This window comes from Delphinapterus leucas, chromosome 17 (assembly GCF_059928025.1).
Source record: "Delphinapterus leucas isolate spDelLeu-1000000601 "Yukka" chromosome 17, BTC_Dleu_Yukka2, whole genome shotgun sequence".
Classification (NCBI taxonomy): Eukaryota; Metazoa; Chordata; class Mammalia; order Artiodactyla; family Monodontidae; genus Delphinapterus; species Delphinapterus leucas.
Window position 1 is genome coordinate 81,624,471 of NC_143145.1, and position 121,896 is coordinate 81,746,366.

The 121,896-nt window shown below is 42.2% G+C and overlaps 2 protein-coding genes across 10 annotated transcripts; one reads left to right on the forward strand and one right to left on the reverse strand.

Annotated features, from left to right (window-relative positions):
- Positions 1–35,254: 35,254 nt before the first annotated feature.
- TGS1 (trimethylguanosine synthase 1) lies at positions 35,255–77,301 on the reverse strand. The gene is given in 14 exon segments (XM_089899152.1): positions 35,255–36,508; positions 42,147–42,274; positions 53,908–54,859; positions 54,862–55,097; positions 58,732–58,875; positions 60,493–60,645; positions 62,734–63,040; positions 64,777–64,951; positions 66,148–66,234; positions 67,010–67,127; positions 69,268–70,078; positions 70,428–70,600; positions 72,342–72,406; positions 77,081–77,301. Coding segments are annotated over 12 exon segments (2,481 nt in total). The 5' UTR covers positions 77,185–77,301; the 3' UTR covers positions 35,255–36,508; positions 42,147–42,274; positions 53,908–54,751.
- Positions 76,867–111,766, forward strand: TMEM68 (transmembrane protein 68). 9 transcript variants are annotated; one of them, XM_089899157.1, is made up of 10 exons: positions 77,341–77,569; positions 84,244–84,288; positions 85,098–85,300; positions 85,392–85,491; positions 93,645–93,812; positions 94,439–94,471; positions 96,488–96,681; positions 101,734–101,794; positions 104,341–104,480; positions 110,136–111,766. In XM_089899157.1, exons 3-10 carry the CDS (start codon positions 85,247–85,249, stop codon positions 110,238–110,240), a joined length of 855 nt encoding a protein of 284 aa, XP_089755283.1. In that variant the 5' UTR covers positions 77,341–77,569; positions 84,244–84,288; positions 85,098–85,246; the 3' UTR covers positions 110,241–111,766. The 9 variants fall into 9 exon arrangements, with proteins under 9 accessions (XP_089755281.1, XP_089755283.1, XP_089755279.1 ...); XM_089899153.1 differs by adding an exon at positions 82,425–84,076 and having other exon boundaries at positions 77,352–77,569; positions 85,098–85,491; XM_022556779.3 differs by having other exon boundaries at positions 77,352–78,299; positions 85,098–85,491.
- The last annotated feature ends 10,130 nt before the right edge of the window (positions 111,767–121,896 follow it).

A 121,896-nucleotide genomic window follows, 5' to 3' on the forward strand; every position in this document is an offset into this window, starting at 1 on the left:
CCCAGTCACCAAAAGCCCCTTGTGATCAAATTCAATTTCTTCAAGCCTCAAAACGGCTTGACTTCCTTACTTCCAAATGAGAACCAAGAGCTACCTGAATCCTACCCTTTTCCAGCAGAGCTTACCTTATCAGGACGTACTTAGGAGTACTCAGTAAGCTCCCGTATTCTCTCAGCGCATATTCCCCTCCCCACAGTTTTAGATGGTGCTGGCCAGAGAGAACGCCCCTGCCCTCCTGAACCCTACGGCCGGCTGCGGGGTAGCCAAGAAATCAAAAGCAAGTCAAACCTCCTCATTGGCTAGTTCTTAGGGTGAGTCAGACTCCGGGGCGCTGCTTTGGGACAGCACGTCTCCGGTGTATTTATTCTGCAGATTTATTAGTAAGGTCAGGTGGCTAAATCTGACAAGCAGGTTTGGGTGTAAAAACCATCAAATTGCAAAGAACCAGGAAGCCTCGTTGTTATGGACAAAATTATTCGCAATAATAACAGCACCGTTTATGGAATGCCTAGTATGTGCTTGGGGCTTTACGTGCAATAAACAGTTCAGAAGGTAGGTATGTTCTCCTAAAGATGAGGAAACCCAAACCGAGAATTTCAAATAATAGGCCCAAGTTCACACTCAGCTAGGAAACTGTGAAACCCGGGTTGAACTCAAGTTACTGAGATGGCAAAGAAGTTGGGGTAATTCAGACAGTCACACACACACACACACACACACACACACGCCGGAGATAACGCAGGAAAGTGAGAAATGACGTTCACACCCTTCCCCCCAGGCGAAGGAAAGGCAACCCCTGAATTCTTAAAATAACTCGCTTCCTCTCGGCCGCCGGGGGCTCGGGACCGCCGCCCCGCAGGCCGGGAGGCGCCGGGCTCCGCGGGAGGGTGCGCAACGCCCCCGCCGCCGCGCCCGGACGTCACGCTCCCGCCGGGCCACCGGGGAGGGCGGCCGCCCGCCGGCCTCGTAGGGCGCCCGGGCCGGGCCGCATCGCTCACCTCGGGGACCCGAGGCCCGGAGGGGACGCCGGACCGTGCCAACGAGGAGTCTCCGCGGGACCTCCGCCGCGCGCGCGCCGCGTGGACAGGGGCTTCCCCGCCACGCAGGGAGCGGCCCGCGCGGGGACAGCATCCGGCCCTCGGGGCGGCGCCGGAGGGACCCGCGGTGCGCCCGCCCCCGCCCGCAGCCCGCGCCCCGCCCCTGCGCCCCAGGCCGAGAGACACCTGCGGAGCCGCCCGCCCCGGCCCCCCGCCTCCCGGCTCCCGCCCGCGGCTCACCAGCTCCGGGTGCGAGTTGCGCGCGGCGGCGGCGGCGGCGGCACTCCACGGTGGCCGGGGGTCCGAGCGGGGGCCGCGACGGGGCGGGGCGGGGGGCGCGCGGCTCGGGGTGCGGGCTCGGGCCCGGGGTGGCGCGGCCGCCCCGCCTGCCGCGGGCTGGAGGCTGCGGCGCGTCCGGCCCCGAGGCGCCACGGCCGGGAGCGAGCGGCGGCGGCCCTGAGCGGCGGCGGAGGAACTGGCCGTCGCCGAGCTCGGCCGGGAGGTCCCAGCTACTTCCTGGTGCTCGGATTTGCATACCGCGCCTGGAGGGCGGGGAAGTGACCGTTTGGCCCCTGCCCAAGGTTCGGGGCTTTGGCGTGGCGGTCGCGCCGAGCTTTGAAGGCAAAGAAACCTGCATCCCAGCCCGCAGCTCCGGAGCGTGGAGCCGCCCCGGGCCCGACCTCCTCCGGCGGAGGCGGACAGAAGGATCTTTCAGGAGACCCTCTGGCGCCTGGCGTCCTGGCACAGCGACGGAACGCCTCGCGTCTCCTGTCCTTCCCTTCCAACCTACTCCCTAGAGTGTTAGGAAGCGGGGTGCCCCTGGCAGCAGAGGGGCGCGCTCTGCTCCCCCAACATTTGGAGTTCTGTAGAGAGAGGATGCTCAGGGGTCTCCTTGAGTTCTTAACCAGTAGAGTCGCTCCTTGAGGGTATACACGGGGGTGTTCAGGGCGTTGATAGGGGTGGGGGGTGGTCGTGGACTTAAATGGCCTGGCGGTTCCTCAGTTCCTCAAAACTTCAATCTCCTCCCGGAAAAATGGAGACAGGGTACTGGGAGCATGTAAAGGGCTCGCCCTGTGCCTGGCACACCTTCATCCCCGCGTGTAGCACGGTGCTTGGCGCACAGCAGGTGCCTGACCATTGTTTGTTGAAAGAATGACTGCATCTTCAAGCTCACGGTCCAACTCAGTAAATGCCACGTACAGACCCAAGGTAGATTATCCGTCTTGTTCTAAGCAAGATTCCGCTCGCTGAGATCTCAGCATTGCACTGCAGTGTAGCATTTACGAGGAAATAAACAGCTCCCTGTAGGAGATTTGGACTTTGTGTTAATAATAGGAGACACCGGGCTTCCCTGGTGGCACAGTGGTTGAGAGTCCGCCTGGCAATGCAGGAGACACGGGTTCGTGCCCTGGTCCGGGAAGATCCCACATGCCACGGAGCGGCTGGGCCCGTGAGCCATGGCCGCTGAGCCTGCGCGTCCGGAGCCTGTGCTCCGCAACGGGAGAGATCACAGCAGTGAGAGGCCCGTGTACCACAAAAAATAATAATAATAATAGGAGACACCTACATAGGGCCTATCGGGTGCCAGACACGGCCCCAAGCTCATGAGACCGATGACCTTTTTTTAACAATGTTCTTGAGAGGCCAGCCCACCTGAGGCTACAGCCATAGTCCAGCGGTCCAGTCTGCCGTCTTATAACATAACATGACCCAGGGAGCAGTCATTTATTACTGGTAACAGAGGAAACGGTCTGCAGACTACTGCCTTAACCAACAGCAACAAAGTAGGATGGTTTCTACCTGTGATGGTCACTGGTATGTAGTTGGTTAGTTTCCTGTTGAAGAGGAGGGATTGGGTTGCCTGTTGGAAAGTGTTGATCATGTCATGGATCCTATGGAATAATTCAGTACCTGAGGGCCCGTTTCCTGGACTTTTCTTCAGAATGACCTCTTAAATATCTTGGCCTTAATGTAAAATATCTACTATTACCAGTGAGTCCTTGAGGTCCTGGCTAAAGGCATCTGGCAAGTAAGAATGGGACACAGAATGTTTGGGGTAGGCTAATCCATCTGGAAGGTCCTGCCGGTGTTTATGGTGAAAGGGCTCTTGGAGCAATAGACAGAACAGCAGGCAGAGCTGGGCTTGCAGCAAGCTCCACCACTTCTTTTCTTGTGTAATAAAAGTAAGGATCTCCAAAAGAGATCCCCAGAAGTATTATTTATTTATGTATTTTTAATTTTATTTTCTATTGCATGAAATTTCCTTTAAATTCTGCAGTGCTTTACAATTTTCAAGTTTCACACACATGTTTTTTTCTAATCCCTTAATGATCCCTTTTGCTTTTTAAATCCCCTACCCCTAAAATACCCCTCCCTAAGCTCCACCCCTTCTATTTATTTATCCGTTCATTCATTCATTCGTTATTTGGCTGCACCAGGTCTTAGTTGTGGCACGCGGGATCCTTTAGTTGCAGCATGCAGGATCTTAGTTGAGGCACTCGGGATCTAGTTCTCTGACCAGGAATTCAACCCGGGCCCCTGCATTGGGAGCATGGAGTCTTAACCACCGGACCACCAGGGAAGTCCCAGCATTGCTTTTTGTATTTCTCTGTCTCCTCCTGTCACTCTCAAAAGTTCAGTTAGGTGCTTTGAAATACATCATTAGTACTACTGATCCGTTCATTGCTTGATGGGAAGAGTTGATGGGAAGAGTTGTCTCGACAGATTCTCTGTTGAAAACTGATCACAGAATGGAATGATCAGAGGCAGCTGCAAATCAGCAAAGACCCCTTAACGGGCAAGTGGGCTTCTGAAGGAGATGAGGGCTGTGACTGGGGGGTGGCGGGGAGACACAGGAGAAGTAGTGGAAATGGCGTCAGCTAGGTATAGTCGATCCTCATTTTTTTCAGATCCCATGTTTGCAAACTCACCTACTCATTAGCATTCACTTGTAACCCCAAAGTCAGTATACAGGCAGCACTTTCAGAGTCGTTGGTGGACATGAGCACAGCGGAGAGAGTTTTGAGTCGCCCGACTCACCTGTTCCCAGCTGAGGTCAGCAAGGTGTTTCTCTGCCCTCTCCTTTTAGCTCTGTTATACAAGCATGAGTCCTCATGTGATCTGCTTAGTGCAACTTCTTTGCATTTTTGTGCCTTTTGTTGTTGAGTTCACTATTTAAAATAGCCCTGAGCATAGTGCTAAAGTGCTGTCTGGTGCCCAGAGCACAAGAAGGCTGTAATGTGCTTTCATGGAGGAAACAAGGTAGCAGGTGAGCCGCCTTCGGACATGACCTGTGCTGTTGGCTGTGAGTTCAGTGTCACTGAGTCGACAATATATGTTACATAAGGTGTCTTTAAACAGAGACACATAAAACAAGGTTATCTATCAATCAACTGATGGAAATGTGGCAGCCAGAGGCTCCCAGCCACTTAACCCTGTATTCCTCCTAGGAACAGTGGCTCAGTATTCGCTAACTCATTATTTGTGGCGACTGTCGAGACCAAGACCCCCATGAATAATGAGAACTTACCGTGTGTAGGAACAGCCCATTGTTCAGTGGGAGGAAAAAGAAAGGCCTGACTTCACGGAGATTCTCCTGCATCACGACCTTCAACTTCCCGCTCCCGGTCACGGCACTTACAGCCGAGACTGGTCATCTCTGCACACACTTTCATGTCAGCCCACCTACCTCGCCATCTGACCTGCAGCCCACCCGCTGCCACGTTGTGGACTGTCCCCAGTGCCCCTCTGGAGCTTCCCTCCAGGGGTTCAGGCTCCTCAGTGCAACTCAGGGACCCTTACGGCTCGTCTGCAGGAGCCCCCAGGTTGGTTTTGTGGGGAGGGGCAGAGCGGAGGCTGAGACTCTCCATCTGACCCTTGCAAACGCGGCCACAGACGTGGCCACAAACGTGGCCTGAGCGTATGATGCAGAACAGTGGTGCTCAAGCTGGTGGCACCTGAGAATCACCAGCCCAGGCCCTTCCCGGGTTTTTATATATTTTAAAAAATTTATTTATTTACTTTTGGCTGCCGTGCCCGGCATGTGGGATCTTAGTTCCCCAACCGGGGATCGAACCTGTGCCCCCTGCAGCGGAAGCGCAGAGCCCTAACCACTGGACCGCCAGGGAATTCCCTTCCCAGGTCTTTAAACTAAAGTCTTGGGGGTGGGATTCAGGGTCCCAATCATCAGAGACTTTCAGAGACTTCAAATCTCCCCAGATTGTACCAGTGAGCAGTCAAGATGGGGAGCCACTGGAAAGGACCCCCAGCCGGACATCCTGGGAGAATATGGGACAAATCTGCCAGACACATGGATTTCTACTTCTCACCAGTGTTCCTAGTAAAACACGCTGGAGAGCCTTTCATCTGACGCATTTGGCACTGATGAATCAAACAGTTGTTTGAAGTGGGGACATCATAAAAATGATGTAAATGTCCCTTAAACATTTTACTAGAACCTCAACCTAAAGTACATCATTCAGGGAATTCCCTTGCGGTCCATTGGTTAGGACTCCGCGCTTCCACTTCAGGGGGCATGGGTTCGATCCCTGGTCGGGGAAATAAGATCCTGCAAGCCATGCGGTCAAAAAATAAATTAAATAAGATAAATAACGTACATCATTCACCCCCAGTTTCTCATCTCACAGCAGGGCATTTCCAAATTCACCTTGCTGAGGTGGCGGGAGCTGGAATTGAACCCCATTCTGTCTGACTGACATCAAAGCCCAGCTCGGACCCTTAGATGCCAAGTCTCCCTGCGAAGTTCAGGCTTCTCAGGCTGAAACACCCGAGACAGAGCACAGTGCGCCCAGAAGCAAACGGAGAAATTGCGGCCGAGTCTTCTCCATTCCTTTACATTTATAAAGGAAGACCCAAGCTACCTGAACAAGAAATTATTAAAACTGAGACAAACAGTAAAAGTAGTATCACCAATAACTGGGATCGGAATCTTATGAAATTCACAACAAAGTTAATTTGTTCCTCAGTGATATGCAAGATTGTTCTACATGGTAATGAGACCAAGATAGTCAGCTATGCATAAGAAGGTCTGTCCTTGGACTACTACTCGGCCATAAGAAAGAATGAAATACAACACGGATGGACCTAGAGAGTATCGTACTAAGTGAAGTAAGCCAGACAGAGAAAGACAAGTATCATATGATATCCCTTATATGTGGAATCTAAACTATGACACAAATGAACTTATCTACAAAACAGAAACAGCCTCACAGACACAGAGAACAGACTTGTGGTTGCCAAGGGGAGGGGGAGGGATGGATTGGGAGTTTAGGATAGGCAGATGCAAACTAGTATATGTATGTACAACTGCATCCCTTTGCTGTACACCAGAAACTAACACAACACTGTAAATCAACCATGCTTCAATAAAATAAATTTTTTTTAAAAAAGGAAATTGTCTCCTATAGTCAGATTGGGGGTTCCTAGGGTCTAGCAGGGAACGCCCAGAAGGTAAGAGGGAGGATTGCTTCACTTGTTTTCTCTCCGAGGAGGGGTCCCCAGGGCCACCTCCCACTGCTTCCTACCTTCTGACCCTCAGGGAGGATGCCCAGCCCCTCCAATCGAGCTGGTCACAGGACCGGAGGATCTGCCCTGTCCCCTGGTCTCATGTCTAGAGGTGCCAAACCTGTTTTCTGGGTGCCCCTCTGGTTTCTAGGAACTCATGCATTTAGCTTTTCATAATTTCAGACTTAGAGCAAAATTCCAAACATAACACAAAGAATCACCAGATAGCCTTCAGCCAGATTCTCTGACTGTCCATGTTGAACCATATCTGTGCTCTGTGTCTACTGTAAGGTTTCTAGTCTTCGTCAGACTTTTCCCCATTAAGCGTCCATTGACAATTCTTGCCTGAGTCGATGGTCACTGTGATGGTTGCCAAATGCTGTATCCTATGACTTTTGAACAAAATGAACTTTCTGGAACTGGATGTGTCAGTCAAAGGAGGTAGGAAGAATTTGGAAAAGCAGGTGGCAAGGATCAAACAGAATGGCATAAACAACTTGATTCTCAGAGCAGCTTCAGGATGTAGTCTAATCAGAGACCTTTCCTTTTTTTTTTTTTTTTTTTTGCGGTACATGGACCTGTCACTGTTGTGGCCTCTCCCGTTGCGGAGCACAGGCTCCGGACGCGCAGGCTCAGTGGCCATGGCTCACGGGCCCAGCTGCTCCCCGGCATGTGGGATCTTCCCGGACCGGGGCACGAACCCACGTCCCCTGCATCGGCAGGCAGACTCTCAACCACTGCGCCACCAGGGAAGCCCCTCAGAGACCTTTCTTAAGGTCGATCGACAACAAGACTGGCAGTTTGGATGGAGATGAAGGGCAAGGGGTCACATGGTGCCCAGGACATCATGAAAGAAGTTGGGCTTCGGGGGAAGTAAGCCAGTGCAGTCCAGGAAGCAAGGCTGGGGCCTGAGGCACGTGCTGGGTGGGAAAGGGCTGCAGAAAGACACCTGCCCTGCTCCGGGAGTCCAGGGGTGCATCGTGCAGACCTTGATCTTGAGAGCTGCCTGCGCAACTTAACTCCTTCTGGAAGATGCAGCTCCGATGATCACCTGTAATGGCCACAGCAACAAACAAGTCGATGAACAGAGGGAGGCATGGATGATGTGCCCGTCTCCAAGGGTGAGCAGAGGCCATCAACTCCACTGTCAGAACTGAGCAGAAGTTCCGCTGCAGCTGGCTGGGCTGGGCCGAGGCCCAGATGTGGACCAGCCAAAGCTCAGCTGCAGCGCTGCTAAGCTCTCCTGTTACATGTTCTACTCCACCTTCTTTATTTTTTTTTTGCGGTACGCGGGCCTCTCACTGTCGTGGCCTCTCCCATTGCGGAGCACAGGCTCCGGACGCGCAGGCTCAGCGGCCATGGCTCACGGGCCCAGCCGCTCCGCGGCATGTGGGATCTTCCCGGACCGGGGCACGAACCCGTGTCCCCTGCATCGGCAGGCGGACTCTCAACCACTGCGCCACCAGGGAAGCCCCTCCACCTTCTTTTAAGCTCTCCTATAAGTAGCTATTCCGTGGGGAAGTATTCCTGGTTACGTTGATTTGGGGACCTTGAGTTGTACCCAGTCTCAGAGGCTCCATGTGGGAGCTCCAGGCAGGGGCTCCGGTGTGTGTCCCAACTCGTGGACCCAGGTGATAAGTGCGTGGAGTTATGCTCCTGTCGGTGGAGACCCTCCCCGCTGCTCAGAACTGGCAGGGGTCACATCTGAGGCCTTGAGAAGGGGCTGCTGCCCTGGCCTCTGTCATAGGCGTGACCACAAAGTAGTTAAAATTGTGAGCGTGAAAGGGCTGCCCGTGGGTGTCTGCACTGCTTTCCCGGCATGAAACAAACCTGGTCTCCTCCCCAGAGCTTTACGTCACTCTGTGCTAACAGAATTGTCCACGTGACCTTTCATGGTGACCTTTCCTGGTGAGCTGTCAGGGGCCCTTCAGGGTTTGGCTCAGGCCATCAGCCCTCATTCACCCACCGACCCCTTCAGTCAGCCTGCACATCCTCCTGGGGACCAGAAGCAACCTGGCGCTATGACCTCGATTCCAGAAACATAGTATCTGGTGAAGACACGCCAGATGAGGTTGTTTGTGTAAAGTTAATGACTTTTGTATTCTGATATTTTCTGTCTGCATTGGCCAGTGTTGTATCATTTTTTTTCTTTTTTTTTAATGAATTTTTATTGGAGTATAGTTGATTCTACAATGTTGTGTTAGTGAGTCAGTTATACATATACATACATCCACTCTTTTTAGATTCTATTCCCATATAGGTATTACAGAATATTGAGTAGAGCTCCCTGCGCTACACAGTAGGTTCTTAGTGTTGTATCATTTTTGCGCACAGAGGTGTGTATTCAGTTTGACGACAGTCTTGGATGTTGTTTCTGTCTGCGCTGCCTTTGAAGGATCTCAGCCTCAAACGAATTCGGCTTCTGTTGTTTGCCCTGGTGGGAGGCATCAACTGAATCCCCCCTGGTCTCTGCAGAGTCAGCCTGATAACACGGTTTGTTTATTACCACTTCTTGTACACACATGGCCACCTTTGCTTGTACACCTTTGGCCACCATCGGACTTTCTGGATTCTAACTCTGTGTGAAGAGAGGTTGGTGTGTGTTAATATGAGCCCCACTGGCCTGTCTCCACGGGGCACGTCAGACCGACGAGCCAGGGGCCTCTTGTACTCAGCTCAGGTGTTAGGGGAGAGCTCTGCGGCTCCATGGAAATCATCTTCCTTTCCTTAACCCCCCTTCCAGAAGAGTCCAGGAAATGCAGAGTATTCCTCCAGATCGCTCAGTAAAATCTCAGCCACCCTCTAAAGGGTGGGTTCATTCCAGGGTGGGTTTATGGGTGTGTCTTTTTGTCGGATCTAAATAGTTTATGTGTGTCTGTTCCTTGGAAGTCCTGTTTACCTTGATTAGTTATTGTTAAGCTCCGAGAACACTGCTACCCTAAGTATACAACTGTCCCGTGAGCTATCTGGTTCTTACTCAGGGATTATTCAGATCTCATTGTCGGTAGGTTTCACAGTTACAAAAGGAAAACTGTCGCATTAGGAAAGTTAGAATTTAAAATGATATTTACCTCACCACCCAGTGGGAGAGCTTTGACAGAATGAGTATGATTTGGAACCTGAATTACTCATTTACCTGACCCCAGGGTCTGAAGAGGTTCTTCTGTGATTACTGGGTAAACTGTACTTAATTTGACTCTTTGCTTGTCTATAAAGCAAGTCGCATGTGCCTCACACAAGCACTGTGAAGGCAGAGAAGTGACCAGTTTTCCTCATCTCTGCATAAAGTCGTGGTGGCCTGGGGCGCTGGGGGTGGGGCAGGGGAAGAGGTGGAAGGAGGAATAGAAACCCAACGAATGCCTTGAGGACGTGGGATGGAGGTATTTCTATGTGGCTTAGGCCGCACCGACAGGTACCTTTATGTCTTTTGTGTTCACACATCCCCTTTCGTTCCACCTTCCCATGGTAAACTCTTACCCATCCTTCAAGGACCAGTTCAAGTGCCACCTCCTCCAGGAAGCCTTCATTAGATTCATCGCTTCTCTTCCTCCCTTGAAATCCTACAGAAAGTGACTCCTACCTCTTGTTGACACTTGTCACTTTCCACCCTTTCTAATGCTTTTATTTATCTATTGATACATGGAGCTCCTGCACCAGACGGTGGAATGAAGGAGGATCCAGGCTATGTCTCTTGCTCTGTGTTTGTTGGTTGTTGTTACTCTAAGCTCCCAGCACAGTGCACAGGAGCTGCAGTGAGTTTGCCAAATGAAGTGCGAGGCTGCTGCCACAATGTGGGAGCCCAGGGAGGCGATGTTCAGCCTTGGTTTGTGGGGAAGACCCGGCATCAGTCATTATGGGTTGGATTCTCTCCACCCAAAGATGCTGAAATCCTGATCTCCAGGGCTGTGAATGCGACCTATATGGAAACAGGGTCTTTGCAGCTTATCAAGTCAAGAGAGGGCATTAGGGTGGACCCCAAATGCATATGACTGTCTACAAAAGAGGAAAATCTGGACACAGGTAGACATGCCTACACTCAGGGAGAAGACATGTAAATATGAAGGTAGAGGCTGGAGTGATGCAGCTACCAGCCAAGGAGCACCTCGTGTTGCTAGGAAACCCCCAGAAGCTAGGAGAGAGGCAGGTTCTTCCTCATGGCCTTGGAAGGAACCAGCCCTGTCAACCAGACCCTGATCTTGACGTCTGGCCTCCACAGCTACAATACAATCAAGTTCTGTTGTTTAAGCCACCAGTTTGTGGTTCTCTGTTACTGCAGCCCTAGTAAACTAACGTAGTTAGTTCTTGAGTCCGCAGTCTGTTTCAGGAGCTGGGCGCTCACTTATATACACCATGTCTGTAATTCTCACAGTTATGTTTGCCACACGTGCTGCTTACTGTGTCCTACAGTCGACGAGACCCTCACTCTACAAATGAGGAAAGTGTGACGGAGAGAAATGAAGAGGCTTGTTCATGGTCACATGAGTGGTGAGAGGGGAGCTGGGGTCCACTCAGGGCTTCTGAACCAGAACTGGGCTGCATCCTACTGGTCTCCTGCCATCCTTCAATGAAGACCCACCTCATCCTCGAATGCAGATGACGTGTGGCCACATCCCCAGGCAGGGCCAGGAGGGTCCTGAGCTGCTTTAAGTTGAGGACGGTGTCCTACTCACCTTTACTAGCACAGCATCAGGGATGTGAAGACGCTCAGTGAATGTTTGTTAGATGAATGGATTTCTCAGTGGATTAAAAATTAATTTTATAGCACAGGGAACTATATTCTATATGCCGTGATAAACCATAATGGAAAAGACTGTGAAAAAGAAATATATATATGTGTGTGTGTGTGTGTGTGTGTGTATGAATCACTTTGCTGTACAGCAGAAATTCACACAACATTAGAAATCAACTATACTTCAATAAAATTTAAAAAAAAATGTTCCAACCTGATTACATTTTTTTGAATTTTATTTTATTTATGTTTTTATACAGCAGGTTCTTATTAGTTATCCATTTAATACACATCAGTGTATACATGTCAATCCCAATCTCCCAATTCATCCCACCAACCCCCCCCACCGCTTTCCCCCCTTGGTGTCCATACGTTTGTTCTCTATATCTGTGTCTCAATTTCTGCCCTGCAAACTTGTTCATCTGTACCATTTTTCTAGGTTCCACATATATGCGTTAATATACGATATTTGTTTTTCTCTTTCTGACTTACTTCACTCTGTACGACAGCCTCTAGATCCATCCACGTCACTACAAATGACCCAATTTCGTTCCTTTTTATAGCTGAGTGATATTCCATTGTATATATGTACCACATCTTCTTTATCCATTCGTCTGTCGATGGGCATTTAGGCTGCTTCCATGTCCTGGTTATTGTAAATAGTGCTGCAGTGAACATTTTGGTACATGACTCTTTTTGAATTATGGTTTTCTCAGGGTATATGCCCAGTAGTGGGATTGCTGGGTCATATGGTAGTTCTATTTTTAGTTTTTTAAGGACCCTCCATACTGTTCTCCATAGTGGCTGTATCAATTTTAAAAAATCGATTTTATAGACAAAAAAATGTTATGCTTTTATCCATCAAAAAAGCCTACGTTGTCAGCTGGCAGTAAAAGATAACCTTTCTTCGATATAAAGAATGTTACCTAGAAATGATAAGATCTCAGTTTTGGCCCCAGCTCCACCATTTATGAGCTATGAAACCTGGGTTTCCTCATTTTTAAACTTAGGTGTTTGGTCTGCATGGCATCTATAGTAACTTCCAGGTTTCAGAGTCTATGCTTCTGACAGTGACTTCCTGTGAGGACTTTCATTGCCAGTTCAGGGCATTTTACCCAAGAAAAGAATTCATTGTGACCTGGAGCAATTAATTGAACAGTATGAAGCAGTATTTTTTGTTTAGGCCAATCAGAAGCATCTTTTTGTTTCAATAAGGAAGATCATTTGAGGGGCGTGTATATACAAAAGAAATGGTAAGAAGATCGTTAGTATTAAGAAAGTTAAACCTCACCAACTATCATGAACGTTTATAAACCCGTCCAACTAAATGCTTCTGTTAAACAGGAAGAAAGAAAACTTTACGATGACTAGAAAACCAACACTAAATCTTCTGAAGTCCCTTTACTACGGACCTTCTGTGATCTGAACCTGAAGGTTTAGACTACAGCTGATGTACACGGCTGGATAAGGCAAATTCTGGAAGAGTGACAATGGTCACGAGAGGTCATCGTCCATTTTTACTTATTTGGCAGCATCTGGGTTTCAACCCTAAGAGAAAAGCGCTCAAAAAAAAAAAAAAAAAGCTCAGGAAATGATTGAGAACTAATTAAGCTATATTAATCAAACACATTAGGCTACAGACAGATCGAGAAAAAATTCCAATTTTAGGACAGATCATGAAGTGAAGTTAAAGAGGCCATAATTGTACATATATATGTACAAGTGTATGTACGGCCGTATTATGACATACATGTGACATAAGCCTGGAAACAGGAATAAGAAATGCCACCCCCGCCCCCAGAAGGCTCTGTGGGGAGCAACTGGAGGATTCAGCTGGATTTGACAAACAGCAGGTTTTTAAGTCCAAGATGGTCGTGACAGAGCCCCTCTGTCAAGAAGTAGGGGAATTCAAAGATGTGATGAACTTTCTGAAACTGGATTGTTTCCAGCTTTTCCATCAATTTATCCATCTTGCAAACCTTGCATTGCTCTGATCAAGAAACAGTGGCCCAAAGACAGAAATAGCGACATAGATGTTGAGGACAAACGTATGGACACCAAGGGGGGAAAGTGGGGGTGAAAGTGGTGTGGGTGGTGATGGTGGGATGAATTGGGCGATTGGGATTGACACATATACACTAATATGTATAAAGTAGATAACTAATAAGAACCTACTGTATAAAAACAATTTAAAAAATATAATGTATTTCAAATCAAAAAAAAAAAAAAAAAAAGAAAAGAAACAGTGGCCCAGCCAACATACATGATGTTGAGTTGGTTAATAAACTGTCTGTATGATTAATGATAAAATGGAAATGACAGCTATAGTGCTGTCAACCCCTTTCTATATGTGACGGTCCTCACAAAACCTCTTAGACGTCACCTATTTTTAATATACGCTTCATATGTATAAAACTATGGTCTAGCCTGTGAAACACTGCCATTCTTACAGGTTGAAGTCACCTATTACAGGGGTCCCCAACCCCTGGGCTGCAGACCAGTACCCGTCCATGGCCTGTTAGGAGCTGGGCCGCACAGCAGGAGGTGAGCGGCAGGCAAGAGAGTGAAGCTTCATCTGCCGCCCCCATCATTTGCATCACTGCCTGCACCACCCCCGCCCCCCACCCCGGTCCGTGGAAAAATTGTCTTCCATGAAACCGGTCCCTGCTGCCAAAAAGGTTGGAGACCGCTGATCTATTATATGGTAATATCTCTACTTATTTTCTCTTCCCAATAAAAATCAGTCATTTTGCTGCTATTTTTTCACTTTAATGTCATAGTACAGGATCAGAGAGCCAGGAAAGATCAGGAAAGGGGATCTAGTAGCTGCTGGCAATGACCCGGAGGGTCCAAGGGGCTTCACAGGCTGGTTTTTGTTTCATTTCACCGCAAGGATATGGAGGGGAAGAAAAGAGAAAATCCTTGTTTGATACTAGACTAGTAAATCGATGTTTCCAGGATGGAACCCAGGCTTTTCAAGTTCTGTGCTTGTGGTCCTTCTACCACCTCACATTTGCTTAATTTTCCTTCCGTGCTAGGCAGAACAAGTGCCGTTAAGTTGTTTTATTTACTTCTCACAACAGTGACTTGTTGTTGGTATTGTTAATCCCTAGGTTGCAGATGAGGAAAGCAAGGCTCAGAGAGGCTAAGTAACTTGCCCAATATCACACAGCCAGTAAATGGCAGGGAAGAATAATTATCAAGGCCATACATTACCTTTGTGTAAATATACTAATACCTAGAATTAAACATTTGATCAAGTTCAACTTATTACATGTTTACCCTTTGGGTTGTAACTTGTGTTCTGTTATAACTTGAGTTGGACTAAATTTCTTGGTGAAACACAATGCTTAAGAAATTTAAGGACATTTGTGAAAACCAAACACAACTTAATTTGTTTATGTTTACTAAGGGTCATTGTTATCATTATTAGCTGAAGAAAGAAAAAATTTTATTCTTTAAGTAAAACCTAAATAATAATTGACTAATTTCTTAACTGTTCAACCTTTTTATACATATGAGCTGACTTTTGTTCTATTCTTACGAATCCCCAACCATTTTAACTCGTGGCCTGCTCTGCTGCTGTCTACTTGATCTGGTGATTGTCTCTCCTTTCCACTGGAAGAAATACAAAATCATTTCAAAGTAGGTATGGGAACTCTGTATAAAGTAGCATGTCACCGAAACAAAATTATACATCCTGTGGTCTTTCAGAGACATTCCTTAATTCCCAGTAAAAGCAAAAAATAACAGCCCAAACCAAGCACATGACAAGAGTGGGAGTGATGGGAGAGGAGAGCATGATAGAATAAAAATCAATAGAAAGGAAATTTGTGCTTTCAAATGAAAATGCATGTTGCAGGGATGCTATCAGGTACAGTACTCATCCAATAGTATCTTTAACATTTTCTGTCTTTTTGCATGCAATTGCAACTACAATTTTAAGATATTTGGGTATTGGATTAAAATGTGGTTGCTTTGACATATATACACTACCAAATATCAAATAGATAGCTAGTGGGAAGCCGCTGCATCGCACAGGGAGATCAGCTCGGTGCTTTGTGACCATCTAGTGGGGTAGGATAAGGAAGGTGGGAGGGAGATGCAAGAGGGAGGGGATATGGGGATATACGTATACGTATAGCTGATTCACTTTGTGATACAGCAGAAACTAACACACCACTGTAAAGCAGTTATACTCCAATAAAGATGTTTAAAAAATATATATGGTGCTTTTACATGTCATGCAGAGCGGGGAGAGAGGGAGAGAGAGGGAGAGAAGAAAAAATTAGAAGCATTGGAAAAACTGCACAGCGACTACAGGATGTCCTGTTACATTTATCTGGTTAGACAGACGCATGAGTCACTATAAAACTTGACACATCGGAAATGCTTTTATTGTGTGTGGTACTTTACTCCTCATAAAAGTGAAACACATAGATTCAAGGATAACAAGCAATGTGTGTCCTCATGTAAAGGTATCTGCTATAATTCTTTTTGAATTGAAAGAACCTTAGACACAGAGATGATGATAACCCAGAACGGACAGGCAGCATCAAGTCTGGTCTCTTCTCTCTGAATTCTTGAAAGCTTTGGTACTTCCCTCTTCTCAAGTTCTTGATAATAAATGCCATGAAGAAGATATCTCTTGATTGAATCTCTATGTTTTACCACCGTTCTGCAAAGCTAGGATAGCACTTGCTCAACTGAAAAAATCTTCATTAGCCCTTGAACCATACAAAAGCGATGTATTGCAAAAAGAAAAATGAAAAAAAAATTAACAACAAAAAGTGATGTATTGCAAAAACTCACCAGTAATCTAATAGTAATAATAACAGCTTCACATAAAAAGGGATGGCAACACTCATTGTGATGAAGCAAAACAAATTACATGCTTTTAATTCCACAATCCTTTAAAAAGAAAAACAAAATGAAGACACATATAGGTGTCTTTTTCTTCCTCTTTTTTATTTGCAGTTATTTACACCGTCTTATGTAAGTTACCTAAAATGTCTCCCCTGCACAAAATCTTCTTAGTAAGAAATGTTTTAGAATTCTTTCTTTCCAGGAAGAAAAGCTTTTATTCATGTATTCAACCAATATTTGTCAAGGGGCAGCTATGGGCTAGGCATTGTATTAGGCACTGGGGATACAGTGGTGAACGAGATCAATAAAAAGCTTTGCATTCTGGGACTGGTATTGCAATGGAGTGGGGGGTGGGAGATGAGCAGTAAAAAAACTAAATCAATTATAGAGAATATTAGAAGGAGAAATACAATGAAAAGTGTTACCCGAAAAACTGCACTCGCCTCTTGTTGGGTGTCGAGCCAAAAGACGCAACCAAGCCAAAGGTCAGGAGGAGGAAGGATTAGTATTACCTTCAGCAAGTAAGGAGAAGATGGATTTTTTATTTATTATCACCTTCAGCGAGTAAGGATCTTTCCCAAAGCAGCATCTCCCAAAGACTTCTTGATTATGTTACCTCAACAGAACTTTCTCCTCGGTATACATTTATTGCCAAATCATATTCTTTAAAAAAAGTTCGGTGCTTTGTGACCGGCTGGAGGGGTGGGATAGGGAGGGTGGGAGGGAGGGAGACGCAAGAGGGAAGAGATATGGAAACATATGTATATGTATAACTGATTCACTTTGTTGTAAAGCAGAAACTAACACACCATTGTAAAGCAATTATACTCCAATAAAGATATAAAAAAAAAAAGTTAAGCAGGTCCTACAGGGAACTATATTCAATATGTATTCAATATCCTGGGATAAACCATAATGGAAAATAATACAAAAAAGAATGTATATGTGTGTGTAATTGAGTCACTTTGCTGTACAGCAGAAATTAACACAACTTTGTAAATCAACTATATGTCAATAAAATAAAATTTAAAAATTAACAAAGAAAGAAAATTTCCCTCAGTCCCCTCATTGGAATTGTAAATGATAAAATGCCCTCGTTTTGTCCACTTTTCATCCATGTTCAGACATGTGTGCATGTGTGTGTAGGCTGTGTATGCGATGCAGGTGTGTGTGTGTGCGTGTAGGGGATGTATTTAGGGCCATGTGTAGATGGTATTTGTACATGTGTAGGGGTTTGTGTGTGTGCATAGGGGTGTGTATGTACACAGATGTGTGTGTGTGCAAGGTGGGAGCATATGTAAAGACATTTATGGGGGGTATATGTGTGTGTGCTCAGGGGTTTGTGAATAAGGATGTGTGTGCAGGAGTGTGTTGTGTGTAAGCACATCTGTGTGCATTTATGCAGGAGCGTGGGTATGCAGGGATGCGTGTGGTGTATTATATGCGTGTGTATAGATTTGTGTACATGCAGACACATGTCTGTAAGTGCAGGTGTGTGTGTGTGTGTGTGTGTGTGTGTGTGTGTGTGTGTAGGGAGTGTGATGTCTGGGGAAGAAGTTTTGAAAAATGGGTCAGCCATGGGGAGGGGTTGCTGGAAGTCTAGAAAATAAAGGACAGGTGTGTTGAGGCCAGAGGGTGCAGCTCCAACTCTGGGAGTTGCATTGGGGGAGTCGCTGTCCAGTTAGCAGGGGTTTGGCGGTGACACTGGACCTGCTCTAGGGAACTGCTGCTTCTTGCGACTGAGGGGTTGGCATCGGAGGGTGAGAGGCGTGTCGTGTGGGGTGAACGAAGGGTGACACTGATCCTCAGCATCTGAGGGGTCACATCTTGGGGATCGGGGGCTGGGCTATCCCTCAGCCAGAATCCAAGCTTGGGAACGTTCCTGACCTCACTGGACCTCGGGTGCTGAGTTTTTAAACGGAAAGAACAAGACTTCATAGGACTCGGATTCAAGGAGACGCAGCTCGTAAAGGACTCGGCATGGCGTGGCTCCTGGGAAATTCTCAGCAGATGTTATTAAAGGAGAAGGAGAAGAGAAACGAGGAAACTCCTGGAAATGCAAGGAACGTTTGGATTTGGTCGACAAAGAGCAACTATTGTGTTTTCAACATTTCAAACTCTTTCCACGGCGTCTAATGCAGCGTGGAAGTCTGAGCATCTCCAGGCTGCGTGCAGTGAACCTTCCAGCGCAGCTCCGACGGCGGAGGGGCCGGGAGCCGCCCTGGGAGTGGACACAGGGCGCTTCTGTCCGTGCGGGACGGCGTCCCCACCCCCCAGACTGCTTCTTACTGCCAAGGCAGGGAGGGGTGATTCCCGCGACATTTAGGGGGACTTGCAAATGCGTCTCCCGGAGGAAGAGCTGGGTTTGAAGACTGCCTGCCAGTCCAGGGCGCAAGATGCAGTGCAAGGAAAGGACAACGGCTTGTGTAATCTGCTACACTGATGTATCGATATAAAGATGTGGGCTGGTCCGTCCACAGGTGACGGGTTGCAGTTCCTCTCATTTTTAACTCAGGCTCTTACACCAATCAATCAAAACTTCTCCCTATCCATCTATAAATAGGAAGAAGAAAACTTGCCACCGATTTCTCTTTTCCTACTGCCTTTTTCTTGACTCTTCTCCTGAGCTACTAAATACTTTTGCAAAAGTTTTTGTATCCCTCCGGTAGTGTGCTAAAGTATTTGCACAATTATCTCCTTTTAATTTTACATTTATTCAACACTAAGTTATTACTGAACATCTACCATGTGTTGGGAGCCCCGATACTGGCAACGGTCCCCATTTTACAGCAGAGGAAACAGAATCTCAGCTGGATCAGCAGTCTTGCCCCAAAGAGTCCAGCTGGAAGGAGACAGAGCCCAGCTCAGCAGACGGGGCCACCCTCCCCCGGCTTGTTCAATGAAGACCAAATAACACACAGGTGTTTTCCAGTGTAAAATGCCTGCTCAGCTACCTTGGAGAACATTCTCTACCCAAAAGCTGCCTTGTTAGAACACTGAAACCAAAGTGCGAGGGAATATTCTCTGGTCTTTTTCGAAGATTGTGGCACATGAAGGAGAAAAGAGAGACGAAGAAGAAAAGGACCACAATCTTTGGTTAACCATAAAACTAAGTTTTCAATTCTTCATAAGATGAAATCACTTTTTTTTTTCCTAAAAATAACTTTCTGGTTGATTTTGAGGTTGGTGGCAAGTTTTGGTCCAATGAGTGCCGAATTTGTAAAACAGTGAGGTGTAAATAAATGAAGGAGAAATTTGTTTCTATTTTGATCCAATTTAGTTGTTAAGAAAAACAGTGAAACTTCTGCTTAAACATAGAACTGATAATACTGTGAAACAAAGAATGAAATATTTGAAAAACAGAAATTTCTTACATTGTTTTTGCTTAGCTTGAGGGTCAGTCTTAAATAATGAATTCTAAATAATGAACAAATTCTAAAAGGGCATTTTTCAGGACATTAAAAGTAAAATTAAAATTATAAATTGAATATAACTACGTTACAGACAATATGGAGAACAAAGCCCCCGAAGCCTGGGAATGTCTTCGCCACCAAAGAGGAGGAATTATGATCTTGTTTGTTTCTTAAAATCTTGATTACTGTTTGTCCTGTTAAAGCTTGACTTCTCTTGATTTAGAACATATAGACCTCTGCCAAACTGCATACTGATTTTTCTGATAAATTAATTGTTACGGGCTAAATTGTATTCTGCCCCCCTTCCTGCAATCATATATTGAAGCCCTAACCCTTAGTACCTCAGAATGTGACTGTATTTGAAGACAGGGCCTTTCAAGAGATATTTAAATTAAAATGAGCTTATACAGGTGGGCCCAATCAGATAGGACTGGTGTCCTTATAAGAAGAGGAGTCTAGAACATAACACACAGACCAAGGGAAGACCATGTGAGGACACAGGCAAAGGAAAGAGGGCTTAGGAGAAACCAACCCACTGGACACCATGCTCTCTGACTTGTGGCCTCCACAATTGTGAGAAAATAAATTTTGTTGTTTAAGCCACCCAGTCTGGAGTATTTTGTTATGGTAGCGCTGGCAGACTCATACACCAACCAACCAATAAACAAACAAAAGCCGGGAAAGAACCAAATCCTCAGGATACCAAACCTAGTGTCAGCAACCCCCCATTGCTTCCTGCTCCAAAGATAGAATCACATGTTAGGGAGATATGGACAGAGAAATAAATATAAACGTAATGTGTATGCATGTGTGTCTGTAGTGTGTGTGTGTGTGTGTGTGTGTGTGTGCGTGCATGCAAGTGCATGCATGTGTGGGAGTACATCCTAATATTCTCTCGTTCTGCTCACCAAGGGGGCCTGGGGGCAGCAACATCCCCATAAAAATGAACACACCCAGTGCCTAGATCTTGACTTCTAAATACCATTCTCCTCTAAGAAGATACAGGACTCCTTGGAGAAATGGCCAGTTTCAGGCTGGGGCAAGGAAAGTACAAGATGACGCTGGAACATCTTGTTGAGACAGAAAGCAGGCAAGTACTCAAAAAATGGTGGAAACGTCAAAATGACACTGCAGCCACTTGCAAATCTGGGTCAGTTTGAGTGTAAAATAAATAGTGAGTGTACCAAATTACAATGAATTTTAGGTAACAGATTCTAACCTATTGAATAAAATAGAAAGGATGAGTTTATGCTGGCATGTACATTGGATTTTGATGAGGAACACGGTATTTACATAGTTTCAAAGTTTCTCCCCACAAAATACTTATTAATTATAAAGCGATACAGAGTAACTGTTCGGTAGGAAAGCCTGGCAGACACCAATTTCATCAAGTGACCAGAGTAACGAGGTGAATTGACATCATCATGACCTGCTAGAATACACTGAGAAAGACACAGCATTGCTTCTGTGACATTCCACCGAAACGCAGAACCTGAGCACGATCATGAGATGGAAGAGCAGAAAGGTCCAAATTGAGGGACTTTCTACAAATAACTGGCCTGTAATCTACAGAAGGGTCAAGGTCATGAAAGTTAAAGAAAGACCAAGGAACTGCTCTGGTCTAAATGATACTAAAGAGACCTGATAAGTACATGCGACACGTGATTCTGGTCTGGGTCCTTTTGCCCTAAAGGACATTATTGGGACAAGTGGCAAAACTCAAATAGGGCCTGAAGATGAGGTGGTAGTAATGCATTAACGTTAATTTCCAAATTTTAACAGTGGTTTGTGGTTCTATAGGAATTATACATGAAGTATTGGGGGGTGATTGTGGTTTAATAGCGGTTTTATTCTTACTTAGGTATGGAAAGACTAACAGATCAGGAGATGAAAAACCATGCCATTGAAAACATAGTTTGTGGGCTTCCCTGGTGGTGCAGTGGTTAAGAATCCACGTGCCAATGCAAGGGACATGGGTTCGAGTCCTGGTCCAGGAAGATCCCACATGCCGCGGAGCAACTAAGCCCGTGCACCACAACTACTGAGCCTGTGCTCTAGAGCCCGTGCTCCGCAACAAGGGAAGCCACCGCAACGAGAAGCTCGCGCACCACAACGAAGAGTAGCCCCCGCTCTCCGCAACTAGAGGAAACCTGTGCACAGCAACGAAGACCCAACGCAGCCAAAAATAAATAAATAAAATAAAATAATAAAAAAGGAAACATAGTTTGTTACTCACAGTTCCCAAGAGGAGGGGGCGCAGCATGCAGGTCCACATGGGAAACACCAGGGTTAATGAGGGGGGCAGAGGGAGGGAGAGGGATAATTGGGCAAGAGCCTTCCCCGTGGCTTCCATTTGAGGAACAGGTAAGGCAGGGTTATCGGGCTCAGTAGACGGCTCTAAATGCTCTGTGTGTATGAACTCATTCAACACACGTAACAACTCTGTGAGGTGGAGCATGTCTTGCTGAAACTGAGGTACTGGAAGACTGAGGAATTTATCCAAGTTCAAAGAGCTACTAAGTGAGGTGGCCAGGATTAGCCCAGGTGTTCTGGCTCAGAAACTACTGCACTCTTCTGCCCAAATAAGACTCAACAAACTGGGGACCCCTATGCCCTAGACCAATGAGGATACAGGTGGGCCTAGAAATGGAGCCTCCCTCTCTATGCCTTGGTTTCTCCACCTGAAAAACAGAGACAATAATGACATCTATCTTATAGGGTGGTCACCAGGGTGACATGAGTTAATGTTTGTAAGGTACCCCGTCTGGTATGTGGCAAGGACTAGCTAGTATCAGTCATCATTATTCTTAAGGAAAAATGAGGAATCAAAGACGGTTGTCACAATAAAAACTGTCAACAAACTGGGCATAGAAGAAATGTACCTCAACATAATAAAGTCCATAAATGACAAGACCACAGCTAACGTAGTACGCAACAATGAAAAGCTGAAAGCCTTTCCTCTAAGATCAAGAACAAGACAAGGGTGCCCACTCTCTCCACTTGTATTCGACATAGTACTGGAAGTATTAGCCAGAGAAACTAGGCAAGAAGAAGAAATAAAATCAGGAAGGAAGAAGTGAAACTGTCTCTATTTGTAGATGTCATGATATTATATATAGAAAACCCTGAAGACTCCACCAAGAAAAGTGTTAGAACTAATAAGTGAATTCAGTAAAGTTACAGGATACAAAATCAATACGCAAAAATATGTTGCATCTCTATACATGAATAACACCTATCAGAAAGAGAAATCAAGGAAACAACCCCATTCACAATTGCATCAAAAAGAATGAAATGCCTAGAAATAACTTTAACCAAGGAGGTGAAAAACCTGTATACTGAAAACTATAAGACATGGATAAAAGAAATTGAAGAAGAAACAAATAAATGGAAAGATATTCTGTGCTAATGATTGGAAGAAATGGCATTGTTAAAATGTCCATACTACCCAAAGCAATCTGAAGATTCAGTGCAGTCCCTAACAAAATTCCAGTGCCATTTTTCACAGAAATAGAACAAGCAATCCTAAAATTTGTATGGAACCACAAAAGACCCCAAGTAAACAAAGGGATTTCTTTCTTGAGAAAGAAAAACAAAGCTGGAGGTATCACACTTCCTGATTTCAAACAGTTTACAGAGCTACAGTAATTAAAACAGTATGGTACTGGCATAAACACAGACACACAGATCAATGGAACAGAATAAGAACCCAGGAATAAAACCACACATATATAGTCAACTAATTTATGACAAAGGAGTCAAGAATATACAGTGTGAAAAGGACAGTCTCTTCAATAAATGGTGTTGGGAAAACTGGGCAACCACATTTTTGCACATGTGCATTGAATAAAACTGGACCACTATCTTACAGCATACACAAAAGTTACCTAAAGTGGATTAAAGACTTAAACATAAGACCTGAAACCATAAAACTCTTAGGAGAAAACACAGGGTAAGCTCCTTGATATTGATCTTAGCAATGATTTCTTTGGATTTGACACCAAAAGCAAAAATAAACAAGTGGGACTATATCAAACTAATAAGCTTCTGTACAGCAAAGGAAATCACCAACAAAACGAAAAGAAAATCTATAGAATGGGAGAAAATATTTGCAAATAATATATCTGATAAGGAGTTAATATCCATATATTTAAAGAACGCATACAACTCAATAGAAAACAAAAACAATCCAATTAAAAAAATTAGTGAAGGTAGGTGAAATGGGTGAAGATGGTGAAAAGGTACAACCTTCCAATTATGAGATAAATAAGTCCTGGGGATATAATGTACAGCATGGTGACTACAGTAATAATCCTGTATTGCATGTTTGAAAGTTGCTAAGAGAGAAGATCTTAAAAGTTCTCATCACAAGGAAAAAAAGTTTGTATCTCTGTGAGGTGACGGAACTTAGTGCAGTAATCATTTCACAATATATACATGTAGCAGGCCATCATGTTGTACACCTAAAACTAATACAATGTTAGATTTCAGTTAATCAACTTTTTAAGAAAAGGTGGTTGTCAGGGTGTTAATGAGAAGCCTTTTATTTTAGGCTTTAAAACTGCCTTCTTAAGAATTTTGTGGGGTTTGTTTTTTTTTATTTTGCAAATGAGTAAATTTAGAGGCGTGAATATTAGAGTTTTTGTCTTCTCGTTTTTAAACCTAAAATCCTCACCTTCCCGATCACTTTGCTTTAACCACATAGAAGTGTTGATATTGGGCTTGAGGTCATAAGATGGTAACTTAATGAGGTTTGGGCAAATCATTCAGTGTCTCTGACTCTGTGCTCATTAAAATAGAAATAACAATTCTGGCTTCACAAAATAATCGGGAGGATAAATTAAGAGACAGTGGAGTATAGTGGTTAATATATAAGGTCTTAGATAAGGTCACTCACACCTGTGTTTATAGCCCAGTGTCTTGCTGAACCTCCTTTGCTTTGACTGTAAAATGGATGTGAGCACATCTGAGGGTTGTTACAGGGCTGAGAGCACCTGGCACTGTTCCAGACACTGCGTCGCCTCAACACATGAGAACTAGTATGAGGATGCTGTAGTGCTATGAAAGTGCTAAGAAAATTCAGGCTATGGTTGCTGCTCCTTCCTGAACAACTCTTTAGAAAAGGATTTACAATCTTAAGCTTCGACATTAAAGGCACTTCTGGGGGCACTGGTGAGACATCCACGGGACAGCTACCTGTCTGCCGGTTTCTCCTGTGCAGCAAGCATCTCGCAGTGGAGGGGTTCCCAGGTGTGCTCACCACGTCGTGCCCTCAAGTACAAGGGTGAAAACAGATTCGTCGGTACGTGCTGCTGCTTTTTTAGTTTCACTACCGGAAAAGCTTGCTTGGATGGAAAGATTTCATTTGCTATGCTTTCTGCCTTTGAGTCTGGTTTGCATCGTAAGCAGGTGTTTTTTCATTCAAAACATGTTATGGCCCTTGGTGAAAGCCATCCTGCAGCAAGCAGCCAGTGCAGTGGGGTCGGGGGTCAGGGAGGTGGGTAGGAGGGACTCGGTGTGGGGCTGGGGAGTGGCTGATCCAGAAAATCTCCAGATGCCCAGACCAGTCTCGAGAAATATTTAAAGTGAGAAAGCTCCACTCCCTGGCCCTATACCTTATCTTACTTACCTGGCACCAACTGGCCTTCAATTCCCCATGACTAACCAAAGGGCGTGGTGACTGTTGGAAATTTCTCAGTTATTCTGGGTTGGAGGCCAGCAAACTATGGTCCACAAGGCCAAATAGGGCTCAACATCTTTTCTGGAAGGCCTGTCAGATGAGAATGGTTTTTACGTTTATAAATTACATTTTAATATAGTTTTTAAAAAGAAGAAAAGCATTTTATTTTATAACACATGAAAATGAAATTCAAGTTCTTGTGTCTATAAATAAAGCTCTATTAGAACACGGTGCATTGACACACTTCCTCTGGCCGCTTTGGGGCTGGGAGGTAGAGCTTCACTCTTAGTGGGAGGTTCCCCTTCCATTCAGTTTAGCAAACATAAACGAATAAACAAAACAAGAGATCCTTTCATTTTGATATGACAAATTCTGATCTTCCAGCGGTGCCATAAGTCGGAATTTAAATATTTAGGAACTGACACAAACAAAGGGGAAAAACCATGACAAAAATAATCTTTCTTCTGTAAACCAAGTGCCTCATGGGCACTCCCTAACCCATAACTGTCTCTGAAATATTTATTCAAAAAGGGAAGAAACAATTGTTCTAGAATAAGCCCTAAGCTGAAATTGATACTAGAAAAATGGAATTAAAGCCTCCAGCTAAATTATTCAAGATTGTAGCAGGAGTTGTTGAAATAATTCCTCACAATTCTGTTTTACTTTGGTGGCAAAGCAGGTGAGATCACGGTGACAAGATTAAATCCTGCCTGGACTCTCAAAGGCTTTTCTTCACGAGTCTCTGGATGCTTCCTGAACTGCTCCAGGTTCCAGCGACGCGTTAGCCTTTAATTTTATCGCTCCTTCCTTCTGCCTTGCATCCCCCTAGGAGGAAACGAGTCATTGGTGTGTGTGACTTGGGAGAGAAAGAGAGACTGTTACGAACCACCCAGCTCTGAAGACTAAACACCAGAAGCAAGCAGCAATGCCATCTCAGGTCCGGATCGTGTAACACTAAAAAAAGCCGGGCTTCAGGAGAGAAAGAATTTAAAGGCAAAATACAACTCACGGCGTAAACATTCACGGCAGAGCTCTTTTGAGTAACGACTGAAAAATGGCCTAGATATCCAAAAACAGTGAATCGCTAAACCAACTGTGGTACATACACTTAGAGAAATACTACAAAAAACTGTGTAGAAGCAGTGTAGACACGCTATGTGAAGCTCAGTGGAGAAGGGCTGTTACAACAGCCAGGTAGACCTGGAGCTATTGATCTACTGATCCACACAGGGCCCCAGTTTAAGGGCCATCCCTTCTATAAAGAGACTTCATGTCCCCAAGTCTCTGTCCATGTCTCCTGCCCCTGGGCTCAGCATTGACCATCCACCTCCGTGTTACCTTGGCCTCCTGACTTTCAAAAGTCTCCACAGGCTGGATCCTCCCCATTCCAAAGGAATAAGGAAGGGAGAGAGGGGAGAGATAAAAATAATTAAATTGCAATAAACTTATTTACTGTTTTTCACAGGTAGTCATTTATTCAAATGATTATTTGAACTTTTGAATTTGATTTGAATGTTTGATACAATATCCTGTAGACAGAAAAATAAATGAGGAATTACTGAACTTATTTAACTGGAAGATAATAAATGATTTAAATAACACACGTCTTCAGGCAGCTCATCATCAAAAGAACCAAAGAAAGATCTGCATGTTGGGATCTGTCTGAGATTTTGTAAGAAGTCCCTTTGTGGCTCATCCCCTACAGCGTTTGAACCCCTAGTCTTTGCTGTTTATTTAGTAATTGTATGCCTTTTATTTGGTCATCGTTATGGGCTGAATTGTGTTCCCCAAAATTCATATGTTGAAGCCCTAGTTCTCAGAACCTCAGAATATGACTATATTTGGAGACAGGGTCCTTAAAGAGGTGATTACGGTAAAATGAGATTATGAGAGTGGGTCTGAATCCAAAGGGACTAGTGTCTTTATGAGAAGAGATTAGGACACAGACACACATGGAGGAAAGACCATGTGAGGACACAGGGAGAAAACAGCCACCTACTCGCCAAGGAGAGAGGTCTCAGGAGAAACGGCCAACACCTTGATCTTGGACCTTCAGCCTCCGGAAAGGTGAGAAAATGAATTTCTGCTGTTTAAGGCCCCTAGTCTGTGGTACTTTATGACAGCCTTAGCAAACTAACACAGTAATTAATCATGCACTAGAGAGAGAGATCTCCTCCAAGTTCTTTTGTAATTTGACATGAGTACCATTGAAAAGCTTGTGTTTATGTTTTTTGTTTTTTTTCCCCATCTAGATGGTTCTTGAGGGCACTTCAACCCAAACCTATTTAGTTCAGTGTCCTTGTAGAACTCACCAGATGTTTATTGACTTAACCTAATAACAAAATGTGTAACTTGATTCTATGAAAAAAGAAGAAGTGAGAAAATAGAGGGGGAAAGTTAGTACAGGGGAGATATGACATTTCTATGTGAGTGATTCTTTTAGTTAATAATTAAGCAAAGATTGAACTAGTGCTTGAAGGCTTTACCAAGTGATTTTCTTGGACCTAATCTCATTTGCTCTTCATGACGACTGGGAGAGAAATGCCACTATTGGCTGCCCGTGCAGACGAGAACATGGTGCTCAGAGCCAGCACGCATCTTGGGTCCCACAGCACCAGAGCAGCAGTCCGGCTCCAGGGCCCAGGCTGATGGACTGAGGGGTCCCAGTCCCCTGCTTGGCTAGGCTGCATTCACCAAACTCACCCTCTTTGGAAACCAAGAAGATCTGCAACTCTTGATTTTTTCAGCTCAGCCCTTTGCGAGATACAGAACGTTGGACCAGCCCGGGAGAGGGGCTGTGCAATGAAAAGGAAAAGTGTTTTTGTTTGTTTGTTTGAATTCGGGCGAGGGAACCCAGACGTGGTGCTGATACAGTGCACTTACTGCAAGCTCTCAAAGGTTTCTCTGAGCAGTTTTTTTTTTTTTTTTCCATTTGCGGTTTTCCGGCCAGGGTCAGGGAGGCTGTGCACTTAGCTACGATGCTGAAACGGTCTCACTTCTCCATTCCCTGGTCTTCCTCCTGGCTGACCAGCTGGCTAGCAGCTGGCCCTTCTTTGTAGACCTGATAAGGCACCCCGGCCAGGAGGGCTGTTTCCCGATTTAACTCTGCTCCATCTATGGGGAGGCCGGAGGGCACCCAGGCCGGCTCTCCCGGGTCCGGCCAGTCTTTATTTGAGGCTGCAAAGCCCTCTTCCCCCTCCTCAAAAACTTGGTAAATATTCCCGCCTTACCCCTAGGTTCTTCATGACCTTTTTTTTTTTTCCTTAGATTCCATATATATGTGTTAGCATACGGTATTTGTTTTTCTCTTTCTGACTTACTTCACTCTGTATGACAGACTCTAGGTCCATCCACCTCACTACAAATAACTCAATTTCATTTCTTTTTATGGCTGAGTAATATTCCATTGTGTATATGTGCCACATCTTCTTTATCCATTCATCTGTTGATGGACACTTAGGTTGCTTCCATGTCCTGGCTATTGTAAATAGAGCTGCAATGAACATTTTGGTACATGACTCTTTTTGAATTATGGTTTTCTCAGGGTATAAGCCCAGTAGTGGGATTGCTGGGTCGTATGGTAGACGGGAATAAAGACATAGACCTACTAGAGCACGGACTTGAGGACATGGGGAAGGGGAAGGGGAAGCTGTGACAAAGTGAGAGAGTGGCATGGATATATATACACTACCAAACGTAAAATAGATAGCTAGTGGGAAGCAGCCGCACAGCACAGGGAGATCAGCTCCGTGCTTTGTGACCACTTAGAGGGGTGGGATAGGAAGGGTGGGAGGGAGGGAGACGCAAGAGGGAGGAGATATGGGGATGTATGTATATGTATAGCTGATTCACTTTGTTATACAGCAGAAACTAACACACCATTGTAAAGCAATTATACTCCAATAAAGATGTTTAAAAAAAACCTCGGTAAATTCAGTAATAGCTGCTAAACACATGAGCTGCTAAACACCTAGAGCAAGGAAGGATTCATATGCTAAAGGAAGGGATTTTTCTACTCTCCAATAAATTAGTTAACTGGGAAAATGAATGAAAATGACATCCTTGGGGCAGGTCCTGGAATGAGAGCACAGGACCCCCCAGGGCACAGGGACGACCTAGTGCCACACCGCCTCCCTGCTGGGGTCAGGTCAGGGGTGATGCAAAGTGAAAGCAGTGCTGGAGGAGCCAGCACCGGGCTGCTCCCGCTTCCCTGCGTGCAGGGAATAGCAAGGTGGTTGCCCCTCCCCCAGTATGGCTGGGTTTGCTTCCTAATCTGAACAAAGCCATTTAGGTTATCATTAAATTACCTTCTAGATTCCAAGCTTCAACCTCTAGGACCCGATATGAAGGACCTTGCAACTTTCTTAAAAACAAAACTCCCGGGCTTCCCTGGTGGCGCAGTGGTTGAGAGTCCGCCTGCCGATGCAGGGGACACGGGTTCGTGCCCCGGTCTGGGAGGATCCCGCATGCCGCGGAGCGGCTGGGCTCGTGAGCCATGACCACTGAGCCTGCGTGTCCGGAGCCTGTGCTGCGCAACGGGAGAGGCCACAACAGTGAGAGGCCAGCGTACCGCAAAAAATAAAACACAAAAAACAAAACTCCCCAACTGCTCTCCAGCATCTCACTGAAAGCGTCCACCATATTCCCTAATCAGAGTTCGAACCTGATCGTCCTAAGGCGGCACTCACCAAAACTACGCTGCACACGGGAATGTGCCACGCGGCTGGCTCTCCAACCCGATTTTTTTACTTTCTGGGCACATTGAACCCTGTAACTCGTGAAGACCTTATTTTGATGAAGAGCTGGTTCCTTCAACGCCGAGCTAGGTGGGGAAGGGTGCATGGTCTTTGGGACCCCAACGTCCGGGGGTGAACAGAGCCCCTGGAGCAGGTGGTCCGTGGGAGGGGTAGCTGCCGGGCTGGGAGGGCTGATGCCCGCTGGGTGCCGACTGCTCTACACCGAGAGAGGTGGAAGCTAGTTCGTCAATCTGGAGGGGCACGCCCATCTGAACTGGGCAGAAATGCACCTTCAGGAAGGGTCCCTCGTGGAGCAGCCTCGGGCCGAGTGGGGAGGAATCCAGGGCAGGGCTGGAGAGGTAGAGAGGGTGAGGTAGCGGCTCCAGCTGCCCCCCACGGGTTCCTCTCCCCGAGCCTCGGCGGCTCCAGGGCCGGCGTGCAGCCGGACAGGCCGGGCTCCGGGTGCCTTTGCGCCGCACCCCCTGCTTGCAGCCATCGGCCTCAGGCCCCAGGACGACTCCCAAGGGAACCCCCATCAGGGTCTCCCTGTCGCCCCTACCAGCTCACCACTGTGACCCGCTGGGCGAAGGCCCTGCTGCTCCTGGCGGAAGGGAAATGGCGGAGGGTTCCCTGGAACCCAAGGCTGGAGAAACTTCCTCCCAGGGAGCGCCCGGCCGGTGGGGCGCAGGCGGCCGCCCAGGAGCTGGCTCTGCGCGGCAGGTGCTCTGGGAAACGCTCTAATCCCAAGGCCTGCTCCCCAGGGCCCTTTACATACCGTTTACGCAGTAAGACGCCCTGTCAAGTGCCTGATCTGCAGCCAAGTGTGGACTAAAGGCTTTTCTTTTTCAACAGGATTATATTTTGTCAATGTTCTGTTTTTACACGTGCAGTTACCTATGACACTATTTTTGATTCCCAGAGGGGTGTCAAAAGTTTTGCCCAAACCAACGGATGGGTGTAATTATTTCCTTTATTACTGGCGATGATAATAATCCTGGGTGTTTCCATTGAGAGGCCACCGGATCCCGCCACCCACCGCGTGGGCCTGCGCGGCTGGGTGTGTGTGTGTGTGTGTGTGTGTGTGTGTGTGTGTGTGTGTGTGTGTGTCTTCTCTAGCAATTATTGATCTACTCGTCTCTTTTCTTTCCAAAGGTTTTCAACACACTCTATCGTTTGGACCACGTGGAGGGCAATCGCGGCCAGTGGCTTCTGTAGGCGCTGAGTTACAAACAGCAGCTTGACGTTTCTAATCTATACCTTCTGTCTATCACCTTTTATTTCATTCCCTCTTCCCTCCATTCCCATCGATCTGCAGGCCGCACATATACAAGCCCCTGTTAGGGCCCTGGCTCTGCTGCTGTCCTGGCCACAGCACAGAAAGTGCTGGAAGGCAGGGCACGGAGTGGGCCGGGCAGCCGGGACCCTCCGGGCAGCCTCCTCCTCCAGCATCTCTCTGTGATTCCCTGTCACCCACCGTTCTGTCCTCAGCTCGAGGCCACTTCTCTTTACATTATTCTAAGTATACCGATGGATGAGGGGTTCAAACAAGCGAACCCCCAGGATTTAGTTAGCCTACATGACACAGCAGCCTGGCGTTTATAAATCAAAGGGATGAGCGACCAAAGAAGGAACTACTTAGAGAGTATCTGCAATCAGATAGAAACAGGTTTCTGACAGCGCTGCTGAGGGACCTCGGCTTGCAGAGGACGAGCTGGGGTCCGGGACCACCCACTCGGCTCCCTGCGAGTCTGCAGGGCGTCGCTGTCCAGTGGGCAGCCCGGAGACGTGGCTACAGAGAACTAGAAACGCGGGCCGGTCCGAATTGAGATGTGTTCTCTGTGCAACGCACACATGTGGTTTCAAAGCCTTAGTACCAAAAAAGAGGTACAAAATATATTTAATAATTTTTGTATCGATTACGTGTTTAATGATAATATTTTGGATACTGGGGGGTAAATAAATATACGGTTAGGCTGAATTTCACCTTCTTTTCACCTAATTGAACGTTAGAACGTTGTGATATATGTGGCTGGCATTAGATTTCCATTCAGCGCCACGGCCGAACAGTGGCCTTATCGCCAGCCGCCAGGAGCCCCTCCAGGAGACGGGCCTACTCCTCTGCAACCGTCAGGGACAAAAGTTCTCTAACTGTGTCCCCTGCCTCCCACTGCCTTCCTGCTCAATTCTCATCTTCAGTCGGAGACGTCACCTCATGCACAGGTAACCAAACGGACCATCACGATGGGACCCCTCAGACAGGAGACCATCTTGACACACGGGAGGAATGGCTTTGTCACTTCCAGGCCGACTCGACCATTCAGCGTCCCCAGGCCCTATTACGAGAACTCTAATATATGCCCCACCATAACCACACATCCATCGCAGGTCTTCCCCAAGGAAAATGTGGCATACGGGGCCGAGCAGTTAAGAGTCCCATCCTACCGACACAGGCTAAGCTTTTGGCCGTGTCTACATGACAGCATCGCAGGTCACATGGGACAGCTGTCTCACTAACAGACGGAGGCTGTAGCTTCCCCATTGCCGCAGAGCTCAGAGAAAGCAACGCTGATCCAGGAGCCAGGCATCTGGGCCTAATCTCATCTAGATTTCTATCGAATTCACATTCTTTTGGTGCCTATAAAGGAGGAAAATTAACTTCACATTCTTCCAGTGCCTATAAAGATAATGCTTGTGCTATGACTTGCCCGAGGGATAAGATTTTCCCTCCTTTTAGGGGTTAGAATCCTGGTAAGTGATGAGAGAGGAATACCAAGATCATAAGATCGGCCTGCATGATACTCAACAGCTGGATCCTGGGGACATCCAAATGGTCAATTTCATTTACACCAAGAAAAAAAAAAAATCTGAAGAACAGATGAAATGTTTTAACTCTTCATTCAAATGCTTGGGTCTGGCATAAAGACAGCTCTAGATTTATGAAAGTGGTGTGTAGGTATCGGGAAAGGCTGTGGGTTACTAGATTTACACCAGCTACGGATGGTGCAGTGCAGTCTGGGGGCAGTTCCTGATCCTAGAGTCACAAGGAAATAGGCAGCAACACCCTAATACAGATGTGGCTCCTGATAACGGACCATCTCTTTTCCAAGTGGTCAAAAGTGTCATTTCCGGAACACAGCACAGAGCAAACCATCTGCTAAGGGTCTGGGAGGGGCTTCGGTCGGTCACACGTGGAGAACACATCAAATTAGGTGGAACTCGAGCCCGGCCGTGGAACGTGCCAGAGCACCCCCTGCTGAAACCCTCATCAGAAACATCAGATGAGGTCACCTGCCAAAGGCAACCAGCAAGACCTTTCTGCGTGCTCATTACTACATACACTCTTTTGTTCAACACATGCCAGAGGCTAGAATGTTCTGGACACCTTGGGGGATGCAGTGTAAGACACCCCTGGCCCCCCAGAAGTCCAGTGCAATGAAAGTGGGCGCACCTGTAAATCATTCTCTCTTGTTTTGTTTAAATTTCAAAATAAAGTTACAGAAGAGTTGCAGGTACTATAAAAAGACTTTTTTCCTTCAATCGGTTTAAGCCAAGTTGCTGACCTGTTGTCCCATCTGTAATAACCCTATCTTTTATTTATTTCTGTATTTGGGTGCTTGGACATCCGGGGCCTTGCTGACCCTGGAGCGTCTGCCCCGCCCAGATAGCCAGTTCCGAGAGATAACACCATGCGAGGAGGGGCTTTTCAATGCAGACCAACCAACCCAGAGTCTACACCCCACCGCTCACAGTCAGGGCCCCTCGCCACCTGCCCTGATCACCAGGGCCAAGTACCAGACAGCCAGGGCTGGCCCTGGCCCCAAGCCCTCTGACCTGATTCAAACTGGTGAATTGCAGTCTTCCAGTAATTCGCTCTCTTGCTTTGCAAAAATCACAGAGCTGTTGTGTTAGATGAGTTCATCCACACAGAGCATTTGGAACCGTTTCCGCCCACTGTGAGCCCTGCATTACTTTGTTTTACCACAGTTGGAGTGAATCCTGTGGGGATGTGTCCCCACCCCGAGGATGCCTCATGCTGATGGCAGGCACTTTCTCTAGTCGGTTCCCGTGATAATCCAGGGCTGGGCTGGCAAATGGCTTGATGAGGAAGTGACACAGGTAAGGCCACATTAAAAATTATAGCTGTAGGGGCTTCCCTGGTGGCGCAGTGGTTGAGAGCCCGCCTGCTGATGCAGGGGACACAGGTTCATGCCCTGGTCCGGGAAGATCCCACATGCCGCGGAGCGGCTGGGCCCGTGAGCCATGGCCGCTGAGCCTGCGCGTCCGGAGCCTGTGCTCCGCAACGGGAGAGGCCACGACAGTGAGAGGCCCGCGTACTACAAAGAAAAAAAAAATTATAGCTGTATAATTATGTAATAAATACTACATACCTGTGACAATGTATATTTATATATACTTCTGCATTTTGTATTGTGCTAAAAGATACACACAGTTTCCCGTTTTAAAAAATGTATAGTTCAGTGGCATTAAGTGTATTCACAGGCTGTGCAGTGAACGCCACTCTCCTTCTCTAGAACTTTCTCATTATCCCCGACACAAACTCCATTCCCACTGAACGATAACTCTCCATTCCTGCCTCCTCCCAGCCCCTGGCACCCACCCTTCTACTCTGTCTCTATGAATCTGCCCACTGTAGGGACCTCTCATAGGTGAAATCGTACACAGTTTTACATTTAGAAATGCAGCTGGGGCACCAGGAGCTCTGCACGTGAGTGAGGAGTGCCCACGTGCTCCACTACCTCTTCTTCCTTTCTCCCTTTTCTTCCTTTTCATTTAAAAAATACACCATCTTTGTTTTTTCACGTGGGGAGTAGGGTAGGGTACTCTGGGACAGGGAAACAGCGGCAAAGGAGAGGGATGAGTGTCCTAAGAGAGGGAGAATGGGAGGTCATTACAGCATAGCAGTCACCCCTCTAAAGAAAGAGTAGTCAGGAGAAGAAGGCAGAAGCCCCTTCCCCTTTGGTGGGCCCCTCCATTTTCTCATTTATTTATTTATTGTTTTTTATTTTGTTTTGTTTGTTTGTTTGCGATTCGCGGGCCTCTCACTGTTGTGGCCTCTCCCGTTGCGGAGCACAGGCTCCGGACGCGCAGGCTCAGCGGCCATGGCTCACGGGCCCAGCCGCTCCGCGGCACGTGGGATCCTCCCGGACCGGGGCACGAACCCAGGTCCCCTGCATCGGCAGGCGGGCTCTCAACCACTGCGCCATGAGGGAAGCTCTCATTTATTTTTTTAATCATGTTTTTCTGGACTCCTTCCAGCTGACGGCAGAAGCAGTTAAAGCCGCCCCAGCTAGTTGTTTCTTGGTCTTCGCTGCCGACAGGCACAGCCTTATGGATCAAGTCTCGACGGCCACTCTGTGTTAGGGTGCTTTCAGTTGCAAGGAAACAAAGCTGATGCAGTGGAACTCAGTACTAATGTAGAGCTCATCGGCCATGTGCTTTCAGGTGCCTCTGGGCCCAGAGATGCTTGGCCGTGGTTTAGCCCTGGCAGTGAGATGGTTGCTCTACCCCGAGGGCTAGAGCTTCTTATTTATTGACATCTTCTCACTGATATACAGCAAGCCCTACGTTCCTGCTGATTGAAGTGACTTAGGTTGTGTGTACACTTCTGATCCAGTTGCTGTGACGGGGCAGATGGGACTATACTGATTAGCTCTGGCTACGCAGGGCCCACCCTGAGAACAGGGCCGAGGGGCCATCAACACAAACCATGGCAGGGAAATTCAGGACCCTTTAGGAATGACAGGTAGGTTGGTAGCCACTAATAATATCCTCTGTGATAGCGCATGGGTTATTGACACAAAGCCATGGACACTGTACTTCACAGAGCAATTTAGGGAATTTCAAGGCAGAGCTTAAATTAAACACTCCAAGTCCACCTTGCCCTTATCATGGACTGACTTGTGTAGGGATTTTTAATTCAAGTGCTGACTTGAGACCCTTGACTCCACTTCAGGAACTGAGTGTTGGTTCTGGGTTTAAAAGACCCAGATTGGAGTTCCTCAGATTCCATTCCACTGCTTCTGCAGAAGGCGCTAAAGTTGAACAGCCAGTGAATGAGGGAACTATTTTATCCTAACAGCCTAGCATTGGCTGTTACTATTTTTAAACTGCTAACTGATGAGCTGTAAACTGTCATCTTAAGCCTGCACTGATTGGTGCTATGAAGCCCCAAAGTCTAGCAGTCCCTGGCACTCTTATTTGTTTAATAAATGATAATTAGGGAATAAATCTGTTTTTTGTGTTTGCATTTCCTCATGTAAATTAACGGGCAGATGCTTTTTTTCTATTTATTTATTAGAAAAATCATTTAAAGAAATGAATTTGAATGAAGAAAGCATATGTCTTAAAATAGAGTTAATGGTTCTCCTGTCCCTTAGAAGGGGTTTCCCAGAATGCAGGTCCACGTCTCTTGGAATCATTACCTCCCAGGGAGAGGCTATCAGGCATGAAAGAATTGAAATTCATCCAAGATCCACAGGCAGTCTAGGCTCAGGAACAAGTGGCTGAAACAGTACAACAAAAACCTTCAGTGCATACATTTACTATTTTTAATCTCAGTTATATAATTCTTAATTATCTAAAGGATTAACAAAATCTTGAATATACTTCAGTTGGGCCAATCAAACAAGAACAACGTTAATTTAGGACTTGCTGAGTACTTGCTTATCTGAAATACTGTAAAAGACTGATCTTTGTGTTTCTAGTTGGAAGGAGGAAGACTTTCACAGTGTCATGTCCTGTGCTGACAAATGCAAGTCTAGTCATTTCACTTTCCAGCTTAAAGTCCTATGGCTCCCTGTCACCTAAGGATGAAATCTATAAATTCCTAAGCATTTTAGAATGAATTATAAGGGGCCAGAAGCCTCACAATGGAAAAGAAGTGTTCTTTTTGTTCTCCAGAAATCTAGATCTGCACTGTTGAGACAGGCGCCACTAGCAACCAGCCACATGTGGCTACTGAATGCTTGAAGTGTAGCTGGTAGAGACTGAGATGTACTGTAAGTTTAAATACACACTGGATGTTGAAAACTTAGTAAGAAGAAAGGTAAACTGTCTCATTAATTTTTTATATCATTTACAAGTTCAAATAATATTTTCAATATAGTTAAACATACTATTAAAGTTAACTTCACCTGTTTGTTTCTACCTTTTATTTATTTATTTATTTTTGTTTTTTGAGGAATTTGTAATCTAGGTTTTTTTGGAGTATAATTGCTTTTGAAAAAATTAATTTATTTTTGGCTGTGTTGGGTCTTCGTTGCTGTGCGCGGGCTTTAGTTGCGGCGAGCGGGGACTACTCTTGGTTGCGGTGTGTGGGCTTCTCGTTGCGGTGGCTTCTCTTGTTGCAGAGCACGGGCTCTAGGCGTGCAGGCTTCAGTAGTTGTGGCACGTGGGCTCAGTAGTTGTGGCGCACGGGCTCAGTAGTTGTGGCGCACGGGCTCAGTAGTTGTGGCGCACGGGCTCAGTAGTTGTGGCGCACGGGCTCAGTAGTTGTGGCGCACGGGCTTAGTTGCTCCACGGCATGTGGGATCTTCCCGGACCAGGGCTCGAACCCGCATCCCCTGCACTGGCAGGCGGATTCTTAACCACCGCGCCACCGGGGAAGCCCTGGAGTATAATCGCTTTATAATGTTGTGTCAGTTCCTACTGTGCAGCAAAGTGAATCAGCTATATGTATACATATATCCCCTCTTCTCTGGGTTTCCTTCCCATTGAGGTCACCACAGACACTGCGTAAAGCTCCCTGTGCTCTACAGCAGGTTCTCATTAGTTATCTATTTTACACGTAGTGGTGCGTGTATGTCAACCCCAATCTCCCAATCCACTCCACCCCCCTTTTGTTTCTTCTTCTAAACGTGGCTGCTAGAAATTTTACAGTTACACTTATGGCTCTCATATTTCTACTGAGCATGTATCTATCCACGGTGTGGCTCCAGATGATTCCCACCGATATTCTCCAGCATTTCCACTAGGCACCTTGCTCGGTCACAGAACGCCTTCCCCATTCAAAGCTGGGGAATTAACCCACTTCTCTGGTGCAGAAAAAAGACGGTTGTGTCTTACAGGGACTCTGGGAGCTGAGCGCCCATCGGGAGGAGCGAGTGAGCGGTGACGCCCTGCGGGCTCTGCTTCCTACACCTCTCAGGTCTGCCTCTCCCCGCGGCCCTCACTCACGGCCCGGGTGCACATCACTGACTGTGGGAGAAGCCTCCTCCCCGGGACCACGGAGCGCACTCAGGCGGCCTGCGAACGCGCACGGCAAACATCGCACAAGAGCACGCTTCTGGCAGTGCCTGTGCTCTGCCACCGATAGAAACTTAGTTGTTTTCATGCACCATTCCAGTTGCTGCCGCTTCTTGAGAGGCCGTTTACATGCATCACTGCTCGGAAGCTGCAGTCGCTGGTACCCAGCGCGTCAAGAATCGAGGCCAGCGCTGTTTTCGGAGAGCAGCCGGTGCGCCCTCGCTCGGCACAGGACGCTGGCTCACTCTTCAGCAGCTTCTCCAGGAGTCTGACATTCGCCGAAGCCTAAACATACTCGTCATTCTTTTGCCTTCGCGCCTTCTAGATGCTGTTTCCTTTCTTGGAATGTCTTGTCCCAACTGGTTAACCTGGAAAACTCCTGTGTGTCCCCCTGCTGTCCAGAGGGCGGCCTTTCACAGCACAGCAAGCAGGCCACGTCACACTTGCCAGCTCCCTGAGGGACAGAATGGCTCTTCATCGTCTTCACGCTCACGATCCATTCCACTGCTTCTCAGGTACGTAGCATTTAGAAAGTAAGTGGATGAACTTTGAAAATATTAATACATAAAGGCATGGTGATCTTTCATTTATGGTGGTATTTGAAATTCTTTTTCAAATAAATTTTGTTTTAAAAAATTAGCTGAGTTAATAAAGAACTAACAGCACATACTGACACAGATGTGGCAGCATCATCATGGTAGCAGACAACTGTCTGCAGGTTGGGAAGCATTGGCCGGGCTAAAGTCTTGCCTCTGGCTGGTTAGGATGTGACCTAACCCCTAGGGCTACGGGAGCATTTCATGTTGCCTTAGATTCCTCTGCTATTTCCTCCAGAATTGTCTGGGTCCATTTATGAAGAGTCTGAGATAAGATATTCACATTTGGGAAGAAGAGTAAACAGTATATGAAAATTTTTTGGGCTAGTTTTTCAACCTTTTTATGACAGTAATTACAAAAAATGAAAAGTTAAAGAATGCAAGCAACGCAACTAAGGAGCCCGCCTGCCACAACTGAGACCTGATGCAACCAAATAAACATTAAAAAAAAAAAAAGGAATGAAAGCAAATATGAGAAAATGTACTAACTTTATATCAATAAACCATAAACCAACATCTAAGTAAATGGATGTTTTCCAGGGAATTATAAGTTAAAAAAAAAAACTTATCAAGACATTTTTTAAAAACCCGAATGAAAAGATTAATGTTATTTAGCACACACAAAAAATAAAACACTTTCCAGAGCATTCTGCCTGAATAGTCTAACTCTGACACCCAAACCAAGCAAGGTACACAAAAAACAAACATAAACAAGACAAAACAAAGTAAACTCTTCAAGTGAAATCCAGTAGTGAACTAAAATAATACATTATGATAGAGCAGGATTTAAAGATAAAATGCAGATATGGTTGAATAACTGGAAATTTCAAAAGTAATTTAGTACTTTATTAGATTAAATATGAACAAAAAACTCTAGGAAAGAAAAGCAGTATCTTTAATTTTAATGCAAGCTGCAATAACATTCAAAAGAAATGCTTCTAATCTTTCATTGTAAGATAAAAAGCAAGTAAAAAAATGCCATTATCATAACATTCCTGGCGTCCTAACCAATGCAATAGGAAAAGAATAAGAATTAAGAGGTATACACATTGGCAAAGAGAACGACTCACGCAGATGTCACGACTGCCTATTTAGAAAATCAAAGTGAAGTAACTGAAAAGCTATTAGAACTATTAAAAAGAGTTCTGTAAGGTGACTGGATGTAAGGAAGAAATTAAAAGCACTGTTACATACATACAGCACACCTGTTAGAAAATGTAACAACAAAAAAGACCCCATTCAAAATCAAACAAAAGGTGTGAAATATCAAGCAACAAACTTGGCAAAAAAATGTAAGATTTATACAATTAAAATGATGAAGTTTTATTGAAAGACAAAAAACAAATTAATGGAGAAGTGTTAGTTCACTTGATAGAAAATGATGTAGCAGTTAGCTATTCATTTGGTGACAACATTAGATGCCTAACATGTGCAATTTGGGTAATATATGAAAAATTGTTCACACCTTACTAGTAATAAGGACATGCAAATTAAAATAAGTTTATTGTTTGTTCAGATTGGTAACAGTAAGAAGTGAAAAAATACGCTATGTTTTTGAGGCTGTGGGGAAAACCGGCCCCTTTCATGCATAGCTAGTGAGAATATACATTTTTGGAGGGCAACCTGACATGATACATTAAAGAAAAAAATAAGCATGAACTTTGACTTAAAAACTCCACTTCTAGGAATCTACTCTACTTAAAAATATACACCATAGTACTACCTGCAATTGCAAAAACTGGGAACAATGTAAGTGTTCAGAGTTGGGTAACGGTTAAAGAAATTCTCATAGATTTATATTATGTGATTGTTAGAAGATGTATACGTATTGATGTGGAAAAATCTGTAAGACATTAAATTAAAAACAAAACTCAAATGCCAAAATAATATAATCCAATCCCACCCCAACCCACTGTGTATGCACAAGCTTATACTGCAGAGAAGTGTCTTAAAGGATATACACCAAAGTGTCAGTAGCGGTTGCCTTTGGGAAAAGGAGTGGAAGTGTGGGAGATGGGGATGGAGAGGAAGGGCTCAAGGCAGGGGCAGATGGTAAGGTGAGGGTTCTGTGTTCACTTTGTATTTAAACTGTTGGAATACATATTCACTTTTATAAAAGTGTCTTTAAAAAGTTTTATAATTCAACAAGAAAATAAAACCGAGTTGGACTAGAACATGATTTGGCTTCTCGGGAAGATTTTATTTGGACACGGGGGTTGCTTAGTAGATAAGGTTCTTTTGAGCACTACTAATATGTAAATGAGTCATTTTATAAGTCAGCTATATCTGTGCCATGAGAGGGCAGGAATATTTTAACCTTGGTTAGGCTTCCTGTTCTACTTATACACGGTCACATATGTTCAGGAAGACAAATTAGTTTTAATGTTAACAATATACAAGAAAATGTATTGTGGAAAAAAGCATATGCATGAAAGGTTAAATGACAAAAACTAAAAAATAATTGGTGATTTTGGAAATCTGCTTTTACCCTTCCATCTCCCACCCCAAGTGGCTAAGTAGGCATATTCTAGTGCTGAGGGCCACGTATAGAGCTGTTTATGACCAACACTGCCATTATTTAAAAAGTGGTGACAAGTTTACGGTTTAGACACTAATCCTACCTGATGAAAAAGTATAAGAACCTAGAACATCGACAGATTTTGATGTTGCAAATTAAATAATAAGAAATTAATTTCATCCTTAACGATCAGTTCAACTGCTGCGGTATTGCAGGGCAATCAGGCAAACTTGGTAAAGTTTCAAGAGACTAAAGTTAGCACTGCTCCATTCTCCAACAAAGTTGTTTTTTATTTAACAGTTATTTTTTTCTAATACTTACCGGAAATTTTCCAGTTTATTTCAATCCCCCAGCTCTATCACAGCCAAAACCATGCTTAATATGCCCATATTATTACGAGATAAAGATCCCAGATCCCCTGTGGCGAAAGAGTCCCCTGTCCCTGAATTTTGACCTACTTTAAAAATGACTGAACACACCTTTTGGATGAAGAGTTACACAACACATATTCTTCTTCCTTTCACTGCCATTTTAATAGAAAAGGAATATAAACTTCTATATTACAAAATATATTTCACATTTTTTTCAATAGAAACTTAAGAAACACTAACTTTATAAAATAAATGGATGTTTAAAAGCAAATTCCGGACGGCACTGCATCAACGTGGGGAAAAAGTGCATTGGGGTACAAATACCCACTTGACTATGGGTACAAAGTATCAGTGAACACAGAGAAGAAATTCCAAGTGAATAGTGTTCTGACCACTATGATCTTTTGGTCACCTCACTTATGATTCAGAGGTTGATCTGCGGATCAGTTTCCCAAAATAAGCAGTGATTGTCTTCAATCTATTATTAAGAAAGTTTTGTTCTATTTCCACTTGCCCTCCAGGCCCAGCCAAGGACGCCACCTAAAAAGGGAACAGAAGAAAGTCACACATACATAAGCATGGTTTCAAAAGAAATCTTTCATTCAGATGCTTTATCAAATAATACAGCTCTGGCTCTTTATTTAAGTCTTTCAAATAAGGAGGCATCCCAAACGTTCACTATTACTTTCCAGGTGGGTATTAATGCAGTATGTGGTGGCAGAAATACTTGTTTCAGGCACTTCTGACATTACGGGTATGACCTCAGTGCTATGTCATTGTATAAGACCTAATCTCTCCAATGCCAGAAGTGACAGAACTTAGAGGAACAGAAAATCAACATATCGTTCCCAAATACCAGGTTTATTTATTAAGATGGAATACATCAGAGAGCAAGACAGACCCCGCCCGACTTTCATGGGAGCTCCAGCCTCTACCACCTCCACCTTTTACTTCTCTAGGCGGGTTCTGGTGCTGTTCTCCCAGCTTGTATCACCTCCTCCGCCTGTTGCTCTTTTGTGTGTGTGTAGTTCTAAGTCTCCCACTCCCCCGTTTTTATTGTGGTTAAATACATCACTCTTTTAGAGGTCTACCGTAGATGGCGACTAACACGGTTATTTGGAAGCTGAAAGCACCATCCCTCTCCACCCCCACAGACTTAACCTCAAAAGGATGCTTCAAATTAGCAATGCTTTGCCCGAAGTTCTTAGACAGAAAAGTTTTGTTCTGGTCCAACATTTCTTCATCCAACCTCTCAGGTCTGTCACTAGCAAATATACTCCCTCCTTGCCCATGATTACGTCACCAGAGACCAGTTTGCCAGGGCAGCAGCGAGGATGAAGGGGAAGGGAACGCATGGAAGCCCGGGGACTCAGAGAACTGAAGACACGGGGTGCTGGAGACAGGGCTCCCCAGGTACCAGGGACCGGCATGAACGACAGAGACACCACCTCTGTAATTATGTCACTGTAATGGGCAAAACTGTATCTGCGTGTTTTGCAAAGAGAGGTGTTGTCGGTCTAGTTTGGTTTGGAGGTGAGAGATCTAATCTCGGTGGTATTACACATGCTCCACCAGCATTGAGTGGAAGGTAAGATTTATTGTACATCACCAATGAGTATGTATTTTAAAGCATTTCAACTTCCTCTTAGAAAAACATCACAGATACAGAAATAGGGAAGAAGCAAAGCTCATTCTATAGTACACACTAAAAGACAAAAAAAAAAAGAGGCTGTCCCACTAAGGCAGTAACAATGTCAATTTCAACCCGGCCCACAAAGAGAGGCATAAGAGACAGCTGTGTTTTCACCAATAGGAACAGATGACAGCAGAAGTGAAACACAGTATCTGTTACAAGGATGAGAAGCTCACATACATCCCACTGTTTACTAATGAGGCATATAATTATTCAAGTAGAACTAGAGCAGCAATTCTTAGGAAGAAGTGTTTTATTTTCTATTTTGCTATCTTTATGTCAGTCTGAGTTTTCACAAGGAAGGGCAAAATGAAGAATTTGTCTTTAACCAATAAAAGGCATTTTGCCTAGTATATTTAAAATATAATTGTTTCACAGTAATTTTTCTATGAGTTAAGATACAACTTAAGTGCAGTATTTCTCCCATTCCTTTAAATAGTGATTTATTTGAAGAAAGTGAGACTGGCAAGCAGAAGTTTTCTCTGGGGGTGGGGTTAGGGAAGGAGAGAGGAAGAGGAAGGAAAGGAGGAGAGAAGAGGTGGGGTGAAGAGAAGCAAAGCAGAGCTGAAGCAGCAGCGAAAATCTGCCAGGACAGGGAGGGCAGAGAAAAGCAATCAGAGGCAAAGTTACATACCAGTTCTGCCAATAATTTGCTCATCAGTATAGAAAGCCGTTAAGACAAGGTTTGGCTTCCTAAACCTAAAAAACAGGAATACTACCCATCTCTCTAAAAAGAGCACCCTGTAAGCCATAAATAGAATTACAGTAAAACAAATCTCTGAGAAGGTAGGGTTGCCTGGACTTGGGTGCTTTGGATAGAAAAAGGAATGAAGACCTCTTACGTGGGAGTTTTTGAGGTCTATTATAAAATAGTTATTTATAAATTATTATATAAAATAAAATATCTTATTCAACAACTACTGAATAAATAGCTTAAAGGTTTTGGTTCTAGGCAGTGGAGTGTAGCAAAACAAAACGAAACAACAGAAAAACCCAAAGAATGTTGCCTTCCTGGATCTTACATTCTAGCCCAGATGATGGACAATCATCTAGCTCAGATGATGGACAATTAAAACAAGTATTGAAAATGCCTATCTAGTGTTTAGAAAGAAATTTTTAAAAAACAACAAACTTAATATGTTACTTTAAGTGTTCTAATTAAAAATAATTTCTAACCTTAGCCTTTTTGAGCTTTTCTAATATTTTCACAAGTACATATGTTTTAAGGTTAGAATTCTAGAGTTGGAAGATTAAAAATTATGTAGTTCAAGCCATTAAATAATATTTTGTTTCAAGCAAACTTAATGCCATCAATTTCCAGCTCTCTTTATTTTTCACTAGCAGGTTTAACTGACAAAATGTCATCTGGTTTCTTCCCCTTTCTTAAAGTTTAATAAATTGAGAGAGAAAGAGAGAGGAAAGGGGAAAGGAGAAGGAGAGGAAGAGGAAAAGGAAAAGGAAGGAGGGAGGGAAGTCAGCAGCTCCGGACGACACGCTACATTTTTGCTATTGTACTTAAATATACTAGATTTACCAAAAGAAATCACAATTTGTTTGGGCTGGAACTAGAACTAAGAAATGAACTCTCATCAACTAGATTTCATGTCAGGCAATAAGGCTGTTCTTTGGGGACGGGGAAAAGAGACATGGGTAGAGATCACAATACAGGTGATAACTTTAGTGAAATAAAAGGTACCGTTAGAAGATTTAAGAGTTAAATGAAGATTCAAAATTGCACTTTTTTAAAAAAGCAAACTGACTTAAAGTAAAAATATATGGTAACTGAATGAGAGAAAATAATTTCTAAACTGGATCCTCATGGAAAAATATATAATAAATACCTTATTATAAGAAAGATATAGAACAATTAGAACACTGAAAAAAATGTCCTATTACTACACTGGAGAAGTGATTATTTCTGCAACATGCAAAATCTTGCTTAGAAGCAAATTACGCCAAGTGAATAGGAAGAGTACTTTTTATGGGGCCTATAGATCTCTGTCAATTACAGTGACATAAGCGAAAAGCATCTGAAATATTGGCTCTGACTAGAAACCTAATGACTACTGTATAGTACAGGGAACTCTACTCAGTACTCACTCTGTAATCACCTGTATGGGAAAAGAATCTAAAAAAGCCTGGATATAAGTATATGATTCACTTTGCTGTACACCTGAAACTAACACAACACTGTAAATCAACTATACTCCAATAAAAATTAATTAAAAAAAAAAAGAAACCTAATGTCCAACAGACAAGTGTCTCACCCACAATTCCCTTTTGTCCTTAAGTTTCTTTTGTTACATCCAACTAATAACTTCACAAAAATAGAGGTTGGGCTAAAATATTTCTGATGAACAGTTCTCTGGGAAATAAAGTATTTTTTATCAATGGAAAACCAGGCAATACTCAAACTTATGCATATTTATTGAAATTAGTTCCATATCTCTGCACATGGCAAATAGAAGTGAGATTTCTATGCTTAAGTGAATAAATCTTATTTTTTATTTTTTGCTGTTTTTCATATAACTCGAATCCTACCCCAGGCTCTCACAGACATTATTTCCTCTCTGTTTCTCTCTTCCTTCAAATATTTATTTGTTGATTAAGACAAATAAGATTTTGAAAAGCCATCACTGTCAGCAGGAGCACACTGGTGGCATGTCAAAAAGATTCTCCTGGGCATCAAAAGCTCACCTACATCCATCTCTCAGGAGAAGGCTATAATAACCAGAGTTCACTAAGCTTCGTCCCTCACCCGTTACCAGAACAGGTACTGGAAACAGGAAGACTGTTCTTAAATTCAACAAGTTCTCTAAAGCACAACAGACTAGAGAACAAGGAAGCCCCTGGTTAACGGCACAGGACTTGTATACAGCTCTGTGTGTGGCATCCTTTATTGAAAAACTTATCCGGAGGAGGGAAGGAAATATAAGCTTAGGTTCAGAAGCATTTGAACCTTCTCAATTAGCCTTAGGAGGCCAGCTTCACAGGCCCCCCCCGAGAAACCGAATGTACATGCCGTACGATAATGGATAATACTGCTCTGACTGTCCAGCGGCAAACTTTCCAAGGGAAAGGCTGGCTGATAAACGTTACAAGCTGATCAGCTGTATCCTGAATTGCAACATAGGATTCAGCAGTGAATTTCACTAAGAACAGAGCTGGTCTAGAAACCTGGGTGCTGGTGGCTGGAAGAGAGAAGAGGATCCCCGTGGCAGATAAAGGTCAGCAGCAAGCTGTCATTCTGAGGTGAAGTGTTAGCCCCCTGTTGTCCGTCTCACCAGTCAGGAGTGAAACAACCGATTCAGCAAAAATTCTAATTCCCTTCGCTTCTCTTGTCACCTCAACTTCTGTCCACGGCTCCCGCTCTCATGGTGGCCAACTCTGTGACTGGTAACGAGGACCTGGTCAGCAGGAGACACGAAGGCACTAACTGCGCCACGAGAAAGACCAGCAAATGCCTCACATGCCTCGTTCACGCGTCAGTGCGGGCAGGCCGATGACCTGGCTTGCTCGCTGCAGAGCTGTCATGAGGATCCAGTGGAACGCGCAGGGCACGCTGCAAACTCTAAGTACGCATGCCACTATGACAAGGCTCCTATGTTGTATCTAAATGCAGGGGACAGTCCTTTGCAGGATGAGTGTAATTCTGTAGGATGAGTGCCCTGAGTTTTAAAGGCTGGGCATTTTCAGGGAAAGCAGTTTCAGAGTTACTACTCCCACATGTACCGGAAGCCCAGTCCAGCTCTCAGCCCTCTTTCTGTTGTCTCCTGCTTCTGGGGTCCACACCTGGAGTTTAAGGGACCTCCAACTGTTGGGGTGATTTTGTCACATTTACCATATGGGTATAGTGTTGGCTACATGAACGTGCCGCCATCAGGCCAGATTTCTACTATGGAAATTTCATTTAGAGCAATTTGACCCAATTTCTTATCAAGCTTAATATTTAGAAACTAGTAAGGCCCCAATTTTCCTTTTATTGAATAAGCAGATTGCTATAATAGCTTAGAACTAATATTTGCAAAGAAATTAGTGGTAAACTTTTATTGTATTCAGCCAAAAATCAAACACTAAAAATGCTAATGAGCCGAATTTTGTTATATTTAAAGTGTTTCCCCAAATAACAAAATTACCTAATAGTTTCCATATCTATAAATAGTTTTAACTATTCAAATGCATATAATTGTATTCTTTTATATGGTAAGTTTTAGAAATGTTCCCTATAAATAAGTCCTCCCTCCCTATCTCACAAAATAAACCGTTAGAAGTGAGATGACTGTGACACTTCCTAGACACTATGTATTGGCTCTGATGGGAGCCTCAAGAATTCTGCTGACTAGAAATGTCTCTGGATTAAATCTAATGTCAATTTCTATACTTAAAGATACAACTTAAATAATCGCAGGATAAGTTTTACCTACAGTGTTGGGTTAATTTGTAAATATTTTCCTGCTCTATCAGGAAATAAAATAGGTGCGATCTGGCCTGTTATCATGAAGCGTATCGGGGAAGTCATGGAAGGGTGGAGCATGCCTACTAGACAGGTGCCAGGAAGGCCCTGGTTAATTTTCTCAACACAGCCCTTAGGGATGACGCTGAGTGTGGCCCTGCCCTCTGTACTGGTATGAACAAGTTATAAGGAAAAGTAACTTAAATTAACTTGACTTGAAAAGTACAAAGGCTCTCACTTTTCTGAGTCATCACATTTTAAGAGTTACGAAATCAAACAAAGATAAGGATGAAAAAAACAAACAAAAAAAAAACAAGGATAAGGAGGCACTATATCAAAGTGACCAGGAGCCGCTCCTCTCTCTGTTCCCAGGTCTGTCTGGGAGACAGGACACCTCCTGTTAGACGTTCCACCCGCAGGGCTTTCATACAAACACGGTGTCTGACAATCGTTGCTGTGTGGCTTCTTTGGGGAGACTAAGCATTCTGCTCTATCCACAAACCTCTATCCACACTGTGCACATTTACCACTTAAAAGAGAAGGTTCTCATGTTTGGGAAGCACGGTAAACCCAAAGCTAGTACCGGCTGCAAATCTACGGCTGTCAAAGGAAAGAAATGAAGGAAAACACAGCAAGATACAGGCGTCAGGCAGAAAATATACAATAATCCCGCACTCCATCTACAGTGATTTCAATGAGTGAGATATACCTTGCCTCCAAAGAGCCTGAGTTTGACAGTGAGAGTCTGCATAACAAGGGACACATGTCCTGGAATGAACATTCCCAAACAGAGGAAGGGAATAAGAGACTGAGGAAAAAGGCGACCTGGAAAAATATTTTACTAGATCCTGAAAACAATGAGACTTGTTACTTATATGGAAAGATTATAAGATAACTTATATTTGTATTGAGTCCACAGTCAGCTTAACTACCCTAAACATAAATGTTATCCAGAGTACAGATCTCCCTGGATGGGAACTTAACTGTTCTCTATAGGCATTTCTATGAGAAGAATGTAGGCTGAGTCTCAAACAGCGGAGATTCGTAAACTTTTAGAACCCAACAACCCATTTATCAGTTCAGGTGGCTGTGATCTTCTAAACGCTCCTCTGCTCCTCTGCTCCTCTGCTCTTTCTAAATCTTGGAGCACCGTCTCTTCTCTCATTTAAAAAATCCTACATATGGATAGGTTGTCTTCATTTTATTATAAAAAGAAAAGGTGATCTCCCACTGTAATTTGATCTAAATTCAATACCAATATAATGTGCTTGAAATCTTAAGTTTTCTTTTTGACTTTTATTATTCTCTAGTGTCATTACTCCCTCTAGAGGTAGAAAATGTGAATGCACTACAAACCAGAATTCTGGCAGGGGTGTGAAGTAAACCAAAACGAAGGAAAAAAAGTTCACTTTCTCCTTGGGTGAGTGTTAATTTAACTAGAAAAAAATGTGCTCACTTGAACTTTCGCAAAAAATAGTGAATTTCCTATTGTCATTCAAGTACCCAAATATGCCCGTCTAATGTTTAATATAAGGATCATCTAGCCTCTCATGAGACTAGTTATGATGCACGTTATCTTTTTTCTTTTTTAATTTTTTTTTCTTTTCTTGATGCATAATATTTACATACGAGAAAAAGAGAATTATGGAATAGGCTCAGCCTTATCTGGGACTCTAGAATGCAGATCTGAGTCACATGAGTAGCAGGTATTAGGTTTAATATTCAATTTGATATAAAAATGCAAAAAGCAAGGGGCTAGTGCTCTTTCTTTTGTCTTGTAACAGCACAAAGTATTTGAGAGACCTAATGTTTAGGTACAATGGCTCACGGGTAGACAACAGGCAGCAAGATCTAAGAGCAGCCCCTTCTAACTCACAGAGTAGGGGCTCAGACTTGTTAATTCTATTTCCTTTTCTTTTAACCCAGAGAATCTCAACTCTGGCAGCACATGACAATCACGTGGGGGGTTTTAAAAAATTATGCTTGGGTCTCATCCCAGAAAATAAATTAGAGACAACCTTTCTCAGTAGACCTGAGTCTCAGTAGTTTAAAAAAGCTACTCAGCTGTTACTGTAAAACTCTTAGAAGAAAACACAGGGGAAATCTTCAAGACATTGCATTCGGCAATAATTTCTTGGATATGACATCAAAAGCACAGGCAACGCACACAAAAATCAGATAAGCTGAACTTCATCAAAATTAAAAACTTTTGTGCAGTAGAGAGCACTATTAAGGGAGTAAAGAGGGACTTCCCTGGTGGTCCAGTGGTTAGGACTCTGCACTTTCACTGCCGAGGGTCGGGGTTCGATCCCTGGTCGGGGAACTAAGATCCCATAAGCTGCTCGGCGTGGCTAAAAAAAAAGTAAAGAGGCAACCCACGGGATGAGAGAAAATACTGGTGAAGCATATAGCCGATAATGGATTCATACTCAGAAGATACGCGCATGAAAAGATGGTCAACATCACTTGTCGCTAGGAAAATGCAAGTCAAAAGCACAATGAGATACCACTTCACACCCATTAGGATGGCTATTACCGAACAACAACAACAAACAGAAAGTAACAAATGTTACTGAGATTGTGGAGAAATCAGAACCCTTGGGAACTGCTGGCGGGAATGTAAAATCCTTCAGCTGCTGTGGGGAACAGTAAGGTGATTCCTCAAAAACCTAAAACTAGAATTACCATGTGATCCAGCAATTCCACTTCTGAATCTATAACCAAGCGAACTGAGAGCAGGGACTTGACTAGGTATCTGTACACGCATGTTCACAGCAGCCTTATCCACAGTCAAAAGGTGGACCATGGACCCTAAACGTCCGTGGACGGACGAATGGCTAAACGAAATGCAGTGTACGCTGACAACAGAATGCTACTTAGCCTTACAAATAAAGGAAATTCTGACACGTGTTATAACATGGATGAACCTTAAGGACATTACACTGAGTGAAGTAAGCCAGACACAAAAGGACAGATATTGTACGATTCCACACACATGAAATATGTAAGTATGAGGTATGCATGAGTAGTCAAATTTACAGACTCAGAGTAGAATGGTGGGTGTCAGGGGCAGGTAGTGGAGGGATGGGCAGTTAGTGTATAATGGGTGCAGAGTCGCAGTTTCAGCAGGTGAAAAGGTCCTGAGACGGACGGTGGTGATGGCTGTACAACAACATGAATGTATTTAACACCATGGACTGTGTGCTTAAAAATGACTTACGGTAAATTTTGTCATGTATATTTTACCACAATTAAAAAAACAAAAAGGCCACTCAGGTGATTTAATTTGCAGCCAGATCTGAGAGAGACCCAGTGTTCCAAAGATTAAGCAGATGAACCAAAGACGGGAAAGTGTAACACGTTAGAATAAGAGTACTTCCAATACAAGTAAGTATTACTGCTTTCTGAGAGGAGGAAGAGAAAAAAAATCTATAATCTGGGATGTGTGTTTATAAATTAAATCCTGTCATTTTACAAAAAAAAACCACCTTTTTTTGGGGGGGGGGGCCGTGCAGCACGGCTTGCGGGATCTTAGCTCCCCGACCAGGGATCGAACCCGCGCCCCCTGCATTGGAAGCGCAGAGCCCTAACCAGCGGACCGCCAGGGAAGCCCCCATTTTACAAATATCAAAGCTGTCTATTCTCTCCTCTAGAGAAAGCATGACATCTTTACCTATTGGTCCTCTTCAGAATCTTAGTAATGTTTGCATTCTTTCCACGATGACTTTATGACAAGATCTTCTAAGTAACAGACACACGACTTTTTGAGGGTTTATGGGCTAGACGCACTGTGAAAAATGCTTTATCCCTTATTTCATTTGTTCTTCAAAACCACCACTAACAAGTGGCAGGGCTGAGATGAAACTCGGGTCTGACTCTCAGCGTCTCTTTTTCCAGCCCATTACCGGAACATTAGCCGCATACTCCCACTTCCGTGTCACTGATGTTCTGGCCACCTTCTCCTCGACTCCTCCAGCCAAGTCTGCTTTAGCTTAAAGTCTGGTTTATCTGCCGTATGTATCATCCCAGGCCTTTCCTTAAGTCATCTGGCAGAAAGCCAGGGCTTTAATCTCTGCCTTGCTTAGGAGAAGGCTGCGCTATCACTAGCTTGTAATCCGAAGATGCTAGCGCACCTGCTGGCTCCTGTAAGACAGGTCTGGAGACGCAACAGAAGGAAAACAAAAGAAACCTATGGAGAGACCTGGGGTGGCGAGAGAGAGAGAGAGAGAGAGAGAGAGAGAGAGAGAGAGAGAGAGAGAGAGAGAGAGAGAACTTGTGTAGGGGAGGGCAGTGCCTCTGGACGGGGGCAGGAGGCAGTGGCTGTGGGAATTGAAAACAGGAGGAAGGAACACAAGGAACGTGAAATTCTGCTCTCGCTCTTCCCCACCCATCGCCGTGGCCTCGCTCAACAGCGTCTGTGCTGCGCCTGCAGAGCTATAGCTGGAAAGCGAGGGCGGCTGAAGAGAAGCTCTGACGTGAGAAGCTGAGAGAAGCAGGTGGGGACCCGGCCCTGGCAGCTGCCCTCTCCCACCCTGCTCTCCAGACATCCTCGGGCTGATGCCGGACACTCTGTGGTGAAGGAGTACAGCCTTCAATCGCTGCTTTTGCCCAGCCCCCTCCCCAACTGCAGTCCTGAGCTGGCGGGTTAGCAACCCCAGAGCTCACCCACCGCCACCCCTGCTGGTGGTCACTGGGGTCCACACAGCCTTAGATAGCGGTTCGCAACCCAGGATGCACATCAGAATGACCCAGGAAGCTTAGGAAACTGGTTAGATCGATTTCGGGGATGGGGCTCGGAGAGTCAGTTTTTTACAAATGCCCAATGATTCTAAAGGGCAGCGAGGTCTGACACTCACTGGATTCTGGCCTGGCCTTTCTCCTTCTGCATTACTCGAGAATAGCCAATAGGCACTAAAACAAGATATCTGAGGACCACGAGTGCTTCATGGAAGAAAAGCAAACAGGCCTAGAAATTATATCAAACGCAGAAAGGATAAAAAAGATTCATGATTTAAACTTCTTACAATAATAAAAATATTCGAGTGCAAATGAAGAAAACAAAACACAGTGCAGAAACATTAGGTGTAAGGAATATAAAAAACACAACAGATGGGCTAGAGAGAATTTATATATGTGAGGAATGAAGACCAGACTGAGGTAATCTCCCAGAAGGAAAAAGGAGACAAAACACCAGAAAATACAGTTATGGGAGACTAAGATCCACGTAACAGATGCCCCGAAAGAGGAAAAAAGATGGTGAGAACATGGTTGAACAAATAATGGAGATAATGTCTACAGAATAAAGCGTGATGAACAAAGCTCAGTGACAGAGCTGGCTCTCAAGTACCAAATGGGAGAGAAAGGAAAAACCGGCACCCAGCAACACTGGAGTAAAATTTAAATATCAAAGACAAAAGATTTTCAGTAGAATGCTTCGCACAAAGCAGACATGTAATAAGCGCTTATAAAAAACACCAACAAAAGCATGAAATAAAGACATCATCAAATCTTTGTGAGGCAGTTATTATTCTAGGGAAAAAACCCAACATAAATTAAAATAAATGTTTATGATAAGAACGCAACAAGGACATCTGAATGTTAATCAAGTGTCCTATGGTTAAAACTGTTCCTGGACACATGGAGGTTTGATTTGTCTGTGGATTTCTATCTAGGCTGCCATTTTGAGGAATACCTAAAACCTATTCTCAAGGTAGGCTGCAGTAAAGAGATCTCGGCTAGCCTAGGTGTGCACATGTGAAACACAACACATTCATCCTTTCAGGACACGGAATGAAAAGCCCAGAGTGCTCTGTTTATGTTTATGCAGGCCAGGAGCCGTGGAGACGAACAGGATGAAACAGGCATGGATTTAACTGCTAAGCACTTCCAGTTTTCTAATAATAGTCAAAAAGCCAGGGACTTCTCATAAACATGTTCTCAAGTAAAGAAAGACCCTGTATCTTTTTCGGTCCAATCTCTGTAACAGTCACACAAGAGGCTCATAGAAGTTCTTCAGTAATGGCTTACCTGGTCGATATTAGCATTTCTTGGAAGAAAATAAATGATATTATTCGTGATCTTCTGGGAAAGTCTGAAAATTTCAAAGGTGGACAGTAGTTAAGGAAAAGTAACAAAAACAGTAGTTAATTTCTGATCAGAGATATATTCTTCACTTACTACATCATAACCCAAATGTACTCCGATATGTAACAATACCCTCTAATGGGACCTAAAAGAGAATTAAGTAGCATACTGTCCCTGATGGGTCAGGGATTAGAGGTTAAATCTATTTATTCAATTATCCTAGTGGTAGGAAACCAAGAGCCGGAGACACACATTCTTTCTTTCGGCCATTTCCTAGGTTTTGTGACAACAGGAAGAATAGGAAAGCACAATACCCCCCTTTCTAGTAAAGAGTAAAGACAAGTAACTCTGTCCACTGTATTTTTCTAAATTTTACTTAGCAATTTAAAACGCAATTCCTGTTAAGAGTCATACGTGACTCCTCTGGGGAGTAGAGATAGAGAAAGGGACAAATAAGAAATGGTATTCTTTATGAAACAAGGGTTTGCTTCAGCATCCTGGAAGAGTAACAGGGAAACTTTGGAGACACAGAGGATTCAAGTCAGTGTGAGCTGAAGAAAAGTTAGGGGATAGTCACCCAGACTCTAGGGACAGGTCTTGAGGAAACCCCCATTTCCAGACAATAATTCCACGCAATTAATGCCTTTTAGTTCTTGTTTTGTAATGGTACAATTGGAGAGCAAACAATGGAAACATAACCTCGCAGTTACATAAATACAACGTAACTTTTGGAGATCACTCACCAGTTAATTTTTATGCAAAACAAACTGGAATCTATCAAGTGCTATTAGCTGATAGCTCTCCTCTTCACTAATGTCTTACACACACACACACACACACACACACACACACACACACACACCCTTCCTCTCCACAACCACTGCTTGAGGAAACTCTAAGGGCTTCCGAAGGATATCCATCAGGGGACATCATGGTGCTGATGTCAAAGATCTCGGCGGTGGCGTAGTCTGGTCCTCCCCAAGGCGGGCTGAGAAACACGACGTCAGCCTTTAAATGGGAAGCCAGCTGCAGGAAGTCTCCACAGATGAACTCAATCTTGTCCGCTACCCCGTAAATTTCTGCATTATGGCGAGCGAGATCGATCTTAACAGGATCGATATCAACGGCGATCACTAAAGTGGGAACAAGAAAGATGAGTTAAATGATGATTATTAGTTATATAGACTAGTTCATCTTCTGAGCAGTCGGTTTATTTTCTGTGCAAGACCCTTTTTAAAAGACTTTTTAAAGGGAGATTAGGCCATATATATGAGAGAGAGAATTAAACATTTTAAACACTTGTGTGGTACCCAGAAAATGTGACTGAAGGGTGTGGCCTTCAGAGCTGCCTCAGTCAGCCTGCTGGGCCAAGGCAAGTAGTGACGGTGGCCACCCAGCACCCACTGAACCCGGTCTGTGGTCAACACCGTGCTCTGTGCTGTGGACAGCCGAGCGGCAAACACTTGGGAAGGTGATGGCTGCATGGAAAGCCTATAAAAGATTTCAGATAAGACCAATTTCCTCAAAATGAGGCAACTTCCAAAGGAAGCCAAATTTGACAACTTCTACTGAAAGGCAAAATAAAACACATTTTGACAAAATAGCCAACTTATGAAGAAGAGATGTAGAAACATCTGCTGGTGACGTTTAATGAGACATTTTAGGTAGAGGGAACAGATGTTATGTTTTCACCACACGGGCTTTCATTTAATTTACTGCAATTTCGTAATTAGCAACACAAACCTAAGTTAATTCTGGCTCACTCCTGTCTTGCAGTAAATTACTCAGGTGCACCTGTACGTGCACCAGGATGTTAGTGGCAATATTTTATACCTGCAAGGGCTAAGTGGAATCCTGATACATACACCATGGTTGTCAAGGAAACAACTGCATTCCAGAAAATACTGGTTTCAAAATTCGTTAATGCTTTTGAGAAATAATGCACTAAAGAAATCACTTGAACAATGAATATAAGCACCAGTCATGTTGCAAAATCATGCATCTGCAACACTTTTTTCTGTTCTAAAAAAAAAAATTCATATTTATAAAAGAGAAAAATGTCCTTTTTAGCTGCTTAATCTGCTACGTTTATAGTATAGAGACAGATGCAAAGATATACTGACAATAGCAAAAACTCAACAGAAAAAAATGACTTTCAACACCAGATGTATTCAGTTAGTTGTCAAGTTTTCATCTGCGCTCCCCTCGGAGGCCGGCTTTGTTGTCAGGCCTAAGAGAGTGCAAGCAACTCAATCTAGCACGTGAAGGAAGTGCTGACAAATGTTGGTAGATACTACGTAGAACTGTGCTGTCCAATAATGGTAGCCACTAGCCACATGTGGATATTACCTTTAAATCGATGCCAATTAAATACTATTAAGAATTTAGATCCTCAGTCATGCTGCCAAATTTCAAATGCTCGATAGCCACATGTGGCTAGTGGCTACCATGTTGGACAGTGCAGATACATTTCCATCATTACAGAAAGTCCTAATGGGCAGACCTGATACAGAGCCACTGGAATTCATATAAAGGGGGAAAAAAAACTTTAATAGCAAAATGCAAACTCTGGGAATTCTAACCATTCAGTTGAGAACCTGCAGAGACAGCAGCTATGTGGGTGGAAATCGGTCTGACACAAAGGGATCGTGCCGACTGCACACGCCATTTTCTCATGTGTATGCACACACGCGCGCATGTGTACAGCTGACCCTTGAACAACACGAGTTGCAACTGCACAGGTCCACTTATAGGTGGGTTGCTCTTACTAGACGTGCAGGACAGGACCACGTGATCTGCGGGGGGTTGAATCTGCGGATGCAGAACGTCGGTACAGAGAGCGGACCATATGTTACGCTCAGATCTCTGACATGGGGGCGGGCAGCGTCAGTGCCCCTAAGCCCTGTGTTGTTCAAGGGTCAAGTGTGTGTGTGTGTGTGTGTGTGTGTGTGTGTGTGTGTATAAAGAGTAACTGATTACATGCATATGTGTGTACACACACACACACACACACACACACACACACACACACAACTGTACTTCAAACTCCCTGCCCCAGTGGAGTCAGCTCACCCACACTAGGGCAGCACCCACCACGACTGTCAGAGCATCCGTGAGCTCCTACTGCTTCGGGGAGGAGGTCCCAGGACACCACGCTATGAACACACTGAGGACTCCTGAGCTTCTGGCTCACAGGCTGCACCTGGCAGGGGTGGAGTCTGGATGTGCCTCCCTTTCTTCCCAGGGGCTGGAGATCTGTAGGTGTGAGTGATGGGGCTGTGATGGAGTCGGGCAGAAGCAGTCTTCTTTAGCTTGGGACCCACATTAGACATTTTCCTTTACCAAATGTGCACTAAGCTACAGAGAGCCTTGGCAACAGACCTGTATTCGTAGAAATACAAAACTATGATATGGACTGTTTCTGTAATATTCTGAAAAAATTTCCAGATCTATCTGCTGTTTTATCAGAGGGCAGATATTTTAATTCATGTTACAGTACAATGCCAAATGAAGACAGATTTTACAACTTCTGAGGAAAAAGTCATTTCCATGCAATAAACACTGATTTGAGCTCACAGGAATGGCTTATCTGGCAAAGGCAGAGAAGAACTTTAAGAGAAAGTAGTAAATTCAGGAAAAACAAGAAAGTAACTACTATTCCAGTAAATATGAAAACAGCTTTCATCCAGTCTCTCAGGAGACCACACAAAGACAGCAAATGTCATGATGCTCTGGAGCATCGGAGTGGCTGCATGAGGGCCACAGTCCATCAGCACTGGTCTTAAAATCAATGTTGGGCTGCCTTTCATCATTTCCTAGCTCCTATATTACACTTTCCAGAATCATATGTTTTCCTAGTTAACATAAAGAACTTTATATAAATCAATAAGACAACTGAAATCTACTGAAATGGGAGCTTTATATATAAAGACATTGGTGAAAAAAAGCATCTTCAGAGTATGACTTAACAGTTGCTATCCCTAAAATATCACATTATACTACATTTCAAAAAGAACTGCGAAAGAAAGGGGATATCAGATACAGAGAAAGCCAAGTAAAAGCCCCGGCCTCCCGACTCCGCTAAGTCAATTTGGGCAGGCTGTCCAGTTCCATAAAGCCTTCTTTCCCCTGGGAAACAGCACATGTTCTGCCTACTTGACACAGCTCTTAGCAGATATATGCTGATATATCAGTAGTTTAACAGAGGTTTTCTTTCTTGTGATTCTGAAGTCAAACAACCATGAGGACAGTCCAATAGTTAAAAGGTTCTTAGCGTCTTAGGATGTCAGAGCTGAAAGGTATCACAGAGGTTCTCTCAATTTACTGTCTCCTTTCAGTTAAGGCTAAAGGATGTCCAAGGTCAGCCAGATGGTGAGGGGCAGAGCTGGGAGTCCCTGCCTACTCTTCCCTTCTTCCAAAGAACAGTCTCCCATTTTCACCTTTTTAGTTTTACATAATGCTATAATCTTGGCTCCGCCAAGCTGTGTCTGTGTGATCTTGGGCAAGTTACTTCATCTTTTATTTCTTGGTTTATTTGTGAAACACAGAAAGTAGTAAAAGATACATATCACAAGATTGCTGACTAAATAAATACATATTAAGCACTTAAACCAGTATACAAAGTGTATGCTTAATATATGTCAACTATTATTGTTAAATATTTGGCATTAAATTATTAAATCTCAGTAGAGATAGGCTGAAGCAAAATGAAGCCTTTACTGAATAAAGCGAAATTAATTAATGAATAAACTGCTGATGACCACTTACCTCTCTTTCCTGTTAAGGCAAACTGAATGGTATTTCCTCCAACTCCACAAAATGCGTCGACTACGGTGTCACACTGGAAGGACTGGCTGACCCTGCCGGCAATGTGCTCAGCGATCTTCTCGGGTGTAACTGAAAACCAGCCCTCTGCGAAGGGAGAGGGTTTCTGTTATGACATTCAGTGGCAAGAAGCCAAGCCAAACACAAACATAGCAAACATTATTATATACTAAATGCTTAAAAGAAAATACTTAGTTTCTCTTTTCAAAAAATTATATATTATCTAGTTTGAAGGAAAAGGTCTAAGGATCTTGTTATAAAAGGGGCAGTATCATTCCCAGACCCCATTTCCACAGAAACAACCACCTCAATTCTTGCCTGATTCTTTTGCAATATCCCTCCAACAACTGAATGCAATTCTGATTTTTCTGTCTGAAGTATTAACAACTGACTACCTATCATGGAAAATGGAAAGTTAGCTATTTTAATTGACCAACTCCCCAGACTTCACCGAGGTTCCTAATTATTTAATTCCTGGAGGGGAAGCAGTGAACTGCATCTGTACGGGACACTTAGCAAAATCTGCACGTGTCTAAAGGGTCAGAAAAGCAAGGAAGTGACAGCAAGACTGCAGAGCTGTAGGCTCAGCAGGACCTTCATCATTTTCAGAATTGAGGTCCCATGTCCACTCCACAGAAAAAATGACAACTGCCCTCCTTCTTTCCCAATAGAAGGAATTTACGTTTTTCAGAAAGATATTCCACTGAACAAAATGATGCACCGATTTTCCTGTTCCCTTTCTTCATCAAAACTTTAAATGGCTCCTCATTGCTGGAAGAATAAAAACATACACTCCTTTTATAGAATTAAAAGCTTTTCTCCAGTCTTATTTCCCCAACAAACTCTTATGTACTCTCCCTGATACAAAACATTTTACAAGTAATTTTAAGAGGCTCAGAGAAGCCCTGAAACTCCACACAGATCAATACCTCCTGATTTGGACAGTTAATAAAGACCAATGTTTAGGTATAGCCCCAGCATGAAAGCAAGCCTCAGTTTGCGCAACTGAGTTTAAGTTAGCTCTTCAAGGTCATGGTAGGAAAACTTGAGAAAGAATTCAAACTTTCCAGTGTTAATTCATTTACTTACATCTTTCTGCACATCAGATGTTCTGTTTAATAATCTATTAATTGCTTTTGCTATCTATCCTAAGATGCAAAAAATACAGATTAAACCTGAGTCTGAAGTTTAAAAAACACATGTGTACCCAAATTGAGAGACACTGTAGAAAATAACCGGCAGCTGCTCTCTGGAAAATGTCAAAGTCATGAAAGACAAAGCAGCTCAGGAACTATCCCAGATTAAGGGAAACTAAAGGAACATGAAAATAAATGTGATACCCGACCCTATACTGGAAGAAAAAGAATGCTATAAAGGACGTGATTAGTATAACTGATGAAACTAGAGTACTGATTTGTTGATTATGATACTGTAACAATGTGAAATTTGTAACTTTATCATTGTCACATAAAAATATCACTGTTCTTAGAAAATACACACCAGAGTACTAAGGGGTAGGGGCCACTGGATCAGAAAACATACCTACATACATGCATACAGAGAATGACAAAGCAAATGTGGCAAAATGTTAAAAACAGCTCAATCTGAATAAAGGGGATATGAAAATTTCTTCCTATTCTTGCAACTTTTCTATAAGTTTGAAATTATTTCAAAATGAAGTTAAAAATTACATATACACCTTACCTCTGTCTAATTTAATCCCATCGTCGAAGCGAGAGAAGAGCCTGTATCTCTGGGCCCAGTACTTTGCCAGCTCGGGCACAGCAGTGATCTCAGGAGGCAGACCAATCCCCTTTCTGTTCTTGCTTTTTTTCTTCTTCTTCTTTTTATTTTCAGCTACAATAAAAAAATAGAAATAATACAGATGCTCACTATAGAAAGAGGAAGTCACAGGTGAATTTATCTAAAGTGTGGCCACGGCAAATAACTACAGTTTGGGACTGCGCTCCAGCACATGTATGCAGCCACACGCCGGAGGGTGGAGGGCACCTGGAAACAGCACTGGCTTCAGGTTATAGCCTCCATTTTGCCACTTCTTGGCTCCTTGAGCTTGGAAAAGTAACCCAGGTTCTCTAAGTTCCAATTTTTAATTCCTCAAAAAGAATGAATGAACGGGTAGCATTTTAGCTACTTACTTCACAGGGTTGTTGGGAGATGTGGAGAGGTACTATTATAGGTATAAAAGCTATTACATAAGTGTTTCTTAGATAAAGTTGCTTTAGTGGGTGAATGATGGAAATTCAAGCATTTCCCTTCCCTTCTTTAAAACAAAAGCTCCCAAGGACTGATTAAGCTCTAACTCTCAGGCACATCAATCCTCTGAACCCAGCCATGACCTGCAAGTCCTACAGCCTCTGAGAAATTGAAACAGGGGTCACTAGCTCCATTCAATGGAAAAGGATCTCATTCATTCACATTGACTTTTTCTTAGATAAATGATTTTTATTTGTTTGGTTATTTGGTTTCAGTTCTGAGCAGATTAGATGGAGCAACTTAAAAAGACAGGAGTGCTGTCATACCTAAGTATGATGACAAGAACTGATGCTGACAAATAATAAACATTAAACACTGAAATGGTCCTCAAACAAAGGACTGTGTCCTAATACGGTCATCTGTTCAGTGCAAATAGCAAAAGGCGCCATCAGTAGCAAAGTGCAGTGAGTTTCTCAAGAGAGGAGACACTAAGATTTTGAGGCAAAAACGCCTCATTGTGCAAGACCATCCTGTACAGGACTTAACATTAAGTAATCTAAAGTACGAAATGCCAGAATCCCCCAGATCAACCTAACCCATCTTCCAAATACCCGAGACGGTGGTATCACCCCAGGTGAGAACACCAGCCTCGTGACAAGTGGTGCTTAGGGAGCTAGGGTAGGGTGGAAAAATGGGATTTAGAAATCACACAACTTGGTGGCAAGTTCTAGCTTTGCCACTTACTGGCTGGGTGATGTCCGGCAAATTTCTTATTTTCTCTAAGCTTTACTTATTTATAGAACAGGGATAATTTCACCTATCTCAATGGGCTACTTTACAGATTAAAGGAGAATAAGGATTCTCATTTCAGAACTCTGCAAGTGCCACGTGAACATCAGTTGTACAATGGCAATAAAAATATTAAACTACCTTAAGTATGCTGTTTAGAAAGGCAAAGAAATATATAATACAAAGATCACAGGTTTACACACACACACACACACACACACACACACACACACACGGGAAAGAAAAATCAAGATTCAAATAAGGTATTTTGCTCAATACTAAATAAGAAAGCATCACAAGTATAATTGTTTCATTAGGGCAAGTCTGAAATAATTCATCAGTAAAAATGAATACTACGTCAAATGAAAATTTCTGCCTTATACAAGCCATAACGTTCCACTGAGTATAACTATTATAAAATAAATTCAAATACTACAAAAGGGCATAAAGTGAAAATGCTACACTGTTCTTCATTCATCATAGCCAACCACTGTAAATACTTTTTTATGTCAATGTACCATCTAAAAAACAAACATCACTACCAACCACCATCACCACAAAAAAACAACAAGAACAAAACAATTATCCAAAAGGAAATCAGGGCAATACTAGATTTCAACAGGAGTCAAAGGGACCGGCGCCTGTAGCCCACGGGACAGAGTGGTGCCGGCAGAGACCAGTCTTAATGGCACAGATGGAGGTGCTCAAACAGCTCCCCCTACTCTTTCGTCTTTTATTTTATCATGCTTGTTCAGCCAAGGATGCTCTGGGTGCGAAATCACGGCCATTAGCACATTTACACTAAATATGCCTTCTTTCAACTTACAAATAAACAGCAGTGAATCCTTAGGTAGAGATGATTCGTAAGTGATAACGAGGGAAAAACATATTTAAAACAAGGAATTGAAGTCCGTTAGCAAGCGGGAGCACATTTAGCCTCACCTTCGGCTTCTTCCTGAAGACGGTCTGGTGCAGCCTGGGCGGGGCAGTCCCCCTCATCTGGCACTGCTGCTTCTGTGCTGTCCCTGTCAGTTTCCTCTGTTCCCACTTCCCCAGCTGGAGACATGGCACGACGCTTTCCAGGTTCCAGCTCACTCGTCTCCGGTGGGTCATCCCCTTTTTCAACAGACACTTCTTGTTCCTCTGAACCACTGCTTGTGCAAGTATCTTGCACATTGTTATGAGAAACTGACTCCTGCGATGCTTCGTCATCCATTGGTTCATTAACCCATTTTAGGAATTTTTCTACCTGAAATTTTAAGATGTTACAAGCATGAATTAATTCGCAATTACGCAGAATATTTCCACCTGCTTTACCGTTTGTGACTTGACAAGCTGTGTCACAGTACTAGCTCTGATAAGTATACTGTATCACACAAGCTAATGTGAATAAGTAATTCCAACCTAATTACACTTCGTTGTCTGGATGTACCATGACCTTATTAAAGAGCTCTTTAAAAGGAAAAAAAACATCGGCTTAAACACAAGACTATGACCTTCCTGTTAGCAATTAACACTAAGAGGATAAAGCTCTCCTGTGCCAGTAACTTTCCATTAAGTCTTCTAACAATATAACCGTAATATATATTACCATTACAAATGCACCTACCTGTTGTTGAGCCATTGCTTTTAGCTTTTCAAATTATATAGAATTTTCTGTAATGGCCCCAGCTATACAATCTATGTTGAATGGTACTCAGCATCAAAGATGAACTCTACAAAGATTTAGTGCCAATCTGTAAAAGCAGTGCTATCTTGGAAATAATGCGAGCTGCCTTCTAATGAAGCAGTAGAGCCAGTAAAATGATTCCTAAGAACTAAGTTTCTTAGGAAATGTTAACAAGGCTCAAGGTCAGATGATACATACTTCCTTGCAATCTTCTGTAACAAGAATATGCTTCATAATAGATCTTCACGACCTTCCTAAGAGTCAGGAAGTGAGAACAAGAGTAACAGAAGATGGACATGGACCACGGCTCAGAATCTTCCTTTGAGGGGACTGTGCCTGTATGTCAATGGGACGCCTAAGAACACAACAGTCACATTAACTTTCTTCCTCGGCAATTACGTGGCAGTTATGTTTCTGCTCTTCAGCTACAGATGAATGTATGGGAATTATCACATCCAACACGTTATAAAAAGGCCCGTCGGACTGACTGAACTGATACTGGGAAATTTGTTCCAGATATAACCAGGTCCACTAAAATATTAAAATATGACCAGTAACCAACCAATCTGAAATATAATAAAAATAAAACCAGCTATAAATTTGTAGCATGTTTTGGAAAAACGGTGACGTTAAGGAAGGATAACGTACCCTAAGGGTAAAACAAAGTCATCACGGGACCTGAGATTTTGTTCCATTGCTCTACAGAGCTGCTGGAGAGGTGACAGATAGAAAATTCTGCTCACTGGATGGGGCTTTTTTCCTATAATGAAGAAGGATCACTCATCAAACCGAACAAAAGCAATTCTAATTATTTTGTTTTCCAGGTACACAGAAGGCAGGTACAACAAAGTCTAAGAGAGGGGATATAAATACTCCAGTTAACAATGTGAATCACTAAATTAGCCTTGAGGCTCATGCCATTTGGATGAACTTGTTAGTGCAAAGTCTGATCGATCAACTCTAGATGACCTCAAGATTAAGCCTTTCAATAAACGCTGCATCAGAAATTGGACTTCCAGGATCCTCCTTAGCCTGAAACAGACGAGCTACACACAAGGCGATTCTACCTATTTATTGTTCCATACACTACTCCTATGTAGCTTTCAAAACATCCCCCCCCCATATCAGCCCCAATTACCCTTTCTTCGAATTTAGTTCACACAGTATAAGCCTTTAGGAAGCAAATGGAAAAGAATTTTAGGTGCCTTTATATCTGGGTAGAAACAGGGTTCCTGTTTGCAAACAGAAACTATAAGGAGTCAAAGGTCACAAAAATGAGACTCGATTTGTAAATATAAAGCAAAGCTTATACATACCTTACTCAAAGTTTTGCTTTTCTTGAGAAGAGTTTTTCCTGGCTCCTCAGTGAAGAAGATGTGCTTGTGTTTCATATCGATTTGTCTTCTCATGTCCAAGTACTTTGACTTGTACTTCACATCCTTGTGCAGATACCTGACCCTCCGGTGACTGAAATTTGAAATTCCACCATATCTGTGACCAAAGCAAAAGAAGTGGACTCAAACCTTAGGGTCTATGAATCTGCTTCCTTATATGAAAAGAGAAGAAAACTAACAGTTTTCACTATTTTCCTATCAGCAGCCACTATTTTAATTTCATTTTTTTAAATTATGGAAATTATGAAATAAAGTGAAAAATGCAGAGGACTTTTTAAGGTCTAGCTTGTATGTTAATTCCCAAGTAAATGTGAAACACCAAAGGTGGGAATATCAACATATCTTACAGATAACAGAAAGGAGAAATTACATTGTAAAATGTAATAAAAAAAAACCAGCAGGAAACTATAACCCCAATGCATGTTGGGGAAATATAATTTTTTCTCACAGTGAGGTGATGCCAAAGCTCTTTTAACACGTATCTGGATATGTTCAAATTGTCTTAAAAGTGGCCACTAGATTCTTAAATCAATATGAACTAACCTAAGAAGCAAACCTAATTAGAGAACCTGCTGATCTAACCATCTGAATTTTTCCACTCCTAAAAGACAGATGTCTGCTATGAAGTCTTCGCTGACTCTATTAAGCCTCATTAATTGCCTCTCTTACGGACTATTAGGGACCAACAGTGTAATATATAATTTAGCACTTATAAACAAACTCTGAACAGTTTGGTTTTAAATGTCAGTTGTTATCTTCTACCTATACTATAAACTTCTTTATAAAAAGTGTATCTTATCCTTCTCTTTTAAGTGAAATTGGGTGCTCTAAAATAGAAGAGTAGTTAAATCCCAGGCAACAGAATAAACCTCTATGAGTATATACCAGCAAGAGCTACCTAAGTAATTTCTCAATAAAATTACATGTGGGTAGAAATAAATTCTGCCAGGGATTTAAATGTGGCAGTTATCAGGAAAACCCTTTATATTATTAACTCGTATGAACTCTAGCCTTAAATGACTATATGGCTGAAGTACACAGAAATGATTACAATTTTGTAGAATAAAAACATTGGATTGCTATGAAGTGCAACTGAGCTAATACATGTGAATATATCAAACGTACAGTGATAGCTCTACAATTCTTACTAGCAAGAGAGGTTAGTGTTTTAATTGTAACACCTCAAACGTTATGAAATACATCACCATTATTCGCTATCTGAATATCAGAGAGCTTCAGGATAGCTGAAGTGGTTAAGATTTCTGGAAGACAACGGCATTTATGGAAAATTACTTTTGTCCTGAGCCATGCTTGAATCCTAGAAGGGAACCGTCGACATCCAAGTCTGAATCTGGGTTTTCATCGATGTCCAGTTCATGGCTAAACAAATAAACAAAGCCAACAGTGATAAGTCATTATCTCCAGAGCCCACCAGTTCAGGCAAGTATTAAAAGGTACATACAGTCAACCCATGCCAACTTTCCCACCGCAACAATCAACCACAGTTCACAAACCCAGGAAGACAGGAAGAAGAGTACTTGAATCAGGATTTTGCAAATGAGATAAATTCCCTAGCAGTGTCCGGGACACAGTAACGAGCACTCAAATCTTAAACCACGTCAAGTAGTGTCTCTATTCCTGAACAAATATAAATTTCCCCATTTTCTTTCGGGAAAACACCAGTTAACCTGCAGCCTTAACTAATCTCCTAGGTGATATCTCTAGAGGTTTTCCTTAAAAACAAACAAGGAAACATTTGAGAAGTATCAACCCAACCAAGAAAATTACAAAAGAGAAAATGTTGTTAAGAAGGCTGTGATATAAGTAACTCAGTAATCCCCATCTTTGGGGGATACCTTCTAGTGATCCCTACTACCTGGGCGACAGCAACAAATGCAAACGATGAGAAATAACTCTTGCAAGTAACGTTAAGCTCACTGAACGTTTATGGAGGACCCACAAGAACGTACAAGGGCCCAAGAATATCAGTGCACACAGAGTCTCTGCCTCTAGGGACTAGTAGGAACCAGAGGAGATAACAAGCAACATATACCGTTCGGAAGGCACACGGCAGAGGCCCGCTTTTATGTACTAAGCTACTGAGCCTCTAAAGCTTGTTGACATGTTCTGCACAGAGACGCGGTGTGAGACTTGCCTCCGCTTGAGTTTGCTTGGCTTCTGTTCAGGCGGATCTTCGCCACTCTCATCTCCATCAGTGCCGGTGAGGCGTGGTCTGTCTTTGACTGTGTTTGCTTCTGATGACTCTTGTGAATCTAAAGAGGTAGAGGTACTGCAGGTGATTTCCGCCCTTGGTTTGACAACGCTTGTCATTTGCAAAGGCAGTCAAAGTATGCTGGGGCCTCTCCTGCAATGAACCGTATGCTAGGCCACATCTATCTGTTCCACGCATCTACATGCAGAGTGCAGCTCGGTCTATTCAGGTCTAAAAGTTTCCATGACCTAACTACTCAGAAAGTGGACTACAGGGAATTCCCTGGTGGTCTAGTGGTTAAGACTCGGCGCTTTCATGCCTTCACTGCTGTGGTCCGGGTTCGATCCCTGGTTGGGGAATTAAGATCCCTCAAGCATTGAGGTGCGGCAAAAAAAAAAAAGTGAACTATAAAACTACTTTTTCCTCACAGCTGTCTAAATCTATACAAATTAATCCACAAAGTTACCTCTGTGATAGCTGTTAGCTACCACATTTTGATGGGATTCTAATCTAAATGACTCTAAAAATGGCATGATCACATCTGATTAAAAATAACTTCTCTTTATTAAGAAGCAAATACATCTAACTGCCTCTAATATAGCTCTTAAAGTAATAATGGAAGTAACAGAAAGACAAACACCACCATTTAAAAAGAGTGATTATAACCTGCGGTGGCTCCGCTGAGGCACGTGTCTGTGTTCTGTATTCCTTCGGACTGGAGCAAGGTGGCTGGGTGGGACCAGAAGTGGAGAGGGGTCTACCCTGGAGACAGCGGGAGCTCTAGTGTGCGAGGACAGGCTATTTCAGGAGACCCCAGCCGCAAACAGTAGAACACGTACGTATGGGGAGATGCAGTGTATGCCTTACGTTTTGGTCTCAAGGAGGATCCAAAACAACTGAAAGCCTGGAATTCTCAAATTGATCCCGAGGGCAGTCACAGTGGAGCCAACTGCAGAAGTGTCTAATTACACACCTCACTACGGGAACACGCAACGGAAGCAGTCTATACACACGCCTGAGAAAACAGGCAACACGAAGGCAGAGACTGTGAGGTTTACTGTGTCTAACAAAGGAAGCTAAGGGACGTGATCAACAGGAGGGACGGGAAGCACTTACTGACCAACATACACACTCCAAGGTTTCTGGTCAAAATAAGAACAGGACTTATCAAAAGACTAACATAAAATACCCACGTTAAAAAAGGATGAAAATAACAGCAAAATAGAAAGGAATGAGAACACCATACTGAAGTAAGCTCCATTGTAAGAGGACAGAGAAGCTCATTAGTAACTCTCCAACTGTAGGATGAAGTAAGATCAGTGACCTGAGAGGAGCAAAGCAAACCCACTTGTTAAGTAAAAAGCCAAAACCTTTTGCTTTATATATATGAATGAGGCTGAGAAGAAAGTTGCTATGAACCAGACTTTTGCAGCACCAAACATCAAGGATGCCAAGACAACAAGTCAGTGGGCTTCAGGAGGAGTTCAGGTTATAAAAATGTCCTCCTCTCCCACTTTTCTGCTGCACCAGTTGATGGTCCCCTTCTCCTCACAAAAGCCTTCTTATCTGCCTACTCTAGCTTCTCCTAGCACACCTCTCACTGGCTTTCTTTAGTCCCGACAGTGGCACCAGTCTGCTCAACAATTATTTCTTAATCACTCAGGCAGGAGTCAACCAAGTTCCTTATCCTGGATATTTTATGAGAATCCTGAAATCGATCCGTTCAGTTACAAAATAATCTTATGCCCTGTTGAGACTCTCTACAGAGCAAGACTTCACTTGTCCCGAACGAATTCCAGACACAACCCCCATTCAGATTTGCCTAACGGCAAATGTACGCTCACGGCTACCCTTTAGCACGTCTCCTATAAACTTAGTTGCTCCAGAGAAACTTGGACATTCCAAGCTCACTCTAAAACTAGATTTCTTAATGGATTTCCAAGTTGTAATTCACTGGCCGCCAAGGTGCAAGAGGAACGAGTGATACTTTTGAGAACCCTATGCAAATATTCTTTTTATTTACATAAAAGGATAATAACTTGTGACATAAAAGTAAGATGGATTAGATCATTTCACTATTACACCATAAAATGCAGCTGGCATTATTTAACTCTACCATAAAGGATTAGTGTTAGCTATTTTGCTAAATAGACTAATTTTGGTAACCATTACTCAGCAGGATAAATCTTGGCCAATCTTACCCTGAGCTGGTTGGCTTGTGCTTCTGTTCCCAGACAAGCTGCTTTCCTTGGTTCCTCCATTACCTGGTTCACTTTGGCCCGAAGCAGGGCATTCTCTTTTGCTGTTCACTTCACACTGATGTCCGTCACAACTCACAGAGGGATCTGATCGGCTCTGTTCTACTTCCTCTGAATTCAGGCTTATATTACTAAGTCCATCAAGAATTTCATTATGATCTTTATCACCTGAACTAGAGCTTTTGCTACCCACTGATGAAGATGTGGAAGAAAGTTCATCTGCTTTCGTGCGATTTTCGTCTTTCTTGGTGTCAACTTCTGTTTTAGACCCACAAGTATCTGTATCACAGCTTTGTGAAGCATCAAAAGTCCAACCCTGAGCTTCCCAATACTGAAACTGTTCCAAATAATACCAGTACAGCTGGCTATAATGCTGCTCCCATTCTGCCTTTGTATTAGGGACGTTCCAGGGCTCTGAGCACGGCGTCTGACCTGCATGCTTTTCTTGCCAGCTTTGCCACAGCAGTTCCCCCCCGTATTCCTTCCAGTACTTCTCCCAGAGCTCTGTAATTTCCAGCTTTGGAGGTAATGTATTTTTGGCAGGAAGATCCTCACCGTCAATGTCTTTTTCGGTTTGAAGTTCATACCTTCGGGCACTCTCATTCTCAGAGGACGATGGATCATCTGAGGCCAAAATGTCACCTTCCTCACATTCTTGCCTCCGAGATTCTCTCTTAATTTCATCCAAGTACTTCTTTTGATGCTTTTTCTTTTTCTTTTTTCTTTTAACTTTGTTTCTAGTATTCATAGATACCTACAAAGGTCAATAACTTGAATATAAATTATACTTCAGAAACTGTAAGAGGTAGAATCTAAATCTATTTTGACATTAAATTAAACAAAACACCCTCAACCCCCCAACCTGGGTTTCAGTTACACCAACAAGTGAATCTTACTATCTACGTTTCCAAGAGGAGGAACAACCACACATGGGACATATCACAACTTGCGGTTTTCGTTAACTTATAAATATGTACGTACATTTAAGAAGAGGTGAAGTGCCCTGATTCATGAATGCATTAGATTTGGGATAAAAAGATTCCACGTGATATTTTATGAAGAAAACTAAGAAACAGAAACAAGCAAAGTAAACTAATACTTACCTCAAAATTCTTATGTGCAGACACACTACCAAACTGAAGTGGCAGTCCCATGCTTCTCATGAGTTCAGCCTCAGAATCAAGTTCACTTTCATCTGGGCCTGCGTCTTTGCTGTCACGTGACTCTGCAGCGCCCTGGGAACGACCGCCCTCTTCCTCTTCTGCAGCTTGCTCTCCTGCACACAGCACTGTTACTTTAGCTTAGTTTCAGAGAAAATTTAGATGCAGGTTTCATCACCCTCATCTTAAAGAAAAGGAACCTGAGACCCAAAGTTATTACATGACTTGCACGAAGTAAAGGCGTGTCAATGTGAGTTTTTAAGGGGAAGAAAAATAAAAGGAAAAAAAAAGGAACTGATGGGAATATGGACTTGTGAGAGAACAGCCAACTAAGAACCAAGAACAAGCCCTAGTCTGGCTCTGCTGGCCGCTGTCCACCCAGCTGCTCCCTCAGCTCTGTCCGCGGAGCACCTCCTCTCGCTGGGTACTGGGCACAGTACTGAGGACGCACGAGGGAACACAGCAGGGCAGCCCCGGGGAAAATGTCTACATTTCTGCATTCCCCATCTGCAGCACTGCTGCACTCGATCAGTGGGTTTAAAATGATGACTCGTGGAGTTATTTTAGGAGCTATTAACACGGGAGATGAGAGGTAGGTCTTCAGGCCCTCCACAGGTACTTCAGTCACGACTGGATTTACACCCTGGGACTCTGTGGGGAAGTTCATTTAATGAAAACGTTCTGCTGCTAAAAGTCTGAGATCCACTGAACTGGAAGATCCTTTCAAGCTCTCTGATTGTAGGTCTTGGAGAAAACCTGCTTTATCATAACAAAACAAGTTTTACTTTATCCTAATGTGGTATCTAAAAGTAGATCATACCACTAATTGGCCAAATGCCATCCAAATGCTCTATTTTAAAATGGGAGATGAACCCTTTATATATTAGCATGCTAAACTAGGGCTGAGCTACACTCCAGCTACATGGCCTTAGGCAACAGAACAGGGAATCTTCCCACTGCAGAGATGGAGACTGAGAAAAAGAGATCTTAAGTGCACAACTTCTATTAAAAGAAAGAGGGGAAAAAGACACCTATCTAAATAATGAAGGCGATTCCACTGAATGAACTTGGGAAAGCTCAGCAGAGAGCAAAGCAGGGAATATGAATCGGCTCACCTTGGTGCTCCTCTCGTGGTGTGCATGTGTTCCTATGTTAGGTGGGGCCCTAGGGTCTAGAGAAATCTTATTTGTACAATGTAACACTGAAATGCAACCAAACGTTTCATCCAGTGTGTAAGTGAAGACACAGTGATTTGCTCCACCATTGTGAGAGGCGGGGGTCTTCAGGGGTAACATGACACGGTACTTGTGCTGATTTTAGCCTACACCTTGGGCCGCAGTTTTCCCCGTGTCCGGAGAAACATGAAAGATCTGTGTGGAAAGGACAAATGGGGCCCAGAGAGGGAAGTCTGACAGAGACCAAGATGGTTTTCAGGTAACTAGGTGAGGCTCAAAGCGTAGAACAAATTCTATTTGTTATTTGGGAAAGTTAATCCAGATTGTGGCCTCTTTACTACAGCCAAAAGGCTGTGGCTGTTCACTTGGAGTTTATCCTGAATGGTTTATATATAAAACTGTTGAAGTATTTAAGAGAGGAGGTCGTTAGCGCGGGGTGGCTCTGATACCTCAGTGGCTTCCCCGAACAAGCCAAAACCTAAGCCAGGGCCAGGGAACTCCGACCTGAGGAAACGGGGCTTAACCGCCACACACGAGCAGCCCAGAAAGCTCTCCCAAGTAAGGCAGCTGCACAAACCACGGCCAGGCAAGTGATTTCCTTGCTTTGCTCCCGCCTCTCCTCTGTATAGTACCATCGTTAGTTTTAGCAAAAAAAGGGCTATGTAGCTTCATACTGTATTACCTGAACTGTTGCCATCGTCTTTAACGTAGTAGCCTTTTAATCCCAAATTGCACAATTTCCGATCTCTGTGAAGCAAATTAAACAGTCAATATTGAAAAAAATTAAACTATAAATTTAGTGAAAAAACAAGCTTAAGGCGGCATAGATCAATAAAAAGGTTAAAAAACAGAAAAGCTATCTGCTAATACATTCTTCTCATCTGTAATACAGAGGTAATAATACATACCTCACAGGGTTCTAATAAGGACTGATTGCACACATAAAGCATTTGGTATATATCACATGCAAAGCACGCTATAATGATAACTACTAATTTATTAAAATTAAGTGGCAGTTCTGGATACTGGGGAAAGAATCTGATCCTCCTTGTGATGTACAAACAGTGAAATATTCTCTAAATCTGCTGTAGAAAGTGAGCATAAACGTGAAAAGATTTATCTTACACCTCTATAAACCCACACGCAGACCCTAGTCCATTTGCAAATAGGCCAAATTATCCACTGCCTAGTAGATAAGATATTCATGGTCTGAGCTAAGGTTGTTTTGGGGACTAACATAAAATTAAGTTCTTATTTTATTAAACTGAAACATAAATCGAAATAAAACAATTCAGTCTCAGAGTTTTAAAAAGTGAATAGTTGAACTTTACGTATCTACTTCTAAATTTTTTCTTTACTAAGATAGGAATTTCATAAGCAAAATAACCCTAACAGAACACTTAAAATAAAGGAAAGGGGGGAATTTTGCTATTATCTTCCTACCGGTAAATTAAGCTGTAATAAACTCCAGCATAACTGCCATAACAAGGCCATCTGCGAGTAATAGCTAATACCGCTCTTCTAATGGGAGCAACAACAAATTCAACAAAACAAAGTTCTTGTGTACTTGATATATCTCATATCCCCCATTTATTTATCTTTTGACACTTGATAAAACGTAACATAGGTGGTGACTCAGCAGGATAGTGAACGGGGGAGGGGATGAAGGGCAGATGTGCTCTGGCAGCATGCCCATGGACCGCCAGCAACTTGAAGCCTGGGGCGCGGGGGCAGCCACAGAAGGGCATCGACGGTGTACCCGCTAGTGCCCAAGGGTATGGGCATGAAGGTGTCAGATGGAGAAGAGGGTCAATATGGTTGCAAGATTGATTACACCGAGCAAATAAGTAAATGCACTGAGGATAACGACAGCCAAGATTCTTCAACACACACATTTGTGTATGTACGTGAAATGCGCTTATAGCCTGCCTAACTGTGTCCACCCAGGGTGGAGAAGCACTGAACACCCAGCAGCAATGAGCACAACGAGAACCCAAGTCTTAGTTTCTAAACACTGCTCTCCACTAAAAGGAACCAGGGCACCTTGGAGAAATGGCACTTCCATGTTGGAGCGTAGACTGTAAAATTATATTATTGTGCTGGAAGGTTAGGAAGGGCTCACAGAACGCCAGGGACCCATCAAAAGGATTCAGGAGCCAGTTCAAGGGGCTCCCACCAGCCATCTGAGATGAAAGGAACACCAAAATAAATGATGATAGTAACAGTATATCCATTAAAAAATTAACAGTCCAGAGTCCATGTTAATAGAAATAAGGGAGTGAACAAACAATGGGGAGAGAAGGGAAAGTGCTCCACAAAGAACGCTAACTGACAAACGTAGGAGTGACGGACACACTGAACTGCTCTTTGGGAACCTCCGACGTAGCTGGCTCAGACAGGAACCGGGCTACTCTTTGTTGCAGTGTGTGGGCTTCTCTTGTGGTGGCTTCTCTTGTTGCGGAGCACGGGCTCTAAGTGTGCAGGCTTCATAAGTTGTGGCTCACGGGCTCTAGAGCGCAGGCTCAGTAGTTGTGGCACACGGGCTTAGCTGCTCCGCGGCATGTGGGATCTTCCCGGACCAGGGTTCGAACCCGTGTCCCCTGCATTGGCAGGCGGATTCTTAACCACTGCGCCCCCAGGGAAGTCCTGTAATGGTTATTATTATTTTTTTTTTTTTTTGCAGTACGCGGGCCTCTCACTGTTGTGGCCTCTCCCGTTGCGGAGCACAGGCTCCGGACGCACAGGCTCAGCGGCCATGGCTCACAGGCCCAGCCGCTCCGCGGCATGTGGGATCTTCCCGGACCGGGGCACGAACCTGTGTCCCCTGCGTCGGCAGGTGGACTCCCAACCACTGCGCCAGCAGGGAAGCCCTGTAATGGTTATTTCTAACAGCCCTATAACACTGTAATTATATGTCCACTTCATATAGACAGTGTATAGAAAATTAAGTGTGTAGATGAGGCAGAATTATTACTCCAATTATTGAACTCATAAGACAGTATGTTAATGTAATGTCCTCAGAAAATAAAAATTAGTTACAATATTATGTTCTATTTCCTGCCTTTGAGGGGAGGTGTGAAAATAATCTCTTAATTACTGAGCAGTTATTTGGCACCTATGCTAAAGCTCACTTTCTGTTTTCTGCTACATGGGACTGACCTTTCAGTTTAATAATCTATTTGAAGTTGGCCAACAATCAAATGTATTGTTCTTAGAGTTTGGAAACAGACTTTTTCCCTACCTAGAAAATCAGGGTTATACTCATGAGCCTCTGAGCTTCCAGCATGTCTCCCACTCCCGAGGACTTTTCAGTGACTACTGGTGACAATTCTACGACTGTATCTCCAAGATCTTTTTGTTCTAAAGGGTTATAATTTGAGCAGTAACTGATCTAAAGGAAAAGACCAAGCCATTCTTTTCTCTTTACCTATTTTGAACTTAGAAGGTAGTTTTAAAAAGTGAACTAAAGCTTCCAAGTTTTAAGAAAGGTATGAAATTATCTGTGATGAAAAGAATGCACATTTTAGCTCAAAAAGACTAAATGCAACGTAACTGGTGATTTATATGGTAACTGAATTATTTTTGTTGTTGTTGTTTTTGGCTGCACGACCTTAGTTCCCCGACCAGGGATTGAACCCAGCGCCGGCAGTGAAAGTGCTGAGTCCTAACCACTGGACTGTCAGGGAACTCCCAATTGTGTTTTAAATAAAGCGGCTTTAATTGAAATCCAGTTGCATATTGTTTTCTACAGGTAAGGTATTTTTCTCAACTTTTTATAACTTATATTCCCTCCCCTTTTCTTTTTTGGGAAGGAGACTTCATGAAGACAGCACCAAGACTCAAATGGGCTGCAGGCTAAGAACTAAGGATGTGCCTTGGCTGGTATGTACACAAGATTCGTTCTAGGCCCGCACATCACTGCTACTAGAGGCATCTTCAGAGATGCAAATCTGAACTTGTCCTCTACAAAGTCCTGCATGTCTAGACCCTGCGTATCTCACCAACCCTATCTTCTATTTTTCTTTCCCAGTCATTTTGTTTCCCTTTCACAGGCTTTCTTTTGCTCCCTGGAGGCTTTTTACAGAGTTCTGCCTGGATGGGAATGCTTCCGCCCACTCAAACATATCCCGGTTTATTTCCACTCACCTTTTGGGCCACTTTTCACATGCTACTTTCTCTAAGAAATCTCTGTGATCCATGGCAAAAGGTTGGGTTTTTCCTATAAGAGCACCTGGCACTTCTCTCCCATCTTGTACTTACAACTATAATTAACCAAATAATTACGTACCTGCTGTCTTAATATTGATCACCTTTGCTAGAAAGTAAACTAAGGATGTAGGGATGGGCTGTGCCAGATACCCCAGTGCTAACCAGTACCTACCATGACGGAGCACAAAGAAAATTCGCTGAATGAACACACGCCTGCATGAATACAGAGACGACAGAATGTTGCTTTTTTTTTTTGGCTGAGCCCTGTGTCTTGGGAGATCTTAGTTCCCTGACTGGGGATCGAACCCCCTGCAGTGGAAGCGCAGAGTCCTAACTCCCGGACGGCCAGGGAAGTCCCCAGACGACAATATTTTTTCATTAAATTTAATACAGCGCTTAATTTTTTTTCCGGATTAATTTGCCGATTACTCCACAAAAACACATGGCGAATAGTAAGAATTCCTTCCAACTTAAATTGTCTTAATTCTATAATTCTAAATAAACTATATTGAAAGTACCACATAAAATTCAGTTCCACAAGTTGGATCTAACAATAAGCCAGTGAGAGGATTAGGGTAGATATACCCGTTTCAGAGATTAAAAAAAAAAAAGGATTAAGTGGTGGAACGCACACACCTAATATATGTATATATATATTTTTAAAAATCCCTAAAATCCAATTCTTGAGTCAGTGCTTTCCTACCCACTAACTCTGCCACGCAGCGCAATTTGTGGCCGAAACAAATATTTTCCAAAAATAAGCACGGCTCAAAAACTGATGTGATTATAGTTAAATCTTTTCTCCCGGGTAATGAGAAGTTCTATTTATGTGCATTTGCGCTTTAATAAACCTTAAGGTTTAAAAAAAAGATGTTAACCAGAAACGTTACTCATCTTCAAACCTCCGCCCTGTGCTATCACATCCCAGATCGCTTTCATTTCACTTCCCCGCAGCTTGTGACCGTCCCCTCAGTTGACGAGTGTAAAATGACAAACACGGGCCACCACATTCTCTCCTAACAGCCCGCAGAGCAGACTTGCTCCATCACTTCAGGGCCGTGGGCGAGCACGCCGTAAAGCCCGAGGACGGTTCTTCCTTTCTCTCAGGCACCACTGTACCCGACGGTCGGACACTCTGGCCCCGATCCCGGGGATCCATCGCCACCCCAACCCCTACAGGTCAGGAAACCGAGAAGCCCGCGTGCGACTTACTCCACAAACGCCCTGGAGCAGAGGCAGAGGATGCAGGAGTCCTCCCGCAGGTCTTCAAGGAAGAGACACATCTCCGCCACGGAGCTCCACTTCTCGCTGTACATCGTAGCGCCTCAGAGGAGGCGGCCACGCGGCAGACTGCGCGGGAAGGCCTCCCGGCCGCTGTTCGGCTGCTGGGGACCGAGGGCAGGACTGGAGGCGCGCCCGGCTGCGGAGGAGGGACGGGCCCACGAGCACTCCACCCCGGAGCACGAGAGAAGCCGCAGACGGAAGTGGTTCCGGGGGTGGGGACACAGGAAGGGACGGGGCGACGGGCGGTGTCACACTCAACGCTGCTCGGGCTGCAGCCGGCGCTTGGCTTTTTCCTTCCGGGTCTCTCGGGGAGAACGGCCGTTCGAGTGCCTCTGCTTCCCCGAGTGAGCCACCGAGGAGCTCCCGCCGCTGCTGCAGGGTGAGGGCGAGCCGAGCCCCCTCTGCTTGCTGCCCGAGGTGCGTCGTCCCCGCCTGGGCCTCCCCGCGCTCCTCGGCGCCCTGCCAGCCTCGGGGGCCGGGGCGCCGCGGCCGCGCGGAGTCCCCGGCCTCCCGCAGGACTCGGGCTTCGGCTGGGGCCCCAGAGTGGCCGGGAGGGAAGGCCCTGCCTGGGTCACAGCGAGCCCATTCACCTCGGCCCGCATCTCCCTTCGAGCCCCAAACACTGCAGTTCGGCGGGTGCGGCCTCCACCTGGGTCGGGGCGAGGTGCCTTCCCCCGTCCCTGCAGGTCCCTGGGCTTCCCGGGGCCGCTCTGATAGGGAGGCGAATGGAGCCCACTGTGTGAAGCCGAAGGTGGTCGTGGGGAGGGGGTCGCGTCCACACACTTCAGTCCCAGCGGGGGTCCTGGTCGATGCCCCTTTATACCACCTGTGTGACCCGGGCGGGCCACGGAACCCTCCTGGGCCTCGCTGTGCGCATCTGTAAATAGGGATGATTCGTAGGACCTGCTTCCTCGGACTGCTGGAAGGACCGAAGTGGGTATCCAACCTCTCACCTGTGCTGGTAATAGTCCGGGTAGGTCCATACTCTGGAGGCGCCTGGCACTGTTTCGGTCTCCGGAGTCTGCAGCCTGTGAAACAGGGCTCAGCCCTCCAGCTGCTGATGATATACGAGGGATACATGTGCACAAACCAGGATGTCGAAAACTGGAGCAGCGCTGCTGGATTTGAAAAAAGCAATCAGTGTTTGGTGCGTGGCATTGGTTGAGATCGCCCAGGCAGCTTCCTCTTGAAGCATGTTCAAACTTGAAGGTTGTCGGGGCACTTAGGACTTGGCTTGTGCGGTGGATGCTGAAGTTGGTTTGGTATTCCTTTAGAATATGTAAGAGCTAAGATAAAATCCAGACGTTTAGAATGGCCCCTAATATTTTGGCCTTATTTACTGGTGAGTGGAAGTAGAAGGTTAATGTTCAAATGAAATGTTTATTCCCGCATCCTTGCTGCTGCCTTACTCATGTTAGTGACTCAAAAAGATAAGACTGCTGCACGGTTACACCAGTATGGTTGTGTTAACATTTGGGGATGAGGATAGTTAAGAAAATAAGGGTGGAACAATAATTATGAAACAGAGTGCAAGATTCTAGCTAGGAGTCGAAGGACATTCTAGGATTGAAAAAAAAAAAAAACCAATAACATAAAAAACCACCTTGAAAGGTAATTCATCTCAGAACCTAGAGTTCGAAGCTTGAAATCCAAAAGATATTGCTTTAGAGATAAAATGGTTGAGTTTGCCAGATATCATAACTGAAATATTAAACTTCATTTTTACTGATGGTTTGAAGTAGAGTGTACTCACTAAAACTGAGTACGAAGCCCTGTTGAACCATTATTAACTCTGCAAAAAGGAAAAGGGAAAATTAATTTGGATTTCAGTGAGTATTTCTTGTAATTGGCATTTTCAGCACATCCTCAATGTGGCTCACATACTAAAAGTAAGAAATGAATCTGCTCCCATACATGGTGCTAAAAGTACCAGTAATGGTTAAAAAAAAAAAAAAAAAAGGAATAGATTTATTTCCTTAAGTTTTTGTAGAAAACAAAACAAAAAAATCCCGTTTTATTAGTTTTTGAAATATTCTGATTTTAAACATCTATAAAGTTAATTATTGTAAATGTTCCTTGCCATCAATATCGACATGCTGATATTTCAACTTGTCAACTTTTTCTTACAAGTTATGTGAATTCCAGATGGGAAAATATGTGATGCATAGGACTGTTTCACTGGAGATTTTTTGGGGGGGAGGGGTTAGGAAATAACCTAGAATTTTGGTAACTAAAATATTACATCTCCCCCAAAACATCTTTTAAGAATTATAGTTTTTATTGGATTAAAATAAAGTGGTAGAGAGTCACGTACAGCCTATGGTAAATTGGAGGGGAAGAAGAGCCAGGCAGAAGTAGAGGGAAGATGGAAATTGCAATCTTAATATTTCCAGCCTTTCTGTTAGAGAGAGAGAGAGAGAGACTTGAAGTATAATGAAAATCAGAGTAGGAAGTAGGAGGACTGGGTTTTAATTTTGGCTCTTGGTTTTTCACTGAATTAATTTAGTAACTGGGTAAGTCAACTTGGCTTTCTATTTTTAACTTTTCCACCAAATTAAGAGGTTGTATTCATTGAGTTCTAAGGCCATTTTTCCATTTTATCATAAGTAAGTATTTTATCAATTCAAAAGCTTGTTATTTAAATTCCTTTGATAGTTCTCTAGTGACAGATTTTAGGACACTGTCTTGGTCCACATTTTTGTCAAAAATTTGGATGAAAAGAGTTTACATCCATCTGTGTTTAGTTAGCCAGCTTTGGTTAGGTGCCTAGTATGTGCTAGGCATATTATTCTAAGTGCTTTTACATATGTTTTCTCATAACCATCTATTTAGTGACATATTCCCCTGTGTTTAGAATAGTGCCGAGCACAAACTACATACTTGTTTGATAAATATTTATTGAGTAAATGAATTAAAAACCGAGGGATGTAAGTCTTTTTGGGGCATCTTCTTTTTTATACACTGTATTCTGTCCCCTCTGGCCGAGGCCTCAACAGTAATCTCCCTTGCATCATCCATTTCTTGTTCTCTCATTGATACATCATCACTGGTATTAAAAGCTGCTGTATTTTTGTTCATCGTAAGACAACAAACTTGATCCACATTCCTTTCTGGATACCCACCTGTTTTTCTGTTCCTTTTTGCAACAGTAATTCTCTGAGGAGTTGTCCGTATTTGCTATTTCCAATTCATTCCCTCCCATTCTTTCTTGAACTTTCTCCACCTGACTTTTATCCCCACTCTATCAAAACCGGTCTTATCAGGGCTTGTCAGTGCCTCTGTGTTGTAAAATCCAAGAATCAATGATCTTTATCTTACTAGAACTCCGAGTGTCATACGAAACAGCTGAGGACTCCTTTCCTGAAACACTTTCTTACTTTGACATCCAACATGCCACGCCTGGAAGGAGAATGCTGGTTCCTCATTGGCTTCCCAGCTTCTAAAATGTTGAATGCCCCAAGGCTCAGTCTTGGAAACTTTTTTATTTTATATTCACTCCCTAAAGGGACCTTCTTTAGTTGTACGGTTTTCAATACTGGTCTCTATGTCACCGAATCTCGGGTATATTTCTTTAGCCCTGACCTTCCCGCTAAACTCTGCTTGTGTCCAGCTGCCTTCTGACCATCTCCACGTGGATGTCCAGTAGAATCTTAGCGTGTTCAGACCTGAATCCCTGATGGCCAGGAATTCCTGGGGTGTGTAAACCTGTCTGTGGCAGGTCCATGCTCACAAGCAAGCTAACAATGATGAGAGTAACGCTGGTTTACTGCCTTTATGGTGGAAGGCGCGCTTCTGAGCTTTCTTCACGACAGTCTCATTAGGAAGGTGCTGTTCTCATTTTATAGATGGAGAAACTGATGCTACGTAACTTGTCTGGGTCACACAGTCAGTGGCAGAGCCTCCCAGGATACAAACCCATGTTGCCTGGACACCGTGAGGCCATATCGGACTTCTCTCGCTCACGTTCTACATGGATTCACCAGCATATCCTGTTGGCTTTATCCTCAAAATACATCCAGAAGCTGATCATGTCTTACAGCCCGCACGCTGGCACACCTGTTCATCACGCATCTCAGTGACTGCAATAACTTCCTGTTTGCTCCCTGTGCAGTGTATTCTCAACACAGCAGTCATTTAGAACCCACCCTTCTGGTGCCTTTTCCATCTCACTTAGGTGAAAGCTGGCCCACAGAGTTCTGCAGTGCTCCTCACTTCTGACTGCGCCCCCCCCCCCCCCCGCCCCGTCCCTCTTCCTCAACCCGACTGCTTTGCTGACCCCTCCAAGTGCACATCCTTTGTACTCACCGTTCTTTCAGCTGGAATTCTCTTCCAAATGCCCGCACGGTTTGCTTCCTCACATCCTCAGGTCTTTGCTCAAACATCCTTTTTTAGAGAAGCCTTCCCAGACCACGCTGTATAACGTAGCAGCCTTCTCCTTACCCCCTTGCCTGCAGGATGTTGTCTCCATGGCACCTCCATCATCTAATGTAGTATATCTAAGTTCTACTGTTATCCCAGTTTTATAGATCTTAGCAAACCCAGGCCCAGGTGGGTTACTCTACCTGCTCCGCTCCATATTGGATAAGCAGAGTCAGTCACAGGGCGTGACCCGAGTGGTGAAAGGTTACGGAACCAGGTCTCAGGAGTGGATGAAAGGATTAATAAGGATTCTGACTAGAAAAGAGGCTTTTGTAGCTTTGTGATAGCTGTCCTAAAACTTAAGAGGTTGTCTAATGGGAGAGTTTCAATGGTACAGAACTAGGTCTATGGGGAAAATTCCAGGGAAGTAAGTGTAAGGAAGGTCTTTTTAGCATTTCAGTGAACGGTTCTGATGGTGGAAAGGGCACCTTTTGAGTTTTCTGTTCTGGAAGGTTTTAAATCAAAATCTGGGTTGATCATTTTTGGAGCAGGTCCTTGGACCTGCAGCACTTGGACGCTGTTAGCAGACGGCAGGATCTTGTGAGGGGTCCGCATAGCCTCTGTCCCTGGGTGTCTGCCTTTGCACTGTCCCTCTCCCCTCTACTGTGTGTGTTAAGTGTGTGTAATAAATCAGAACATAACTATGGACAAGAGGTATAGTTCTTTTACCAATTTGGGTGGCACGAGGTACTAAAGAGGGTTTTAAAATCACAAGATTTTACAATCCTATTAAAAATTGGAAATGAAACTAGATCTTTTTTAAAGATTTTTTTGATGTGGACCATTTTTAAAGTCTTTATTGAATTTGTAACAATATCGCTTCTGTTTTATGTTTTGGTGTTTTGGCTGCCAGGCATGTGGGATCTTAGCTCCCTGACCAGGGATTGAACCTGCGCCCCCTGCTTTAGCAGGTGAAGTCTTAACCACTGGAGCGCCAGGCAAGTCCTGAGACTAGATTATTGGGACAATTGTATTAAGCAGTACGGGTCAGATCACCAAAATGATTGGTTTTCAGGCCTGGGAAGAGCTTCTTCTAACATATTTGAGAGGCTGTCATAAACTTTAATGTATTACTATTTGGAAGCTCTTTCTGTTGATATGCAATTCATCGTACTATTCACCATTTAAAAATGTGCAACTCAGTGGTTTTTAGTATAGTCACAAGGTCGTACAACCATCACCACCATCCAGTTCCGGAACATTTTCATTATCCCCAAAAGGCACCTCTGTTTCCATTGGGAGTCCCTTCTCATTGCCCCCTCCCCCAGCCTCTGGCAGCCACTAACCTTTCTGTCTGTGTGGATTAGCCTGTGCTGGGTATTTCATGTGAATGGAATCATACAAGGTGTGGCCTTCAGTATCTGACTTTTTTTTACTTAGTATAATGTTTTCAGGGTTCACGCATATTGTAGTATGAGCTAGTACTTCATTTCTTTTTGTGCCTGAATAATATTCTGTTTTCTGGGCATAGCATATTTTTATCCATCCGTGGATGGGCATTTGGGTTGTCCACTTCTTGGCTATTATGAACAATGCTGCTGTCAACACTTGTATGCAGATATCTGTGTGAATATATGTTTTCAGTTCTCTTGGGTGTATACCTAGGACTAGAATTACTGGGTCAAATGGTAACTATGTTTAGCTTTTTGAGGATTGATTTCCATGGTGACCGCACCATTTTATATTCCCACCAGCAATGTATGAAGGTTCTAATTTCTCCATATGATCAACAACACTTGTTATTTTCCTTTTTTTTTTTTTTTTTTGAATATAGCCATCCTAGTGAGGAAAGCTCTCATTTTAAAAAGTAGTAAGTTTTGCTCTGTTGCACGCTAAATGATCAAACACTGGTAAATTTTAGCAGTTTGCCTCTTTAGATGGATTGATTAAAATGTGATGTAAATAAAACACAGGTTGTGGGCTTAATGTGTGCTGTGTCCACCTTCTGTTACCGTAACAGGCCCAGGTTTCTCACAGATAAATGCTATTGGTTACAAGGAAACTGGACTAAATCCTCTAACGCTGGAAGAACAAGTCAGTTCTGTGCCCTGCTAACATGCTAGTTATCAGCAAGATAATCTTGGCTTCAAGACAACATGTAGTTGCTCTCGTACATCTGTCTCTCCCTCTCCCTCCATCCCTTTCTTTCATTTTTTCATTTCCTGCCTCATCCTCAAAGGACTTGAGATGATTTTCATTAAGTTTATATGGTATGGAATAATGATAAAATATCTCTAAGGGTGGAATCAGAAGCAGAGAAAACAGTGATGGAAGAAGGAAATCTTCTGTAGGAGAACATGACCATGAGGCTGATGTGACTGCACCATCGAATGTCATGTCTGACCATCAGCTCGTTATCTGGCAATGACTAAAAAGAGACAGAGTCTGTTACACATCTTAACTTCATACTTTTTCTCTGAAGAAGCGAAGTTTCTATAGCTGTGAATTTAAAAAATGTCTTAGGTGGGGCTTTATAGTGTGGAACTACAACAGCGTATAGACAGTGTGAGTATAATTTTTAATTGTGATATACTAGTATAGGGCTGTAAGCATAATTGTCACACATTGGTGAATGTGTCTTGCCATGTATTTTACGGAAATTCTATCTCTGGGTATTAATGATTATCTTTTTTTAAATCATTTTTCTTCCTTTTATATACTGTGTTTTTCAGAATACAGACATTGAAGCTTGGGACAAGATATTTATCTCATTTCTGGTAAGTTAAGTGAATGGTTTAGAGAATGACATAGAATAATTGCATGCTGTATTTTTTTTTTTTTGCGGTACGCGGGCCTCTCACAGTTGTGGCCTCTCCCGTTGCGGAGCACAGGCTCCGGACGCGCAGGCTCAGCGGCCATGGCTCACGGGCCCAGCCGCTCCACGGCATGTGGGATCTTCCCGGACCGGGGCACGAACCCACGTCCCCTGCATCGGCAGGCGGACTCTCAACCACTGCGCCACCAGGGAAGCCCCACGCTGTATTCTTTCAATCATTTAAGATACAAGAGAAATTTTAGTGACTATAAGATAAAAATGACACTGACAAATTTGTATTATTGTATAATGTCAGAGGAACAGAGAGCTTTTCTGTAAACTTGCTTGTAAAAGGTAATATCTAAAAATGTATGTCATCGTTTCCTAAGAATTGGGTTTTACTTCTATTGAATCAGATATTGATGCTTTCTTCTATGAAGAACAGTTATCTCAACATAACCTCGTTTAAGATAACAAACGTTCAGTGTGATCCATTAAGATATAAGTCAAATTATTAAGATCAATCTGAAATTTCATCCATCAGCTTTATTTTCCTCTTGTAATTGTAGCTTGTGAGTTATTTCAGAAGCTAAACCCAACACTCTTCACAAATGAAACCCATTTTCACATTTAAATCTGCAACAAAGTTAACTTGTTAACAATCTACTCATTTTTGGTATTAAGAAATGACTACACAGTATTCATGTAGGCTAAAACATTTAACATTTCAGCTGTGAAGAGAATAACTTGGGATTATTTTTTCCCTTTTAGTGGCTAAATTAAAGACCTGCCATGACGTCGAAGAAAGAGACTGAATTTGTCATTTTCACCTAAAGAAAAATGATAGACAAAAATCAAACCTGTGGGACAGGACAGGATTCCATGCCCTCCATGACTTGTCTGATCCACGTACTTGAAGAATGGTTTGGTGTGGAGCAACTGGAGGACTACTGGAATTTTGCAAACTATCTCTTGTGGGTTTTTACACCACTCATACTTTTAATACTTCCTTACTTTACTATCTTTCTTCTCTACCTTACTATTATTTTCTTACACATTTATAAGAGGAAGAATGTATTAAAAGAAGCTTACTCTCATAATTTATGGGACGGTGCCAGGAAGACGGTGGCAACGCTGTGGGATGGACACGCGGCCGTCTGGCACGGTAAGCGAGATTACTTTGAGTTTTGGGCTCCTTTTCGTGTGGGTGGCGCTGAAACCGTGTTACCCTTCCATTTTGTTGATTGACGAAATATTGAAAAATATAATGGAAGGGTTAGTTACTATTTCCTGTTACCTGTTTGCATGCATTGTGCATATATATGTCTTTCTTAAAATGATTTTTTCTGAGCACACTAGTTTCCATTAAACAAAGAACCACGTAATAATGTAGACTATTACTCTAAGCTCAAATAAAAAATTAAGAGTTAAGAATCTAAGAGAGTAAGAGATGAATTAAAACAGTATAGAAAACTGTTTTGAAATTGCTTTATTTTGCGTTTACTTCCATTTTGTTCAAAATAAGTTTGACTTTCCCAGTGTAGAGATTTTTAAAAAATGAAAAATAATATTAAATAGTAATAACATTAAATTAGATAGAATATATATACCAAAATGTACCCGTTTTCCGTTTGCTGTGTGACTTATTCAGCTGACGTGTTGTCATTTTAATCCTACATAGGCCTACAAATCGTTTTTGAGCACTTGACTGTGCCCTACAGTCAATGCTTATCATGCATCAGCTCTTATAATGCTGTAGAGAGAGTCCACGTGTTATCTCCATTTTACAGTTTTCCCATAAGGAAACTGAAGAACAGCGAGGTTGTTATGTGCCCGAGGCACGCCAGGACACCAGGGAGAAGGGCCAGGATGCAGCCTCTGATTCCTGGTTCCAGGCCTGGGCTCCTCTGATCTGTGCTGCGTCGCAGGCTTGTCCCTGGTTGGGCTCAGGGTCAGAGTGTAGTGGTCGACAGACAGCAGCTTTGCAAACAGGAACCACATGCCGTCGATGTGTTGAATTCATAGTATTTACCCATGAATACGAAGGCCGTTGCCCGTCCGTACAACTCTCACACCTGCTCGTGGTTGTTCACCGGAGGTGGGATGCTGTTTCAGCATTCCGTGACCAGAGACCGTGCCTATGTGGACTGCTCTCGTTCATTGTCTTTAAGGCAGTGAGACAGAAATTCAGTGGCCTCGTTTACAGTACTCAGGAAACGCTGTCCCCCTCCCACTTATAACCCCCTATACTTCAGGGTAATATATATTGTAAGGAATTTGAATTTTTTTCTGTTTCGGGAGACATGATTTAATGTGGATAAATTCAAGTGTTAAACTTATTTTGTAGCAGCATATATAATTTTGAGGTATTTATTTTTCTGAGGTATTTAAAAATATGCACCTTTGGCTCAGAGGAAGTAAAATATATAGTTCTTACCATGTTTTAATGTTTTATTTATAATAACTTAACATATTTTAGTAAGATAAGTGATGCTTTTTAAAATGATTTTCTTCACTCTGTTCTTTAGTGACACACACAAAAGGCATTTGTGTGCATATTTGGATTTTGTCTTGATGTCAAATCAGTTTTAATTTATGCTTTGTAAAGAATCTTCAGAGGAATTTTTTAACAAATAAAAATGTTCATTTTAGAAAATGTGGCGAGTAAAAATAAAGAAGAAAATAATAGTCACCTAAAATTTACCATGCAGTTGAATTCTGTGTGTTTATTGTTTTTTATTTGTGTGGCAGACTAGTATTTTCATGTCCCTAAGCCTCCTTACATGACTTATAATGACTATATGGACTCTGTAAATCCTATAACTAATTTACTTACCTATTGAGCTGTTGTTTGTTTATAACTGGTTTACTATAAGTATCTTTGTTTAAGAATCTATCCAGTGTTTCCTGTTTTGAAGTTAAATTTTACCCTCTAATGTATATTAAGTAAGTGCTTTATCATTTTTCAAAAGAATCTGATTCTCCTACATCAAGAAACATGAATTTGGTATTTCTTAGATACCTGCATTTCTAGGTAGTCTGTCAGTGAAGCCCCTACCCTCAAGTTGCTTACAGCCTTTAAACTATAAAAATTTTGACTTTTTTACTTCACATTTTACTATTAATTTTTAAAGAAATGGACATATTTTATTCAGTAAAAGCGTTCTATAAATTAAACCATATGTAGTAGAGTTTTTTATGGGAAAATTAAATTGGGATTTCAGGAGAACATTCCCGCTGTCCTTCAGTTGGGTAAGAGTTTCCTTTCCCCTCCTCTGTCTTTCCCCCAGGGAAGGACTCCTGGGTCCGACTCCTGAGTTCGAAGGAGGCCCTGCCAGTCACCGCGGGGGGACCTTGGACAGGTTACCTGATTTCTTCTCCCCTCCCTTCTCCGTCTTCCTCCTCCTCCCTTCCTTTTGCAACAATTAGGATTTTTTTAAACTTCATTTAAAAAAAATTTAGAATTACAGAAAAGTTGCAAAAATAGTGCAGAGTTCCTATTTTTCACTCAGCTTCCCCTAATGTTAACATCTTACATAACCGTTTGTATAGTTATCAGATTAACAGTGGTATAATACTATCAACCAAACTACAGATTTTATTCACATCTTACCAGTTTCCCTGCCAGTGTCCTTTTACCAGGATCCCATCCTGCATTTGGTTGTCACGTCTCCTCCAATCTCTGAGGGTTTTTTAGTCTTTTATGACCTTCAGACTTCTGAAGAGTACTGCTCAGTGATTTTGTAGACTGTCTCTTAATTTAGATCTGATGTTTTCCATAAATTGATTGAAGTTGTGCATTTTTGATAAGAATCCCTCTGATGGTGGGTCCTTCTCAGCACATGGTATCCGAGGTTCATGATGTTGACATGTTTTATTATTGGTGATGGTGACTTTGATCACGTGGTTAAGGAGGTGTCTGTTAGGTTTCTCCACCACAAAGTTGCTATTTTTTACTTTGTAATTGATAGATGTCTTGGGAGAACTCCTTTAAGACTATGTAAATAACCCTTCTCTTCAAACAAGATACTTAACTTTTCTGGACTTCATTTCCCTCTTCTGTAAAATGGGTTGTTGGAAGGATTCACTGCGCCTTGATGTAAAGTACTTAGAATAATTTTTATTACATAATAAAAGTTCAACAAATGTTAGCTATCACCATTACAGAGCATCTTTCTCCAATAATTTGGAAAGCACTAAAATACATCACTTGTTTCTTGGTCACTATTAAGTTCAACTTCACACACCTACTATGTTCAAGGTTCCTAGTATTTTCAAGGTATATTTTTAGGCTATCAAAGTTTTGATTCTTATTGCTAGCAAGAAATGCATTTTGCCACCCAGTATATACATACAGGTATATACTATTTCATCAAAAGTGTATATACTGTCTTCATGCGATCTGCTCTAGTTTCTATTCTACTCTCTCTTATTTAAAAAGAAAAATGCTGACTATAACTGACTAAAGTGATTGCATAACTCAATGGGGGATGGCAACCAGCATTTGAAAATCACAGGTGCAGATTAGCACGGGCACACCTCTAGTAGGAGGTGTGGTGTGGGGAAGGGCACAGGCCGTGGAGTCAGACACATGTGGGCTTGCGTCCTGGCCGTACCACTGTGTGACCTTGAGTAAGTTACATGGGCTTTTCTTACTTGGGTTTTCTCATCAGTGCAGGGATTCTGTGAGGACCAAATGAGATAGTTATTATGGATCCAATACAGTGCCTGTCAGGTGAATGCTCCATAAATGTTCATTTTTGTTTCTATGGGACAAAAGTGAAAGCACTATTCATGGAGAAAGTAACTTTTGAACAAGGCTTTGAAGAATGAGTGGGAAAGAAATTGAGTAACTATTTCACACCATTTTGTTTAAAAATTAAATAGACAGTTTTGCAGGAAAAGAGAAATGATCCAAATTGGTTCAAGAAGGAGAGAGAAACAGAACAGACCAGTAATCATGAAATAAATTGGAACAGTGGTCAAAGTCTGTCCTCCTGCCTTCACAAAGGGCCGAGAGCCCACAAGTTACACTAAACTTTTAAGGAACAAGATAATGCCCATCTGTGTTTGAGAGTGTAGGAAAAAATGTGGAGCTACACAGTTTATTTTACAAAGCTAGCAGAACTTTGCTATTGAAACTAAGGGGAACACAAAAAGGAGATTTGCAGGTCAGTCTCATAGAATGTAGTTTTATAAAATTCAATAGTTATAATAAAAAAAAATCTTAGGAAGCAAAGACTAAAAGGTACTACTTCAATAAAGGGAATGTACCAGGAATCTTCAACAAAGATGATCCACATTGGAGAAGTGGAGAAGTATTAAAGCGAGCCCCATAAGTAGGGACCAGAACAAGGAGGCTCTCGCCACTACTATTTAACATTGTCCTGGAGCTCCTAGAAATAAGTACAGAGACGAGAAAAGAAGAGATGCCTGAAAGCCAAGTGAATCCACCTATCAGTACTAATAAGATTAGTTAGCAAGGGAAATGGGCATATGATAAACACAAAATTAGTAACTACTCATATACCACCAATAATCATTTTTAAAATGGAAAGGAAAAATGCTACTTGAGACTAGATCTAACCAAAAAACACGTAAAAGCTTTATGGAGAAACTGTATACTTTACAAATGGAATTCAGAAAAGGTGAAGTGGATAGAGAGTCTCAGCGTAGTAGAGATGTTGCTCTACAGCCCACACTCCCAGTTCCTTTACCAATTCAGTAGACTTCTAACACGTTTTCATCAAACGTCTAAAATTCATATGAAAGGGCAAACAAGAATAACCAAGACAAATTTGAAAAAACAAAAGAGGAAGTTTTCCCCTATCGTATCAAAACCATTAGCATTTATAATGATTAAAATTACGGCGTTGGTACAGGGAAAGGATCATCACAAACAGATCAAACAGATTAAAAAGTCAGAAATGTGAATTTAGTAAATGATAAAAGTGGTATTCCAGATCAGCAGGAAAAGATATAGGAAAATATTTGATGATCTCCAACTACGGAAGGTCTTAAAGAAGATGCAAAAAAACAAAGACTGTTCAAAAAAGACAGAACTAAAAGACACATGAAAATATGGGGCAGATCACCACAAGTCATTTACAACACGGCTTAGAAAATAATAAATTAGTAAGAAAAGAAATCCAACTTAAAAGTGGTCTAAGCGTGTGGTCTAAAAATGGCCTAAATATAAATGCCAATAATTATAACAGATTCATAAGCCCACTAGTAATTAGGAAAGTGCACATTAAAACTGCACTGAGATAGCGTTTTTACTCAGAGGATTGGCAAATAATTAAAGTTTGTTGACCTTAAAGGATGAGAATGTGGAGATGGGAACTCTCACTCAGTACCTGTGAGAAAGTACCGCAGTGTAGCCAGTCAGGAGGATGATTTGGTAGTTTCTGTTATAATTTAAAATGGGCGTGTACCACATGATCAACAGTTACCTCTCTTAGCATCCAGTCTAGTGATAAATTCACACATTCAGTGCACAAGGATGCATATAAATGAAGGTTCATTGCAACCAATATTTGAAAAATTGGAAACAATCCAGTGGTCCCTAAATAGGAAAATGGCTAAATGAACTGTGATAGGAATTCATTATGGAATACTTTACAGCCATTAAAAAAATCATTTAAAAAATCGCTACATGTGTATATCAAATAGATGTCCAAGATACGTTGTTGAATGGAAAAACTGAGATTCATTACTGTAGTCCTAATAGGAAACTACCTAGGTTAAAACATGCGCACACCTCAGTACTGAATAAAATGCAGGGTATATTCAGGACCAGAAGGATGAATCATTCATGGGTGAGATGTATGCGGAAGGATGAACCTGGAGAAGTAGACAAATGAGGCTTTAAAGGCTCTTGAATGCTATGCTCAGGAGTTTGACTTTATTTTATAGGTAGTTTGCCTCTGTGTGCTTTCCGGAGGAAGACTCAAAAGGATGGTATTGTTATTTTACCATAGTGTGTAGGCGTATAGCCTTGAAAATGGATTTTTGGTGACAAATTTAGAAAGGATCTATCTCTTAGGAGAAGATCATCCTTATCTGGATTCATGATGCTGATGTCTAAAGCCAGTAGGCAGTAACTCATTTACATAATAAATAATTGCTTTGGAGATAGATGAGGCTACCTGAGCTCCCCGTGACCTTCAGATCCTCGCCAAAGAATCTGGAGAGTGCTTAGGCTCAGGGGACAGAGCAGGGGAGGTAAATAAATGCGCATCTCTTGGCATCAAATAAGAGAACCGCAATCGTCACAAGAGTAGGGCTGTTTTCATTGAAGGGGCCCAGACCACTCGAAATGTGCATAAAATGTGCATACGGAGGCTCCCCGTCCCTGGACAGCGGATGGACGGATGGTGGCGGTAGCTGCGTTCCCGATTGCGTTCTCTGAGCTGCTGTTGCCCATCAGATCCCCAGGACTGGGGTTCTGTAGGCAGGAGAGGACGGGGCCACACTTCAAAACCAACACTGGGAAGAGGGAGTGATAGATTTAAGAGTTTTTGGAGGTAAAACGCACAGAAGCTGGTGACCAGGGGAATACAGAGTCTGAGCGAGGAGCAGGTAACGTGCCCCAGGATTTCTGCTTTTGCTCGACAGGGAAACATGGGACAGGAAGTGCTCCTTTAGAGACGGTCACGTGAGCAGCACAGAGGAGGGAGGCGCCCTGAGTCCACGTGACACCGAAAGAATCTGACATCACTTGATCGGTAATTGGGACCTAAAAGGCCTTGACGTTGACCAGAGTGATTATCTGCTGGTGCTTTTATAGCGAGGGGCGGTATGACCACATCCACGCTTTACGAGTGACACAGTTGAATATTGGGGCTTAATGTTTAGTGGCACGATGGTAAACTCTAGTTTTTGTCAATAATGAATTGATTCATTGAATTTTTCTACTTTCAATCAGGTGACCTGGTATTAAGTAACAATTATTTCTCAATTCTTTTTTTTTAAAAAAAAAGTATTCTGGAAAACAAGAGAGAACCTCAGGAATATGCTGTATAGAATCCCTGAAAGAAGTATTCTTTATTTCTTGGAAAATTTATCTGATGGGACAATCGATCCTTTGGATAACGTCAGACAACTTCAGTGACTGTTCTAAGTAAATTGAATTATTTGAATTAGAATTCGGTAATTGGGAAGAAATGTTAAAAGTATAGACACATACAGAATCTTGAAATATCATTACATTTAGTTTTTAAAAACATTCTCTTGAGCCCATTTGAAATATTACCAAGTAGTTTATTCCTTCAGTGGTAGAGGACGGTGGGGAGTGGAACTCTGTCCCTGCCCGCGTCAGATACCTTTGGCAAGTACCGGTTCTTAGAAGCGGTGGAAGGCTTTCCTGCGCTTCTCCCTGGGCCAGGTTTTGCTTTTACAAGAGAAGCTTCCGGGAAGCGAGGGGGATTTTGTTCTCTGAATCTTTAGCAGGGTCTCTCGTGAGTCTCTGGCCTGCCCTGCCCCTGGTTTTCTCGTGCATACGCGCTGAGGCCTGCGTGAGGCTGGGGAGTGGGTGCAGACTCTTGTTTGTCTCTGGGTTCCCGGGGATCCAACACCTAGCGCTCGCCCACATTCGGTCTTTAAGTGTTTGTTAACATTTTGGTTGTTTTCTCCTCTCCCACTTTTGTGGCACCTGCCCGCCCTCCCTCCCGCGCGGCTGAGAGAGCGACCTCAGCTTTCTAACGTGCTGCTTCTTCTCCTTCTTAGGGTGGGAGTGAGGTTCTCTTACGGCTGCAGAGTTGATTTTAGTTTTCTCCTTTTCTGTATTTGCGACTGTTAACCTTCTCCAACAGTGAGAAACCAGGCTGACATTATCCTTAATATGTAAACTGATTTGATGAGTCTCCCATCACTGCCACCGTCCCCTGCCACTCAGGGACACCACCCTGCTCCACTCGGGTTCTGACCCCCATCCTCATGCCACGTGGCTCCCCTCCTTTGCCCGCCCGGGCCCCAGCACCCTTTCTAGGCTCCTCTCCTGTGTGTGGGCTCTCGTGACCGTTTGGGTTTTGACTCGCCATCCCGGGCCACCCTGTATGGATGCCCTCCTCGCCCTGCCTGGGCTCCAGCACCCACCACAGGCCACCCTTCACCCAGGCACCTACTGCACGCCGGCCCACCCAACCGCTGTAGGACCGATATGTTCAGGGAGGGAGGGAAGGGGAAAGTGGATGGACACAGGGGGGCTTGTGCTCCCGAAAGAAAGACTGAGTGTCTGAGTTAGTAACCATCCTTTAGTATAAATAAACTAATATTAAATACATTTTAAGTATCTGTATTTTGTCTTTCTAACAGGTTATGAAGTTCATGGGATGGAAAAAATACCAGAAGAAGGGCCAGCACTGATCATTTTTTATCATGGAGCTATTCCCATCGATTTTTACTACTTCATGGCTAAAATTTTTATCCATAAAGGCAGAACTTGCCGGGTAGTAGCTGATCACTTTGTTTTTAAAATTCCAGGTAAACTTTCACTGTAGCTGGTGATATAAAAATGTTTAATTAACATGATCAAATTATGTGACAGTCTGTATGTCTTTGAGTTTAGTATCTGTTTTAGGTAATATACCTAAATATAAAAACATTGTGGCCAAAAATGTTATCTAATTTCTTTCTCTATTAACAGGTAGTCATTATTTTTTGAAGTTAATTGTAACTTTTGCCAAACAATTAATTTGTATTTTGGTATAGGAGGTAGTTGATTTTTCATATGGTGAATTTTTCTATGAGATATTGATCTGGGAGTTTAATTTTATAGTAATTAGTGTTTGATTACTGTCAGTTTGATAGCAAATCAAAGTTAAAATAAGTTAGCCAGGATATATTTTGTCTTTATATAATCATATAATATTGCCTCAGAGATCCTAACCTAAAGAGCCTATTATGTCTTTTATCATACTTGACTTGCTTGGTAGAATTATAACTCTTAAGACTGAGGACTACATTTTTTAAAATATTCATATTCATTAAAGGCTTTGTACCTTTTTAAAAAGATTAATAAACTGAATGGTTTCAAACATGATAAGAGTTTTTAAAAAAATCATTCTAAAGTAAACTCATTAAGATTAAATCTTATTTTCTTCTGTCAGGAAGTCACCAGAAACAAGCCAAGAAAGTTTATGGTATGTTCTCTGGAATTGTAAAAGCAAAAGCCACCCATCAACCAGATAAACACGAGACAGTGAATGAAATAACAGTTCTCTTAGTGCCTTTCATAGACATGGTTAATGTTTCCAGCATCCTTGTGTCACTAAAAAGCCATTTGTACTTTGTGTATAAACTAAATTGGCTATAAAAGGTATTTCTTTAGACAGTAATATGATCACTTTATAATAAGCTTGGAAACTAGAGGAAAGAAAAACATCATTATATGGTCCTACCCCCTAACATATATCCAGTTATCATTTTGATTTATTTTGCTTCATTTTTTAAAAAATTAATTAATTTATTTAGTTTTGGCTGTGTTGTGTCTTCGTTTCTGTGCGAGGGCTTTCTCTAGTTGCGGCAAGCCGGGGCCACTCTTCATCGCGGTGCGCGGGCCTCTCACTATCGCGGCCTCTCCTGTTGCGGAGCACAAGCTCCAGACGTGCAGGCTCAGTAGTTGTGGCTCACGGGCCTAGTTGCTCCGCGGCATGTGGGATCTTCCCGGACTGGGGCTCGAACACGTGTCCCCTGCATTGGCAGGCAGATTCTCAACCACTGCGCCACCAGGGAAGCCCTATTTTGCTTCATTTTTAATTTGCACATCTTCAGGCTATGCAAACTGTTTTGTTCTTTTTTAAAAAACTTAATGTAGCATTAACATTTTCCCATGTTTTATAAATAACAATTTAAATATATGACTAAAATATTAACTAGTTTTCTCTTATGGAACATTAGGTTGCTTACTTTTCTTTCTTTTTATAAATAATAAATGTGAATCTTTTTATTTAGCATTTGACTTAAAAATTTCCCCCTTTATGATCTTGTAATTTATTAAACCTCCCCTGTTTATTCGTTTATTATGAGAATACATCTAGTGAAATCAGTGAACTTTTAACATAGTATAGGATGAGAATTATTTCTTCTCAATAATATTGATAATCTTGCTTCATATCCTTAAACCTATGAGAAGTTGGGTTATTCTGCACAGTTTTCACTCTCCATCCCCATATTTCCCAGTCTCAAGGGATAATGTATACAAACACCAGTCCTCTAAATTTCCAGCTTAGGATTTGGTTAAAATATTTAATTACTGATAGGATTATTTCTTTCATCCATAAATAGCTATAATTTGAAAAACTGTATAATATTAAGACTGGAATTAATTGTTCCTGAGCCAATCACTCACTTTATTAAAAACTCTTAATGATATTGCTATTATTGTTGATTTAAAAAATTTTTATTGTGGAATTAGCAGTATCTAACTTTTAATTTCAATAGATTTAACTGTGGCTTGCCAATTTTGGTAGAGCTAGAGCAGTCAGACTCACATTCTCTTGAGTGATTCTCTTTCTTATAGGGTTAATGGAAGATTAGATGTGTGATTGATGATGGGATGTCCTTTCTGATTGCTCTAATAAATGCTGTAGACAGTGTTTGGCCATGAGATGCAGTGGAAGGAGCTTTGGACTAGACATACCTGGACCGGAATCTCTGCCCTGCCCTTTGCTAGGTGTGTGACTTGGAGCAAGCTTCTTAACTCTCTGAGTCAACTTTCCTCATCTGTAAAATGGGAATAAGAATCCCTATTTTCCCAGGTGTTTTTTTTTTTTTTTTTTTGGCCGCCACACAGCACGGCATGTGGGATCTTAGTTCCCCAACAAGGGATCGAACCCGTGCCCCCTGCAGTGGAAGCATGGAGTCTTAACCACTGGACCACCAGGGGAAGTCCCATGAGTTTTAATTAAGAATTTGAATATGTAGCCAGAGTAGTAGGTGATCACTGAGAAAGTAATCAGCGAGACATAGCTATTAATTTACCAGCAATATTAATCTTGTGTTAACCTTAAGAGTTGTTGTTGGTTTAAAAAAAGTAAAAAAAAGAATTTACTGATTTAAGTATAGATAGTACATTATGTAGGTTGTGAAGATTTTTGCTCTTGAAGAATTGGACAAGAAGTACTTAAGATATATCTTCATGCTAATGTTTCTTACAGGGTTTAGTTTATTACTTGATGTATTTTGTGCTATACATGGACCAAGAGAAAAATGTGTTGAAATTCTGCGGAGTGGTCACTTGTTAGCTATCTCACCAGGTGGTGTTCGGGAAGCCCTGATTAGCGATGAGACCTACAACATCGTGTGGGGTAATCGTAAAGGCTTCGCTCAGGTTGCAATTGATGCAAAAGTGGTGAGTTGTATAAAACTGATTATTAAAGGAAAGCTGTGTCTACTTTAAAATAAATGCTTAAATAGCTTAAGAGTATATCAGAATTTAGATACTGTCATTGCACTACTTTAAAAATTAGTGTCTGTAACTCTAAGATAACAATAGAGAAATATTCCTTGTGCGTGGGAAGCCATCTTTATAAAAAAATTCAACCTGGAAATCTGCAAATATCTAGCAAGGCTTTATTTTATGCTTCAAAATCCAGCTTCTTTTAATCAGATTTATGAAATTTTTTGTATTCCTTCACTTATACTTTTTTTCATAAGTATAATCAATCCAACTCTGTGTATTTTAATCCTTTGGTTCAACTGAGTTGGCATGTTTCAGTGATGGCTATTGGTTGGTTTCATTGTAACTCTTGCATTTGTGACCAATTTATATAACAATAGAGCTCAAATAATATATGGTTTCTACCATTTTTCATCAGCAAATGTGATCAGCTCTCTAATAGTATGAAGAAAGATGAGAAAGAGATATTGGTGGAATTTAGATCTTTTTAAAAGAACGAATTTGTCAATAAAATTAAGTGTTCTTCTGGGATTCGCCGTAATTATTCTACTTAGTAAACTGGAAAATCTGAATGCCATCTTGTTTTTTTTGCTTTGGAAAGTATATCTAAGCTTTTTGGTCTCTGTATTGTACTTTATCCTATGAAACATTTATTACTTATGGAATGTTTCTTCTTTGTTTTCTGTTTGTTTTCATTATAGATTGTCTATCAGAAAAAGAAATCATGGCACTTGACAAGGTGGTTTTCTTTTTCCAGGCCAATTAGTTAGGGACTGCTGCTAATGTTTTCACATTTCTGTTTTTTGTGTGTGTGTTTCCACTGCTGTCATATAGACACCAGTCTGCACCCTTAGCTTGCCTGTTCATCTTGCAGATACAGACTTTTGATTAAAAAGGAAAGGATTATGGATGACTCCTTCTAACCCAAAAGCAACATTTGAAGAAGAATGGACATTTTCCGTTTATTTTTTAATTGCAGAGTTACAATAAAATAAAATACATTGAGCTCTATTCTCTGTACATATTTGTATATGTAATTCCTAGAAGTAAGTTATTGCTATAGTGCTTTAACAATGTGATCTTGGTATAAGTTAATGTACTTGTCCAAGTGTTTAATAATGGACAACATAAAAATTTAAACACTACTGTCCTATAGTAGATTATAAACTCCCTTAGGACAAAGCCACCTTTTATATTCTGAATTCCTAGTACAATGACTAGCACTTAGTAGGCTCTCTGCATTTGTTGAATTGATTTTTTAAATACTACAAGAAAGGAGTCTTTTGAATTTAAGTCTATGTTAATAGTATTAATGATACAGAAAATTAATTTATAGCCCATTTTATTTTCCAAAAAGTCTTATGTACTAAGGTAGAAAACAAAACCTTAGACTTTATGAATAATGTAGAATATAAGATGATATATGCACAGTTGTTCCGAAATTAAGGATAATCAGTGTAAATGTATATTAAAGCAATGATAACAGCTAAAAACTTAAAGATAGTTCAGTCTTCAGGTTTGTATTTTGAGAGAACTATTTCTTCCAAGGTTTAAGGTAAAAGTGACAAAAATAGATTTGGAATCACATAGGTTGATCATGGAATTCTAATTCCTCATCCTTAAGTTACAGTTTTAAGGACCATTGCCTGGAAGAAGTCTTGAAAGAAAAAATTATATAGAGAAAGAAGCCCTTTTATCAATCCCTGAGTTTCTAGATAATTAATTAAGATAACCTAGATAGAGCTTCCCTGGTAGCACAGTGGTTAAGAATCCACCTGCCAATAAAGGGGACACGGGTTCTAGCCCTGGTCCAGGAAGATCCCACATGCTGCTGAACAACTAAGCCCGTGCACCACAACTACTGAGCCTGCACTCTAGAGCCCATGAGCCATAACTGCTGGGCCCACGTGCCACAACTACTGAAGCCTATGTGCCTAGAGCCCGTGCTCCACAAGAGAAGCCCCGCAATGAGAAGCCCACGCACCACAACGAAGAGTAGCCCCCGCTCGCTGCAACTAGAGAAAGCCCATGCGCAGCAACGAAGACCCAACACAGCCAAAAAAAAAACCCGATAACCTAGATAATTTAAGGTTTTTTATACAAAACTTGAGAAAATTTAATAAACAGCCTTTTACAAGTTAATAAACAAAAATCTTTAACGTTGCTGATTTACAAAATAGCACTGCATCACTGATAAATCTTGTACCACCCTAACCTTTCTTAGCACTTTTAAAGGCTTTATGTTGGTACCCCTGTACAGTAAGTAGGTGACATATGTAATTATTCCAATGTTACAGATGAGGAGACTCAGGCACACAGAGATGAAGGGATGGAGGGACCCTGTCACACAGCAAGTCAGAAGCAGAGCTTACAGTTCAGGACTGCAGGCAGCTGGTACACTTCACAGTGAGTCCGCCAACCCCAAGATTAGAGGGCCTTGCAGATCCGCGAGGGAAGCCTTTCAGTCACATGTGGATACAGTTGTAAATGGCACCAGCAGCTTATTTGAAAAAGCCCTTCTTAGGTCTCACAGAATTATCATAAACTTTGAATAAAAAGTTACGACTGTTGTTACAAGACTAACCACATTTAAATTGAAACAGAGGAACGGAAATTCAAGTGAAAATCTAGGTCATCAACAGAAATTCACAAAATATTGGCAGAAAATATTTAAGGCTCGTCTGCAAGTTACAGGCTTTTTGATATAATCTAAATCACTCTTATTTTGTGAATTCCTGAGAATTCTGACTTTGCTAAGAATTTTTAGGTAATTTCGTAGCTAAATAATTTGGGGAAAAAATGAGCCCATTCACTCTAATTGGAAAACAAATAACAGATGTAAAAGAAAATAGCGTTCGTTTCAATAAAATTGTTTATATGTATTATCTCAATCTATAAAAACCTTGAGATGGGATAATTATTATTATTGTCATTTCATACATGAAGAAACAGGTTTAGTGACCTGTCCAATGGTTCCCACTTAAATTTTTGTGGCAAAGTTAAGACTCCAAGGCCACGCTCTATTCCCCAAGAATAGTTTTAACAAAATACACATTCTCTACCTCTTCACACACGTGTACATACATGTACAGAGATACATGTATACATGTAATCAATTTGATTCTAGGTTACTTATGCAACTACCTTGTTATACAAAGTGTGCGCAAACAAAGGAACCAACTACAGTATGAAGTTGTAATAAGGTAATGCTTGCAGCTGTAAGGCTGCAAGCTTGAATGTAAATTTAGAAACCAGGGTATAGCCTGGAATACTGAGTTTGTAGGGTAAGCCTTCTCCTGTTTAGTATCTTCTAGAAATGCCCAGCTTCTGGAGAGTTAGCCATTTAAAGGATGATATATATATACCTGAAGAGTCTTTATAAAGTGCATCCTTCAATACTAACTTCGGGGTTCATGCCAGTCAGTAGACAAAAACCTAGCAGCACTGATCAGAGAAGGCAAAGTTGTGTATATATGAGCTGAAAGCTTTCTGTTCCTTCCTGGGCATCTTAAGTTCTCAACTCTAAAGACATTGTAGAAGTATTTAAAACATTAGGATTCCAACCATCACTTTATTCTACAAAACTAGTGGTGGTTTTAGGAAAATCATAATCTGAATTTTTTTACAAAAGAGTCAGTCTACTTTGTCTTAGGTGTTAGCTTTGTGAATTAACTCCATCAGATTTTAAATTATTCATTGGACTGCTTCTTCCTTACCCGGCTTTTCTGGTTTTAAAATTGCTGCTGCCTGTTTCCTACCCTTTGTATTCAGAGAATACAAGCTAATTCCTTAGAAGCATTTTCTCTCTGTCCTGTTGATTCATTCCTTCTTTAGTTCACCTGTCACACTGTCTTTCAGTACCTGCTTTATTCCAGGCACTGTTCTAGGTGTTTCCAGCAGTGAACGAAACCAAGTCTCTGCTATGGGGGGTCTTGCTTCTCGTGAGGGGAGAGAGATAATAAATAAATGATCAGTTAGGTGATTGAAAGGGAGTATGTTTTATGAAGAAAGCTGTGCCTGTAGACTCTTTCCTTTAGTCCACCAGATTTGACTGCTTTCCAAAGCTGAAAAGGCATGGCTTTTTAAATGTCAGCTTATTTAAATGTTTCAAACCCTGCTCACTCAGGCAAGTAATTCTGTATTAACAAATGCTGATAGTAGACTGTAAGTAAAATGATCCTCGCCCCCCCTTCCAGTTTTATCTGTTCTAAAACATCATTTAATTCAGTATATTTTGTGTACCTTTTTAAAGTGTTTTATTCAATTTTTTATCTACTTCAGTTTCGCCGTGATGTAACTTCCTTACATGATCCTTTGCTACTTGATCCATTGTTTCATGACATTTAGATAAGGTCTCCATTTAAAAAAAATCATATTTAACCAATAATATTCATGGAAAAATAAAAACCATGAACTTTTGAGCAGACATCCTCCAAAATAATGATAGAAAGAGTTCTTTTATGTATATGTTTTTCCTTTTTTTTCTTTTTTTTTGGTGTTGAGTATTATACTTACTTTTCATTGATGTTGAACATTATTAGATTTAATAAGCTCACAAAAAAATGGTGTTTCACTAATTCCATGACAGCATCTTGCTAAAACTTGTCATTTGAACATATGTAAGTTTCTCCATAGAGAGAATTTCTGTTTTGAAACTTTTTCTTCAGTAGCCCACTGAAACCAGTTTAATTATCACATTCATTTTCCTTAATGAAATTAATGATCACTTTAATCTTAATTTTGAGTTTCAAGAGTTCATGTGGAATGATAGGAAAGTCGGTAAATGAAATATTATGTATTACCACTAGAAGGTAGTGTTTCCAATTTATATTTTTCTACAAATGATCATGTTAATTTTAGTCTGATAAATCACACTGGTGATAACAGTATACCTTTATTTTTAAAATGCCTTGGTTTTGTAACTTAAACAGGCCCTCAAAAGTTTGCATTAGAGACATCAAATGGATTGACGTATTTACTTTTTAATTCAAATTCTCTCTTTAGCCCATTATTCCTATGTTTACACAAAATATTCGAGAAGGATTTAGATCCCTCGGAGGAACAAGTAAGTTCTGATTCATATGGTTTTTCTAATTATAATGTAATATTTAGAATGTAATATTTTAAATATTTGGGCTTTTGAACACTACAGGAAAACTTTTTGAATTATTACTTTAGAAAACGCATATACTATTTAGATGTTTTTCTCTTTAAACTCTAAATGATAACTGGTTCTAAGTAATGGCGGCTCTAGATGTTAGATTTTTGTTAAGAGTCTCACGTATATACTGAGGCTTATTTATCATGGGCTTTTTAAAATTACGGAGTGAATTTTCTAATTTACTGTGTTAAACCATGTTGCTGAGGTTTAAAACAAATGTACTTATTTGTAAATAAAGACTGTCTTCCTAACTCATTCCTGAGGAAGTGACAGCTGTAAAAATGGATGGCAGTAAAAAAAATTGGGGGGGGCAGAATTTGAAAGTCTATTTATCCTGAAAAAAGTATATATATATATATATATATATATATATATATATGTTTGCATAAATCTCTTTTAAATTTTAAGAAATTAATTTCTATTGGAGTATAGTTGCTTTACAATGTTGTGTTAGTTTCAGGTGCACAGCAAAGTGAATCAGTTATACATATACATAGATCCACTCTTTTTTAGATTCTTTTCCCACATAGGTCATTACAGAATATTGAGTAGAGTTCCCTGTGCTATACAGCAGGTTCTTAGACAAGAAAATATTGAATTAAGATTAACAACCTAAGGAGATATCTTTTGCTTTAATTTATTTCGGTTACCTCTTGTTTTTTTTTTTTTGAACCATGATAGGTTTACATTGAAAAGTTCTCTTTGCCTACCTTTACTTTATTGATAACAAAGTAAGCTTTGAACCTAGCTATAAGAGTGATAACAATTCAATGTGCTTTCTCTTTGCAAAGTCTCTTTTTTTTTTTTTTTTAGTTTTATAGTTTGCTTTGTACCCTATGGTTTATATATTATATTTGATTGATTATGTTTTATCCCTAGTGCTATATTGTTAGTGTTCCCACCCACATACAAATCCCATCCTGAAAACCTTAAACTTCTGTTGTTCCTTTTATGTCTGTGTTGGTATATTGTTGATATTCCATTATGTTTTTTTTAGTTCTTTTTCTTCAAATTTGGAATGGAAAGGCAGATTGATGTGATGTTTAACTTTTGTTGTGTAATTAATCCTTCTAATTTTCTCTCAGATCATTTCTTTAGAATTTAAGTTGCATACCAGAAATTATTCCTAATTTTGTTTCTTTAATTGTAAAGTGGTTTTAAAATTCTTTTTGACTGGGTTTCCGTGGTGGCGCAGTGGTTGAGAGTCCACCTGCTGATGCAGGGGATGCGGGTTCGTGCCCCGGTCCGGGAGGATCCCACATGCCGCGGAGCGGCTGGGCCCGTGAGCCATGGCCGCTGGGCCTGCACGTCCGGAGCCTGTGCTCTGCAACAGGGGAGGCCACAGCAGTGAGAGACCCGCGTACCGCAAAAAAAAAAAAAAAAAAAAGTTCTTTTTGACTGCTTTTTTTACTTTAAAAGTTGGATATCTCAAAAGTTGGTGTGTAGTGGTATATTTTTTTGAGTATTACTTTGGGTCTTATGGTATATTCTGTGTTTCCATATATAAAGTGTTTTAAACTTTCAGTACAATTCTTTTTTTTTTTTTTTTTTTTTTTTTGCGGTACGCGGGCCTCTCACCGTTGTGGCCTCTCCCACTGCGGAGCACAGGCTCCGGACGCGCAGGCTCAGCGGCCATGGCTTACGGGCCCAGCCGCTCTGCGGCATGTGGGATCTTCCCGGACCGGGACACGAACCCACGTCCCCTGCATCGGCAGGCGGACTCTCAACCACTGCGCCGCCAGGGAAGCCCTCACAGCAGTTCTTAATTATGTATTCCATGTTGCTTGTCATGTTTTGGATTCTTTTTTTTTAAACTTAGTCTTAGTCTGTCAGTTTATGTTACATTATTACCACTTTTAATCTTGCTAAATTTCATGTTTGGTCATTAGCATTAACAATTCTTTTTCCTAGTTTACAGTAATGTTTTTAGTCTTTACTTAGTTTATTGGTGCATTTTAGTCTCATGTTTACTTGAATTTATTTTATGCTTTCATTTTTTCTTTTGTTTGTGTAACTCAGGTATTTGTGAGTCTCTAGACTTTTTAGCTTCTAGCTTTTTGTTGCAATCTTTATGCTGTGTTTTTCAATAATAGTAATTAGTTTACCTTTTTAAATTCTTACATTTTTAAAATCTCATCTTTCCCCCCTAATTAATAGACCTTATTTTTTTGAGCATTTTTATGTTTACAGAGAAATTGAGCAGAGGGCATAGAGAGTACCCACAAACCTCACCACTCCCCAGTTTCTTCTGTTATTCACATCTTGCATTAGTGTGGTACATTTGCTACGATCAATGAAAAGCTCATCTTTTAAAAAAGTATTGTATTAATTGCCAGGAGGTGATCCTGTTTGCCTCCATCCTCTAAGTCTTACATAATTAATTTGAAAGTTTACAGTTACATGCTCAGAATATTTAGCCAATTAAAATGATTTTGTTTTCTTTAAAACAGGGTTATTTAGGTGGCTGTATGAGAAGTTCCGCTATCCGTTTGCCCCAATGTATGGAGGTTTTCCAGTGAAGTTACGCACCTATTTAGGTGACCCCATTCCATACGATCCAAAGATCACGGCAGAAGAACTAGCTGAAAAGGTAAATTATTCTTTCTTTCTTAGTTTTAGGACATATTTGTAATTTCAGGTTTTATTTTAAAAATTAATAATTCTACAAGCATGTTCTGGATCAGTGGTGATTTTTCCCCCAGGGGACATCTGGCAATGTCTGGAGACACTTTATTGTCACCACGGATGAGACTCGGGAGGAGGTCGTGCTGTTGGTGTCCAGTGGGTAGAGGCCGGGGATGCTGGTAAACATTCTATAGTGCACAGGACACCCGCCCCGCCCCCAACAAAGAACCGTTCTTTCTAAAATGCCAGTTGTGTTGAGGTTAAAGTTCTTGGCACCATTAATTAAAAGGTTTCATTAAGTGATATTCAGAAGAAGAAAGCTTTGACCTCCATGAAAAGAAATTGCTTTTGTCTGGTAGAAATACCTTGGGAGGAAAATGGAATCATGTTTAAGAGTGTGGGTTGTGAAGTCAGATTGTTCTAGTGCCGCTGTTTGTTTGCTCGGGCAGGGGAGCAGGGGAGAGAACGGAGCCCACTCACAGAGTTACCCCTGGGGGTCACATGCGATTGAGGACATCCGTCATTGAGAGCAGTGTCTGCCATCTAGTAGGTGTTCCATGACTGCTGGCTACTGCTGTTACTCTAGGAACTTGTGGCCCAGTGTGGCAGGTAAATAACTAAATCGATGCTTTTAAGGCGATGCGTTCGCACGATGGTGTGCTTGCGGCGCGATTTCTCAACCTGGGCACTATTGGTATTTTGTTGTGCGGTTGTTCTGTGCACCATAGGGTGTTTACTCACCAGATGCTGGCAGCATCTCATCGCTATCCCTCACTCACTGTGACAATAAAAAAACATCTCTAGACGTTGCCATTATCCCCTGGGAGACAAGATCTCCCCTGGTTGAGACCTGCTGTTTTAGGGTATTATGGAAACACAAAGGAAAGACATCTAAATTAAACCAGGGATGCCTCCTTGAAGGAAGTGATGCTTGAATTCAGTTTTGAAAGGCGAAAAGGGATTCGCTGGGTGAAGAGTAGAGAGGTAGAGGAAACAGCGTATGAAAGGATGGCAGCACGAACTGGCGTAAAGTCTTCAGGGAGTTGAGGGTGGTCTGGGGTAGCTAAAGGGATAGAGAGTATAGACAATGAGGCTGGAAACATAGGAGTGTCTGGACCACGAAGGCACATCCTTGATTTTGTTTCTTGAAAGCCAGGGGTAGCTGCTGAAAGCAGATGACTGATGTAGTAGGTTTGCTTTTAGAAGGATCACTAGAAGCAGTAGGGAGGCCAAGTTTGAGTGAAACCAGGAGAAGCTCAAAAGGGAAGGAGACTGCTTTGTGAGGCAAAAAATAGGAAACGCTTCCTAGAATTGAGGGCATTTGTGGTAGGTCTTGAAAGACGGACGGAACTTGGACATGCGGACTTGGGGCAGGAGGGAAGAGTTCCAACAGAGGAACAGTGGTAGGAAAGTTGACTGCACACACCAACAGTGTAGAGCAGCCCGATAGGACTAGGAGAGTGAGGTTGGGAAGGGTGCCTAATAAATTCGCCTTCAGGAATTTCGCAAAGCATGTGAACATCGTGAAGGTTCTAAGAAGCCCCGCAATAAAGAGGTCTATTTAACTTTGTTTCAGAGAGCTTTGCCCAGTCTCATCTGACCAAAGCCAGCTCCTGGTTTTTCCTGGAATAGCAGCTAATAACAGCTCTGGAATAAACTGGGGGACTCACTAGCTGAGTGGGTAGCGAGCATTTGGTTGAGATGAAACTGGAAAAGTAAGTGGGAACTCTATTTTTCGGCCCGTGAATAGCAGATTTTGTTTAGGAGAGGCCATTGGAAGTAGCCGTTCACCCACAGTGACACTGGCCGAGGCAGGCACACAGCCACACTGGGCGTTAACGGGGCAGGACTGGATCCTTTCCACAGGGATGGCCCAGAAGAGGCCGAGCAGACGAGCAACCGTAATGCCCAGGGCTCAGCAAGGTCTGGCACTTAGGAAAGGATGCCCAGCTGAGGCAGCTAGAATGTCACATCAGATGAGCTTGACAAAGGTAACATTAATGATACATTATGTTCCTTGTCTGTGAGCTTCATTCTGAGAAAATGTACCTCCTGCTAGGTATTCTACTAACTGGTTAAGTGAGTTCACTCAGAGCGTGTAGCAATCCTTTTCCTGAAAGGAAACCCCTCCAACACTGGTTTCCCGGTCCGGGCAGGCTCTGTGCACAGCACTTCTCCCATCCCCAGGTGATGCCTCACGGTGGTGACTTTAGATGACACCAGGGCTCAGCCCTCAGCCTGTCATGTTGCTTCTGCCCACACACTTTATTGTTCCTGTACCACATCTCCGCAGCTCCCTGACAAATGCATTCTCCTTTAGCAGAGCTGAACTCTGTTTTGTTCTTTAAAAAGGTTTTTCCCACCTAACTATTAGGATTTAATTGGGTCAGAGCAAGTTAGGAACACTTTTTTACAAATACCGTCCATTTTTATGGTTAAGATACAAGGTAGTGGAGAGAGAGGGAAGAGAAACTGGCCTGGAAGTTTAGGGATCTGAGTCCTAACCCTAACTCTCCCACCAGGCAGCAGAGTCAGGTTGGGTAAATGGTATGTTCCTCCCTGAGTCTCAGAGTCCTCAACTGTAGAATGGGGAGATTAAAATAGATATCTCAGAGGTTTCGTCCAGGTCTAAAATTAAGTGAATCCTGTTCCCTTATTTTTCTCAGTTAAGGAGAATATATATATATTCCCGGGACTTGATTTTTCATGAGTGAGAAATATATTCATGGCACTGGTAGAGTTAGATATTTTAGATGTTAAAATATATATTTATATATTTACCAATTCAAACTGGTAAAAAGAAGAGGCCTTCCTGAATCATTGAAATACCTCAGTTACTGTCTCCAGTTACTTTATGTACTTTATTATCAGTATTTAAAGTAACAGAAGTTGTCTACGAAAGCATAGTTTAGTAAAATTTCTTGAGGGAATTTCCTTAAATATATAGTTGCCATATCCATATTTCTGATGGTAAGTTGTCATTGCTGAACTAAAGTAAACTTGAAATAAAGAATACTTGAAATTTTCCTTTTGTGGATACATTGCCTGAACTTCCAATCTCCATTGTTTACAATATAAGCATAAACTGTAGCATAATGATCCCTGGATTATCGCAAATTCAAAATTACTAACATCTAGATTAATGTAGAAATGAAACCTCATTTAAGAAATGGGAGCTAGACTGTTCAGACATTCGACTGTGGAGAAGATTCATTTTGTAGACGCTAAATCTAAATTAAGATACACTGTGCTCATGCTGCAGCGGGCACTTGGGATACGGCCTTAAAGCTCTCTCAGTCTCAAAGAGATCTGTTCTGTTTCCATCTGTCTCTTTGCCTCTCTCTCTGCATTCTGCATACACACATCCACACATACGTTAAGTACAGATTTATTTATATGTACAGGTATATATAATATACATGTCCTATTAAGGTGGAAGGAAGGTGGGGAGAAGTGGGTAGATTTGAGTGGTACCGGGAGGTGAGCTAACGGATGCCACCTATGGATTCTTATTCTCGATGAATGAGAAGCAGGAATTGTTAAGGATGATTCCCAGGTTTGGGTTACTGGGCTGGATTCATGGCCATTTGCTGAAGCATGTTGAGTTTGAGGTGCCTTTAAAACATTCAAGGGAAGTCATATTGAACATTCCTATCCGAGGCTGGGCGGCTGGAGATATAAATCTGGGAGTCGGCAGCAAATGGATGGTAATTTACGCTGTGGAAAGCTTACTGAGCCTTGGAGGAATAGTCAGTGCTTGATTTGGGGAGTGTAAATCTGCAAAAGGCGGTTGAAAGGGAGCGTCCTGAAAACCTAGCTTTTCCTCCAGGGGTGTGAGTTCCAGAAGCAGGATCAATGGTCACGTCAGATGAAAAGAATGTCCGTAGGATTTAGTGACACAAGGGGGTCATTAGTGATCTTTGCGAGAGCTGTATTTTCTTAATGCACAGACCTCATATTTCTCCACCCAGGAGTTCTTCCTTGATACATCAAGTCATACCAAACAAAGTCTCTACTTTTTCACTTGGTATTTAACTCCCTTCGTGATTTAATTGAAACCTACCTGTAAAGCCTTATAGTGCCCAGCAAATGAACACATACCTGAAATGCCAGCTCTCCGTGTCGCTTAACTGTTTTCTTGTGGTCTTTTCGCTCTTGCTGCTTTCTTCACTGCTATTGAAATCTCACAGGCCGGGGGAGACCCAGACCAAACAGTACCCCGTCCACGGAAACTTCCCTGGCCACCGGCCACCGATGAACTTCAGATGTGTTCTTTTCACATCTCAGATGATACAGCTCACAAATGAGCCTACATTCTAACTACTTTGTCCTTGATTATGCTTCTTATGAGCTCCTTGAGATTAGAGACTTGTTTCACTAACGTTATAGCTTCCGAAGCATCTAGTATTTTCTGAGTGAGTGAATAGAATTCGAAAAATATATGGCACAGAGCACAACCTGTGTGTCAGTCGCTGTGCTCAGTGCCTGAAGACATGGCTTCAGTTTCACGTAATCCTTATCGTAAGTGTATGAAATTGTTCTCACCTCACAGATGTGAAAACTTGTGCATTAGAGAGGCATATTTTTAAAATACATCTTTGGGCCAGGGTTTCTTAATTATATTTAAAAATAAATGAAGGTCCAAGATTTGTAAAAAGAAGGCTTACTAAAGGTTAGCATCTGAAAAGAAGTGTGTACGGGTGTGCCTACCTGTACTATGTGCACGCAGAAAAAGCTTTTTTAGAGAGCCACAAACTGATTTAAAGTAAAAATTGTTATTGTAAATCAACTATACTTCAATAAAATAAATTAAAAACAATAAATTAAAAATTGTTGAAATTTGTCATGAATTTAATGGGAACGAATAGTTTTAGAAGATTTCTTGATATATCCTAATTGACTTTTCCATTGCTATGACTTAATTTAAATTCCTATTAAATTATCTAGAAATTGGGGTAAAGAACTAAAGCATATCTGCTCGTTCGTAGTTTTCCTCACTTTTTCCTGTCGCGTTGCCTGATGCGATTGGTGTGTATGGTCATGAAAGACAAATACATAAAAATTTATTAATGGGTGAAAAGGAGTGAAAAATTCCATTTGCCTACCAGAAAATTTCCTACTACATTTTTCTTCTGATTTTTTTCCCTTCAGTTCTTTTTAGTGTTTATTATGTGCAAGGCATTGCTGTGCTCAGTGCTGGAGAAATGCTAAGATGTATTTTAAGGAGCTTACAACCTGGTGTAGAAAGTTGCCATGCAGACAGTATCTGTAATTCAAGTGTAATAAAGTAAGTATAAGAAATATGCTATGCACAGGGAAGAACCACTGCATCAATGAAAGTTCAAGAACCTTCTGTACTAAACACAGTTTGCAACGTTCTGCTACTTTTTTGTATGTTTAGAATGCTGAAAGGGTTTTGAAGTTAAATAAACAGTATTACATTAAAAAAAAAAGAAATATGCTATGGGCATGCTGAGAAGGAGATCATTTATTCTGAGTAGCGATGGGTGCTAAGTTAGGGAAGACTTCTCATAAGTAATAGTATATTAAAATCCTTACTAACTACATATCTACATTGAGAACTAAAAGAATAACGGCCTTTCTTTTGTTTTCTTGATAGACGAAGGATGCTGTTCAAGCTTTGATTGATAAGCACCAAAGAATACCCGGAAACATTATGAGTGCTTTGCTAGAACGTTTTCATAACAAACAAAAGATCAACTAGAAGACTCTTTAATACATTTATGTTAATATGTTTATGTCTGTAGGACTGTCTTCAAAATTTTGTGGGTTCTATAGTTAGTATTTTTTAAAACACCGTGTTAATAAGCATCTTTCACTGAACTCGTTTAACACTGTATTGTCAATTTTGTTTCTGCAATCCATTGTGTCAGATTTAAACAGTAACTCGTTACATGCCTAATTATTCAGAAAATGATCATGGTTCTTTTTATAATTTCCTAATAATGTATCATAAACATAGATTCTTAAAGTTAAGTTTATTAATAACAGCAATGGAGGTTAAACAAACATTCCTAAATAATGCATCTAGTTTCTGTATCTCTTGCACTGAGCTAGTTTTGCAAGGTGGCATAACCTAGAGTTTAGTACAGACACTTCAGTTAGGAAAAAAAAATGCTCCTTCCTCTGCCCCTCATTCCTTTCATGACCTTGGGCAAATCGCATAATGTTTTTATGCCTCAACAGTTCAATTTTTAAAAACATGTTAATACTTTGGTGAGGAATATTGTTTTAAATTCTTTATATTTGCTGTGATTGATAACTGTAGAACGAAATTATAACTGAATTAATTAAACAATACCAACATCTTTTAGAAGCTTATGTATTTTGTCCATAGGATGTTTAAATTACTCCTTCAGGTATGATGTCAAGTTGCCAAGGACAATGAAAATGATGTACTGTTTTTCAAGTTGAGTAAAAAAGAAATTAGGGAAAGTAAAATTTCTAATTATTGTTATTATTCTTTCTAGTATTATTTTTATATATATATATATGTATATATATATATATATATATTTTTTTTTTTTTTTTTTGCGGTATGCGGGCCTCTCACCGCTGTGGCCTCTCCAGTTGCGGAGCACAGGCTCCGGACGCGCAGGCTCAGCGGCCATGGCTCACGGGCCCAGCCACTCCGCGGCATGTGGGATCCTCCCGGACCGGGGCACGAACCTGTGTCCCCTGCATGGGCAGGCAGACTCTCAGCCACTGCGCCACCAGGGAAGCCCCCTCTAGTATTATATTTTTAATGAGACTCTGTAGACAAGCCGTACAGGGTGTGCATTGTCAGCCCTATGATATGGCATTTAATACTGTCAGGATAGAAATCACGGTTGTGCCCTGCATCTCATATGTTAGAAGCTGATTCTAGGCTGATGAAAGCACAGAGAGAAAGCTCTGCTTTTGCTCAACATCATGGCTTATTCAGCTTGTCTTTGCAACCAGTCAGATGGTTTATTGTTTCAATAAAAATATACTTGAATAATGAATTTATGTGAACATGTCTTTCTGAAAAATTAATGGCTTTCGATTTGTTGTCTCCTTGAAATCTGAGTTTAAAAGTATTTAAACACGATAGTACCAGAAATCAAATGCAGTATGTCCCTCTCCCTTTTTAAGATATTAAATTACTTGGATTTTTGTATAAATTTTTGTATAACAAGTATGTATGTATGATACGTGTAATGTATATAAAATTAAGCAGCATAAAAATAAAAGCTGAACTGAAGTTCATATTCTTGTGAGATTACATATGTGACATTTTCTTAGTTTAAACGGATTTTTTTGTTTTACTCTTTATGTATTTCTCACCTACAGTCATATTGATCAGTCTCAGCCACAAAGAATAAACCTGACTTTCCAATGTAATAAATATCTTTTAATTCCAGCTTCAACGAAAAGAGTCAACTAATGATATTTTGCAGATTTTTTTTCCCTCTCTAGCAGTGAGCAGTGTTTGTTTAAAATTGATAAATATTTCCGGAATGAAGAAATAAATGATCATACTATGAACGAGAATAATATTTTTTGGCAACTATTGGGTTTTAAAAACTGTAGAAAGAAACATTCATTGCTAATGTAGCAAAAGCCATTATTTTTTACAGTATTTAAGTTTTACTGCATTACTTAAAACCTTTTTTTCTTCTTTGATACTCAGATTAACAGGAAGGCTCTCTGTCTTGTTTGATGCAAGATCTCTATCTTTGCTATTTGAATTTAAATGCCATTTAGAAGAATGAGGGAATGTGACTAAATATAGAGACATAAGTAATAATAGAAAGGAGGAGGTGTTGGGGATTTTTTTGTTTTTGTTTTGTTTTGTTTTTAGTTTACCACTTTGTCTTACACTTAAAAACTTTTTGTTTTATATTGGAGTATAGTTGATTTACAATGTTGTGTTAGTTTCTGTGCACAGCAAAGTGAATCAGTTATACATATACTGTATCCACTCCTTTTTAGATGCCTTTCCCATATAGGTCATTACAGAGTACTGAGTAGAGTTCCCTGTGCTCTACAGTAGGTCCTTGTTGATTATCTATTTTACATATTGTAGTGTGCATATTTTAATCCCAACCTCCTAATTTATCCCTCCCCCCCAACCTTTCCCCTTTGGTAACCATACATTTGTTTTCTACGTCTGTGAGTCTGTTTCTGTTTTGTAAATAAATTCATTTGTATCCGTTTTTTAGATTCCACATATAAGTGGTATTATATGATATTTGTTTTTCTCTGTCTGACTTACTTCACTTAGTATGGTAACCTCTAGGTCCATCCATGTTGCACAAATGGCATTATTTCATCCATTTTTATGGCTGAGTAATATTCCATTGTGTATATGTACCACATCTTCTTTATCCATTCATCTGCTGATGGACACCTAGGTCGCTTCCATTTCTTATTGTAAATAGTGAACACTGGGAAGTGCATATCTTTTCAAATTGTGGTTTTCAAGGAGGGGGTGTTTTTCACGCTTTTTGAAACATGAGTCCTCAAGTCAGAACCTGATGAAAGCCAGGGACTCCCTCCAGAAGCATGGACTTGGCCCACTTTTATGGGAAATCTTTCATACCCTTTCAAAAAAACTTTCATTTTGAAACAATTACAAATCTACCAAAAAGTTGCAATTATTGTGCACAGTACTCCATATACTTTCACACAGATTCCCCAACTGTTATGGCACGTTTGTTTTATTATCTTCATACGTTCTCTCTCTCTCTCTCTCTCTCTCTCTCTCTCTCTCTCTCTCTCTCTTTCTCTCTGTCCTCTCTTTCCTCCCTTCCCACATATATATCTATAAAGTTTTCTCCTGAATTGTCTGATGGTAAATGCAGATACCATGCCCCTTCCTACGTGGCCGTCCATTAACGGAACCACTGAGCAATGATCAAAATCAGGAAATTTGTCATTGAGATAATAGTATTATCTGATCTAATGACCGGATTCAAATTTCACCAGTTGTCTCAATAATACGCTTTGCATCAATTTCTCCTCCTGATGCACGGTTCATAGCAGGACCACACACTGCATTTAGTTTTCCTACGTGTTTAATCACCTTTCATCTGGGATGATTCCCCAGCCCTACTTTGTCTTTAATGATACTGACATTTTTGGAGAAGACAGACTACCTGTTCTGTAGCCACCTCTTCAATCTGTTTTTCCCTGATGTTCCGTCATGATTTGATTCAGGTTATGCATTATTCCAGAAATGCTACATAAATGATGCTGTACTCTTTCCAGTGGGTCATATCAGGAGGCATAGAATGTTGGTTTGTGTCATTAGTAATCATAGTAACTTGATCACCTGGTTAAAGTGGCGCCCACCAGGTTTCTTCCCCGTAAAGTTATTATTTCCTTTGTAATGAATACGTTTATGGAGAGAATATGTAAATATATGTTGCTCATCAAACTTACACCCACTAGTTTTAGCATCTTTGAACTGAGTATTGCCGGGATAAATTCTTACTCTGAGGGTTTCAACGTGTGAAACTCTATTATTATTATTCTATTATTCTACGTTTATGAGTTGGCATCCTACTGTAAGAAGAAACTTCCCAATTTCCACCCCCCCACACACACCAAACACTCAACCTATCATCTGAGGTTCATATTTTGTTTAAAGGATAATGCATACATACTCTTAAGTGATTTAAATATGAGACCCTTTGAAGTTTATGACATTTTATGAACCATTGAAATAATAGACATTTACAGGGTTAACTTGCGTGTGTTTTTGTATTTATGTATATGATTACTATTTTTAAAATATATTTTTGTTACTTTTTTATTGGGCAGATATACATACCAAGATTTACAATCTTAACCCCTTTTAAGTGTACAATCCACTGGCATTAAGTACATTCACAGTATGGTGGCACCATCACCACTATCCATTTCCAGAACTTCTTCACCATCCCAAACAGAAACTCTGTACCCATTAAACAATAACTGTCCATTCACCTCTCCCTCATTTCCTGGGAAACTCTATTCGACTTCCTGTTTCTATGAATTTGCCCACTCTAAGTACCTTATATAAATGGAATCACAATATCTGTGTCTTCGTGTCTGGCTTATTTCACTTAACATAAATACCTGAGCTCTCTCCTGACACCAAACGACATAGTTCCAACGCCAGTTCTCTGACGTCAGCTGGGTGTCCTCCAATTCCATTCAAGTCTGACAGTACTGGAGTCAACACAGACCCTATAGGCTAAGGGCTCAGTCCCACAAGACTGCCCCTACTTCAGATGCCAGCTGCCAATGGGGCCCCCAGGCCACTCCCACTTCCGCCTGGCCTACTACAGAGTTGGAGGTTCCCATGACATCCCCTCAGGTGGCATAATTCCATAGAACAGCTCAGAACTCAGGAAAATGCTGTACTAAAAATTTTATTATCAAAGATTCAACCCAGGAACAGCCAAATGGAAGAGGGCAAGCTACAGGGGGCGGGGCGCAGAGCTTCCACGCCCCCTCTGGGTGCACTGCCTGCCCAGCGTGTCCAAGCGTTCACCAACCCAGAAGCCTTCGCAAACCTCACAGTGATCACCAGTGGTGGTTGAACTACATCTCTAACCCGTCTCTGCTCCCTGGACGTTGAGGTTGGGGCTGAAAGTTTTAACCCTCTAATCACACAGTTAGTTTTTCTGGTAACCAGCTCCCACCCTGAAGCTCTTTAGCCACCCCCGGCGCCCCACCCCCGACCAGGAGTCATATATTGTTAATATTAAGAGTCAGCAAATTCAGAGTCATAGCACTGACAGCTGTGCCCTTGGTTCCTTGAAGAATACTTACCACATTGTAAACAGTTGCTGAATACATGAACAAAGTGTGTGAGAAGGCTAAAATATTTTCTTGGGATAAAAGAAATCATGTGACTGACTTCATATAAAAAAGCAATTTAATCGATTTGTAAAAACTCACCATTGTATTGAAATCCCAAGTTCTACTAGCTAGAAAATTAGAATCAGTTCAAAAATAGTTTGCTCTATTGATTAATCAAAAGAACTTGATACCCTAAAGATCAATGTTCAGGACTGCACTAACCCTAGAGTGGAGACAGCAAACAAATCCTATCTGTGAAATGTATCGCATTGAGTTTCCTGCAAATCGAATCTAGGAATTGTTCATTTTCATCGATTGGTACTACCATCATGAAATGCTACAAAGAGGTTTCTTTTAAGTGTTCCAGGATACAATTAAATGGATTTTGTGAGACCTGTGTGGGATAACTTTTGGAAAAGAACAGTGTATTTTGTGTGCGTTAAAGACTGAAAAAGAATAATTGGCGTTAAATTTAGGCAAGTGTGGTATTGATTAAGTTTCTTGAGCCTCAAGGTGATGAGGTACTGTAATAGGCTGGACAGGGAGGTTGTGAAGCCCAGAGAGATTTTTTTTTTTTAAGATAATACTACATAAAAGACACATTCCATCCATTTTCTCCTGAAAGAACTTTCCTTTCCCTCCTCCACTCGGGTCACGTTTGAGCATGCATTCATTCTCTCATCTTTCTTTCTTACTAACATGGGTGATGTTAGTTTTTATGAAAAAGGTGGGTGACAAGATTCTTTATGCACTTTGCATTGTCATGCCTGTTACCACTCGGAGGCCACTATTTGCCCATTTTAACCAAACATAAACAAAAACAGAAGCATCTTTTCATAATCTTCTGCTTCGGCATCATTCACGTGTCTCTGCTGCTGCCACCTACTAACCTCCTGATGTAATCAACCCTCTCCCCACACTACCCCCCTGTGCCCCTGGATCCCCCGCGACACCTGTTTGAATGGATCATTCAGCATTCTACATTGCACTGGCTTTGACGCTGGAGGTCCACTGTCCATCCTGAAACAGCATTCCTGCTTCTTCCTTGCTAAAGCGCCACACATCGGTTTGGGCGACCACCTTCCCCACAAGACACCTAAAAGTTGCTGATCAGTCTAGGGAAGCCCCTTCCCTTTGCCAGGAATTTGTTCAGGGGTTGGTATGTGACCCACTTTGGGCTTAATTTTTTGAGGAGCTGCTATACTGTTTCCCATAGCAGTCGCACCATTTTACATTCTCACTAGCTGTGCCCAAGGGCTCCAATGTTTCCAAATCCTTGCCAATAATTATGTCTGGTTTTTTGATAGTAGGCATTTAATGGGTGTGAAGTGGTGTCCCGTTGTGGTTTTGATTTTCATTTCCTGAATGGTTAGTGATGCTGAGCATCTTGTCATGTGCTTATTGGCCTCTTGCCTGTCTTCTTTGGAGAAACATCTGCCAAGTCCTTTGCTCATTTTTTTTTTTTTTTTTGCGGTACACGGACCTCTCACTGTTGTGGCCTCTCCCGTTGCGGAGCACAGGCTCCTGACGCGCAGGCTCAGCGGCCATGTCTCACGGGCCCAGCCGCTCCACGGCATGTGGGATCATCCCGGACCGGGAAACGAACCCGTGTCCCCTGCATCGGCAGGCGGACTCTCAACCACTGCGCCACCAGGGAAGTCCCCTTTGCTCATTTTTGAATTGAATTTTTTTGTTGCTCAGGTTTAGGAGTTCTTTATACATTCTAGATATGAATCCTTTATCAGATATATGATTTGCAAATATTTTCTCCTTTCTGTGGGCTGCCTTTTCACTCTTTTGATAGTGGCCTTTAATGGACAAAAGTTTTAATTTTGAAAAAGTTCAATTTACTTTTTTTCTTTTATTGCCTGTACTTTTGGTGTCATATCCAAGAAATCATTGCCAAATCCATGTCCAAATGAAGTTTTCTCCTGTGTTTTCTTCTAAAGGTTTTATAGTTTTAGTTCTTACCTTTAGGTCTTTAATCCAACTTGAGTTCATCCATTTTTGCACATGGTGTAAGATGCAGGTCCAACTTTATTCTTTTGCACGTGGAGTTTGGAAAAGAACAGGATTTTCTTTTAGATGTAGCTGAAGACATATTAGCATTGAGGTTTGCAAACTTTCTCAGGTCACAGAATCCTTAGCGTCCCAGTAAATCTTGTATGTGGCACCCAGGCCAAGAGTAGTACCTAAAAATTCCACTCACTAAATTGTTATATCTAAACAACTTCATATATATTCAAACCTGAACAATTTAGCCATTTGAAAAAAGTACTACACATAAATTTGAAAGAAAGAAAAAACTATTTTAATGTATTCTTAAATAACACAATTACTTACTCGTGGAGTTTCTGGGTCTGTTGGGTGATGCACAACATCTCAAACCTTGGAATCAAAGTGGACACTGCTGCCAACTGAGATGAACTCAGTCCCTTCATTAGGGGAGCACCTCACAGAAAGTGCCGTGAGTTTTTTGCATGCTGGGGCAGAGCAGGGCTTAAAATAAAAGTAAGTCCTCAGTGGCGTGCAAATGTCCTTCTCCGGATGGAACGAGAAGCGAGAGGAGTGTGTGCACACTTATTTCATGGGCTTCGTCCTTCGGCTCATCCCTGCTCACAGCCACAGAGCTTTCGTCCCCACTGCCCTCCAGCTCTGCAGGAGCAAGCTGCGACTCCAGAGCCGGCTGGCTTGCATTCCTCTTAAACCAAGGGATTCAAGAAGCAAATTTAAAACCTGAAAATCATAGAAATCATCAGCGCGACACCACAAACCACAGGGGACCTTCTCCTGGTCTCTTCCAGCTTAGGGGAGGTCAAGTCCAGCCCGTGTGGACTGATGGTGAGGAATGTGTGCAGGTGAGTCCCTCATGGCCCTGGGCTCAGTTCCGGCCTGCCCCTTCCCTGTGTGACCGTGGGAGGGTTGCTCATCCCCTGTAAACCTCAGCTCTCTACACCGTGAAAGGGGATTGGGAACAGACGGCTGCAGTTTCAATGTGAGGATTGAATAAGATCACGTGTGTTTCACTGTTGCCGTGGTGTCGAGAGCGTCACAACTGCTCAGTAAGCCATAGTTGTTGCTGTATTATTATTTAGTTTGTTATCAGCATTATCACTAGCCAGAGAATGACATTTTCTAGAAAGATTTGCCATAAAGACGTATAAAAGTTGCATCTGTATCCCACCAGGGACCCAACAGGAGACAGATGACACAGTCAAAAGTGGTGATGGAAGTGAGACGAATGACGGGCCTAGTTACCATGGTAGGGGGAGGGGTAAGGGAGACCAGGAGAGCACTCCTGGGCTACAGACCACCTGTGGCTAGAGACCACCTGTCCCAGCTCTAAGCCAGGGCCGCCCAGGAACAGCTGTGGCTTGACAGACACAGACGGCCACTGTCAACTCAGGGCTCAGCCTGGAGGGGCCCAGGGGGCTGTATCAGCCGGCCTTCCCCTCCTCTCCGTCTCCAGCCTTCTGCACAGGCCTGTTGGCTAAAACTCCAGCAGAAGCCGGAGGGCAGGGGAGTGGTTCCCCCCACCGCCCCCCAGTAGCGGAGTGCAGCTGGGGAAGAGGGGAGAGCGTATCTGCAGGGACAAACGGAGGAGGACCTGGGCAGAGATGGGGGGATTCGCCTTGACAGGAGGAAGGGAAGCTCCTGACCATGAGAGGAGATGCCTGGGTCGACGGGGAGATGTTTGTGGGAGCGTGGTAGGAAGCTGGGTGAGTTCTAGCATGAGGGCTATGATTCTTATTTTCTTGGTAAGGTTCATGAAGCTGCTAATTACAAGACAGAAGGCAACGTAGTGGGACTTTCCAAAAATGAGGGTTAAGTTTGGAAGCATTTTGGGATAGCCACTAAGATTATGTAAAGGGTCTTCAGGTTTAGAATCTTGGTGATGTTGGAGACCACAGATCCCAATTTACATGGAGCTTTTTTTTTTTTAATTTTATCGGAGTCTAGTTGATTTACAAGGTTGTGTAAGTTTCAGGTGTACAGCCAAGTGATTCAGTTATAAATATGCATATATTCATTCTTTTTCAGATTCTTTTTCTCATGGAGGTTATCACAGAATATTGAGTAGAGTTCTCTGTGCTGTACGGCAGGTCCTCTTTTTGTTATCTGTCTTATATCTAGTAGTGTGTGTTACATGGAGCTTTTCATGTTCGGCAGGGTGGGGTCTTAAGCAGAGAAGTGGAATGATTGGCTAAACAGGGAAATGCTTAAGCAGAAAGAGGTTGATAGACATGTAGAAAATAGAAAAGTGAAGAACTCTGAGAGCTTCATGAAGTAAAAGTAGGAATTAGGAGACAGAGTGTATGATGGATAAAAGCAGATCAGGGTATGAAAGAGTGGAACGTGAGGGTAAAAGGTAAAGATATTCCAGGCTATGACAAGGACAAGTGTGGTCATGGGAAGAGTCGGCTGAGGGTGGAGGTGAAGTTAAAGAAGTCGCCTCAGCTAAGACACCCTCCGCCAACTGCTCCACGTGCTGAGATGCTACAGCAGACGCACGGGTACCACGCTCAAGGCACAGAGACACTGGACATCTTTCAGACACTGCATGAATCACTAGCTTAAAATGGTTCACAATTTCAACATTGGATCACACCACTTACCTTCCATGGCATTATACCTTTGCAAAGGTGTTTTCCAGAGTGGTTGAAATAGAAAGCAAATACCACACAAGACCCAGTGGTTTTCCTGCGAACAGGAAATGAGGACAGCAGTGTCCAGTTTGATTCCAAGGTCTGAGATGTTGTGCATCACCCAACAGACCCACCCTGTTAATCTAAGTGTTTCCGGTGTGTAGCCACGATTAGAACTCCTGGTCTAAACCTAGAGGCCTAAGAATTGCCTTCAGGGTGTTGATAAACTCACTGAAATTGCATAATTATACAAGAACTGGGTGGCTGGCTGGCTCAGGATGAATCAAGAAGAGTCCTGATTCACGGGTGGGAACCCAGCAGCCTAAGCACATTGGTTAAGCTTGGACTCCAATGTTAGCTGAGCCAATCGGTATCTTTGCCCTGGAGATTTTTCTTGTTTGTTTCTAAAATTTTTCACTTTTATTTTTCCTTTACTAGACTGCTGCTCAAAATAAACATAACTTTATTTTTTCTTATAATGAAAATAGCACATTAATAGAAATAAATCCAGAAAATACAAAAAGGTGTAAAGTAAAAATGACAATTACCACCACCCAGAGAGAAATCTTATTAACATTTTGATGTGTGCCTTTCCATAATTTTTCTATGCATATAAAAAATGTGATTATATTACAATGTTTTGTAATCTTCCTTATTAAGCGTAACATATCATATTTTCCTTCATACAGAATATTGATCCTCAAGATTATTTTAAAATCTGCCATGGCAACAGCCATTGAGTGGCTATACCATAATTTATTTAACAAGTTCCCTATTGAGAATTGAGAAAGCATGCTTTTCATTGTTTCACTCTTACGAATAACACCATGATGAACATATTTCTGCATATAACTTTGTATGCCTTTCTAGCTCTTTCCTTAGGATAAATTCACAGAGGTAAGATGCCTGGGTAAAGGGTATGCATATTAAAAATCTGATTACATATTGCCAAATTACCCCCTAGGGAAGCTGATCTCATTTACACTCCTGGGACCTTGGCGTGAGAATATGTTCCTCCACACGTTACCAATACCAGCTCTTAGTAATCTTAAAATTTTGCCAATCTGTTAGGTAAAAATTATACTTCTTGTTTAGTCACTTTGATTACTCTATAGGGGAAGCACTGATCAAATTCTGAGCTAGAAAATTTCACTTTAGCCTTGGATGCCACTAGGTTTCGGTCCCATGTTGAGGAAGTAACCAGTGACCTGCCTCTGATAAAGGCTAAGGTGACATCCTGCTGACTACATTTTTTTAACAGTCTACCCTTGAGGTTGATACACGTTAAATTACTGGCTGCTTTGATTTTCTGAATAACTTTTTAAAATATAATGCATACAACCCATAAGTTTCCAATAATACTAAGAAAGTGGGTCATAATGGCAAAATGAGCTTGATAATGCAGACCATGGGAAAGTTGAAGAATATATCATTTCTTGGAAATACGTGAAGCTTTAAGAACTAAAACCTCCTAAAAGACATGGACTTAAAATCCCCTTGATGTAAAGGAAAAATTGAATTATAAGAACAGACTTGGCCTTTTGATAGAGGCTCACATTTAAAAGTCTTGGACACCACAGTGGTGTCCAAGTGTCCAAAATTAAATTGAGAAGCATTTGGGAGGATCTTGAAGTTATATGTTACTCTTACATCCCCTCAGCTCAGTGTGAGACAGCATGCAGCAGGTCTGACCCTTCAGTTTATCCCTGTAACCACATCACTTTTCTTTTTGTCCTCTCAAAACCTCTCTTTCTCATCCAACAGTGACTTATTCCTTTCCCCCCCATTCCACTGTTCTTTTGTCTTAATTGAATGTTCTCATAACACAAATGTAACTATTAAGCTCTTTTAAAGTGTCCAATTAAACGGCCTTTGGTACGTTCACAGTGCTGTGCAGCC

Bases quoted from the DNA above. Each gene is read 5' to 3' on its own strand.
- TMEM68 (XM_022556779.3), top strand. From the start codon at position 85,167: ATGATAGACAAAAATCAAACCTGTGGGACAGGACAGGATTCCATGCCC. The intron at 94,472-96,487 runs GTATGTTCTCTG...TGTTTCTTACAG, and splicing joins ACAAGCCAAGAAAGTTTATG to GGTTTAGTTTATTACTTGAT. The intron at 104,481-110,135 runs GTAAATTATTCT...TTTTCTTGATAG, and splicing joins CAGAAGAACTAGCTGAAAAG to ACGAAGGATGCTGTTCAAGC.